This window comes from Astatotilapia calliptera, chromosome 15 (genome assembly GCF_900246225.1).
Source record: "Astatotilapia calliptera chromosome 15, fAstCal1.2, whole genome shotgun sequence".
In the NCBI taxonomy this organism is placed as follows: Eukaryota; Metazoa; Chordata; class Actinopteri; order Cichliformes; family Cichlidae; genus Astatotilapia; species Astatotilapia calliptera.
The window spans coordinates 19362623-19506801 of NC_039316.1; the positions used below are offsets into that span (position 1 = coordinate 19362623).

At 39.2% G+C, this 144179-nt stretch overlaps 5 protein-coding genes and 2 long non-coding RNA genes across 8 annotated transcripts; 4 read left to right on the top strand and 3 right to left on the bottom strand.

Annotated features, from left to right (window-relative positions):
* The first annotated feature begins 1866 nt into the window (after nucleotides 1-1866).
* On the top strand, nucleotides 1867-23168 carry slc30a2 (solute carrier family 30 member 2). Its single transcript, XM_026194718.1, has 8 exons — nucleotides 1867-2279; nucleotides 10692-10903; nucleotides 11756-11902; nucleotides 13387-13540; nucleotides 13888-14107; nucleotides 14411-14516; nucleotides 17291-17425; nucleotides 17662-23168. Exons 1-8 carry the CDS (start codon nucleotides 2197-2199, stop codon nucleotides 17805-17807), a joined length of 1203 nt encoding a protein of 400 aa, XP_026050503.1. The 5' UTR covers nucleotides 1867-2196; the 3' UTR covers nucleotides 17808-23168.
* A 94-nt stretch (nucleotides 23169-23262) lies between these two features.
* Nucleotides 23263-49470, bottom strand: gtf3c2 (general transcription factor IIIC, polypeptide 2, beta). 2 transcript variants are annotated; one of them, XM_026194717.1, is made up of 20 exons: nucleotides 49162-49470; nucleotides 48444-48553; nucleotides 47526-48093; nucleotides 47026-47132; nucleotides 45645-45841; nucleotides 45176-45261; nucleotides 44754-44831; nucleotides 43320-43421; nucleotides 42816-43043; nucleotides 42454-42565; nucleotides 42237-42354; nucleotides 33877-33908; nucleotides 33652-33781; nucleotides 33323-33467; nucleotides 29199-29360; nucleotides 27725-27803; nucleotides 26736-26792; nucleotides 26188-26445; nucleotides 25890-25997; nucleotides 23263-25076 (listed from the first exon to the last, which is right to left on the bottom strand). In XM_026194717.1, the coding sequence occupies exons 2-20, from the start codon at nucleotides 48466-48468 to the stop codon at nucleotides 24894-24896; spliced, it is 2775 nt and encodes a 924-aa protein (XP_026050502.1). In that variant the 5' UTR covers nucleotides 48469-48553; nucleotides 49162-49470; the 3' UTR covers nucleotides 23263-24893. The 2 variants fall into 2 exon arrangements, with proteins under 2 accessions (XP_026050502.1, XP_026050501.1); XM_026194716.1 differs by having other exon boundaries at nucleotides 26664-26792.
* A 4642-nt stretch (nucleotides 49471-54112) lies between these two features.
* Nucleotides 54113-56145, top strand: LOC113037564 (uncharacterized). Its single transcript, XM_026194802.1, has 7 exons — nucleotides 54113-54173; nucleotides 54409-54741; nucleotides 55133-55249; nucleotides 55346-55426; nucleotides 55610-55638; nucleotides 55868-55936; nucleotides 56032-56145. Exons 1-7 carry the CDS (start codon nucleotides 54113-54115, stop codon nucleotides 56143-56145), a joined length of 804 nt encoding a protein of 267 aa, XP_026050587.1.
* A 22592-nt stretch (nucleotides 56146-78737) lies between these two features.
* Nucleotides 78738-85782, top strand: LOC113006554 (uncharacterized). The gene is made up of 3 exons (XR_003269776.1): nucleotides 78738-78799; nucleotides 84563-85085; nucleotides 85173-85782. It is a non-coding gene; the product is annotated as an uncharacterized LOC113006554 (long non-coding RNA).
* Nucleotides 83962-85659, bottom strand: LOC113006553 (uncharacterized). Its single transcript, XR_003269775.1, has 3 exons — nucleotides 85622-85659; nucleotides 85120-85542; nucleotides 83962-84290 (listed from the first exon to the last, which is right to left on the bottom strand). It is a non-coding gene; the product is annotated as an uncharacterized LOC113006553 (long non-coding RNA).
* Nucleotides 85783-86933: 1151 nt separating the features above from the next.
* LOC113037565 (uncharacterized) lies at nucleotides 86934-94428 on the top strand. Its single transcript, XM_026194803.1, has 8 exons — nucleotides 86934-86954; nucleotides 87970-88029; nucleotides 88125-88296; nucleotides 91875-92039; nucleotides 92183-92221; nucleotides 92973-93068; nucleotides 93161-93189; nucleotides 93489-94428. The coding sequence occupies exons 1-8, from the start codon at nucleotides 86934-86936 to the stop codon at nucleotides 93564-93566; spliced, it is 660 nt and encodes a 219-aa protein (XP_026050588.1). The 3' UTR covers nucleotides 93567-94428.
* Nucleotides 94429-128834: 34406 nt separating this feature from the next.
* Nucleotides 128835-142278, bottom strand: znf512 (zinc finger protein 512). The gene is made up of 16 exons (XM_026143012.1): nucleotides 141995-142278; nucleotides 138782-138914; nucleotides 138602-138660; nucleotides 138348-138406; nucleotides 134681-135255; nucleotides 134377-134466; nucleotides 133557-133661; nucleotides 133032-133156; nucleotides 132534-132620; nucleotides 132335-132433; nucleotides 132061-132228; nucleotides 131669-131866; nucleotides 131491-131592; nucleotides 130783-130845; nucleotides 130286-130384; nucleotides 128835-129966 (listed from the first exon to the last, which is right to left on the bottom strand). The coding sequence occupies exons 2-16, from the start codon at nucleotides 138879-138881 to the stop codon at nucleotides 129205-129207; spliced, it is 2691 nt and encodes an 896-aa protein (XP_025998797.1). The 5' UTR covers nucleotides 138882-138914; nucleotides 141995-142278; the 3' UTR covers nucleotides 128835-129204.
* Between the last annotated feature and the right edge of the window lie 1901 nt (nucleotides 142279-144179).

A 144179-nucleotide genomic window follows, 5' to 3' on the forward strand; every position in this document is an offset into this window, starting at 1 on the left:
TGTTATAGCTGTCTCCATGTCATTTGGAGATGCATTCTATCTTTCTTCTACTCACTTTTCATTCCTCTTCTCTCCAGACCATACCTCTGCCTGCCTGGTCCCTGATCTCACTACAGATCACAATGTTGTCTGCAAACAGTCCACAAAGACTCCTGCCTGACCTCAACTGCCACTTATCGCACACCTCTATACTGTCTTGCTGTCTTCATAGTTTCATAAACTTTTTCCTCTGTAGTTACAACAGCTCCGCACATCATTCCTGTTCTTAATATAATTAATTTTAAAATAACTTTTAAAATATTTTTTTTGGTTACCTTGTTCTTTTGTCTTAGTTCTAATGGTCAATTTTGTGATTAATTTAATTCGCTGGTTTGCCACTATGACAAAATAATGAATTGATTTGTGCTATTATTACAGTAAATTAAACATTAACTATTTTGTTTAGCTAACAGATTCTATCGTTAATGCTTACATAGTAAATAATCTTTTACGTGGTAAAAATACAGGTTTAGAACAAGAAATAATTGCTTATACAAAGATTTAAATAAATTGTTAAGTTCAAATAAAGTCTTGTCATTGTTTTGCCAAGGACTGTCATTGTAAACTGGCAGTTTAAGGCACGCTTGGAAGTCTTTGTTTTACGCTTGGAAAAAGATGCACACATGCCACTGACTGATTACAGGTAGTTTAAATTTACTTTAAAAGCATTTTGGGTGAATTTCTGTGTTTAAAACAGTTTGAAATCGTCCACATATTCCACATATTACATTAGAGTAATACTAGTTTGCACCACAAGATGCTGTGGTGAGTCAGAGTAATCTAAAATAGGCCATGAATAACTTAAAATTATTTTCAATTGGATTCGGATATGTGGAAAAGTTCTTGGGAAAACAAGGGTAAGGCTAGATATAAATATTCTAATAATTAGTGAAAGTTAAAATATGAAAAAGAAAATCCCACTTGCACTGCCAAATAGTAGTAAAAATTAGTTTTTGTTCCAGGTGGTGATTACAAACAGACAGGTTTCTGCAGATCCAGAAAATTTACGTTTGTCCCATTGGAGCCTGAACGCAGCACTGGAGCGCTGTAGTGCTGAATTTGAGACGAATTACAAGAAAAGTCTCACAACTTAAAATAATTAGCGTATCATGCTGTGTAATGAATAAAACGCATTTTAAAAATAGAGGATTTTGCATGCTCATTAATTCAAATTCTTCTTTAGTTAGAGCCGCATTAACCTGCAGGTACAGAGAAGTATTATTTTAGAATTTTAGAAGCAAACAAATATTTTGCGAAAATGTTAATATGAAATCCTCCTGAGAACAGAGGGGGAAAGGATCTTTCAGTTTAACTTTTTAGGATTTGCGAGTTCACTACAGAGGACATGAATGAAAAGACTGGCGCCAAGACTAACTGAGATTTTATGTACAGGATATTAGTATATATGACTGTGTCCTTGTATTACTTTAGTCGTATGTTTTACTTATTTGTTTATCTATTTATTTATTTGTTCATCCATAGCTACATAATGATAATTTAGGTATAAGAGCTATTTTATTAATTGTTACCCATCTGTTTAGAGTTACGCCTAAAATGTCCTGTTTCCCTTTGTCTAACAACAAACACAGAAATTGCACAGAAATGTCCTTTGGCTTTCATATATAAAGCTGTAATGAATGTAAAATGTGACGGTGGATCTGAAATATATATATATATACATATATTTGCGTGGGGTTTTTTTAAGCTGACGTTTTCTGCTAATTGACTTTCTTTCACGCTCGTCCCATTAGCATTCACCAATGATGTGCACCGGGTGATCAGTCAGGCTCTGCGCTGCAGGTATCTCTGCTGTCCAGTCACAGCAGCTGCAGTGATCAGCGCGCTGTGTGCCTCGTTACTGCCGCTGCAGCTCCACGTTCGAACCTGCAACTCAGACCAAATTAAAACCTCCCTCAGAAAAAGCCGCATGTGGTTTCCTCCTTCTGCCTCTCAGCACTGCAATGAAGGAATTTCCTCGTTTGTACTGAAGTCTCTGCGCTCACAGAAATGAGGTCTCGGCCTGAGTTTTCCCCGCGCTAACTACACAACAGGAAGACCGGAGCGGTCGATTCTCACCTGCATCATCTTCACCTTAGAAAAAAAAAGTCGTACTTTTTTGCCTCTCGGACAGGACACCAACTGACTGCTGGCTGCAAAATGGATAATAATGCTGGAAATTCGGAAAAATCTCACCTCATAGACGAGAAGAATGCCAAGACATATTCACTAAAACTGCAAAGGTGGGGAAATGCTTTGCTTCGTATCACTGCAGCTGCATGAAGAATAATACCACATGTAGGACGAAGTTATGTGAACACATTTAGTCATTTTGGGGCATAAACTGTGTATAAAATGTGTGTGTGTGTGTGGGGGGGGGGGGGGGGGGGGCGCGACAACAATTCTTTGTTTGCTGACACTTAAAGAAAAATGCAAGTAAGCAGATTTTGTTAAGGACATCAACATTTTTAATAGAAAACTCAAAATATTATTTTTTAAATTATAATTTTAAGATAGATGCAGGAAGAATCCACTATTGTTGCACATTATCTTATAAACGTGCGTAATGAAGGCGCACCGAGAGTGGTTGTTATAGTGCACGTTGAGCAGGCTTTGGCTCTCACGGGTTGTTTTATGTGAATGAACAAATTCATTTCCATGCTTGGCTTGTTTCTGGACAGCCTGTGACAAATGGCCCCGGGGCCAGTTCACTGAGCAATGCTAAAAACTCATCATCTGTCATTAGCAGAGGCTCCAGCCTGCAATCACAGAGGGTACACACACACACACACACACACACACACACACACACACACACACACACACACACACACACACACACACACACACACACACACACACACACACACAATCCATAGGTGCTTAAACCTGCTGATACAAAAAATACACAGCAGAGAATATTACTAAAAAGCATACACAAAGCTGGTTCGAATTTTTAATTGTAGGATAGGATAATAAAAATATTAAAACATAGTTGGAATGCGCTCCTTTTCTGGCGTATTTAACAAATAGCTCCCACATTATAGAAATAAGTTGTATAGGATTTTAAAGAGGCCCACGTGTAAAAACACCACTTTTAATAATTTAATTAAAAAAACCACCGAGTTTAAAATATAGATGGCGGAGCAAATGAAAGAAAAAAAAAGACGATTTTATGCGCACAGTCAAAGCTGATGCAAACATGTGCATCAGCTTTGTTTGCTCAACATCCAGCCGGCTGCTGCAGAAACACACCTGGTGATTTTTCAACGCGCTGCAGAAAAAAACAGGTGGAGACGCTCTCTCGCTTTAATATGAAATACGTGAGGAAAATCAAATGCAATCGCCCACTCAGCCATTAATCATAATCCTGCAGAATTATCTGTTATTTTCAGCCTTCAGAGGCCCTCATGATGCACGTTTCCACCTCTTTGATCAACTGTTTTTAAGTCAGTGAAGCTGGTGGGAGTGAATCGATGCCTTTGATTTCACGCTTTAAAACTGGCTGTTTTATTTATTTATTTTTTAAAAGATAATTTCCAGATACAATACGATTAAAAAGAGATAAGGTGGCAGAAACGTTACGCGTTATAAAGCAGGAGAAGAAAAAGGGAAGCTCCACCGGGTGGGAAACACGTGTTTTACAGGGTTAGTTACTTGCAAATATTAGTGCGAACTTGCAGGGCCTTTGTATTGTATTTATTTATGTATTTTGAATCAATCAAATAAAAAAGCACATTGCTCTAACATGATTTTGTAGAAATAAGTGAAATAGGCCTACTGATCATTTGGGATTCAAAGAAGTGTTCAGAAACACAGACAGATGTGCATATGGCGCTACATTTGGGATTTCATGCACCATTTGCGCCGTTCTTGTGCAAGTGCACGCATGTGTTTACAGTGTCACCTTTAGCATTTTCCTCCCCAGCTGGCAGTAAAGTGACCTTTATTGTTCACAAATGTTTCTACAGTATTTTTTGATGTATTTTAGAATCAGCAGAACTCGTAATCAAAAACACAGGAATAGATGCAAACATTAGCATTAAAGTTAATAAAATAAATACGAGCATCCAAGGATTCCAAAGTCAGACTTACTCAGTCTATCACTTAGAATTCATTTAATTTCCACCGCCAAATATCACCGGAGGGCTCAACCCGAAGTTCTGTTTTATCAGCTTGAATCTGCTGTTTTGTTTTTCAAGTATAGTAAAAACGAAAATGATAAGAAAAGAGCTTGCATAAGTTTGGAACAATGATTGCTAATCCATTTATAAAATGTCAGAAAATAGAGTAAAAGATCATTACAAATCAATTTAACATGGATGAGTAACAAATACAAAAGTGATTGGATGATTAATTAGTAAGTTGAGATAAAAAAAAAAAACTCAAAGTATTTGTTTGTAAGTGCCTGACTGTTTGAGGAGGAAAGAAGGGATGCGCCAACTGATCCTTACCCAGGTACCTCTAATGAGGTTAATCCGTCCATGTAATTCACTTTTAAAGTGTTTGCAACATCTAACTGATAGCTATGCTGATGATGTTTAAACTTTGCTTTGTGGACCACTTACAAGCTTTAGCCATGAGTCTGAGGTTACCAGGGTTAAAAAGAAATACAAAAAACCTTTCACTCCGTTTAGTGATCAGTAACTACTCTGATGACCAATTGATGGTGCTGTGGATTCAGTAAGGCTGTTTCCATCTTCCTGCAGATTTGTTAAATGTTTGTCATTAATCAGAGTAAATGTGCAAAATAAATTCTGACCATTAAAATACATTTTTAGTCAAAGCCAAAATCAGGAGATTAAAACCTTTGATATTAAAGGCACAGCAGTTCTTGTTCTTGTTCTTGTTTTTCAGTCAAATGTCAGTAAGTCATTCAGCACCAAGCAGGAGTAGTTATAGCTAAAAGGCATCTACAGTACTGCTTTAAATGTGCTGTATTCATTGGAGGCAGGCCTGTGATTCTTTGGTTTCCACGCACGAAACATAAGCAATAGGTGTATGTGTATTCTTTTTTAAATTAGGCATCTCTGGATACACTGAGTTCAGCTATTATGTCAAAATATGAGGTTGATTATCTCAAAGTTTGAACTAATTCAAATTTCTGAGAAAATCACTCAAAACTTAAAATTAAGTAAGTATTTATTTATTTATTTATGTGGCAGGAACAAGCTGTCATACATATCTCAACAATTTTTCAATCTCCCAGAACTCAAAAGTCCCATTTTTGAAGAGTGAACCATTGACCACCAGAGGGAGATGCATTGAAACTGGGGTATTTAAGTATTTAATGTACACTAGTGGTTACTTAATGTTTTCTGGCATGCCCAGAAAACAAAAAAGAAGGCAAAAGGTCCACACCCCAGAAAACTTGAATTTGAAAAAAATAAATAATAGTCAGCACATTTAATTTCAGAAAAACCAGATCTATTTAACTTTAGTCCACTGCATATTTTCCTTGATTGTTCACACTCCACCTGTATCAGCTCCCACAGTTTAAAAACCACTGATGTAAGCAAATAATTCCTATTCCTGGTATTTCAGTGGGAGGTCCCAAGGCTGAGGCACATCAAGTGGTTGTCATTTTAATGGATGCGACCATATTGGATTTTATTGAGAGTTTGAAAACAAATTCTGTTAATATACATTTTAATATACAACATAATAGGCGTGTCACTAGGGATTTAATCTAATCCATGAGAATAAATATTACAGATTGAAGACCAGTGATGAAAAGGAAATGTGACTTCGGTCTGCAATGTGATGTGAAATCATCGTAAACTGTAAACATGACTTATGGTGCACTGATGTGGACCTTTCTTCTCTCTGGGGAAAAACAAAGGCAAATCTCATGGGTCATTCACAAACATTTAAAAATAAATGTTTTTGTTTACATAAAAAAGCCGGATCATCTGGATAAAACCAGGGCCTTTTATTAAGGTTAAAAACATGGACTGTTGACCAAGATCTCACCAAGTGTAAAGCTTTCAAAACCTCTAATTAAAATATTAGAAACAAATGTAGCATCTGTATAAAACACAAATTTACAACACTGTAATGTGTGTGTTTGTGTGTGTGTATATATATATATACACACACACACAAACATATATATAGACACTGCCTATTTACTAAAGCCTGCACATCACAAGTGATAAAACAAAAAGATGAGGATATAATAAGATGATAATCACTTTCATTCTGTACTCCACTGATTTGTCTGCTGAAATATTAATATGCATATCTGTAAAAATAAAACACTGCTCAGTAGTTTCTCGCTGCAGAGATTCTTCTGTCTGTTAACAAAAGTGCTGCGGGATGTTCTGATACAGCAGATTGCAGTTGTAATTAAATGCTTATGATTTTGTTTTTTTCCCCCGCTGGACTTCCAAGATCTCATTTCATTTCACAGATCACTGACTTTTCCCCGAGGAGTCTCTCTCTCTGTTTGTGCTGCCGGTGCTGGGCAACAATAAACGCTGCTTACCTGCCCTGTGGGGTATTGACAAAGACATGAAATCTACTTTGAAAAGAAAATCTAATGTTAATAATCTTAAGGAGACTCCTTGGGTCTGCCATATCGTCAATTTGTAAGGGTGGCAGTGAAAAAAGTACTTGAGGATGACTGCCAGAGGAATATGAGCCATGTATCATTAATAATTACTAGTTTTTTTTTTTATTATATTTGGAGTGCAGAAGCAGGTTTTTTGGCAGTTTATAGTACCATCTCATTCTTGTGCTTATGTTAGTTGTATTTAAATGAAAAATAATCATTGATGCCAGACACCAAAAGTGAGGCGGGGTCAGCAGAGGGCTGTAAATCCCTAAATACAGACCACTGAGTGAATTATCCCACTCAGGGAACGTCTCAGTGACGACACTTTTGATTGTTTCGATGAATATTTTGGTCATTGTGTTATTTTTCCCCCCCTGCAGAGTCAACACGAGGAGCAATCTCTCCTACTGAAAACGCTCAGACACAGTTATGTTTGACCTGCGATCGTCTGACTTAAACCAAAGGACTTAAAAACATTAAGACTATTAGCACTAAACGCTGAAAGCAAAAACTAAAATGCACCAATAAATTTTTTTGTTGTTTGTACAACTTTTGTTCTTTTTAAGGTCTGTAGTGCTACACATAAAATGCATGAACAGGAAAATACACATTACAAACAAACATAAAAGCTTTTTCTTCAAATTTGTTTTTATTTCTTAAAAGAATTGAAGCCCAGTCACCACCAGGGTCAAAACATCGTCACCACTTTGAAATAAATAGACTGCAAAAAACACATAATTGTAAACTTGTATTTGCATTTCAAATATCATTTTAAACACACTTTTTTCAATTCTCTGGGGGTGTTTTTTGCAGGTAATATTACAGTCACAATATGTCCACCTAATTAATGGATTTGACTATTTGACTTGACAAATTAGTGCTGAATGCTACTGAGCCAGTTTAAGGCACAGCTGCGGTATTACTGCGGTTGGCTGGGAGTGTTTTCAGTGTTTAAAGCCAAGGAGCCACTTGATTAAGGAGTGCTGACCAACAACCATATAGTTTCCAAAAGAACAGTGCAATTTACTACCGAGATCAAATAAAATAAGCAGTAACTTCATGAGGATTTTTGGATGAGAAAGTAAGAAAGTGCAAACAAAAACATTTCACCCTTAATAAATGTAAAACCACCATTAAGTCCACCTTTAGTCAAATCAGCTTTATTTGTATAGCATGTTTAAAAGACATCAGGTGTTGAACAAGTGCTGAACATAAGGATAATGTAGGCAAAATAAACAGAACAAATTAAAATAAATGGAGTAATAAGATGACAAGAAATCCATATATATGTACACACACCTATATACAAATGCATATACTAGCATATATGTACACATGCATAAACCAACATTCACTGTTGTTCAGTTTACCTTCAGAAAGAGATTAAAAAAAATCTTGTTATGTTTGAATTTGGCAGGAGGGTTACAGATGTTAATGGCACAGATGTTTGCTTAACAGGCGCCCCCCCCCCCCCCCCCCCCCCCCCCCCCCACAATGTTGCGCTGCAGGCCACACAGTGTGTTTAATGTCTGAGGATGTTTTGCATGAATCTTTTGAACAGGATATTTTTTTTCTGCACACTCTGGAATTTATCATCACCCCAAGGTTTCATTGTGTGTGTGTGTGTGTGTGTGTGTGTGTGTGTGTGTGTGTGTGTGTGTGTGTGTGTGGTTTTCTCTCGTGTCCCGGTGGTATAATTGAACAGAATCTGTTTTCCGCCTGGCTGCTTCTTTTGAGGTTGGACATCTTCGAAGACGAGTGTGTGTGTGATAATCGTACAGCGCTCGCAATCTCCTGTGTGAAGAGTGTGACATTAAAGTGTGTGTCTGGTTATCTCAAGTGAGGCCAAATTAGCTTTTTTCCACCTCATTAGTCACATCATCGAATCCTCCCCCACGCATGATAAGAACAGCAACCTGTGTGTGTGTGTGTGTGTGTAAGAGAGAGAGACAAAGATAGAAAATAAATGGAAAGGTCAGCATTTTCTTTTATTCTCAGCAGTAATCCAGTCGGGTCTGCATCTTGCTAGGGTTCAAGTATACATAGATCTGTAATGTCCCGATTGAACACTGAAAAATTGACTTTCAAATGAAAAGCATCTTATTGTAGATGGGCAAGATGGTGTTAAATGAAAAGATTCTGTATTTATGTGCAAAATGAACAGAATGGCAACTATTAAATGATTACAGTATTATTTATTTTACCACTGCTACTGTTTTAATTTACTAAATTACCAAATAAACAGGCCAGATTATTAGGTATTAGGTCAACTCAGCAACCTTTAGACCCAGAACCTTGTTCCATCTGTGCTATAAGAATTAAGGCAGTTCTGAAGACAAAAGATTGTCCAGTGTACACATGTTTTTGTATTCTAATCAACTTCCTTCAGATTCCTTTGGAATTACCTGGTACTGGGTTTGAATGGTTGTCTGTTGTCTCTGTGAATCTCTGTGGTTGATGGGTGACCAGTACTGGGTACATCCTTCTTCTTGCCAAACAACAGGTATAGTCTCCAAACCTTGGCAGTCCTAATAGGATTAATGGTAAATAAAATAGATGGATGGAGTATTAAAAAAACATTTATCTATTTGTTGTTATATGTTTGATGTTTGGGCAGTGTCTGGCTTCAAGTTTACAGTCTGATTTATTATACACAAGAAGCACTAATTTTATAATTTACTTGTCAAAGGATTGTTACACTTTCTTAAGGTTTTTGTTGTTGTTTGCTGTTTGTTTATTCGTTGTTGTTGTTGTTGTTGTTTGCTGTTTGTTTATTCGTTGTTGTTGTTGTTGTTGTTTGCTGTTTGTTTATTCGTTGTTGTTGTTTGCTTGTTTTACAACATTTTGGATAGATATGACTTTCATTCACAAATTTGTTGTCAATTAAAACACTGCTGTAACCTGGATGAATAGAAAACAACACAACGCACAAGACCTAAGATGGAGCGCTTATGAGTTATTAAAACTCAGGAGCAGTCGTGACGTGAAGTTCTGGACTGTAAAACAGGGCAGTCTGTTCACCCTCCTTCACTGTCAACATGAATCGATTTTAATGGGTTCTTCATCGAACGAAACGGCGCACCATTCTTTCACTTAAGTGAACACTGACTGCGATGCACTTTGTCAGGTTTCCACTTTGTAAACCATTGGGACTCTATCAAAAGATGATCTGCTGCGCTGTAACATCAGCTAAAAAAACCCCACCTCAGCTGTGCTGCTGTTACAAGGATGGACAAAAAGCCGGCCTCCATGAGATCGGACAGGGGGTTTTACTAAGGCTGAAATTACATTGTTTTAACAGACATGTCGGTCAGAAGATACAAAAATAATTTTTTTTCTTAATAAGTAGATTTATCTTTAAATGCACCCATCACACTGCAGACTAGCTCACATCTTCAGATATAATGTTTTCTGTCTGAACAGCCCAGTATGATTTATAATATTTATACTGTATATAGTGCTTTTCTATTTTCACTGACCTCATTTAACAATGCATTAAAACTGAGCTTTGGAGCACATGTTATCTACCTCTCATTTATTATCAGTGTAGAATTACCAGTTAACCCAGCATGCTTGTCAGTTAGGGTTTGAACTGGGAACTGTCTCTGTGACAACACTCATATTTATTATTTTATATTTATTATTTATTTAATAGTCCAAGTAACTCACATCATTATGCAGAAAAAGGTGAGATGTAAACATGCCAAAATTGCTAATTTCCTTCTTTCCCAGGGAAGGTCACATAAAAGCTTTACAATAAACAAATGCGTAAAAATATATAACAAATGAAACATCAAAAACCACAGCGAACAACTCTGTTCATTCATTACCTGAAAAAAAATCAAACATTACAGCTGATACAGGTGATGTAACCAAGTATGTTTAAATGTGGTACTGAAAGCTAGAGCAACAGCACAATACTGCAGGTGTAAGATTATAGTGGCAGCCCTGTGCATCATAGGTAGGTTCTTCAGGAGGAACAGCTTGAGGGTCACATTGTTTGATCAGCAGCAGCTAAGTGATAATAGCATCCTTCATGGCAAGCTCACTCATTCAAGCTGTGAAAATATACTACTGTTTATTTTCTGCCCCCCTGCAGCTCCTTTCCAGACTCCAAAGAACATTATTCAGACTTCCCTTTAAAGAATGGAGGCATGTCGGGCGCCATCGAGCTGAAACGACCCGTCGGCACTCACTGCCACGGCCCCAAAGCGTCGGCATGCGAGGAGAGCGTGGACAAGCTGCTGGCCAAGAAGAAACTCTACATCGCTTCAGCAGTCTGCCTCGTCTTCATGATTGGCGAGGTCATAGGTGAGAAGCACCAAGAAAAGAAATGAATGAGAAAAGAAAGCAGCTTGAATGGTGACCTAATTTGTTATGTGCCTTCTCAACCATTTGGACATAACTAAACTTCCCTATATTCACACACCAGAAAGTGTGGAGATTTGTGTGGGACACAATACTTATGACAAGAAGATGGTTATAAGCACTTATTAAGCATAGGAAGCTATTACATTTGACCAAATTATCACTTTTGACAGGAGCAAAAAAATCATGCAGACAAGTGTTCATGCAGACGTTAGTATCATTATAAGCATCATAGCAAAAAATGCTTCAGTGGTGAACTATTGAGGAACTCCTTTATTTCCCTGTAAAAGTGTAGGTTCATTTTTCTTTTTATAGTGTAACTTTTTTTTACTGTTAAGAGAATAAAATGGTGGCTGACATTCACTGGCTGGTTGCACGGATATTTAAAATGATCTAAAAGAATAAAATCGCTCTTTTACCTGAGGCAACTGAGGCTTTAAATCACATGTTTAATATACCTCTGAGTGTCTAAGATGGGTGTATTTAAAAGCTATTAAAAGAGATGTTATTACCCAGCAGGTACTTTCACAGTTGGCGAGCTACGACACACTTTTTAATAAAAATCTTTTTTATTAGCTAAATGTGAATGAAAATAAACACAGCTTCACACTTTCTGTTTGCTCTGTTCTGTTTGGATATCGTATTCAACATTTATGTACATACCACAAAAAAAAAAGTGACATGAGTTGGATTATGTGTCTTTCCTTATCTTTAAGCAGACTATTATAAACGCAGTCTCGTGGCTCATATACATTATCATTTGTGCCCAGTGTCATTTTTCCTCCTGATTTACAGGAGGCTACCTGGCCCACAGCCTGGCCATCATGACTGATGCGGCCCACCTTCTGACAGACTTTGGCAGCATGATGGTGAGCCTGTTCTCCCTGTGGATCTCCTCCAGACCGCCCACCAAAACCATGAACTTTGGTTGGCACAGATCAGGTGAGAATAATAAGAATTCAGCTTCAGCTTCATGTCGACTGGATGCTGGAGACAAACATTTCGTATATGCATTATATTGCTGGTCATTTGTAGGAGTTCCTGGGCCTGAGTTATTTTGTGTAGATTTTCCTTTATTTTGTCCATGTAAACTGCACATGGGCAAAATAAACTCTACATGGCCTCAACTTGCTTGAGTCACTAGATGTATTGTGGCTATTCTGATTGCACACCCTGGTGTATCCCTGTGTAAAGGTTGGGGCAGGTAATGTCAGCCTGGATTGATGATCTCACTTTTTAAGAAAAGGAACTAGAGGCTGTTTTCTATCTTCAAGTGATCGCTCTCATCAGCCTGCCTGAAAACATCTACACCAAGATACAGGAGAGAATAATCTAAACAGTATAAACTTTGGATTCAGGAGAAATGATGTGGCCTTCCTTCAGTTTTGATGTGTTTTGTGAAGAAGGCATTTAAACATGTCCCTCTGGTTCTCCAAGAGTCCAGTGGTGCTGCAGTTTGGTAAAGGGTTGCTCTTTGTTACCAACTTTGTTCATAATTCTTATCAACGGGATTTCTAGTTGCAGTCAGTCTGCTGCTTCTCCTCCTTGAAAGGAGACAATTAAGGTGGTTTGGCTATCTGAGTAACACACCTACCACCTCCTAGCTGAAATGTTTCTGGCATAGTATGGGATGAGGACCTGGAGTAGACCCAGGATACGCTGCAGAAATCATGTCTCTCGGCTGGCTTGGGAACACTTTAGTGTCACAAGAGCTGGAAGCTGTGGTTGTAGAGAGGGAGGCCTGATCATTTCTGTAAAGACTGCTAGTATCATGACACAGTCCTATGCAGGTGGCAGAAAATGGATAGATCGATTTTCTGCTAACCTTCTCCTGGGAGCATTTTTATACTAAGAAAAAATACTGTCTTCATTCTTTTTTTATTTAAATGATTTGTCCTATATATCAGGTGCATGATGTTCACGTGGTGGCTTACACAAGGAGAAATTATATAGACAGATTCCAGATACAGATTATAGAGAGCGCAGTGTTTAGCCTCAACCCTTGGAAAAACAAACACCTATTAAGACAGACTTGGCATCTATGAAATCATCCATTAGTTATGAATTCCTGTTTTAAAGCCTTGATCTGAAATCTTTTTGCTATTTTGAGACCACTTGTTTTGAGCAAGTAATGACTCTGACTGAAGTACAGCGGGAGGCTCATATGGTGTAGAGTTTAAGTGTAGCCTGCTATATTGACCATCATTTACAAGATGAACATTAACTTGCATTTACTAAGACAGGGAACTGGTGATTGAGGCCATCAACGTATTAGTAAAGTCAGTTTAGTTTAAGCTCAGAAGAAGCAGTTTAATTTTAAAAGTATATGGTCAGCAGCATACAGTAGATGTGCCTCCTTATTATCTGTGATGAACTGCATGACTACAATAAAGTAATAAAGGTTCATGATTTTCTTCTCCTTCCAGAGATCCTCGGGGCATTCATCTCAGTCATGTCCATCTGGATCGTCACTGGAGCTCTGGTCTACTTGGCCATTGAGAGGATCGTACGTAACGACTATGAGATTGATGGACACGTCATGCTGGTCACCTCTGGCTGTGCTGTCATCGTCAATATTGTGTGAGTGCTTGACACCTTTAAAAGTATATTAACGCTTGTAAAAACTTTGCTGTCAATGTATGCTGCTGCTATTGACACCATTACATAATATTACCATTACTTTTACTAATAATAAAAAAAATTACAAATATTTTACTAACAAAAACCATAGACAGTATTTAAAAGATGGCTGTAACCATGGCGTCCTCACTCACATTTCCTCTACTGACATCTCGGTCTAATGAGACCAGATGCAAGAAGCAAAAGGGAGGATCTGATTGAGAAAAATGATGGACTGTTTCCTGAGTGCCATGAAGCAAGGCATGCAAATACAACTGATGACCCTTTGTCTCGTTTCCTTTCTCTAGCATGGCGTACATCCTCCACCATTCGACCACCTTCCACGCTCACGGCAGCGGTTACCACCAGATCGACGAGGATGGTCAGAGCCCCGTGGTTCATGGCCACTCGCACGCCCTCCTCGGCAGTCATGGTAACACAAGCGTCCGTGCTGCCTTCATCCACGTGGTGGGAGACCTGCTGCAGAGTGTCGGCGTCATGGTGGCGGCCACCATCATCTACTTCCGGGTCAGATAAACAGATATATTACATGATATAAAACAGAGTCATGTTAAAAGCACAAAGACATGCTTACAGGTACAAGCATATTTGTATTCTGAGCATTAGAGAATTATATTTGAATGTGTACAAAGAAACCATGTATGGTTTCTTATGTATTATGGATGAAAGATTCAAGCATTTCTGTTGTGTTGCAAGATGTTCTTGTTTTTGTGCCTGGAGCACTTTAGTGCCTCATGACTGTGGAAATCACCATCTGACGCCCTTTTCCTTGCTCTTTAAAGTGTCCTTAACCTCTTTTCTCTCTTTCAGCCCGAGTATAAAGTCGCAGACCCCATCTGCACGTTCCTATTTTCTGTCTTTGTTCTCTGCACCACTGTCACCATCCTCAGAGACGTCTTTAGGATACTCATGGAAGGTATTAAACAATCAACAGCTTCTTATGTTCGAAATACTTTTTCATATTTTAATAGTGGAATCATATACTGTACCTGATTGTTCCCATGAAGTATAAAGTATTTTTGTTATTATGCAAAAGGGGTACTTCACACCAGATTTACATATGTGTTTTTCCTCTTGCTTGTTGCGCCACTGATCTATCTACATACTGGGTTCTCCAGATAGAAATGCCTGTCTTTGAGTGCAGGAGGGAACTGACATTGTGGGCTCAAAATGGAAAAACATGTATTTGAAAAACTCACAAACTCTTGTCAGAAATTATAATGCAGTTACTCAAAAAAAAAACAAAAAAAAAAACAACCCATGTAATGATAACAAACCCTGTTGTAAGTCAATAAATTTGATATTTATTTATTATAATTTAATTAAACACATTGAAGTTCAAAAATTTGATTCAAAGCATAAAATGTACAATTGCAACATAATATCTCCAGAAGTTCTTAAAATGGAATTATAACAAATCCAATCCAATAAGTCCAGTATGAAGTCAGGCCAGTTTTTGTGTCCTAAGGTTGTTGTCCTGAAAGAAAAACCTGCATCACACTGAAACTTCTTAAAAAGATCGTCCAGAAAAATACATTTTTCAATACTGTGATAAATGTTTAATGTGAAGATGCTTTCGATACAACGGGTTCATCTGTAGCTGGATTTGACATGAATGATTATTATTTCTTTTTCTTCTTTTATTGTGTTAAATCTGAGGTTTAAAATCTAGTTCACAATTTTCCTTACATGATTGTGGCATCAAGGGCAGATGTTATATAAGCTGTAGCTTCTGTCACACCCTTTCAGTTTGAAATCTAAATAAAGATAAAATAAGATGAAATAAAAATATAACTGTTATAGCGTCTCCTCCTCTAGGCTTGGCTTAGAGTGACTTAAATTTCTTCTTCATGTCTGTGCAGATGTTTGCATGCCTGCTTCATTTTTCTGCGAGTGAAGACTCAGCTGCAGGGACTTTGCATTACAATGCACCAAACATGGATGCAACCCAGGTGGTTGACTTTAAAGACGTATAGCAGAAATGACTGCTCAGCCGTGGTTTCTCAAGCTGTTTGTGTTTGAAGCAGAGTATAATCGAGGCCTTACTGTGCAGAAGAAACTGTGCAACTGCCGGTAACAAGAAGCTCAGGCTAACAGCAGAATGTAATGATTAATGGCAGCTCCCTTGCTGTAATTTCAATTACATGCTTCTTTTGGTTAGCAATAGTTTAGTATGAAAAAAACAACAACACAGTTCCCGGTGAAACTGCTTAAAACTAAATTGGTGGATTTGATTTAATTTATACTTTTTTTTTTGGTAAATCTATCACAGTTGGTGGAAAAATACATTGTGCAGTTTTTCTAATTATATTTTTGTTGCGTTAAACACCACAAACTACCTTTGCTATATTCATGGGTACCCAGGTGCCCGATATCGCGAAAAGTAGATAAACAGGAATACGAGCCAAAGAAAAAAACACAAAAAAAATCCAACAAACATAAATCTGATTTTTATTTCCTGACTCTTCAAGCTATAAATTCAGTGTCTCAGCTTGATATGAGATTGGAAAAGGGAGAAACCGCCAGCCTACCAATACCTATAAAGTTCAGTAACACTGTTGTTAAAGCCAGCAGCTTGTTTTAGGTCAACGCTCAGAAACAAGCATGCAGCTACCCTGCATCAGTTTATGCTGTTTATTAGAAAAAACTCTTTTGAGAAAGGTTGAATATTGCTTTAAATTAAGCTTATGAGATATTTCTGACCATGATGCCTGCAGCTTGGATCCAGCTGTCAGGCTTTGACCTGGTATGAAAAAGGTTAACATCACATGTTGCAAAGGACAGTTATGTCACGTAGAAGTGCAAAAAACAACATATTTGGAGCCTAACTGAAGTATTCATGGCTTCAGATATGTATGTCTCCAAGCTCCACATGGCATGTTTGTGTAAAACAGCAGAGAAACGCGTCTGTGGTTTTCCTAGCACAGAACAAAGAGGACAGATGGTCACATCCTGGGGATGCCCTGAGATGTTAGATCACCCAAGTCTCTGCACGTCACTGGACTTTCACACGATGACCCAAAGTAGCTTTTGGGCATCTTTGAAAAGAAGCTCACAGTTTGGTGTCAATGAGCAAAATGATAACATGCATGAGAGCCATGTATCTGATGTAATACTGTATACATACATCAGAGTTTTAATACTTGTATTTATGATTAGTTTGCATTTATATTTTTTTTTGGGTTGAATTTACTTTTTTGTTTCCCTTTTAGGTTTGTCTGTTTATATAGTTTGAAATGTCCAATTTTAGCCTATTTTTATTACTTTCACTGTTAGTTTTAGTGTTTTTATAATCTTAACGTAGAAATATTTCCCAGATTTAAGATCTTCAGAATAGATATTGTAGTACACAAAACAAATTTTGAAGGCAGTCATGCAACTACCTTAGTCTCATGTGCAGGAATGCCTCCTACACATTGTCTCTATAGTTGTAGTGACTAGTTTTAATTAACTACTGTATAACTAGTCATGATTTTAGTCAAATTTGACTTCTTTTCAACCTGTAGATCAGTAAAATAAAATATATCACTGTGTGCTTATCAAGGAATAATATTGTTCTGTATACCAGGCCAAAATCAGCTCTACAAAGTCTCTGTGTATCTGAAGCAGACTGTTTGCATGTGAGCCACACATTCACAGACGTACTGTTAACTTGGTGTGTCTTAATTTTGATGGCCCGTTGTTTTTCAGGGTCCCCTAAAGGAATCGAGTTTAACTCGGTGAAGGAGGTGCTGCTGTCTGTGAAAGCTGTGAAGTCCATGCACTGCCTGCACCTCTGGGCTCTGACTCTGGGCCAGGCGCTGGTTTCTGTTCACCTGGCTGTAGGTAAAGTAACACACTGATCTACAGTGCATAGTACAGTGAGAGGCACAGGGAATTAAGGCTACTTTAACCCGACATTAAAAGCTCCACATGGCTGATGAGCATTAGCCGGCATATTCCGATATGGGAAGAGAAAACTGTGATACGAAATGTGGATTTCTGAGTTACACCCCTCACAGACCACAGTAGAGTAAACCACACTCACTCTGTTCATTTTTACCTTCTTGTTTCACCACCAGAGGAGGGCACTGACCAGCAGTCTGTGCTGCAGGAGGCCACTGACCTACTCCACACCAAGTTTGGTTTCTACAGCATCACCATCCAGGTAGAGCTCTACTCTGAAGACATGAGCTACTGCTCCCACTGCCAGGACCCCAGTGACTGATAAACAACCAGAGTGGACTGGACCCAGCAGGACATGGATGACTAAGACAGATTGTCATTCTCTCCTGGTGGTCTGGAGTCGTGAGGGATGTATTCACAGAGCAGCTTCCCTTCAAGGAAAGAATTTTTGGGTTGTTTTTGCCATTAAGTTTTAAAAGATTTGACAGTGAAATCATCCTTGTGCTGATAGTAGAGTCCTGATACCAAAGCTCCATGCTAACATGGAATATGCCAGTTCATTCAAAGTCCTTCAAAAAGGGGTGGCCTGCTTTATTTCCATCACAAACTGAGACAATTTCACAAGAATCATCAGGGTGAAGCTGTCCTTGGGGTTGCTGGTGCTAGCTTGTAAGGAAGTTTTCAAGAATAAAGGAAAGTAGGGCCCTGAAAAAACAAACACATTTTACCAAAAATCTGACCTCTTCTAATTAATTTCCTCAACAAAACAAAGATCACATCACAATACTATTTATTTAAGGACCACTAATATCTTATTTTCAGTAATATGGTGCCAGTTCTGCTCTGTTCTACCTTGGTGCCTTTTAAGAATCAGCCCACTGGTTATCTGTAAAGTTACTGGCAGAAACTCGAGTACTTATCATGGAAATAACTTTATGTGGTAGTTCCTTCATAATGACAGATGTCCATCTTTGGGATAAGACATTTTGTGGTGTAGAGATGGTGCCCACTTTTGGTCACAAGTACCACTTTTTTGGTGGAAATGCCTGTGCACAAGCTCAAGGTTGAAAATAGATATAAGTGATGCATAGAAATGATCAATAATAGTAATTGTTCTCCATCAGACACCCTATTTTAAATTAAGAACAGTCATACCAGCTAAAATTCAGAAGTTATGAGTTATACTTTACCATAAATTCTGTATTAAAACACCCTAAAGACACAGTGACATTATTTATTGATGTCACTGTGTATTAAGTTTTTATTTGTTTCTTTTTTAAAAAACAAAAACAATTCTGTTTTACTTGCGCCTCAGCATGTTTCATTTCAGGCTTAATGTAAGTAAACAGAAAACACTGCCAAATAAATGAGCACATACAGTGATTAGGCTTATAGCTATTCCTACAGTAAGGTAAATCCTTCCTTTGTGAATCTAATAATTAGCACAGTTTACAAAGTTAATATTATGTTGCATTACATAAGAAGTGTTACTCGATAATGAGACAATAGACGTTCAAAGAAAGTGTTTATTGAGGTCCTGACTTAAGAGAGGTGACGCTTCTTTGTTCCACTGAGTTCTGTACAACCAGAAGCCTCATTGAAACTCAAGGAGTCGCCCTCTGCTGGTCAGAAGGAAGGATGCCCATGTCAGACATTTGAACAACAAAGAAATAAATAAATCTGAGGAATTTTCTGAAAATATTTTTTTCAGCCACTTCTTGATTAATGCAACTTTCTTACTCATTTTAAATGATAAAATGACTTAAAAAAATTAAGCCATTGTGGAGGGTGATGAATTGCACGTTTTTAATTTTGCAAGTATTTTTTTATAGTTGTCTTCTACAATTGAAAGGCAGTAATTGTAGTAAAATCCCTTCTTCTTTCAAAAAGATGCTGAATCACTCAAACACTTTAATTCAATCAACTGTGAAATTAGTGTAAGTTAAGTTCCACAAAACAGGAACAGTCTCCTCAAAGTCTTCTTCAAATTGCTAAAAAAAATAATAATTAAAAACACTTTTAAAGCACCACAGGAGATTGATTTTGCTGACGTGATTAAAGGCATCTGTGCAGATGTTTGTCCAAAGTAATTTTCAGTTTATCTTCTGGGCTATTAATTAAATGTTTCCAATTAATTTATGAACATCAGCTTTACTCTGTAACAAGAACATAAGGTAATAAATAAGAGGCATAAGCTATATCATCTGCTGCAGATGTTAATATGGAGCACCTGATGAAACTCTACTACAGACACATTTGTTGTATCAGCTCTACCAGACCCACTATAGTGTAGTCATCTCTATGCAAGGCTTGCAAGCATAACATATTTTTAGTGCTAAAGTGTTAAAAAGCTCACTGATGATTGATTTCTGACATTTCTTTGTGCATGTTTCAAGTACCTGTAACATGCTGTCTTGTGAGTAAGAATAAGAATGACTCTTTAAAAATCTTTTAATTTTGTCTGTACTCTTGGTCACCAAAGACCACATTGTGCTGTTACTAAAGACCACAGGGACGTCATGAGACACAAACAGGAAAGGACATGACAATTAAATTGTTAAAGAACAATGTTCATCCTTAAAAGGAAATGTTGGAGGCATGTGGCACTAAATGTGTCACATGCAAAATGTGTGCAGCTCTTCAGTAATAAACTCACATATAAGTTCACACTTTTGTTTTCACTTTAGAAAATACATAAAGACGTATTCATGTTTCTACCAAACAAAGGGAAACGTGTTCCTTCTCATGATTGATAAGCACTTTGACAACAAAGAGTTTCAGAATCACGATTAGCTTTCCAAAGCGACCTTTAAAAACAGACACGATCAAATCTGTGTTGCATGTGTAGCTCAGAGCTGTTTATATAATGGTGGGCAGAGTATCGATATGGATTGAGCAGAAGGAAAATGAACGGAAAGTGTCAGACTGAAAAAGCATTCACCTACCTCCACTGTCAGATCTGAGTGGACATTTGGGTCTGAGGGCAAAAATGATTTAGTTCTGGAGCCGGACGATTAGTTTCAGCTGCTGTCATCTATCTCTCTCTCATTCTTCCTGCAGACATCCATCTACTGTATGTTTCTCCATTTCCTGGGCTTTCATCAATCCATCTGCTCTCCATCCATTCATGTTTTGCAAGTCATGAAGCATCAGCTTCCTCTTACCTTTTTATAGACTGGGGCTGGGCTATGACTTTATGCATATCTGACACAAATCTGTTATATTTTTGTTTTGCTTTGTTTTTGACCACAGAAGAAGGCAATGCTTATTTTTTGTACTGGGATCCAACCAATCCCAAAGAGCTAGGAGAAATTCAAAAGGCATTCCAAATAAGAGACTGGGCCTAGAGACCTAAACATTTTGTTAACTTTCACCAGAATTGTAGACAGATTACTGAACATAGACCAAGAAGCCCAAGAGATTAGTCCAGGGTCCAGTTTGTTTAAAGTGACTGTCAGTCAGTCTACTACAGAGAAACACATAAATATGAAGACAAGAAAAACTATATGAACAAAAGTAATGGGACACCTACACACCACACCTACAGGAGCTGCGCCACTTGCAGCTGATCATATAATTTCTAGGAGGGAGAAATTTCATGAAATACCTTGTTGCTGTGGATCCTATCACTGTACTGTGTTCAGATTCATTGGGCTCTTTAAAGTGACCCATTCTTTCACAAATGTTTACAAAGGCAGGTCGCATGGCTAGATGCTTAATGTGATAAGCTTATGGCAATAGGACTGAAAACACCTCTATTTAAAGATTAAGAGGTGTGGTCCAGTACATTTACTCATATAGTGTAGTGTTCATATACTGTACTTTAACTAAAAACAATCACAGAATGAATGCAGAGGATCCCCCCTCCACCCCACCCCCACTAAATTTACATCAATCTGGCCAACAGTTTGTTTTGTTTGTGTTCAAAATCATGATGTAGCTGTTGGGGTGCTTAGAGGACAAGAACAAGCTAGCAAGCAGAAAGTTTGGGCTGATGATAGTTTTAAGAATGGGCTGTAATCACATTGTCCACTGGGGACCATGAATATCCACAGGAAGTTTCACACCAATCTTTTCAAAAGTTATAATTTGGCCTAAAGGGTCACAAAAAGACAAACTGGATAATTTATAAAGAAAAATGTAAAGATACCTCCTCTGGGGAGCAGGAATGGGGACATTTTCATAGCAAGCTCTCCATTAAATTGGTTTGTACTAGTTCATTTTGCACAGTGCAGAAAATCTGAGCTGGTGATGGCACTGGGAGAAGGGGTAATGCAATCATCACAATCAAAGTTTAACTGAGACATCCTCTGGGGACCATGAATATCCACAGCACGCTTCACAGAGAGGTCATTAGTTACACTGAAGATGGCACTTAGAACCGAGCACTTAGACTTACAATTACATATATTTACATAAAAAATACACAGCATTTTAATGGAAAATGTCCACTATTTTAATGTATCCATTGCTTTTGGTGTGATTTACGTGTAAATTCACGATAATTTTTCTTTTTTTCTATTAGATCTAATCCTCTGGGGACAATGAATATGTAAATTAAGTCTTAGAGCAACATGATTTTGGTGATTATCTATTAAGTGCCTCCCTCCTTTGGCATGAGAGGTTAAGCTATTTTATGACCAAACCGGAAATTTTAGAGGGCATCACCTTGGGACTTGCTCTCTGGTTGTTTCATTCTAAAACATTTTGAGGTGATGGTGGAGCTGGGTATCTTCAACATTATAAAAATTCACTGTCTTAGATCCGCAAACACCCACAGCATGTTTTATGGAGATTTCAGATTTAGTTTGTATTTTCTTTCAGGTTGAGAAAATATAATAATAATAAAAAGCTATTTTACACCCATAAAAAAGCCAATGAGTCCGCCAACATGCCTGTAATGCTTCCCAGCTGCTATCAAGTGTTACTGTTGACTGTTGCTTTAAATTAAAGGACGATTATGCATTGAAATTGCCGAATTCACGTCCATTCTGATCCAAGAGCTTGCATGGTTGTTAGCTGTTATTCAATATCATGTACTGTAAGTAGCTTCTTGTTCAACTGCCAGTCAGAATATGTAGACGCACCATGTGGAGGTTCAATCAAAGAATAAAATCTTCTTTAAAATTCTATATTTTCACCAATTTTTAGAGATCCTATATATTTTTTTCCTTTTAGAAATTATAAAATGAGAATATATAAAGGACCCAACACCTACAGATTTTAGGTTAAAACCAAGTAAATATAATAAAGACCAATGCATTTTACTGCACTGGTTTTGATATACATGCAGTTCTCCTATACGGGCTCTACTGTTACAATTGAAGCTTTATAAAGTTTATTTCATTCCAAGAAAAAATAAAATAAAGGAAAAACATTTCCTGTTTGTTCACTCTGAACATCTAATGTCTGAGAATGCTCTGTTATTGTGCCGTTGCCATTTGTGACAATTAGAATTTGTGTAACTGTTGTAAATATGTCAAATAATGTGATTTTGTGTGTACATGTGTAAATACATCTATCTTCCATGTACAAAAAGTGGTTCCCAAAAAGTCCTATTTGTCTGTGTTGTGATGTCACATACGATCCACTTGTCACATGTGTGATGTTTGATATTTCATTTTTATGTGTGGCAACAGTTTTTGTAAAGTGAAATAAAAGACTGCTGATGATGGAAAGAAGCTGGATTATTTTAGTTTAAAAGTTTAACAGGAAATAAAGACTGGAGCCACGGTCTTGCTTTATTATAAAATTTATTTTATGTAACATTTCAAAAAAAGCAAAAGCGAGCAGGGAGAAGAACATTTCGATGCTTTTATGAATAAGTTAAAGATAATGTTGTCAGTAATGAAATATGGCCACGGCTGAAATATTATTGTGAAACTGTCACTAAAATTTATAATTAATCAAAAAATGAAGCACACTTTAAAACCCCTAATTTAACTCAGAGGGAAATGTGTCTTTAAAAAAAAGTGATGCCAGTAATTAATTACACCTCACTATTATTTTCTTGTAGACAGTTAAAAATAAATAAAGTTGGAGAAAAACAACAACGGGAAAATGTACACCAGGTAAGAAAAAGATTTAACATTTCTAAGTGTTATATCCTGTAGATACAAAAAATTCAAGTATTTTCCCTAATTAGAGCCTGAGTTGTTTGAACAAGCAAACGCAGCCAAAATTAGCTCCCAGCCTGCTACCGATAACGTGAGAGGCTGATAACAAAATGAGGGAATGCACAAAAAAAAAACCCCTCTCTAAAAACAAAGTCACAAATTAAACAACGCGTGAGAAAGTCTGGAAATATTACAAACACCAGTGGGTTTAACTAATGAAATTACTTATGACGTTCCAGAACACTCTTGCTAGTAAGCCTAAGAAATATTGGCATGACGCACCAATTCTTTGGAAAACAACGCCATCCTCACTTTAAAAAAAATAACGTTTTAAACGTCTTTCAGCTCTCCGTCGCACTGAGAACATGTGCCTTCAAAGAAAAGGTTGCGCTTTCCTGCTGTAACTAACAGGTTGTAAAAGGTCCAACTTTTACTTTGAAGGTGAGCATTCTCCACGTGTCGCGCTTTTCAGTTTCAATGTTGCTTGGAGAACATTTTGCAAGTGTTTGCAGACAATCTGGCGTCTTCCATGTAAACTATGGGCAACTGTTGTAATGTAATCAAAACGACCAAATCAATCACCAGAAGGTTTTTGTTGCAGCACCGTGTTCCTCTTTGCAACCAAATTCATGTGCAAACAACCACTCTCCAACCAGGTGGCGGACACACATTTCATCACTGAAATGGTCTCTAGGCCTGTGTGAGTGAGGGTTATGAAAGGCACTTAACTGTCAACTGCTGCAGTTTTTCTGATGTAGAGAACAGAACTGTCATTATTAGGACTTTTATTATAATTTGATAAGAAGAAAATGGAAAACATGGAAACATTTAATTGCCAGGAAAAATTAAATGGCTTTGAATTCAACAGATTCTGGTTGGGTTTGGTTTACAGAGAGAAAGTCTTGCTTCAGTTTCTCAGGGTCAACGATGACCAAAGATCAAAAGAAAAGCCCCTAAACTGGTCATGAGAGAGTTTTACTTTTGTTAGCTTGCATACTGTAATTATGTCAATTTAAAGTTGAACTTCATTATATACGGAGTGACATTCAGACAATTTGGATATATCTAGCCATGTCTAGATGCTTCAAAACCTGGACCAATTAAACCTGTAGTACCTTCATGGCTTGATGTCATTAGTTTTCGTTGACTGATTTTCAACATATACAAATGTATAAGAATAAAAACGTAATATTCATACATATTTTCATTATTCACAGCTGCGTGTTTCAGAGGTCACTTTTTTGACTGTCTCTTGAGGGAGTACAACCCACCGTAGCAAAGTTAAACTCCTGCTATAGCTGCTCTGTCACCGCTTGGCCCGGCGAGTACAGAGCGTTGAACTGGGCCTGACTCTCACCAATCATCTTCTTCAGATGAGAGTTCATCAGAGCCCTTACACAGTTAAATCTAACCAGTCCAGTCTGACCCCCGGATGCAACCCAGTCGTGGCAGCTCATGTTTGGGTTGAAACGAACCTGAAGAAATGAGAAAAGACAGCTGAGAATATTTCTCGTCTGTGCTCTTCAACCAACAACTGAACATCAGAGGTCAATTTACAGAAGAGCAGATACTGGCATTATTTACAGGCAGAAAAGCAGAGGACCAAGTGTGGATCCCTGAGGGACTCCACATTTAATACAAACAGCTTTCTTTGTGTTCTACTAAGGCGACAGTGGTTTTTATTTATAGGCTAATTTCTTGTTTTCTCTGTCCACAGTGAATGACGCAGCTGTAGCTCTGAGTCAATATCATCACTTCCCCCTGATTTCTTTACAGACGCTTATCCACCCCACTCACCACTATAAATCCTCCTGGTGCACGCCTCCCTATATTTTTTCACTTCTCCTTCCCAAGTTGCCACCCTCCTCTTTCTAATCCATTTATCCCTCTCAGACAAAGAGCCAGTCAAAAACCTTTCCCGTTTTGTTTTGGAGCCTGTCCCAAGAAGTCTCCGTCCATCATTTCATCCCAGAGGGCACAGCGACACCCTCCACTCTGCCTCTCTTAAAATTAAACACATCAAATCCTCAAATGGCTGCTTTCCATCTCCCCCTCCCTCCTTCCATTGAGGGTGACATTTTTCTCATTTAACACATCATTACATTCAGCCCCTTTATAGCTGCCCATCAGAGGAGGAGGCAGAAGAGGGAGGAGGAAGAGGCTATTCTTACAGATCTCACCTCCATTTCCTCTCATTGCACTGTTTATCTTTTCCTGCTTTTTCTCTTTGTGTTGCACTACAGCTGGAGTCTGATGATACCCGCCCTGTGTGTGTGTGTTTCAGATACCTTATATAGAGCAGACAAAGGCATGTCATCCAGGATGATCTTTGCCTTCACTTCTGTGTCTTTCATGCGTTTCCACACAGCTCGCCTCTCGCTTCCTGCAGTGGTCCGCTGAAAGTCAGAGTGTATGATTATTACAGTGTCAGTGTGGTCTTCCTCTTATTTCGTTCTCTATTCTACTATAGCCTTTTTCTCCAGTTTGTCTTTGGCCTACATATATTACTTGAACATTCCTTACTTTTTAATAAATATCTGTTTAATAAAAAACAATGAAACCAAATGAAGATAAAAATTAACCCACAAAATCAAAATCTGTATAGTGGAGGCAGTATTTCTTTGTAGCCTCTTTGTAGGTCTGGAATTTCAGCGGAGGACATTTTCGTCCAATTCTTCCTCCTTCACTGTCGTTCTCATTTCCTGCTTCCTGTGTAGCATCTGGTTCTTCTGTCTCTTCTCCCTGCTGCTCTTCAACTGCGTTTCCTTCCTCTTCCTCTCCTCCCATTTCTTGTTTTTCTCTCTCCGTTGCATCATAAGGCACCATAGATGTGAAGTAGATGGGCTGAAGGGAACAGGTTAATAAAATGGACCGTTAGCTTGTCTCTAAATCTGAGCAATTCTTTCACTGCAACTGGCCACATGTTCAATTCATGTTCTTTGTCTTATTTTCTATGAACACTACCAATTTTATATGACATCTGATATAATGTAAAATGATATTTTTGAAGTAAACATAGGGAAAAATAAAGAGCGATAAAAGTAAAGGAAAAGTAAACTTACAAATCGTCTCTCTATTGTGCGTTTGATGTAAGGAGCAACGTAGCTGATCTGAGGTAACAGAGAGAAAATCACCTCTCCGAAGCTGTCTGCGGTCACCAGACTGTTAATCCACTCGGTGTATGACAGAGACTGCAGGGACGCATAGAAAATGAAATATTAAATCACACAGCACTGCTAAGGAAAAAAAGTTTCTCTCAGTAACTTAGAGCAAATTTCAGACACTCAGGGATAGTTTGAGTAATGAGACTAATTACAGAAGCACAACTAGCCTCGAATGTATCAGTTCCAGTAGTTTTTTTCAACTCACACACAATTAAACCCAAAACACTGCAGCAAAAGGAGGTTTTCAATGATTACAAAGGGTAAAAGAAGGTAGCAGTCTTTATTTTCCTCATCATCAACAAAACGATAAAATACTGTTTTGAATCCATAACTGACACATCCTATACCTTTCCTATTGCTCAATGCCACCTCGCTCTACGCCTGGCCTAAACTATTTAACACCACACTGTTGTGATGGGGGACGTGTTCATTAATCACAATAAAACACGGACTGTAGTTTATTTTAAATCAATTTAATACTAGAGGGCAGCTTTTCTCCCATAAATACTCACTTAAGAAAAAAACGTGGACTAATCCACTGCTGGAGACGGTTCCAAACGAAGGCAAAATGTCCTGACGCTTGGAAAAAAAAAACCTCTGAAACCTACCAGAAAAACTTCTAAAGATTCACATCCTCAGGAGGAAAAAACTGGCTGCAGTGTCAGCAAAGACGAGTGAAATGCAAGACTTGGATTTGACCTTTGAGAGGAATTTCTGACAGTAACAAAACTATGGAATACCTTTATACTCCAGAAGTCTGTGTTGGCCTTAACTACCTTTTATCCATATATATTGAGTAATATTAACATCCTCAAACTTTCTTCATCGTCTCGAAAATGACCGTCGTGCCCCTGATTTAAAGGTTTCCTGAAGTTCAAAGCTATTTTATTTTGTGCTCTGTGACTGAATTATGGGCTGCTGATGACTGAAGAATGGAAGATTACAACAGCTACACTCACCCACACAGTGCCGGACCGGGGAAGTGCAAAGAGCGAGCGCATGTGATGGTCGATGTAATGGACTCCTTGTGAACCTTTCCTAAATTAAAAAAAGAGAGAAAGAACGAGTCATAATGACTTTTTTTATTCTTACTTCAAGACTGCATATGTTGACAGATCGCAGAGGAGAAGTGGGGATGTGGAGCTTGTTAGGAGGCAGGAAGGTCACACTATGGCTAGTGTAAGCTCCACTACCTTTGGAGTTTGAATCACTCTGAAAAGTAAGCATGAACTACGATATTATCTTTGATGCTGAATTTTTGTTTTCAATGCTAAATGCAGCCACTCTGTTCATCTTCCAGACTGTTTCTACTACAGAATTTACAAAGCTGTAACCTGAAGTTCATAATCTTTGGAAGGTGCTGGCCATTTTCCACACTTTAACTTTTTGGGACACAAAAATCACAAGTGAGTATGCCAAATGAAACTCAGTTAGGACACTGATACAGTGGAAAGACTTCTGTAAATAGGAGTTTCATGTGGTGACTTTTAGGTTAGGGCTGACACAGTTAGTCCCATGAGCTAAAAGAGCGTACATGAACCCAGCACCAAACCAGCTCCCACACTCTCACCTCTGTCAGTGCGCCACAGGGCAGCTGTGGCTACAATGTAGCTTGCCATCACCAGTGTGTGAATGTGTGTGTGAATGGGTGGATGACTGAATGTAGTGTAAAGCGCTTTGGGGTCCTTAGGGACTAAGTAAAGCGCTATACAAATACCATTTGTATAGCATTTACCATTTGCTGACCAGGTGAAAATCTCAGGAGAGGCTGAGTACCTGAGGGATGTGCCAGCAGCTGTGGATCCTACTCTTCAGATTCCTTCTGAATTTGAAGAAGCGATTGTGAAGAAGCTCAAGGGAAAAAATGAACTCTGATATTTTCATTCAAGAGAAAGAATTGCTATTAATTTCATTATCAGTGATTGTTTTGGTTCTTATTGTGACAATTTTCGTTTCCATTAGCTGTCAAAGAATTCCTTTCCCAGTACTTTTGTAGTCTTTTTATTTTAAAGTGCACCTTAGGAATCTAGAATCCAAGTGAACAGTGACTGAGACAAATTTTGATTTGATTTCTCAAATCCTTTCCCAAAAAGCTCTGGGGTCTGATCGTGGATGTTCTCTAGTGTAAATGCTAATGTGTCCCTAACAAAGACAGAGGTCAGGGATTTGGCTTTGGTTCACCCTGGAGTCCACTTCTTCAACATACTGTCTCTTTTCTGAGCATGATTAAATACATATAGCACTGTATTGATAGACTTGTGGCTAGACTGCCTCCATGCTTTAATGTTGGACTCACTAACTCTCTAGTATTTGTTCATTTTGGTTTACAACTGTCCAACATATCTTTCAAACCTTAGAGGCAAATACCAGAGATACAATGTAAGTGAGTCAGATGTAAAGTTGTAACAAAGAAACAGAGACAAGCTTTCTTACACCACGGTGCCATTGTCCTGGGCCATCAAAACCCCCGGTGCATTCAGTGGCCAGTTGATTTCATTGGCCAGACAGCGTTTCTGAACCGTGATGGGATCGTAGAGCCTCCTCAGATCCCATGTCTTCACGAAGCGGTCGTCACCTGTCGTCACCAACAGGTATCTAGAAGACAAAAAACAAATGAAAAGTTAAAGACATGTTGACGATGGGAAAACAGACCAGGATGTTCTGTTGGTGGAAAATATAAATAGGCTGAACACAGGGATTTAAATGTGATGCAGTGCTTGAAGTGAAAGTCATTATTCTCTTTACATTGATCAAATCTGACAGCGGCGTCTGCCATAAAACAAATGAAGGCAGAACAATCGATATAGTCGGATTTCTTTTGTAAGACAAAAAATGCTTTATGAATGCGATGACAAAGGAGAAAAAAGACTTTGCAGTGAGAGAAAAAGAAAATACAAAGGTGTTAAAAACCAGAGCAAAGACAAAGAGAGGGGAGATTTGATCTTTTTCAGCATGACTGTGTAATTAAAAAGCAGTGATCCAGACAAGATACGCGTCCTCAGAGTCTCTCTGCTGCCAGCCAGGAGCTTTTTCTCTCTCTGTGGGATTAATCTTGATCATTTATCCACCTTTAATCCAACTTTAGTTTTATCTTTAGAGAAAACTAAAGTCTGTGGTTCAGAAATGAAGAAAATAGTTTAAAAAGTGGAGGAAAACTGGCTGCTATCAAATTAGGTTCACATCTGCTCAAATGAAGGCTGCAGTTGTAGTTTTAATGGAAATACTAATTACCTCAATCATTACATCTGACTACTTGTATTTGCCAGCTGTTTTAAAGCAGTGTTGACTAAAATGGGTCATTAGTTTGTTTTAAGAGGTCACAGCCCCACGAAATGGGCTTTAGCAGGACCATGTGTTTGAAACTATTGTTACCATTATCTCAAATTCTGATCTGAGGTTAAATACACATTTACAAAATGTTCTTTGGCAGTTCTTCAAAAAAGCAAAATTCATGACAAGGCAGAAAATCTTCTGTGAAAGCTTTTACATCACGCCACAATATAAGCCATATTAATCATGCTTTAGGTGAGTCGGCAGGGCTGGATGGGTTTAGAAGGAGATGACGCTGATGACCTCACACTGACCTGTTAGTGGGAAAAATGACATTCTGGACAGTTTTTAATGAAAAACCAATTCTGCTTCATCCCCGATACTGACTTGCAGTGTATATCTGTGAATACTCGTATTAGACACAGGTGATTTCAATAACCTCTCCAGCTCACTCCTATCTGCACATACATCAGCTGACTAACAGAGCACAGAAAAATGATTTCAGGAGACACAGTCCGTAATGGGGCTAAAGTCAAATCCTTAGCTATGACATTTTATTATTTTTTAAATTGGCCATCCCGTTTTCACTTCTGTATCGAGCATTTAAAGTTTACTCACATCAAGAAAGTTGCGAGCAGTTCATCTGAATTATTTCCACCTGTGCTTTAGTTAATTTGGTTAAGTGATTATGTTGGTATACATACTATAAGAAGATCCAGCTTACACAGTGCAGTCCCTCAGATATCACGGGTCTGAGTTAACATGTTAAAGATAAATAAAAGTCAGAAACTAAGAAATCAAACAAAACTAATTCTTAAAATCCACATGAACGATTCTCACATAAGCCCATTATCATCTAGAACCTGTAAACATTCAAGCGTCAGGTTTATGTAACTTTACATACCTTTCAGAGAGCCAGTTGCTGTCATGGTCCTGGGTCGTGTGACCCAGTGTGTTATGCTTAGCCTATTTTGATGTTTATTATTTGTTTAGGTTCTCTAAGGTAGTCCAGCCATTTGTATATATCACCCCTGCATTACGTCTCCCTTGCCCTTTGTGTGTTTATGTCTGTGTGTCTTGTACTGTCAAGTTCATGCTGTCAGTTATGTCACCTCCCCCTGTACTACGTCTCCCCGGTTCATGTCTCATGTTTCCTGTTTTACTTTGAAGGCCTGCATTCACTGTCAGTGTATTCAGTTTTACTCCTCCTGTCCTGTCGTTAAGTTCATGTGTGTCAGCTGCGTTCCCATGTGTGGTCACTTCCCCTGATCATCCCTCATGTGTATTTAGTCTCTGTGTTTCATACAGTCTGCGTCGCGTCGTCTGTGTTCCCACCCTCCGTGTTTCCATGCCTGGTCTGTTGTCTTCCAAGCCATAGCCTCACCATCGTTTGTTCCCAGTTCAGGTTTCTGTTTAGCCACGTTATCCCTGCTGTATTTGTACACCTTGTTTTCAGCCATATTAAAGGCTCGCCTTCTGTTAAAGCTCACTCCCGTCTGCTCACTCGTGTACGCACCTGGGTCCATTACACGCATTCTCCACTCGGTCCGTCACAGCGGACCGTGACAGTTGCATACCTGCAGCTTGCCTATTTCTGGGTGTTTATTTGTTATAAGATATGAAGAATAAATATTGGTGACATGAAAAAACAGCACAAAATGTCCTCCATAAACACTTGAAGTTTTTGAGTCAGTTAACTATTCCAAGCGGGGAGAGTGAACTTTAGATATGAATGGAAAATCACACCAGGCAGTGAGACCTCAGCAAGGCTGCAGCCTGAAGGTCAGCGCATGTTGACTTGCATAGAGCTAATTCAGGTTGCCTTGTCTGAGTGGTGATAAGGACGTGGCTGCTTGCCCGGCCTTGTACCCTACATTCTGAATTAGTGCCTGAATACAATAGAGGCAGGGCTCTACTGCAACTCTCTGCGTCCAAAATTTATCGTCTCGCCTTTAGCTCCGAGTACCAGAGGCGCCAACAAATCGCCTTTTTAATTGGCTGCGAATAACAACTACCAGAGTAAAGTAGATGAAGGAAAAACTGATGAAATAAAGACACAAAGATGGGATCACTGGGTGACTGCAGTATTTTCTTTAAGTTTTACTGAGCTTTGAAATTCTATTGTACTGTTACACAAGCAGTGACCTTTAAAGCTGAAAATAAGGCCAATGTGAAGGTGCTAAAACACTGCAGTCCCTTGCCATGTGACGCTGCCTCAAAAAGTGAGTCAGTTCCCACAGACTCCCGTTAACAGCATTCAACTTTACAGCCCAGTCTAAAATAATGTATTTATTTCCTTTAGATATAATTTCTCCTTTTACAGTAAAAGTACAGCTTTTCTGAATAACTTGTCTAACTGGATACAGGCAAGACTTAAAGTTAGACGTGTGTTTACTTTGACTGACAGCTGTAGCTGGCATCTTGACATCTACTGGATTTGTCTGCCATGTTTGTGCTGCTGGAGCCTTTGCATTATGCAATATGTATATTTGGTGTGGAAGCTGGTCACCTCATAGCATGAAGGTCCTAGGTTCAAATCCAGTGGCCAGCTGGACCCTTTCTGTGTGGAGTCTGCATGTGTGCACACCTGTGTGGATCAGCACACTTGTATTCAAAAGGTTTCTCCATGTAACGATCTGCTAGGGAGTGTGGAGAGTCATAGCTCCGCCCCCCAGGGCATGAAGCAGGTATGGCGGAGTTACAGGCCCCAGACATCCAGAGGCCCCAGAATACGAGGACCCAAGGAGGACCACCACCGGGGCAACCGTGCCACCCTCCTGGGAAGAGCTGAGGAGAGCCCCAAACGAGAGGTCACCCAGCAGCCATGGAGCAGAGGCCAGAGCGGGTTGCAGTGACGTGCCCGCGGGTCTGCCGGCAGCCAGCTGTGCCAGAGAGGCCTGAGGGCACCACACCCCCTGGAAGGGGCCCAGCTGGGCGCCAGGCCCCACCAATCAGCCACCAGGAGTGAGTCGGTACATACATGATGATTGTAAATTTACTGTAGGTGTGAACAGCTGTCTGTCTCTATGAACTAACTCTGTGATAGACTGGTAGCCTGTCCAGGGTCTAGCTTGTAACCTCAACAGTTTATTCTTGGATATAGTTTTTAAGCAAGCATGTCACCTGACAACTTAGTACTCCACCCTCTCGTCCTCATAAGCATGAACTGTTCAGCTATCAAAATTCAATAAAATGCATACGGCATAGAGGCATGACAGATTAAAATCTTGATTTTGAAGTCACAGTGTTTTATTTTGATCCAGAGAGAGTTTTGATATTACGCTCACCTGGAGGCAGGACAGAAGGCCAGGGACCGGACTCCATTGTTGTGAGCAAGGATGCATCTGTAGGGCAGCAGACTCAGCGACCTGTCTGACTCTCGCACACGCAACAGCGCAGACTTCGCTGTCAGATCCCAAAGACCTACTACACCTGGAGAGAGAGTTGAGGAGAGAACAAGAACAAGCGGAAAAGTGAAACTACTGGCATAAAACAGTTCTTTAATCCATAATCTTGACTTATAGTTGAATCAGATCAGCTCAGGACTGCTCCTTTGTTTATTCTCTCAAACAGACAACTAGTTAATCAAGAACATCTGCAAGAAATCAATTCATACCATCATAGAATCCAATAGCCATTATATTGTGTGGTTTGTCAGGAAGCCAATCCATAGACAGGACGAGCCCGCTCATTTCATGGTGAGGGGCTTTGAAGGCGCCCAGCTTCAATGTCACCACTCCTTTAACCTGCAGAAAACAAAGGTCATTTTCATTTATGTCCTGTCTCAACCTAATGGTAGATACACAACATCGACAGGGCTGTGACATTATGAGCATCCTACCTTGTATACTTGAGGTGTTTCAATGCCTTTACCTGTGAAAACACATAAAAATCAACTTCTTTAATACCCAGAGATTTTTTGCTAACTGTTTTTAAAAAGTTTCATTTTTTTAAACAAATGATTCACTTTGATGCACAGGTAGCATGTACCTTTACTGTACATGGACCCATCATATTTCTGTCATGTAACCCAACTCAAAGTTCCACTCTGCTATCTGAAATGAACCCTGACAGCTACAGTAATGGTTTACTGATGACAATAACATGAAAACTACAGAAATTCACACAGTGAGCATAATGCAGGCAACAAAAATCCTGAATGTAGTGCTGGATGTCCCTTGAAGATTTTTCTGTAAGCAGTGAGAATAACAGGCTCAGCTAAACATCGACGGCCCTGACTCGGCTGTCTTCAATCTGAGACGCGTTCACTTAGTGTCAGATGTAATTAAAGCTCAGCTGCAGAGCTGTGATGTTACATGTCAAGAAGCCCATTTCTAACGTGTTAATATTCTGACATTTTGGGACAGATTTTCTAACAAGCTATGCCAGAATAAAACCCTCTTTAGGTATTAAAAACGTCTCTGTCAGGATTTACCAAAGAGTCGTAGTATTAACTGAAAGGTGTAGGCGTGGTTACTGCCGTTTGGCTCTCATTATTGCACTGTGCATTTGCAGGACTTTCCCTTTCAGAGGGTTAAAAATATTTAAGTTAATTGTAAGCTTTTTCTTTCCTTTTTTTTATTTTGTGCACAATGCTGCTGTTACAGTTGCTGCTAGGAGCTTTAATTTATTTGGACTGACTGAGAGAGATGTTAACAGACTGAGTGCATTACTAGTGGAAGCCCACTCTTGGCAGATTGTGTTGGCCATTATTGAAATGATGCGTTTCAGTTTATAAATTAGCACATTGACGGTACATCACCTGCAGAACTTTCCCATCACTGCATGTTGCAATTTTTTCCCACATAGTAAATATGGCCCTTTGAATGCAAATCTCACCATTATCATAGAGCAATGCCAAATGATATTTTACATGCATAAAAGGCTACAGGCTATATACAGTATGAGCAAAAGGAATTGACTCTGTTATAAAGAGTTCACTGAGAGGTGTAGCAGGAGTACAAAAGCAGCACATTTTTACCCTCACCATGTTTTTGCTATACTACGTGCCAGCATATTTAGTGTTGGTAATGTACCTTTAGCTTGTTAGCTAGCTTTTCATACAGATTAACAGGAATCCTGACATAACTAGAAGTACAGACAGAAGGTCTTGTATTCAATTCAAGGATGTAAGAGGGCTGATGAAGCCTTTCACTGCTATCATAGGGCGAGAGGCAAGGTAGGCTCAGTCACAGGACTAATACAGAAAGATGCTACGGCCATCACCTATTAACACCACATAGGTGTTTTTTTTTAACTATGGTAGAACATACAAACTTCAGCCACAGACTCAACTCGAACCCAGGACCTTGTTACTGTGAGACTATACTGCTAACCATCACACCACCCTTAAATAACCTTAAAGGTGGAAAAAATATATCTTACAGTCAAGAGGATTTGCACATTTATAAGACCCAAACAGATAACGGATAAACTTTACGAAATGACTGGATATTTAGTTTGGCAGAAACTCTCCTATCTGTGTTTAGGCAGTCGCTGTGTTTAAAAGCGAAAAACAGAAACACGGTGTCAGACTTTTCCAGATCATTAATTTTCTCTCCTCCTCCAGTTTAGATTACTGAGAGTTTAGATTAATAGTGTCTTCTTCGCTGTTCCACTCCCTCCATCACCTCACCTCTGCCTCAGAAAAATACACAATAATATTTTATATAAACCTTGTTGTAAATCAACTCTTGTTCTTTTGGCCCTCCAGATCATCAGTGAGTGATTATTCAATATGATGTCATATGTCTGACTAGGGTGTAGCAGAAGTTTGAGAAGGCTGGTCTGACAGCGTGAGGGTGATAAGTTTTAACCTTCTGGGACATAATTGGCTCTCTATAATTGTGAAAATCACATCAGTCACATTAAAACAACCTCACATTGTGCAGCCTTCTACCAGCTCGGCATGCAGCAGTGTTTACTCACTTTTCTTGTGAACAGTTTTAATGTTGTGAATAATTCATTCCTTCATTTTCTGCAATTTAAAGTCTGGATCGCAGGAGTAGCTGTACCACCAGAAATGTCCTGACCTCCCTCTAACTAACTAACTATAGATTTTCCTTCTATAATTCCAAGGCTACCGTGACCTGGGGGTACCTCCGGGGTGTCCTTTTTGTTAAACATGCCCAAAACACCAAAGCAGGTATCCTAGTCAGCTGCTCAGACTGACCAGCAGCCCCTTACTTTATCTCTAAGGCTCAGATCTTTTGAATCACAGTTAAATAGCTGCCGTCATTTGTTTTAACACAAACTTCAGAGTTACTAATGTTGCAAAAAGAGAAAGTATTATAATGAGCTGTGATGACAGATATTCCCATATGGTGAATGATTAGACTGTATCAGTTTTTTCCCTTTTCTTAATCAACATTTTCACATACTTAGCTTTATAATTATCACATAATTTCCTCCTCAAGATCCACTGCACAAAGCACTTAAGAGTTTGACTAACTCTGGTTTTGACTATGGTGCAATTAATAATGATTATCTTAAAAATTTTCACCTGATAAACAAAGAGATAAAGGCTGACTGAGTGACTGTGTCTAACCGGTCAGCTGTGTTAGCTGAGCAGAAACAGGAGCAGCCACAGACAGAGCTTAAAGACAGTAAAATATGCCGCTGAGGATAAATGGTGGTTAGTCTGTTGTAAGGAGATAAACAGTGTCGATGCTGACGAGAGTCAACTGAAAGGGGAAAAAGAAATGTGTGGTGGTGTCCATGTTTTCTGACATTGCCAACTCAGTGAATCTTATTTATATGAAATGTTCCAACTTGCTTTATATTAATTAAAGAACAATATTAAGACTGGACTCTTTAAAAATTTCTAACCTAGTTTTAGAAGCATTCATCTTTAATTTAAAAAAATTACAGTATTTTGCAATTTTGCACACTTTAACTTGGCCTCTGTGTGACCTCCTCCATCTTCTTCCCTGTCCAGTCTCAAGTAAGTCCTTGATGACTGACAGAGTAAGGATACAAGAAGTGTCATCTAGTAGGCCTAAAATTCATAGCTTCCAACACTAACAACTGGCTCGGTGATGCATCTTCTTTGTCATTTCAATTATAGATCCTTGTCTGATGGAGAATGGTGCTGTAAATTATGTGCGTACACTACCCCCTCCTTCAAAACCTCCAGCCACCCCCCGCCCTCCAATTCTGGAGCTTTAACAGCCTCCTCCTCTCATTCACGCGCTCATTCATTCTGGTGACTGGATACACAAAAGCCATTTATAATTATCTGTTGCAAACAGCACTAAGGGGTCAGGATGAACACACACACACACACACACACACACACACACACACACACACACACACACACACACACACACACACACACACACACACACACACACAGTTTTAACCCTGTCCAAAGCAATTTCACCTTCAACCCTTGCAGCCGATATAGAAAGATTATATTATATTATATCCACTTTTGGTCCCGTAAGCTAGGATAACTAATCTGCATTCAGTCGGTGCTCGACATGTCAGCCTCAAAGAAGCTATTAAGAAATTCTCTGGTATTTTTTCACTTGGTTAAATGTACCTCTCCATGTCGTCCCCGCCTCACTGCAGGCACAGCAGCATAAAAGTGACACTTTGCCTTTGAAAAACAGTCGCGCTGATGTTAGCCATTTTTCTACTTAAAATAAATTTAATGTCAGGGAAAAAAACGACCACATGTGACAGCAAAATTATTAGTGAAAAACCTGCAAGAAATGTTAGACTGCTGCTTACAATCACACGATTAAATGAATAATTGTCAATGCTTCAGGACTGTGGTGCTGCAGTTGCTGTTAGCAAAGGTGATGGTCACTGAGAAAAAACTGAACAGAGATAATATGACCAAATTATGCTTTTTATCTTTATGAAGGAAGTGCAGTATCAGAGAAAAACAGTATGTGCTTTTACGGCTTGAACAGGAGTTTACTTGTGAGACATATGGTGTGTGATTTTAATATTGACTCATCTTAGTCTGTTTAGCATTTAAGTTGGGGCAGATTTCGCAGCTTACAAAATAGCGCTATTATAACCTTGTGAGTGCTGTTAAGAAAAGAAAAATGAAGGTACTGTCCCACTTGAATGTCTATTCTTTTTATTCTCAAGACCGAGGTAACATCACTTTCATATAAACATTCAGTTTGTTCTTTTGAAAATGTTGGCGCCAAGTGACAGGAACAAACAGTCTTTAAGCTGTCATATTCTACATGCACATCTCTGAACCTCACTTATGTCCAGTTCCACAAATCTATGACACTATGAGCATAGTGCATGTAACAGTCCAGAGTATTCACAGCATGCCACCCAATGGCTCCACTTATGGAGCACTTTTCCCAAAACTAAACATAAAATCAAATCTGAGATGAGATCTCCTCTTGTGTGCTTTATGTGAGAAAAATCAAATAAATGACAGTTACCTGATTCTGCTGACAACCTTTCAAACCAGGTTTACCTTCAGAAGGAACCTTTCTGGAGACCTACACTATAACACATGTGTACATTTATTAAAGATATATTTGATATTAATTGACAGGTATACAACTGCAGGTATGGCCATGCAGCTGTAAGGCCCAACTTTCCACAGAAATTAGTTCCAATTCCCTCTTCTGCATTTATGCTACTGCTTCTTCCAGATAAGAAAACACACTGAGGTTCTGTTATATCGCTCAAATAAGATATGCAGCCAGGCTGTGCTAGAGGCCTCCACAGATGCCACACAAAGTTCAATATTACATTGGCTTTACTAAACCAAATAGGTCACATGTCTATAGTTATCAGCTCCATGAACTCAGATTTTTCCAATCTAAGTATGCTAAAATAAAAAGGTTGATTTTGGCACTAGGTAGCCAATTGCAAACAAGTACAGATTACGTGTAGCATATTTCTCCTCAGGTCATCAAACTTCAGCAAAGCTATACAGGATTATAAAGATTCTGATCATCTCCTAGTCTTCCTTAATAGGGTTTGTGGCAACATTAAGACATTCATTACATTAAAAAATATTGAAGGAAAACAAATGTTACGATTGCTGTATTTATGAAAATTTCTCAGTGTAAGCTAAACAAGCTTTTGCAGTAGTAGTTTGTGTGTGCAGCCATCTTCAAATGTGGGTATTCAGTAACCTTTCAATCCAATAACTATAACCTCTGGTTGCAAGCAGGGGGCTGATGGAGTAGCCCTCTGGAAACTGAGCCCAATGATCCATGGCTACAAAACAGAATGGAAACTCGAGTCCACGAGGGAATGAGAAAAAATTAAGACCAGAAATGTCGGGTCTCATTTATCTTTTTATGTCCAAACTGAGGCATTTGAAATACTTCTTAATTTCAAAACCAAACCATGTGTAATACAGTGCACATAATGTTATAATGATCAGAGTACAGGCAGTTGTACGGTCACCTATGCAAGCCATTACTGGTGAGATGGAAAACTGAATCATAAAAAGGCCCAACTCCAGGAACCCTTTTGAAGAATTCTCAAGCTGTGGCCATGATGTAGGCTTCATACTTTTACCCAGTCATGGCTTCCAAGTCCAAAAATATGATGCAAAATTATTTTATTTAGTCCTTTTAATTAATGTTAATGTAGAAGAATTTAATGTGCATGTCTTTCAGTGGAGAGATCAGGTGATTTAAAGGGGACCTAATGTGCTTTATTTCATATATGGTGTTAATGTGGTGGATATTCATATCAAACATGGCAACATTTTCAGATAACGAAGTGAAAGTATCAAAGTAGCTGTCCCTATGAGCCCAAAGCTTCTGTTACACTGTGGAACTGGGAAGACATGTCCTACAAGATAAGCTTTAATGGGATCTAAAAAGGTTGCGTCCACTGAGATGTAACACAAAAATGTGCGTATTTATATGTAAGGTGTATGCTATACTCATGATCTCACAATGGTGTTTTGTTCAATCAGATTAGCCTGAACCGCTTTGAGGATACTGACTGATAAACACACTCACATGCAGACATAACTGGGTTTCTCTCTATGGTGGATGTGGCAGATAAGTTCGTCATTAATCTCGTTTGTATTGTCTTCTATCAGCAGAGCCCCAGAGGCGACTGACAGCGCAGTGATCTGAATAGACTGGACCACAGGCTCCTCCATCCATAATGTCATCATGTACTTACACTGTTGGACAGTGTTCTGTGTGTGTTCTGTGGCCATTGTGAAAGCTGCATGAGGCTGGTTTCTTGTGGATACTGTTGCTTTGTCAAACACAAGCTCTACCACGTTTAATGAGGGTCACGTCTGATATGATGGATAAGGTGCTATTTGATTGATTACATACTCGTGCTTGAGTTCATCAGGCTGTGTTTAAATGTGTGTAACGGACTACAGCTGCAAGTTCTCATTAGCTATTTGTTCAATAGAAAATTAATTGGCACCTACTTTGATCCTTTTTTGGCAAGCTGTCAAATATTCAGTGGCTTGTGGTTCCTTGTTGTGAGGTTTGCATTATTTTTACTGACAAATCTGAGCTTGACAAAGATGGAAATGCCATTTTTTTTCTTTTCTTTTTACACACAGGGCAGGACACCTTTGTCTTGCAAATAGAAAACCTGTATGGGGCTCATGTAGACAAGCCCATGTGGGACCCACAGCAGTTTTGCCTTTTTGAGTCTCTATGAGGATTTTCTGTTGGCAACCCAACCATAGTGGGGTGAGTGAAAACTCATATCGGGGCTCCAAAGAGCAAGACTGCTGTGGGCCCTGTGTCTTTGCCCTGCCCTGCATGTTTACTGGCACATTGCTTATAGTAGGGAAACAACATACAGGGAAATTTGACTGTTGTGGAGATGATGAACCCACAGAACACGTGTTATTACACTGTCAGAAATATGAGACTGATTTAGTCAATATTCTGGATCTTAGTGATACACTGCAAAAGAACTCAAGAAGTGACGATAAAGATAATTAATTACTAAGATAAATAATATATTTTCACAAATTCTTTGACTTTGCTTGGTGAGAAAATGTTTACTTTCTTTTACCACAATGCTACTAAAACAGATCTGCAATACAAAGCAAGTTCAAAATAACCAGGATAGATTTTTATTACCTGGCATCACTAAGCCTAGCAGCTGCAATCATGTAGGTCACGTGACATTTTCCTGTGAGCATATTATTGAATGAAAGAGCTGAGATTGGTACGACGGGAATATTACCCAACACAAACAACATACTATGACTGTACATTTGATTAAACTCATCCAAAGCCAGGAGGGTGGAGGAAAAAAAAACTTTCAGTAATTAAGGATCAGGTTGATGGGATTAATGTGTTACTCCGAAGCCTTTTTTTTATAATTTTAAGGTCTAACATTTTAAGCGACAACACTGGTGGCATTTAATGGTCTAAGGAGCAACTACAGGAAAAAGTGTAAACACAAAACTTAAACCTGTAGGGTTACTTGGAAATCTTATATTAGATCTAGAATGAGCTACAAGAATTTGGTTCTTTAATGACTGTTTTTATATGACTATTTGAGTTTATAAAGACAAACAGAAAAATTAGATGCTTTGAAACTGCTTTCAGCCAAAAGGCACAAGTTTCTCAGGAAAAGGGTCCAGACTCACTCGAAAATCCTGTGATATCATGAAACAATTGTGCCAATATTATCCAAATAAACTAGCCAGCAGGTGGTGGGTTTATATGTTCACCTGTTATCAGGAGCAGGTCAGGTCTACAGGACAAGATACCACGGGGAGTCACCTTTATCAAACTGAAAACTCACAGAGGAAGCTTCAACTTCAGGTTTAATCCTGAGCCCTGAATTCTGTTTCACAGTACAGGCCTTAGAGCTTTACTGTGATCACAAACAATCCAAGGGCTGCATGGTGCATCCAAAGACAGCGTTTACATGCCAAACCTTCTGATTTGGCGTGCGAAGAAAGAAAATGAGCTAAGCTAATTCATAAATAAACAGGTATAAAGACATCCAGTGTTTTTATAGTGATGCGCTGATCTATAAACCACCAGTAACGCACTGCTTCAGTGCATCCCTATGTCCTCATAGGATACAGGAGAAAATAGACACCCAACATGCTGACTTCAGACTTTAGAAAGCTAACAGTGCCCTCTGCTGAACACAGGACACGCTTCATTTTTACAAGTAAAATACTTTAGATGGAGCAGTTATAAATGCTGCAAAAAAAAATGTGTAGGGGAAATCACAGCGAGTTATGATCAGTCTTACCAGAGTTTGGCTGAGTGATGTTGGAGTGCAGAGCATCAGGGTGGGGTATGCTATAAATGGTAACCACCCCGGTGGAGGTGGCCACTGCCAGAAGACCCAGTCTGGGTAAGAATGGAGCCTTCAGTGTGAGGGATTGATACCACGTTAGGATGTTATAAGATTTCATCATTTCAATATCAGCTAAAAGCTAAGACACTTCATAGGAAAAACACCTTACCTTTCTGGCACAGGTGGGAAGCTCCCAGCCGCCAGCAGGACACCACTTCAGATGCCAGACGAAGCCCTTATCCTGGGCCAAACTATAGACCACAACTGGCTTGGAGTCTGGTCTGTTTGGACAGAGGTGAAAGAAAAGAGAACATAATATAAAAAGGCTGAAGTTTCAAAGACAAATTTCTTATAAGTTCTGGGAACATCTCACTGCCATCTATGATGTAGACAGTTTGTTTACAGAGGACTATTGGACTTTTTCTGGAAGTAGTTCAAACTAGTCAATCAGTCAAGAGACTGACAGACAATAAGCTTTTATAATATAATATTTTTATCAGTGATTTCCCACTCTGCACATTTCATTTGTACCTGTTGCCATACTTCAGTTTGCCCACATCCCACAGCTGAATGAGTCCAGTTCCTGTGGATGTTTTGTTGACGTAGTGAAAATCATCCATGCGTTGATGACAGGACAGAGCGATGTACTGGGTAGCAGGAGCACCATCAGGTGTTGGACACCACTCCAGAGCCCACACTGGTCCACCTGCATACAGCATCATGTCCCAGCGTTCTGGGTGAGGGGGAATAGATTCGAACCTGCCAGTTAACAGAAAAAAATGAAAACAAAAAAGACACCAAATGCTTTATTCCCCCTCGCCTACAAAAGCCACCAAAAAATCTGCACCATGTAGAACAAACTGCAAATGATCACAATTACATATTTTTATAGGTATGAGTTTTACTAACAAACAAATACAAAAAAGAGGTTTTCTTTGGAAATGTATTAGCAGCAGTTATGTCTCAATCGAACTGTTCTTGACATATCTGAGGGAAATCATCAACCGGGGGTAACTACACCGCGATCACTGTCACCTTTTGAGTCTTTGCAGAGGTGCTTCCTCCTTGTTGAGTCCTTCCCTGGACACTTTGAAAGCAGCTGAGCGAGGCGTCTGAGGCAGATATTTCTCCAAATCACTAAATGAAAGCAGAACACACAGACTTTTAATAACTTTTGTGCATATCAGCCAGAATAACACGTCCCTTGTCCAGCTCCCTTTATGAAGCCACCAGACCAGCGCAGGTACATAGTCCTGCGATGGCTCTTCTTTATTCACTAGACTGGCTTCTTCTTGGAGCCACACTTTTCAGACATCATCTCAGCAACCCCTCCTGGCAGTTCCTTTGTTTTTTTATTGTTTAACCCTTTATTTATCAAGTGCTTTTTAAATGACCAGAATTCTCTTAGCGATATTGTTTGAGACAAAATTCAAATTGTTTCAGAAAGAAACGATGACAAGCTTTTGGGGGGAAATCAGTGTATAAAAAAAATCAGCTCCGCCTAAATGTTACCACTTTTACTCACATGACCTTACTTTTCACTCATTATAGGCTAGTGAGAAAATAAAAATTGTTCCTGAAAGATGAGAATTATTTTGTCATTTTACAGCCAAAATGACAAAATAAGTCCATTAGGCCTGTTTGAATCCCAGTTGATTAAGGGTTAATTAGGATAAAGTATCAGATTTGGATGACTCCTTACTATTGTTCCTATGTAGTTTAAAAGCCTTATTTGAACTAATGAATGGATATAATGCAACTATGAGGGCAGGATGGTGGTGTGGTAGTTAGCACTGTTGCCTCACAGCTGGAAGGTCCTGGGTTCAAATCCACAGTTTGGGGCCTTTTTTGTTCACACCAGTCTCAGCCCACAATTCAAAGATATGGGAAATTTTAAATGTGACTTTGAGTCTCTCTGTGTTGTTCCTGCCAAGAGTATAAAATAGTCTGAACCTCATTGGGTTACTTGAAAGCATATACAGCATATCTCATTGCATGACCATGTGACAACTGATTGATTCAGTAATGTGACTAAAGGCAGGTGACACTCTGGTTAACAGGTCATCTTAAATTGATCCTAGGTGTGCATGGCTGTCTGTGTCTGTCTGGCCCTGTGATTGAGTGGTGACCTGTCCAAGGTGCAGCCTGTCTTTGCCACTGTCAGCTGGCAGAGGCTCCTGCCCACCTTCAGTCAAAAAAAGTGGACAGATGTCCCAACACAAACTAAATAACTAAGCATCTAATGAAACAGTCAGATAAACACAATTGCAGCTAAGACTTTCTGGTATGACTTTTGTGTTAGAATTTCAGTGAATAAAATAAAAAAACATTCAAAGTTACTTGGTAAAGAGTGTTGGGTACGGTCGTTGTAACACAGAAAATAAAAAGGTATATCCAAATAAAACTTAATGAGTTATTCAATTAAAACTGGATTCGACTGTATTAAACGAACAAAGCAACAGAAACTACCTTTGTGGGACAGGAACCCAATCCCTGGTGGAGGGCACCCACTCTGGAAACACCCAGCTGCTGTAGTGCTCTTCCCGACTGCAAGCACAAACATCAACAAACACATTGTTAAATAAACAAACAAACAAGCAAGCAGTTAGTCAGTCTGAGACTTACTTATTCAAAATGCTGAAAAAACCTCAACAAAATCAACCAAAAAAGGTGAAGTTTTGTAAGCTGAAATTTTGAGATAACCCAAAATTTGACTTTAAGAAGCTTTCAAAATAAAGGGTTTGAATGTTCAAATATTCCAGTGTCGTTTGCACTTCAAGACTCATTGTGTATGTCGTCACAAAAACTGATGTATGAACTAACAGCAAAAGGACAATGTTCACTGGTACTTCACGAAAACAAATCATTACTGTTAACTGACTGCGACTTACAATTTCTTGGTGGTCTTTGCACTCTCCAAAGCAGTTTTCATGATAGGGGTGTTAAGTCCATTTTGGGCTTTGACGAACGAGCATGTCTGCAGGACAGAAGGAGACAGGATGAACTCATTATGCACATGTTCTTCCTTCTTTTCTATGCAGCTGCATTAAACTTAGAAATTAAAATGTTCTGGTCATTTTAATCAATAATGGTTTGCACTTTGGTTTAGTCTCAGAAAAACGCAGAATCTGATGATTTATGTTTGATATAAAGTGCTCATTATAATGACTCATATTTATAAGCCCAGGTTGGTATTGACAAATCACAACAGTTTAACTTTTAATTACCATCATCAAGCAGATTCATCTTTCTGTATTAGACTGATATGGAGATACCGTACTGAAGTAATGTACCCTAGTGCACTGCATGAGGTCATAACCAGTAACTGTGCCATCAAGTTAAAATGAGAAAACCACTGACGTTGTTATTGTTGACGTAATAAACTGGAGGATTTTTTCCACGTTTGTCACAATTGGAGTCGAGGTCTGAGTCATATGCAGCTTCTTCGTCATCATCCTCCAGCTCCTCTGCATCCTCCTCTTCATCATTATCTGGCACAAAGTCTTCGTCTTCTGCTGCATCACTGTCAGGATGTTTCCTCTTTTTGCCTTTACCCACTGCAGGAATAGAACGAGGGATTTAAGTTACGGTGCACAGAGATCTTTACTGATATTGGCAGAAGAAGGAATTTTTCTGCACTGCTATATGAAATTTTACACTGCATGTAACTTGTGAGATTGCAAAACACAACTAACAACTGACATGAAATGCAATGTTGACACAACACTCTAAACAAGTTCAGACAAGTTCATTAATATAATTACATCTATGCCAGTTAGTCAACTCCTGCCGTTTGAAGTGCGGCCCATTTTCAGACGGGAGACACGTCTACAGGTCTTAGGTCTTAGGCTACGTTCACACTGCAGGTCTTAATGCTCAATTCCGATTTTTTGATCAAATCTGATTTTTTTGTCTGCTTGTTCACACTACAAATAAAATGTGATAGCAAACGCGCTCTAGTGTGAACCCACAAAGCGGCGCAAAAGAAGATGTCACACACAACATGCTCTGTTTAGACCCAGACCAAACAGTACTGCTTGACTGATGGCCCTTAATATAAAGACTTGTTTCGGACTTTACGTTCCCCAATTTTGCTTTAAGTTATTTTGTTATTTACATATGGCCTAATAGTTATCCTTATTGCTGTTTCAGAGAGGAGCGGTGCTTCAAAGGATAGTTGCAGATTTCTGTGAGAATCTGCAGATTATTCAGTATAAATAAAATGTTTACGTTGTCTTCCCAACAGTTTCACTGACATCTACACTGGACGGCCAGGAAGCGTTCACGATGTCTTCTCCGGCGCAGATAATTGGCGTCTGTCTTGTGTCAGTGACGTAAGAGACGGATTTAATGCGACATGACCGTTCAGAGAGCAGTTGCTTTCTAAAACATCAGATATGTATCGGATTCAATACCACATACAAAAGTGACCCAGGTCGGATTTGAAAATATCGGATTTGTGTCGTTCACACTGTCATACCATGATCGGATATGGGTCACATAGGGTCAAAAAAATCGGATTTGATGCGCTTTCGCCTGCAGTGTGAACGTAGAATTAGAGTGGTAGCAACCTCACTTAACTCTGTAAGAAATAGGTAAAAAGATGAATAGAATAGAATTCAACTTTATTGTCATTGCACATGTCACAAGTACAAGGCAACGAAATGCAGAAACTGTCTGAGGTAATGCTTAGCTGTGATTGGTGCCCTGGGGAAGAGAGACGGCGAGACTTTCACTGTACCTTTGCTTGCTTTGGGAGTTTTCTGTTCTGATCCAGTATCTTCGCTTCCTGGCTCATCAGTTTGCCCAAATAAGTCTTTTGCCAAATTGTGGAGGTACTTCAACGCCCTGGAAGATTGAGGTTACATTATTTTTGAATGCCTATATTACCATTTATATGAAAAAAATGGCTTTAAAAATGTTTTAAAGACAGAAAATTTATTATTTTACAATTAGCAATGTATGCTTTTATATAGCTACATAGATGCATGTAATTAATGCGGGGATAAGTGTACATGTAACCAAAAAATGAAAGTCTGATTGTTAGGGTGTAATTATCACAAAACTAATAGTGAAAGTAACTATCACCAAAGTCTGGAGTCACAGTTCAGACTTCCTGTGTTTCAACTGATGATGTCTGATGTAAAAATGATTTAACAAAAAAAAAAAGAAAAAAAAAAGGTGACGGTGTTTAGCGTCATTTAACCTATGCGACAGCTCAGTACTGTAGGCGTATCTTACGCTTTGGCAGCTCCTCTCCGCCGCCGGCCACCTTGTCCAGTCTCCTCCTCAGGTTCCTCTGCATCCTTTTCTTTAATAACTGGCTTCACTTGTTGTACATACTGCTTCTTTACATACTTCCTCTTTGGCTTTGGCGTCCCATTCTCCTGCTGCACCGTATCTTTAACAACACCCTCTCCATCTATAAGGTCTACATTGGCATTGCTACATTTTTTTGCAGGGGTTTTCTTAGCAGGAGTCCTTTTTGACTGAGTTTTCTTGCCTCTCAGTGGTTCATCAGCCACTTCTGCTGTAGTTTGTCCATCACACTCTGTAGGTGTTTTATCTTTTTTTTCATTTTCTCCATCTGGAGTGTCCTGTGCGGCAGCCTTGGATTTTCTACTCTTTGTCGGAGTCTTCTGAGAAGCTGCTCTTCTCCTTCCTGAGCTCTTTCTAGGTGTTTTGGGTGAAAGGTGTTCATTCGTTTTGTCATCAGTTTCATAATCCAGATATTTGGGATTTTTCTTTCGTTGTCGTCCTTTTGAGCTGAATATTAAATCTGCACCCTCCTCCAATGGCTTCTCTTGCCCTGCAAGAAATGTGACATTATCGTTCCACTGAATGATGTAAAATTGGGTTAATGTGACTGGAAAGTCATTGCCTGGTCAACATTTCCGGTTTGGTAGTGCTGGATTCCATCTGTTAGCTGAACATGCATAATATGAAATCAAGTTCCAGCAGTGCTGCTGTGCTAGACAGGAATGAAAACTAATAATAGAAGAACAAGGTGTGAATAGCTCTTAAAAATAAAGTTTGAAAAAATCCTGAAATATTATTTTCTCATCCTCTGTAATCTTAAAATAGATGACACCCCTGGATTAGACCATTTAGAACATGTTCCTAATTTGAAGTACCTCTTAAATCTCAAGTTTGACAAACCTTGTGCAGATTCAGTGGGCTCCATATGCTCTGGGTTTCTGATTCTGTGGTTCTTCTTTTAGGTGCCTCCTCATGTGTAGAGCCAGTTCCTTCTCAGTGTAGCTTTGCAGCTGCACAGACAGAAAAAGAAATAATGTATTACTTAATGTATAAAATAACTGTCCACTACTGCAATATTTAATCAAAATAGCTGTTTCTTCCTGCAGTTTGGAGTTGTACAATGGACGAATGAAAGTCAAAACAGATATGGCTTTTCAGTTTTTAAACAACCGTATAGACTTCTAACGACACTAAAATAATTACAGTGCAAAAATTGAGTCAGGGAGCCGGTGTTTTCTACCGATATCAAGTCGATAAGCCGCTGTCTACAACCTACACACCAAACCTCATTCAATAATGTGACAGTTTGACTCTCTCTTCCCTACTCACAGTGAAGACGTAAAATATACACACCGATACTTAAGGCATTTAATGGTTAAGGCCACACGTCAATTCGGCATATGTTTTCAATGTAAAAATATAAAACATCAAGTTATTTAAGAGATACACATATGTCACTAGTTTTTAAAACGAGTCACATTGTCTTAGTTAGCCATGCTATTGAGCTAACACATTGCTAATGCTAACTGGATATAGTAGCAGTCAAGTGTATCATAATATATTATAATATACTTAAAAATCGGCCTCTAACCGGATAGTAGCACGTTTAAAAACTCACCATGTGTAGTGTTACGGTTTCCTCCTCGGTGGCGGAGGCTGAAACACCTCGTTCAGAACACGGGAAGCTAGAGTCCAGCCACCCGGGATCGAATCCCAACCTCAACCACCAGAAACCACGACATGTAAAGTCACCGGAGCTTACCGGGACACAGCCGTCATAAAAATCATGCCGTTAATTTTTTCAAGGAGGGCAAACTACAAACATTTTCACAGTTGTTTACACCGAGTCAGGGAGCTTTCCGCTTTCCTTACGTCAGACCGCCATGTCACTGTGCAAGCACGGAGGGTCACACCGCCCCCTATCAGCAGAGAGGGAAATTACACTGATTTGATTGTACAGTGGCGGAGTTCCACGCTGCCTTAGGAGGTGGAGGTCATTGAAGCCCAGAGGCGTATGGCGAGGAAGTCGGGACACCGCCCTGGTGCTCAGAAGGTCCCATTACACTGGATGTTTATCTTGATGGTCTTTCAATGAAACGGACATGTTATACAACATCCATCATATATTTAACTCATGGTTCGATCTTGTGAATCAAAACGTTTTATCCAGTAGTCATCTTCCTTATGAAGTTAATTTTAGTTCTCCCAGTGTGATTAAAATAGGCAGAGGGGTATGCTAGGGAATATATTACTTTTACTTTGCTTACTGTCATTTGTGCCAAACAGACCGACCCCTCAAACAGTAACAGACACTTAACCATTAATTCAATATTCAAAGTGTTTATTGTCATGTGTCACAAGAGAAAAAGGCATTTCTCTGTGCAATGAAATTCTTTCTTTGCTGTCCACCCACAGATGCTGATTAATGTGTACAATAGAAATAGAACATAAATACAAATAGTACAAATAAATAAACAAAGACAGAAAGGGAGACAAAATATGGAGATTTGAAACAGAGATGTGTGCAAAAGAGCTACAGCTTTATATGCTGGCTTAATATGTAGGATGACCTGATGTGCAAAAAAAATTATCATCATTGTTCTGAAGGCAACAGTGATGTTGCCTTCAGAACATCACTGTTGAAGAAGGAGTTGTTGAGTCTGGATGTTCTGGATTTCACACTTCTGAACCTCCGCTCCGAGGGCAGAAGTGTGAACAGTCCGTGTTGGGGGTGTGTGGGGTCTTAGAGGATGGAGGCAACTCTCCTCTGTACTCTGCGATGGTAGATGCTCTGCAGAGAGGGCAATGGAGTCATGATGATCTTCTCCACAGTTGTTATCACTCTCTGCAGGCGTTTGCGGTCCATAGCAGTAGTGCTGCCGTACCATGCAGTGATGCAGCTGGTCACTGTGCTCTTCAAGAGCCTGCTGTCAACCAAGAACCTGCTGAGGATTTTGGCCAACATACCGAATTTCCTCCGCTGCTGAGCCTTCTTGAACAGCTGTGTGGTCTTCAGTGACCAGGTGAAACCAAAGGCAGTTCAATCTCAGACTCATTGATGTGTTACGTATTTATCTGTCAGAGGCTCATCTGGTCCTCATTAAACGTCTAGAGCTCTGCTGCATTCTCACTTCCCCTTCACTTCTAAGAAGAAACGAAGAGCCACATTGTATCAGGGCACTAATGCATTTCACCTGGGTTCTAGCTGCTAATGCTAATGGTCACTGCAGTAGTATCGCCATGTTTTATTGTTGACATCAAGGTTTTCTTGTGTAGAAAGAGTTTTTTGAATTTTGACCTCTTTACATGTGTGTCTACAAACATAATCATGAACACTGTTTTCTAATAATAAACCATATGCACAGAAGAGCTAAAGTACTGCAAACACTTATCTCTACTAACAGTCTTCACACCTTTAACTTCCTCTCTCCTGTTTTTGATCAAGATATCTTCAACTTCTGTACAGTCCTTAAAAACTACAAGTGAGAAGAGAACAAGTGAGTCTGCAATTCACATGAAATCTAGAAGTAAAAATAATATAAGAGAGAGAGGGAGGTTATCAAGCCGCATTAAATAAATTAATTCAGCTGGACACAGGGGAGACAAGTGTTACTTCTTTATTCTCCCTTTAACTGAGACAGTCATGAATAACTCTTTGACTTTATCTGACTCTTGGAAACTAAAGTTGCATTTTAAACTTGTGTTGTATGTAAAATAAACTTCACATTATAAACATAACACTCATATTCATAACATATTTGATGTTTCACATCTCTCTCTCTTTTTCTCAACAGGAACAACTGAGCAACATCAAACTGTTCAAACTGTCACAGCTGGACGTGGACATGATGTTACTGTGCCTTGTAAAAATGTGATACAAGGTCAGCATAACTGTATCAGTACTACCTGGATCTTCAGTGATTCACGCAGTTCAGTAGAACTCTTTGAGTTTGGGCAGATTAAAGAAGTCAAACCTGAATCAGACAGACTGAGTCTTTCTGCAAACTGTTCTCTGGTTATAAAGAAGGTCACAGATCAGGATGTTGGTCGTTACACCTGCAGACAGTTCAAAACAGCAACAGGACCAGTAGAAGGTCCAGACTTTGTGATTGATCTGTCTGTTATTAACAGTGAGTATTTACATCTTAATGTTTTCAGCTCAAACTGTCCTGTTAGAACAACAAACTGAAACACCACAATAATTATGATCACGGTGATGAAGTTCATTTTTCTATTGTTGCTTTTCTCTTACAATATCTCCATCTTCACTCATCTGAACCATCTGAACAGCTCTGTGTTGACATATGAACACTGTAGACTCCCAGTTGACTCCCCACACACCTGAACCATAATAGACTACAAACTAGTCTAGATTATTCTCTCCAGTTTGACTTCCTGTTCTTTCATCTTCAGTATTAAACCTTAAACTAGTTTGAGCAGATCTGTTAGTACTGATCGCTTTGCTCTCTTTTTGCTGAATTTAAAAAGATAGAAGCAGATGTTACGTGAGCTCTGCTGTTCATTTTCAACCCATTGTCACTGTTTTGGTGTGTGCTGGGAGGCGGAATTTCAAGGCTGAGTCCTGGTTGTAATTTTCATGTAATCTGCATCCTGCAGAATGCTTGAACAGCTAATAAGTATATCATAAGGGGCGATCGTGGCTCAAGAGTTGGGAGGTCGCCTAATCGGAAGGTTGCCGGTTTTCGAGCCCCGGCTCGGACAGTCTCGGTCGTTGTGTCCTTGGGCAAGACACTTCACCCGTTGCCTACTGGTGGTGGTCAGAGGGCCCGGTGGTCAGAGGGTCAGAGGGCCCGGTGGCGCCAGTGTCCGGCAGCCTCGCCTCTGTCAGTGCGCCCCAGGGTGGCTGTGGCTACAATGTAGCTTGCCATCACCAGTGTGTGAATGTGTGTGTGAATGGGTGGATGACTGGATGTGTAAAGTGCTTTGGGGTCCTTAGGGACTAAGTAAAGCGCTATACAAATACAGGCCATTTACCATAAGTGTTGCTAGCTTAAGCACATTAATATATCTAAAAATTCATCTTTTCTTTGATGTCTTCAAAAAAAACTTTGAGTGAACTACTTCGCCTCAGTTAATACATCATGTAACTCCGTAGTTACTGAAGAAATCTTTAAAACATATAACTGACTGTATATTTATCAGTCAGTTATATCGTTATGCTGCAGGAATGGCCTGGAAATGAAGAAGACTTCATTGTTATTGTAATCTAGTGACATTTACCTTTATATTAAGTGACACACTGCACGGTATATTGTTATTAAACTTTTTTTTGTTTAAATCTGGTCCATTACATTTTTAACAATACAAAAAAGGAGCGGAGTATATCACTGTATCTATGATGATATCAAACTTCCTGTTAGTGATATTCAAAAAACATCTTTGACAGCAAAAACACTCAATTTCAGCCTTCAAACACTTTAAAAACATAAAAAGAAAAGAATACGAGTAACGATAACATGTCTGATTGTGCACGCTTAGTTTTAAAGATTAGTGTGAACCAAAATGCTCAAGTTGTAGATGCTGTTCAAGGGCTCTGATGCTAACAGGCTAACTTTCTTATTGTGCCGAGCTGACTGGCTTTCCAGCTTCTTGGTAAGTACAGTTTGAACTTTTTCAGTGAATGCTAAACACTTCCTCTTCACTTATCAGAAAAAAACGACTTCAGAGGTGTAAAGAGGAACAATCAGGTCTCAGACCACTAACACATCTCATCTAGCTGCTAACAGTGGTCACTGCTGCAGTGTCATCATTGCGAACATCACAACTCAAATTCTGATGTGTAATAAGTTTAAATCTTGACCTCTTTTCGTGTGTGCAGACAAACATCACCATGGACACTGTTTTCTAATAATGAACCAAATGTACAGAAGAGCTGCATTAAAGTCAACACTTACCTCATCTAACAGTCTTCACACATTTAACTTCTCTTTTCTGTTGTTGATCAAACATTTTACACTGTTCTGCAGTCCTTTAAAATAGACAGGAAAGTCTGCAAAATAAATTAATTACAGAAGATATTAAATGTAAATGTTTTAAAAAGTTTTTAGTCATTTAATATCTACATTAAGAGAGAGAGGGAGATATGGCTGCTTAAACACTATGAACCTATGAGGAAGTGAGCAGGAAGTTGATGCTGTGTTCATCTCGGAGACTCATTTGTGGACGTGAGAGCAAGAACAGAGACTGAGACAGTCATGATTAACTTTTTGACTTTAGCTGACTTTATCTCTACTAACAGTCTTCACACCTTTAACTTGCTCTCTCCTATTTTTGATCAAGATATCTTCAACTTCTGTCCTTCAGTCCTTCAAAAGGTTGACAAGTTTTCATGTAAATCACATGAAATCTAAAAGTAAGAATGTTTAAAAGTCATTTAATATCTACAATAAGAGAGAGAGGGAGGTTATCGAGCAGAATTAAATAAATTAATTCCTCTGGACACAGGGGAGACAAACAGACTGATGCCACTATGAGGAAGTGAGCAGGAAGTTGACGCTGTGTTCATCTCTGAGAGCAAGAACAGAGACTGAGAGAGACAGAGAAGCACGATGGCTGCATTCACATGGATTCAAATGTCTTCATTACTGATACTGATGCTTCAGTTTAAAGGTAAGTGTACATAGAAACACATTCAATTAATAAACTGCATTATTATCACAAGTGTTATTTATTCTTCCTTTAACTGAGACAGTCATGATTAACTTTTTGACTTTAGCTGACTCTTGGAAATGAAAGTTGAATTTTAAACTTGTGTTGTATTTAAAATAAACTTCACGTTATAAACATAACACTCATATTCATAACATATTTGATGTTTCACATTTCTCTCTCTTTTTCTCAACAGGAACACCTGGACAAAATCAAACTGTCACAGCTGGACGTGGACATGATGTTACTCTGCCTTGTAAAAATGTGATACAAGGTCAGCATAACTGTAGCAGTACTACCTGGCTCTTCAGTGATTCAAGTAAAACGGCAGCAGTAGAACTCTTTAACCTTGGGCATATTAAAGAAACCAAACCTGAATCAGACAGACTGAGTCTTTCTGCAGACTGTTCTCTGGTTATAAAGAAGGTCACAGATCAGGATGTTGGTCGTTACACCTGCAGACAGTTCAAAACAGCAACAGGACCACAAGAAGGTCCAGACTTTATGATTGATCTGTCTGTTATTAACAGTGAGTATTTACATCTTAATGTTTTCAGCTCAAACTGTCCTGTTAGAACAACAAACTGAAACACCACAATAATTATGATCACAGTGATGAAGTTCATTTTTCTATTGTTGCTTTTCTCTTACAATATCTCCATCTTCACCAGTGTGTGTACATGAGAACAATGATAAAGCATCTTGAACAGCTCTGTGTTGACATATGAACACTGTAGACTCACAGTTGAGTGTCTGTATGAAGATAAAGAGAACATATCCTCAGACATGAGGCATCATCAAAAATGAGACTTTTTAGACTGTTAAACATCTCACCACTGTTTCCTCTCTGTTGGTGTTCACTTACTTTCAAGTCTTTTCTTACTGTCAGTGTCTTTAATGATGTTATTGTTTTTCTTTAGGTGAAAATGTGAAAACGACAAAATCAACAACAGTGAAGTTCACCACAAAAACATCATCGACAACAAAATCCACAAAATCAACACCGTTAGAAGAGACATCAAATGATCCACCAGCAGGTAGTGACTGAATTTCTCTCTGAATGTCAGACTGACAGTTGAATCTTTGTGGGAAAATTCAGTATCACCTTTAACACTTATTAATAATGTTTTCAGTTCAGTCATGGTTTATCATCGTTCCTGTGGGTTTAGCAGCACTGTTAGCTGTGGTCATCATCATATGGAAGAAAAGTAAAGGTGAGAGGACTCACAGACTAAAGCTGATCATAAATGGAAATAAGGAAATTTAAATATTAATTAAAATAATTATATGGTTGAATGCAGTTTTGTTTTACATTTCTGTAGCTTGTGATTAGTAAAAACAGAAAAAAAACTGTGATTTTTAATGGGGAAGTTAATGAATTATTTTCTCTTCTTCAGGAAACAAAACACAACAGAGCGACAACACTGTGAGTTCAAATCTTCAAATACTCAGATGCCGTTTATTCTCCATACCAGAATCATTTTACACCTTTAGTGTTGACTTCAGTTCATAAAGTGAAAAGGATAAAGGGAAAAACCAATGGCAATAACTTCAGCTGACAAATAACTTAAATCACTTCCTCCAGTAGTCATTTAAGTTTTCTTCAGGTTAAATTTATATTACTGAGCAGTCATTATGTTGTCTTCACTGTGCAGGCTGAAGCCGATGATGAAGTTTCCTACGCCACCATCAGCTTCACAAAGAAAACCAAGAATAAAGACCGGGTAAGATTTTGATATTTATAGAAATTATGTCAGTAGTAAGTTCAGACTTTTCAAAGGTCTTGTCTTTAAGAAAATTTTGTGATGTTTTCTTACAGCCCTGTGTCGATGATGATGGTGACACTATAACCTACAGCACTGTGAAAGCATGCTCTCCACCTGCTGGAGTTTCCACTGATTCCAGCGACGTCTATTCCACCATCAACAAATAACCACCATGCAGCAAGCACTTTTTTGAAAGTTTAACTCAAGTCAGTACAGAGAAGGTAGTTTATTTAGCTGCTGAATTAAGTCATGTGAGATATTTTTAAATAAATAACTTACCTGTTGTTTTCTTAAGCACATTAGTAGATATCCCATCCCTGAATTTTTAAAATTTTATATACCTTAAACATATTCTCATGATTATCTATGACAGTATTACATTACACACCGAGCACGATAGGTTGTTGTGAAAAAGTCATCTTAAAAAAAGCAATGTGAAAAAAATGAAGTGATGATGAGCTAGTTTGCATGTTTCAACAAAAGGAAGAAATGGAGAGTCTGAGTTCATCCAGTTCTCACACGCAGGCAGCAGCAGGGAGAATTTCGTGGTTTGATCCACGACTCGAAGCTGCATCATGTTCACACATTCCAGGATGTCAGTGAGGCAGTTTGAGTGCTTGTTAGCAGAGCTGGGGCTTCATCTGAGAAGGCATAGAAATCTTTTTTGTGCGGCCTGAGTCAGAGCAGCCTGTAACTGTGTGTCTGAGGTAAAACAGAAATTTTACTATTTCCATTACTCTGCATAATCAGTATATTTGCATTTTGAGCTTTGACCGCACTTGTTTTCAAATGCAGTCGTCTGATTGGTCACATCCGTTTATCCGGTCCCAAAAATCAGGAAAAAAAAATCGGGCTTGGTTCTAAAAATTGAATGCTGCGAAATGAAATGATTATAAAAGCTGTAGTTTCTGATTTTTAATTTTACAGTTAAATGCAACACACACAGATCAAAATGACTCGTTGTTTTAACCTTCCTGTCGTGTTCGTGTCAAATCTGACCATTTACAGATTTAAAAACTCATAAATTGTGTTTTACATCCGATTGCCTCAAGTCCTTATGACATCCTCCACACTTTGCACTTTAACATATAAAAGTGATGAGCACCTCTTGAATTTTGAGTGTTTTAATCAACTTTGTTACATCTGTGGTGTAGCAAATGAATGGGAATCCACCCCCACCCGTCCCTTTGGCCTCTGACCTCCTGAATGGGCCACTGAATGACAAAATGAAAGACCCACTTTTACGACTTACTGAACAACCCACTGACCTACCCACTGAACTGAATTTGGTGGTGAACAATGTTTCTTATGTTAATTTAAGAGCTATTAAAACTGTCCGGTCAATTTTGGCTGGGAACATTAAAGTAAGGGGGTTGGGTGAACACAACCGGAGGGTTAATTTTGTCATTTATATATTTAATTTTTATCTCTCCTCCTTTGTACTTGAGCTTTGAGCTCAGTTCAAAAGATAATTACAGACTGATGTTATGCTCCATATTACAACTTCAGTATTTTCTGCAACTGCTTCTCTTTCTGTTGCCTGTATTATAATAAGAATGAACTAAAAATAAACAGAAAAATCTAAGTAGGGCGAGAGGCAGGGTACACCATGGACAGCTCACCAGTCTATCACAGGGTGTTCCTACTATATGATTTCAAATTGTATTAAAAATGAACAAATAAAACAAAATGATCTGCAATGGTGTAAAGAGTTTTGATCTCTTTCACATGTGGACAAGCATCACCACGGACACTGTTTTCAAAAATAAACCGTCAAGAATAGTTGCAACTAATTGTCTTCACACATTTAACTTCCTCTATTCTATTATTGATCAGTTTCCACTGTTGCACAGTCCTTTAAAAGAACAACAAGGCAATCTGCAAAATATATTAAATATCAACTTAAAGCATGTTGGTGTGTTTTTATCACTCATTTAATATCTATGTTAAGAGTGAGAAGGAGTTAATGATGCTTAAAAGCAATGAACTGAATTCATTCACCATGAGGAGAGAAAAGAAGTTATGTGTTGCTATGAGGAAGTGAGCAGAAAGTTGATGCTGTATTCATCTCTGAGACTGTCTCATTTGTGAGATTACACTGAAAGCACGATGGCTGCATTTACATGGATACAAATGTCTTCATTACTGATACTGATGCTTCAGTTTAAAGGTAAGTGTACATAGAAAAAACATTCAATTAATAAACTGCATTATTATCATAATTATTACATCTTTATTTTTCATTTGCAGCTGATGTTTTTTTCCTGTGAGATGAGTCTGATGACTATTTTGGTCACAAACGTTTTGCAATGACTGAGTTTAAACCCTGCAGACACTGAGTCTGGTCCAGGAACCAGTCAGGAGATGGTAAGATGACACCCTACTACCAGTTCAAAGTGTTATGTTTAGGTCAACAGAGAAGAGGAAGAACCGTGATGTGATGAGGATGAGCTGAAAATGAATTTACTTAAATAAATGTGAAACTCACCTGTTATAAATCCACATATTACTGAGCAGTCATTATGCTGTCTTCACTGTGAAGGCTGAAGATGATGATGGTGTTTCCTACGTCTCCATTAGCTTCACAAAGAAAACCAAGAACAAAGACCAGGTAAGATTTTAATATTTACAGACATGATGTTAGCAGGAAGTTTGTGGTTTTTAAAGCTCCTGCCAGGTACATGTATTTAATAACACATACTGTTTATTTATAGTCATGTGGTGGTGATGATGACGATGAAGTGTGACTTACATCACTGTGAAAGCTTCCTCCTTTCCCACTGGAGTTTCCGCTCATCCCAGCGACCTCTATTCCACCATGGACAAACCAAAGAAACAGTATGTTGCTAATGAAAGGTTGTGTGCTGTTTTTCCTTGATGCTGATGAATGTTTGTTTGATTGAGTAACTTCCTTTTTCTTCCCTTTGAAAAATATATTTGGAATAAAGGTATACACATCACTTATCATGTTTTTAAAAAGAAAATTACTGTTGTTTAGCTTAAGCACATTATTAGAGCTAAATATTCATCTTTAATTTGATCCCTTCACAGAGCGCTTTGATTACTAATCTTTCTATTATAGATATACCTGTATGTGCACTGTAAATATGATCTGTGTTACTGAATAACATAGTTTACAGTAGCTTATTATGTGCCTTGTTTGCTGCCTTTATTCATTATTGTAAACATAATGTTGAGTATTTTGGACTTTAGTTCTTGTTATAGTTTAGTCTCAGTTTTACTGTTGAATTTGTTCCCTTAGAGTTTCCTGTCATAAATTCTTGTGCCAATTTTCTTATGTGAAGTTCATTCGTGTGTCTTTTTCCACATTTAGTTATGGTTCTCACTTCCTGTTTTATTGTCTTTGTGTTTAGTTTTACTAATTAAATTGTCTTTGATTATTTTCACTTACATTTCATCAACCACCTGTGTTCACTTCCTGTAATTATGATACCCTCATTTATAAGTAGTGTTGTCTTTCTTTCAGTCTTTGCCTTAATGTTTCTTTTCCTGCCTGTGATTTCCCAGTTGGTTTTGAAATCTGTTTATTCGATCAGTGAACTTTGTATTTTGGACATTTCATCAGTAGAAATAAATTCTTTTTAATCAGTCAGTCAGTCTTTTGTGTGCATTTTGGTCTGGAAATATAAACATAATTACTTTTTTCTTCAGGTAAATGCAACTATCCAGTAACTTCTAAAAGTATTAAAGAGGGTGTAAATTTGAAACCATAAACAAAATGTTTTGAGTAAACCTGAAACAACCACAGTCGGGCAGAAACTTCACAGAGAGAAACTTTAGTGCAGTAAGTGTCATCTACAGATTTCTGTCCAGCGATATGAGGTCTAGTACATATTTGCTCATTAAATCTATTTAAAAAGGTTTTTAAACTCTTTTAAAAGAAACAGGAAATGACAGCATTGTTGTCAGCTGACATATTAAATGTACAGACCCACATATGACACACCAATGGAAATATTTTACTTGCTGAAGTAAATAAATTAACACTTCACTACCGTAGGATTAATACAAACGCATTAACCATGACAGTTTTGATCTTCCCACAGTGATGGTTTAATTGTGGAGAGATTACTACTAAATGTGTTTAAAAGTGACAGTAACTGATGTTATACTGCATATTACAATTTTTTAAATTTTATCTTTAATTATGTCTCTTTGTATTGGCTGTATGATAATAAGACTGAACCAAAGATAAACAGAAAATATATGTAATAATATTATTGATTGTTTTGCAGCAGAATTAGTGCCTGTTATTCAAATTACATCAAAAAACAAGATAAAATAATCTGCTATTTGTTGAAAATGATGGGAAACCTAAAGACGCTTCAGTCTAATCCTCATCGATGTGTTAACCATTTATCTGGTCATCATGAAACCTCCAGAGCTCTGCTGCTGTTGTACCCACATTCTCACCAAACACTTCCCCTTCACTTCTCAGAAATAAATGACTTCAGAGGTGCAATGAGGAAGCAGCAGGTCTCTGACCACTAACACATCTCATCTGTGTTCTTGTCAAAGCTGCTGCTAGAAGGCTACAAATTGAACTTGGTAACTATAAGATATAAATAAACTATATATAATTAAAGCTTAAATGTAAAAGTTACTAAAATATAAAAAAAAGTATATAATTACAGATTAGATATAAAAGTAATTGAATATTTAAAACATTGTTAATCATTTGATATCAACATTAAGAGAGGGGAGATACAGATGCTTAAACATTATAAACTGGATTAATTCAGCAAGAGAAGAAAAAAGAAATACAAATATTTAAATATTTAAAAGGTTTTTACTTTTTTCATATTGAGAGAGAGGTGAGGATGCTTAAAATCTATGAACTGAAATAATTCAGTAAGAGGAGAGTAAAGGAGTGATGTCACTATGAGGAAGTGAGCAGGAAGTTGATGCTGTGTTCATCTCTGAGAGCAAGAACAGAGACTGAGAGAGACAGAGAAGCATGATGGCTGCATTCACATGGATTCAAATGTCTTCATTACTGATACTGATGCTTCAGTTTAAAGGTAAGTGTACATAGAAACACATTCAATTAATAAACTGTTACTTCTTTATTCTTCCTTTAACTGAGACAGTCATCATTAACTTTTTGACTTTAGCTGACTCTTGGAATCTAAAGTTGAAACTTAAACTTGTGTTGTATTTAAAATAAACTTCACATTATAAACATAACACTCATATTCATAACATATTTGATGTTTCACATTTCTCTCTCTCTTTTTCTCAACAGGAACAACTGAGCAACATCAAACTGTTCAAACTCTCACAGCTGGACGTGGACATGATGTTACTGTGCCTTGTAAAAATGTGATACAAGGTCAGCATAACTGTAACAGTACTACCTGGCTCTTCAGTCATTCAAGTAAAACACCAGCAGTATCACTCTTTGAACTTGGGCAGATTAAAGAAGCCAAACCTGAATCAGACAGACTGAGTCTTTCTGCAAACTGTTCTCTGGTTATAAAGAAGGTCACAGATCAGGATGTTGGTCGTTACACCTGCAGACAGTTCAAAACAGCAACAGGATCACAAGAAGGTCCAGACTTTGTGATTCATCTGTCTGTTATTAACAGTGAGTATTTACATCTTAATGTTTTCAGCTCAAACTGTCCTGTTAGAACAACAAACTGAAACACCACAATAATTATGATCACAGTGATGAAGTTCATTTTTCTATTGTTGCTTTTCTCTTACAATATCTAGTTAGTGTTTACTCTGTTGGCCGACTAGAGCACACTGTAGGCATCAAGGGCGCTGCCTTGGATTGGTTTAAATCTTACCTCTCCAATCGGCTCTCTTCGGTTCACTTGGCCACCTCGTCTTCTTCCGCTGTACCTGTTTGCTGTGGTGTCCCCCAGGGATCTGTGTTAGGCCCTACCCTGTTCTCATTATATATGCTTCCTTTAAGTGCTATCTTTGAGAAATACCACATTGCTTTTCATTATTATGCCGATGACATCCAGATCTATTTTGAGTTAAATGATGATCTAGCTCTGTCCTTGAGTAGCTTTCGAGAGTGCATGTGTGAGGTCAAGCAATGGCTTCTGGCAAATACTCTTATCCTTAATGATAAGAAAACTGAAATTGTGATCTTTGGTAGTGAAGCTCTCCGTGCCAAACTTTGTGATGCCTTTGGTTTTCTCACTAGCTCTTTCTCTGACACTGTTAGGAATCTGGGTGTGCTACTTGATAGCTCATTTAAACTTGATAAACAAGTGTCTGCTGTCGTCAGATCCAGTTTTTACCAACTTCGCCTTATTTCTAAGGCCAAACACTATATCCCGCACAATGACCTGGAAAAGCTCATCCATGCCTTTGTAACATCAAGGCTAGATTATTGTAATTCACTTTATTTTGGTCTCCACTCTACCCTTTTACATAGATTACAGACAGTCCAGAATGCCGCTGCACGCATTCTAACTAAAACTAAGAAGTTTGCTCACATCACTCCCGTCCTTGCTGATCTGCACTGGTTGCCTGTGAAATTTCGTATTCAATTTAAAATTCTGTTGCTTACTTTTAAAATTACTAATAACACAGGACCAAGCTATCTTAAGGAACTCTTAAACTCATATGCTCCTGCGAGGGCTTTAAGATCATCCTCACAGTTATTGTTGGTTCAGCCCAGATCTCGTTTGAAGTCTAGAGGTGATCGAGCGTTTGCTCTAGCTGCACCTGAGCTGTGGAACAATCTCCCGATTGGCATCCGGGCGTCTGATTCTATTCAATCTTTTAAATCACGGCTTAAAACTTACCTGTTTGAACTAGCTTTTTCTACCAGTTAAATCCTGGCCTTGTTTGCAGTGAGTTATTCTATTAATTTTTCTGTTTGTCTTGCGTTGTCTTGCGTTGTCTATGTTCTCTATCACTGTGTTTGATGGTACAGCTTTACTTTGCTATAGCTATGTGCTATAGTTTACTCTTATTAGCGGTTTTTACCTGTGAACATAATTCCACACTTATATGACTCTGATGTTATAATGTTAATTGTTTTATTCTTTTATTCTTTTATGTAAAGCACTTTGGCATGCCCTTGGCTTTTAAATGTGCTCTATAAATAAAGATTGTTGTTGTTGTTCTGTTCTGCCCGTGTGTTACTGTATCTAGTCCGTGTTTCTTAGTTTGTGTCTTTTCTTGTGTAAGTTCCTGTTTTATTGTGAAGGTCTGTGTCTTATGTGAGTGTTTTCAGTTTGCCTCCCTAGTCTCGTCATGTTAATCACTCCCAGCTGTGTTCCCACCTGTATGTAATCTCCCTGTGTTCTCTGAGTGTATTTAAGTTGTGTCTTCTGTCATAGTAATTGCTGATTCGTCTGTGTTATTTCCCTTCCATCCTTCTGTGTTGATTCTCTGGTCATTCTCCCTGCAAGTCACGTTCGTATTCCGCAGCCTGCAGTTTGGATCCAGTATTATTCACACGGCTTGCCCCGGCAAACCGTGACAGATAAAGCATCTTGAACAGCTCTGTGTTGACATATGAACACTGTAGACTCACAGTTGAGTGTCTGTATGAAGATAAAGAGAACATATCCTCAGACATCATCAAAAATGAGACTTGTTAGACTGTTAAACATCTCACCACTGTTTCCTCTCTGTTGTTGTTCACTTACTTTCAAGTCTCTTCTTACTGTCAGTGTCTTTAATGTTGTTATTGTTTTTCTTTAGGTGAAGATGTGAAAACGACAAAATCAGCAAAATCACCAATTAAATTAACATCAACAATAACAAACATGTGGACAAGAAAAGATGAAATAAAACCATCAGAGGGGACACTGACAGCACCATCAAATAGTCAATCAGGAGGTAGAGACTGAATCTCTCTTCTTTTAAAGTGTGGGTGTCAGAGTGAGACTTGGCTCTATGTATTGAGAAATTCATGTTTATCATGTTTTAATAATCTCTCCAGTTCCCTCAGGGTTTATCATCATTTCTGTGGGTTTAGCGGTGCTCTTAATAACTGTTGTGGTGATCAAAATTGTTTCTGTCTTTTCTGATTTTCTGTATTTGTTGAGATGCATCATCGTGTCTGTGGGTTTAGCAGCTCTCTTAATATCTGCTGTTACAGTCAACATGTGGATAAAATGTAACGGTGAGAAAATTCACAGATGAGACTTTTACACAAAAAGCTTTGAGTTTAACTGTTTACTGTACTCTTGTTTTAATTATTTTGTCTTTTCAGTAAGCAAAACACAGTTGGAGAAAACCACTGTGAGTTTGAACACTCAATAGTCCTCTCTAACTTTATAGAGCAAAATCTCTTTGTGGTATCTGTTCCTGTTTGACACGGTTGATATACAAAGATAGAAAATAATGAAAGATAAGAATATACTGTGCTGACCATGTTCAACTGAAACTTAACTGTAATCATGAGGAATTTAAAAAAATCACGAGAGTGAAAACATCAGACAAATGAGCAAAATAATATCACAAAGTATGAATATCTGTCACGGTCCTGTGGGGGGGACCCAGTGTTTTGTGTTTTGAATCATTAATAGTCTTTATTTTCATTATTATTTAGAATTTTTAGTCTCTTGGTTTCTGCGCTCTTCCTGTGATCCATGTGTCCTTTGTGTCCCCTGTCAGTCGTGTCTCCTTGTTTCAGTGTAAAGTCTGTGTCTTCTTGTTTGACTTTGACAGTCTTGTGTGCCGTCTTAGTTTTTTCCGTTTTCCTTCTTCCGGGTCTCGTTGCGTGTGGTTTCTCCAGCTGTGTTTTCCTCCTGTGTCTCATTCCTTCATTACCTTTGTGTTCCTCTGTTTGTTGCTGGGTCGGCTGTGTTTCTCCTTCTGCTATTTCTGTTTTCATTGGCCCTCGTCTCAGATTTTCATGTTTCATATTCAGGCTTTATTCTCAGGTTTAGATTCTTTATATTTATTTCTAGTTTTTCCCAGTTCAGGTTTTAGTTAGTTTTTCACAGTCTCTGATCGCCTTTTGTTTTGGTGTTTTTTGCAGCCCACAATAAAGGCTCGCTTTTTGTTAAACATTCTCCTGCATCTCTGTGTCTGCATTTGGGTCCACATTCTCTCCTCTTCAGGCCGTCTGCCTCATCAGACGTGACAATATCAGAGAGAATCTAAAGTGTGTTGTGTTGTTTTCCACAGGAGCATAATGATGAGGGTGAAGATGGAGTGAACTATGAAAATATTGGAGACTCTTCTGCTTCTGTCAGACTCCACTGATCAACAACTCAAACATCATCTCATCACATAAATTAGCCCATTGCTGTTGAAAACACTGTGTGTCTGTGTGTGTGACTGGGTCTTTGTCTGAGACTTGCTGAGCCTTGACCACTGTGGGACATGGTTATAGAAGGTGAGGGTTGCTCCTCCCTTCCACTCCCTTCTGGTCATTGCCCATGAGAACAGTCCTGAGCTCATGCTTGGATGGTTCTGGCTCTTAAACGTTCACCATGGGAGCTCTTTCTGGGCCTCCCTTGTCATTCGTTTCTCCTTCTACTTGTGTCAGCACACGGTTGTCATCTGGACGTGTGGGCTTGGGTCTGCAGTAGTCTTGGGGTGGAGGGCCCAACTAAACTATGTGTTTCTCTTTCATATAAACACACACATGCAAGATTGTGCATTTTTCTGAGGTGCTGTTTGTTTTTTGTATGTTTTTCTTACAGGTGCAACAGGTGGTGATCTGCTGAGTTGAGCTATGTGTGCTGTGTCCTTTTGGTTTTGTCTTCTCTCAATTTTTCTCTGTTTTTCTTTTTTCCCTTTCTCCTCTCTTCCCATTCTTACCTCTCCCTACCTGTCAGCTCTGGTATTGATCAATTACACATAAGTTAATGTGAATAACAATGAAAATGAATAAATCAAGTAGAATAAAAAGAAAGACTAAGATAAGAAACTTACACAAAACTCCTATAGCTCCTCTTGGCAAAGCAAATGTGTTGGTACAACAGAGCATTCAGATCATGTTTCTGATTGTGAATGCTGTCGGACAAGAAAGGTTTATTAAATAAAGGAAACAAAAATTACATTTTGATTTTATCTCATATTTAGCTAAAAACTTTTTCATGTACATTTAGATTTATCTAACAAGTAAAATACCGTACAACAATTATTTATCCTTTATTTAATTGTGATAAACTGAATCTTTTATTTGTTTAAATTTGCTGTTGATGATTTTTATCAAAGGTTACCCACTGAGTTATAAATGACAGCTTATTTATTGCTGTTTAAATTTTGTGTTATTTATTTGATTGTTAGTCTTCATACTTTATTTTTATTCCTGAGGTTAATTTTAATGGGATTTAATAACAGTAACAGATCTAATGATCCAAATTAAAACTTTTTGCTTTTTTGCTGCACGATAATAAGAATAAATGTAAATATGTTTGTGGACAACTTTGTGTGTTTTTAAACTCTCTCCACCTCACACCTCACACACACCTGATCCCTCCACCACAGACCACAGTACAATCTACCGTCTGTTATTGTCTCCAGTTTGACTTCCTCTTCTTTCATATTCAGTATTTAAACTTTTACTCTGCTGGTTCGAACAGCTCTGTTTGTACTGAACTTGTATTATAACATTTCCAAACATGTGCAAACATCTGCTTTCATTGTTAATATTATTCTTCTGAATTATACTTACACAGCATTAAAAAAAATAATAATAAGGACCTGCTGTGTGTAGAAACTGCTGTGAATCCTAAAGACAGTGTAGTGTCACCTTCATCGATGTGTTAACCATTTATCTGTCAGAGGTTCATCTGGTCATCATGAAACCTCCAGAGCTCTGCTGATGTTGTACCCACATTCTCACCAAACACTTCCCCTTCACTTCTCAGAATGATGGACTTCAGAGGTTCAAAGAGGAACAAACAGGTCTCAGACCACTAACACATCTGATCTGTGTTCTTATCAAGCTGCTAACAGCGCTCACTGTGGCAGTGTTAGCATGTTTCATTGCAATCATTAAGACTCAAACTCTAGTGTAAATAATTTGAGTCTAATAAGAAACACAATGTACAGAATAGCTGCAGTAATGTAAACACTTACCTCATCTAACAGTCTTCACACATTTAACTTTCTGTGTTCTTTTATTGATCAAGACATTTTCCACTGTTGAACAGTCCTTTAAAGGAAAAACAGGGGAGTTTGCAAAAGAGATTAAGTACAAAAGTTATTAAATGTTAAAAAGGATTTAGCAAATTTTATATCTACATTAAGACAGAGGGACAGATACAGATGAGTTCAGATCTGTATCATAAAGATTCAGTAAGAGGAGAGTAAAGGAGTGATGTCACTATGAGGAAGTGAGCAGGAAGTTGATGCTGTGTTCATCTCTGAGAGCAAGAACAGAGACTGAGAGAGACAGAGAAGCACGATGGCTGCATTCACATGGATTCAAATGTCTTCATTACTGATACTGATGCTTCAGTTTAAAGGTAAGTGTGCATAGAAACACATTCAATTAATAAACTGCATTATTATCACAAGTGTTATTTATTCTTCCTTTAACTGAGACAGTCATGATGAACTTTTTGACTTGAGCTGATTCTTGGAAACTAAAGTTGAAACTTGTGTTGTATTTAAAATAAACTTCACGTTATAAACATAACACTCATATTCATAACATATTTGATGTTTCACATCTCTCTCTCTCTCTTTTTCTCAACAGGAACAACTGAGCAACATCAAACTGTCACAGCTGGACATGGACATGATGTTACTCTGCCTTGTAAAAATGTGATACAAGGTCAGCATAACTGTATCAGTACTACCTGGCTCTTCAGTGATTCAAGCAGCTCAGTATCACTCTTTGAGTTTGGGCAGATTAAGGAAGCCAAACCTGAATCAGACAGACTGAGTGTTTCTGCAAACTGTTCTCTGGTTATAAAGAAGGTCACAGATCAGGATGTTGGTCGTTACACCTGCAGACAGTTCAAAACAGCAACAGGATCACAAGAAGGTTCAGACTCTGAGATTCATCTGTCTGTTATTAACAGTGAGTATTTACATCTTAATGTTTTCAGCTCAAACTGTCCTGTTAGAACAACAAACTGAAACACCACAATAATTATGATCACAGTGATGAAGTTCATTTTTCTATTGTTGCTTTTCTCTTACAATATCTCCATCTTCACCAGTGTGTGTACATGAGAACAATGATAAAGCATCTTGAACAGCTCTGTGTTGACATATGAACACTGTAGACTCACAGTTGAGTGTCTGTATGAAGATAAAGAGAACATATCCTCAGACATGAGGCATCATCAAAAATGAGACTTGTTAGACTGTTAAACATCTCACCACTGTTTCCTCTCTGTTGTTGTTCACTTACTTTCAAGTCTTTTCTTACTGTCAGTGTCTTTAATGTTGTTATTGTATTTCTTTAGGTGAAGATGTGAAAACGACAAAATCAACAACAGTGGAGTTCACCACAAAAACATCACCGACAACAAAATCCACAACATCAACAATTAAACCAACTGTGAAAATAAACACATGGACAACAAGAGAGGAATTAAAGAAATCAGAAGGGACACTGACAACAGCATCAAATATTCCATCTGGAGGTAGAAACTGAATCCCTCTTTTTTTGAAGTCTGGATGTCAGACTGAGACTTGACTATGTGTGGAGAAATTCATGTTAATGTTTATCATCTTTTAATAATCTCTCCAGTTCATTCAGCGTTTATCATCATTCCTGTGGGTTTAGTAACACTGTTAATCATTGTTGTGGTGATCATCAGATGGAAGAAAATTAAAGGTGAAAACATTCACAGATTAAAGTTTATGATAAGTTGACTCATAAGTAAACTCATCTTTTTTTCTCTTTTCAGAAAACAAAACACAATGTGGCAACAACACGGTGAGTTCAAATTCAGCCATGTAATTTATATCATCATCTATTAACTCTATAGTTTCATACCAGACTGAGCCTATAATTGGAGAGTAAATGTTGGTATTTCAGGAGTGGGACCATGCCTCCCAACATGTTCCTTCTGGTTCTCATGTATATATATGGGTTCCCCCAGTTCTACAGGCTGCTCGTTCTCATTTACGTGCCCCACCTTCCCTCCCCTTTTCAATTCTTTAACTTCTTTACTTCTGTTTTGTACATTGGGATCTGCCAGCCCTGGCAGCCACTGCCAGTCCCCTTCAAGGCCTTCCCCAAACCACTAAAACACTGTCAAACCTAAAATGAGGGCGTGGGCCCAGCTAGTGAAATGATTTTTATGGATTAAGTTCAGTGACATAAAGTATCAAAGGTTCAAAGGAAGAAACACGGACTGGGAAATACATTGAATTAATTGATTAAATATTCTTTAGATTAAATTTGTTGTTTACACTGAGCAGATTTTAAAAATAAAACTGTATTTTTTCAGGGACTGAGCTTAAACCCTGCAGATACTCAGTCTGGTCCAGGATCCAGTCAGGACATGGTGAGATCACACACTACTCCCAGAATAAAGTTAGTTTCAACAGAGAAGAGCAGAAACTATGATGTGATGAGGACCTGATGCTGAACTTAAACAGATGTGAAACCGACTCATTATAAATCCACATATTACTGAGCAGTCATTGTGTTGTATTCACTGTGCAGGCTGATGCTGATGATGGTGTTTCCTACGTCTCCATCAGTTTCACCAAGAAGTCCAAGAATAAATCCAGGGTAAGAATTTGATATTCATACAGATGGTGTTAGTAATAACTTCACCATTTTCAAAGCTCCTGTCAGGTTATGTCTTTAAGACATTTTTGTATTATTTTCTTAAAGTCCCGTGGTGATCATGATGATGGTGACACTGTGACCTACAGCACTGTGAAAGCTTCCTCTTCACCTGCTGGAATTTCCCCTGATCCCAACAACCTCTACTCCACCATCAATTACCCAAAGAAATAGGATGTTACTCATGCTAAGTTTTTTAACTAGATAGATAGATAGATAGATAGATAGATAGATAGATAGATAGATAGATAGATAGATAGATAGATAGATAGATAGATAGATAGATAGATAGATAGATAGATAGATAGATAGATAGATAGATAGATAGATAGATAGATAGATAGATAGATTTTTAAAAACATTTTAAGTAGAATATAAAAACAAGTAAACAAAAACTAAACCAACACAAAACACAAAGTTACAAATAGTGTACTAGTGAAAATAACATGTCTGATTGCACATGCCTACTTTGTGTTAACCAGAATCCTTAAATAGTAGTTACTGTTTCAGGGCTCTGGTGATGTGTCTTACTATGCCGTGCTGACCTGCTTTCCACCTTCATGGTACAGTAAGAAGAATCTGAGCTTTTTAATGCATGCTAAACTTTTTGCTATAAATACACCAACACTGCAGCAGTGCTTTCAATTACATCCTGTGATTATTGGAGTCAATACAGTGACTTAAGTGTATGGGTAAAAGTACACTTTGGTCTATGCACAGACAAAGTATGTGATGGAACAGCATGGTTAGCAGGTGACACAGCAAATGTTCAGACTCATGTGACTCATATGACAGTGTTAGATGAATGAAAATATTCTGCATGTTCATATAAATACATTAATGAAACACTGCACTAAGATTAACATTAAAAACTATCACAGTAGTGATCTCCCTACAACTGTTTAATTCTGGAGCAATTTGCACTAAAAACAGAACTGTGTAAATGTTAGACTTTTCATTAGGCTGACATTTAGTAGTAAGCAGTAAGTGTGAAGTATAAGTAAACTGTTTTCTTTTCCAGTTTCATTAGGAAATTTATGATTACTCACTGATTGTACACCAAACTTTATGGTTCTTTTCCCCCAGTTTCTTAAATTCTCAAGGACAGTGAATACAAGAAAAAACAAACAAACAGCAAACAGACATTTGTCACCAGCTGTCTTCATGAGAAGTTCACAGAAAGAAGAAGTGCATGATGTGTATGTGGTCAGCATTAAAGGGTTAAACCTGCACAGCTCTGCATATCCTCACCAAACCACTTCTCCTTCACAAAAAAATACATACAAAAAAAGAGACAGGAAAGAAAAGGTTCAATGGGACGACCCATACATTTAATGGGTTTTGTTGGTTGTTTTTGTGCAATACTCTTTCCTGGCATCGTTTTATTATACTCAATTGTATACAGCATTTGTATTCTATTTTATTCTATTGTATGTAGTATTTTATTTTATTGTATTCTACTATGTACAGTTCTGCACAGTATCTTATTGATATCTCATCCCAGTGGGGTTTTTTTCTTCTAATTTTTCTACAGCATTAAAAAACAAGATAAAATGATCTAATATATGTCGAAATGTGTGAAACCTCAACATTCCACCAGTTTGTGAATGCGAGAGTGAATGAATAGTGGCATTGTAAAGCGCTTTGGGTGCCTTGAAAAGCGCTATATAAATCCAATCCATTATTATTATTATTATTATTATTATTATTACTACAGTATATTCTCACGCTCATCAGTGTCTTAATCATCTGGTCATCATGAAACCTCCAGAGCTCTGCTGCTGCTGTACCCACATTCTCACCAAAGCACTTCCGCTTCACTTCTCAGAAAACAACATCAACAAAAAATAAAAGACTTTAGAGGTCAACGAGGAACCAACAGGTCTCAAGCTACTAATACATCTCATTTAGTGCTCTTATCAGCAGTCACTGCTGCAGTATTACTGTTTCATTGTGAACAGTTAAATCAAATTCTGAGATTGAATCTTGATCTCTTTTTATGTGTGCAGGAAAACATCATCATGAACCTGTTTTCTAATAATAAACCAAACATACAGGAGACTTGGATTTATGCAACGACTTATCTCAACTAACAGTCTTCACACGTTTAACTTCCTCTATTCTATTGTTGGGGGATTCCAGCTTCATCTCCACAACATTACTGGCCTTGCTGGTCAGTTTATTGAGTCTGTTGGCATCTGTGACCCGTCACCTGATGCCCCAGCGTGCAACAGCATAGAGGATGGCACTGAGCATTGTCCGACAGATGTTGTAGGACCTCAGCTGCCTCAGAAAATAGAGACGACTCTGGCCCTTCCTGTAAAGTGCAATGGTGTTTTAAACCTAGTCCAGTTTATTGTCTATGTGTACTCCAAGGTATTTATAGTCCTCCACAATTTCCACATCGACCCCCTGGATTGAAACAGGGGTCAAGGGTTACCTAGTCTTCCTAAAATCCACAATCAATTATTTGGTCTTTGCCACGTTGAGCTGCAGATGATTCTGCTCGGACCACGTGACAAAGGAGTCGACTACAGCCCGATACTCTGTCTCATCATCCTTGCTGATGCATCCAACCACCGCAGAGTCATCAGAAAACTTCTGAAGATGGCAGGTCTCTGTGCAGTGGCTGAAGTCTGTGGTGTAGAGGGTGAAGAGGAAGGGGTAGAGTACAGTCCCTTGTGGTGCCCCTGTGTTGCTGATGACCTTGTCAGACACACAATGTGGAAGACGCACATATTGTGGTCTTCCTGTCAGGTAATCAACAATCCAGAGGCATCTATCTGCATCACTGTTAGCTTATCGCCCAGGAGGGTCAGCCTGATGGTGTTGAATCCACTGGAAAAGTCAAAAAACGTGACCCTCACAGTGCTCGCTGGCTGGTCCAGATGGGTGTAGGCACAATTGAGCAAGTAGTTGATGGCGTCCTCAGATCCAAGGCGGGGCTGATAAGCAAACTGAAGGGGATCCTGATGTGGCCTGACTATGTGTCAGAGCTGGTCCAGGATGAGTCTTTCCAGAGTCTTTCATCTCTGAGACTGTGTCGTTTTTATTTATTATTTATTTTTTATTTTTTTTTATTATTATTTTTTTTTTTGCCTGTCCCGTTTGGCTCTTTTGCCATCAGAATTATTGTCTAAAGGCAAAGAAAGATGCCCAACGGATTTACTTTACCAAATTGACCATCCCAGCCTTGCCGTAATGGTCCATTTGATTCACCTTTTATTGTTTATTTTATTTTCACTTACTGAATACGGGACAGACTTGACTGGGGGGAAAGAAGGGGAGAAAGAAAGAGGGAAAGAGAAACAGCTGAGAAGAGGGACGGGGGAGAAGGGCAAAAGACAAAAACCAACAGAACGGCCAGAGAAAAAAAAATGCATATATCGATCACCTGGATCACCTGCTGAGAAAGAAAAAAGAAAACAAGCAGACGAGAACAAGAGTAATAGAATAAACAACATCACAATGATATATGGGAATATGACAGTAAATACTAAATGTTAAACATTATTGTGCAGCACATAAGATCAACAGAACACAGTGTGCTTTGAGGTAGGAGCCAAAAAGGGTGTAGTTTGTGGGTGTGATCACCCGTGTGTACACCTGTGAGCATGGACGCGCTTGTTTTTTTGTTTTTTTTAAAAGGTTCCTTCATGTAATAATCTCCGCCGGCAGCCAGCTGTGCCTGAGTGACCGAGCCCCAGGCCGAGAGGCCGGGGGCACCCCACCTCCGAAGTGGCCCGAGCGAGCCCCAGGCTCCAGGCCCCGATAAGCGACCGCCAAGGAGTGAGCCGGTGTGTACCTGGACGCCCATCCCCAGACACAAAGAACCACCAACGCACCGATGTCTGAGGGAGTCCGCCACTGGCAGGGGAAGTGGTGGTGGGGGGAGATAGGCCTCCAAACTTTGGAGGGCCTGAGATGTCCCCAGAGAGGTGGTGTCTGATACCCAACCTGGCATATAGACACAGACATACAGGCACACACAGACACAAACATCCATTCCCACCCTCATGCCCTCATGAGACTGTGTCATTTGTGAACGTGAGAGTAAGAACAGAGACAGAGACAGGCAGTCAGGATGTGCTTTTAACTTTTTGACTTTAGGTGATTCTTGGAAACTAAAGTTGAAATTTAAACGTGTTGTATTCAAAATAAACTTCACATTATAAACATAACACTCATATTCATAACATTTGATGTTTCACATTTCTCTTTTTTTCTCAACTGAGGAACATCCAACTGTTCTTGAATCTTCAGTGATCCAGTCAGCTCAGTAGAACTCTTTGAACGTGGGCAGATTAAAGAAGTTAAACCTGAATCAGACAGACTGAGTCTTTCTGCAGACTGTTCTCTGGTTATAATTCCCATTCCCAGCGAGCTGAGGAGGAAAAGACGGGGGTGTCGTGCTGGGAAGGAGCGCCGTCGCCCGAGAAGGAGACGTTATCGACCATCTCTTCCTTCTGTAATCATTGGAAACGTAAGATCTTTGCCCAATAAGATGGATGAGCTCACGTCGCTAACCTGGTCACAGAGGGAGTACCGGCAATGTAGCATCATGATCCTAACGGAGTCCTGGCTAACACCACTAACTCCGGACACAAGCGTGACACTACCGGGATTCCAGCTGCTGCGAGCGGACAGGACGAGAGAGAGCGGTAAGAGGAAAGGAGGGGGACTGGCAGTTTTTGTGAACGACAGATGGTGTAACCCTGGGCACATCACTGTGAAAGAACAACTCTGCAGCAGAGACATTGAGCTGTTAGCCGTTAGCATGCGTCCGTACTATCTGCCCCGGGAATTCTCGCATGTTATCGCAATAACAGCGTATGTCTCCCCCTCGGCCAACGCGGATGCAGCCTGTGACTCTCTCCACTCAGTGGTCAGCAGACTGCAAACACAATCTCCGAGAGCCCTTCTCATAATATCAGGGGACTTGAATCATGCCTCTTTGGACTCCACACTGCCCACCTTCACCCAGTATGTGACCTGCTCAACCAGAGACAATAAAACACTGGACTTACTGTATGCCAATGCTGAAGAGGCATACAGTTCATCACCTCTCCCTCCACTGGGCAAATCTGACCACAACCTGGTGCACCTTGTCCCTGTGTATGAGCCCTTAGTGCGCAGGGAGCCACCAGCCACCCGCACAGTGCAGAGATGGTCAGAGGAGAGCGAGGAGGCTCTTAAGGACTGTTTTGAGTCGACTGTGTGGGAGGTGATCTGTGACGACCATGGAGAGGACATCGACAGCCTTACTACATGCATTACTGACTATATTAATTTCTGTGTGGATAACACCGTACCTACCAGGACTGTACGGTGTTTCTCCAACAACAAACCTTGGATTACCCCAGCAATTAAAGCTGTCCTCAAGCAGAAGAGGAGGGCCTTCAAATCCAAAGACAAAGAGGAGTTGAAAAGGGTGCAGAGAGAGTTGAGGGGACTGATAAGGAATGGGAAGGACAGCTACAGGCAGAAGATGGAGAACCAGCTTCAGCAAAACAACGTTGGTGAAGTCTGGAGAGGCCTCAGAACCATCTCAGGCCACAAACAGCAGAACTCTCTGCCTGGGAGGGATGTGAGGTGGGCAAATGAACTGAATCATTTCTTCAACAGATTTGATTCAACCATGAGGCAGTCTGCAACATCGGCTGCAGACTCACCCACCCCCACTGCTGCTGTTCCACCTCTGACACCTCACACCTCCTCTATTCACCCTGCTCACTCCCCCCCACCCCCAACAACAGCATCCAATACACACTCAACACAAGGCTCCAGCCTGTCTCTCTCAACCACCCAGGTTAGGAGGGAACTGAGGAGGATTAATGGCAAGAAGGCAGCGGGCCCAGATGGCATCAGCTCGAGGGTCGTCAGGTCCTGCGCGGACCAACTGTGTGGGGTGATGGAGCACCTCTTCAACCTGAGCCTGAGGTTGGGAAGAGTCCCACAGCTCTGGAAAACCTCCTGTGTTGTACCAGTGCCAAAGACTTCACGCCCCAAGGACCTCAACAGCTACAGGCCGGTGGCTCTGACATCCCACCTGATGAAGACCCTGGAGCGGTTGGTCCTGGCTCAGCTTCGGCGCCTAACAAGCTCATCACTGGACCCACTTCAGTTTGCCTACCAGCCTGGCATTGGAGCGGATGATGCTGTCATTCACCTCCTACATCGTTCCCTCGCTCACCTGGAGACCGCTGGAAGCACTGTGAGAATCATGTTCTTTGATTTCTCCAGTGCCTTCAACACTATTCTTCCCTCGGTTCTGAAGGACAAGCTGGAGAACTCTGGAGTGGACCATCACCTCACTACCTGGATTTTGGACTACCTCACCGACCGACCACAGTATGTGAGGACTCAGGGCTGTGTGTCGGACAGGGTCGTCTGCAGTACGGGGGCCCCACAGGGAACGGTTCTGGCTCCGTTCCTCTTCACCATCTACACTGCAGACTTCTCCCACAATTCCACCCAGTGCTTCCTGCAGAAGTTCTCTGATGACTCTGCAATAGTCGGCCTCATCACTGATGGGGACGACAAGGAGTACAGAGGACTGACTCAAGACTTTGTGGACTGGTGCCAGCTGAACTACCTCCAGATCAACGCCAGTAAAACCAAGGAGCTGGTGGTAGACTTCCGCAGGCACAAGCATTCTCCACTGCAACCACTGAACATCCAGGGTATGGACATTGAGGCTGTGGACAGCTACAGGTACCTTGGTGTTCATCTGAACAACAGACTGGACTGGACTCATAACTCAGACGCCCTCTACAGAAAAGGGCAGAGCAGGTTGTACCTGCTGCGGAGACTCAGGTCGTTTGGGGTGGAGGGCCCACTCCTGAAGACCTTCTATGACTCTGTGGTGGCTTCTGCTATCTTTTATGGTGTGGTCTGCTGGGGCGGCAGCATCTCTGCTGGGGACAGGAAGAGACTGAACAGGGTGATCCGAAGGGCCAGCTCTGTTCTAGGATGCCCTCTGGACCCAGTGGAGGTGGTGAGTGACAGGAGAATGGCGGCTAAGCTGTCATCCCTGTTGGACAACGTCTCCCACCCCATGCAGCAGACTGTGACAGCACTGAGCAGCTCCTTCAGTGGGAGACTGCGGCACCCACGGTGTGGGACGGAGAGATTTCGCAGGTCTTTCCTCCCCACTGCTGTCAGACTCCACAACAAAGACTTTAACTGAACAAACACACACATCCACACATGTGCAATTACACTAAGTGCTATAATCTTTTCTGGCATCGTTGTATTTTTACTCAGTTGTATATAGCATTCGTATTCTATTTTTATCTTATTGTATATTTTTATTCTATTTTATTCTACTGTATATAGTATTTTATTTTATTCTATTCTGTACAGCTGTGTACTGTATTTATTCTTATTGTATTCTAATTTTTGCGTCATAACTTTTGCACTGTCCACTTCCTGCTGTGACAAAACAAATTTCCCACGTGTGGGACTAATAAAGGTTATCTTATCTTATCTTATCTTATCTTATCTTATCTTATAAAGAAGGTCACAGATCAGGATGTTGGTTGTATTCACAGATTAAAGTGGATCATAAATAGAAATAAGGAACTTTAAATGTTAATTGATATGAATATATGGTTGAATACAGCTTTTTTTTTTTTAACATTTCTGTAGATTATGATTATGATGCTGTCCCAGCATGGTATCCACCCATGGGCAGGGCCTACAGCCTCCCTCACCTGGAGTTGATTCAGGCAACTAGGTTGGAGATTTAAGCTGCTCGCTGACACTCCTTCCTCGCCAGTTTGTCAACTACCCTATGTTGGTAACCAGGCCTCACACTTCATGCCAGTAAGTCTCAAGTGCTTTGCTTACTTGTGATCTTGTGTTCTAGTTGCTCCCGGGTATTCCACAACGCTGAACAACTCATCCTGGAAATCTGGTTCACCTGCCTGCCCTCCTGCCCTTACACTACCACGGAACCTTCCCCGCTCAGGACAGCTGACACACACCACCAAACCCACCCGGACCGCACCCCCTCTCCTTCAACACTTACATCAGCCACCTGCACAGTAAGACGAAGATTTTCATAGTTTCCACCCTCTCCATAACTCCTCATTGGCTACAATTTTAACACTGTTCTCCTCTCTTCCATACCGTACCTAATCACCAGCCCAGCTCCCGTTGCTTTCTTGGACCTGCCACCTTGCTTTATTTCTCTCTCCTAGCCAAGACCCCCACACACCATTTGTCAAGCCTTAAGCCATTGTAAATATCATCCTTGTGCTAGTTAATAAAATTGTTAAAACCTTTCCTCAGCCTCCGCTTTGAGTTCTCTGCACATGGGTTTGGTTTTGGTACTCGACCTCCGGGCCTTTTTGTGACAATATACCTGTATGTGCACTGTAAATATGATCTTGAATGACATAGTTTACAGTAGTTTATTATGTGTCTTGTTTGATGCCCGTATTCATTATTATGAACAAAATGTTGAGTATTTTGGACTAGTAGTTGTTATAGTTTAGTCTCAGTTTTAGTGTTTAATTTGTTCCCTTAGAGTTTCCTGTCATAGCTTCTTGTGCCAATTTTCTTATGTGAAGTTGATTCATGTGTCTGTTCCCACCTTTAGTTATGGTTCTCACTTCACTGTTTTATTGTCTTTGTGTTTAGTTTTACTAATCAAATTGTCTTTGATTATTTTCACCTACATCTCATCATCCAACTGCATCCACTTCCTGTAATCATGGTACCCTCATTTATAAGCATTGTCTTTCCTTCAGTCTTTGCCTCAGTGTTTCTTATCCTGCCTGGGATTACTCAGTTGGTTTTGAACTCTGTTTATTCGTTTCGTGAACTTTGTATTTTGGACATTTTATCAGTGGAAATAGGCTTTTTAATGAGCCAGTCAGTCTTTTGTGTTCATTTTAGTCTGGAAACATGAACATAATTACTTTCTCTTCAGGTAAATGCAAATTCAGTGACTGCTAAAAGTACTAAAGGGTGTGTGTGTGTGTGTGTGTGTGTGTGTGTGTGTGTGTGTGGGGGGGGGGGGGGGGGTATTTTGAGTACACCTGAAACAGCCACAGTTGGGCTGAAACCTATTGGAGAGAAGCTGCTTCTAGTTTAGTTCAGTAAGTGTCATCTACAGATTTCTGTCCACTGATATGAGGTTTAGTAGATGTGTACTCATTTAATCTATTTAAAAGGTTTTTAAAACCTTAAAATAGACGCCTGTTCCTGCTCAAACACAGTGGTGTTTCTGAGTAGCTTATTTGCTTAGCGATTTAATTAACAACTTTTAAATACATTCTTCTTTCATAGTATAATCTTCACGTGCTTCATCCGAAGCACACTTTCTGTGTACTCACTACCTAATTTATAGCCAAAGTATTCACTCACTGTCTCTGTACTGTCTCGCTAGCCTAGCTTAGCTCGTAGCCGACTCATTAGCACCATGGCTACTTCACCTGTCCCTCCTGCACTTTCTTGCTCATTGTGTCAGATGTTTAGTTACTCCCCGGCCTCCTTTAGCAGTAATGATATCTGTAACAAATGTAGCATATTTGCAGCGCTGGAGGCCAGGATTACTGAATTGGAGACTCGGCTTCGCACCCTTCATTCACCCGCAGCTAGCCAGGCCCCTGTAGCTGGTGCAGCCGAAAATAGCGTAGGCCCCGCTAGCTGTTCCCCGGCAGGTCCCAAGCAGCTGGGGAATCAGGGAGGCTGGGTCACGGTGAGGAGGAAGCATAGTCCTAAACAGAAGCCCCAGGTACACCACCAACCCGTTCATGTGTCTAACCGTTTTTCCCCACTCGGCGACACACCCGCCGGGGGTCAAACTCTGGTAATTGGCGATTCTGTTCTCAGACATGTGAAGCTAGAGACACCGGCAACCATAGTCAATTGTCTTCCAGGGGCCAGAGCAGGCGACATTGAAGGAAATTTAAAACTGCTGGCTAAGGGTAAACGTAAATTCAGTAAAATCATAATTCACGTCGGCAGTAATGACACCCGGTTACGCCAATCGGAGGTCACTAAAATCAATATTGAATCGGTGTGCAACTTTGCCAAAACAATGTCGGACTCTGTAGTTTTCTCTGGTCCCCTCCCCAATCAGACCAGGAGTGACATGTTTAGCCGCATGTTCTCCTTAAATTGCTGGCTGTCTGAGTGGTGTCCCAGAAACGATGTGGGCTTCATAGATAATTGGCAAACCTTCTGGAGGAAACCTGGTCTTGTTAGGAGAGACGGCCTCCATCCCACTTTGGATGGAGCAGCTCTCATTTCTAGAAATATGGACAAATTTATTAAATCCCCCAAAATATGACTATCCAGAGTTGGGACCAGGAAGCAGAGTTGCAGTCTTACACGCCTCTCTGCAGCTTCTCTCCTCCTGCTACCCCCCCAAAAACCCATCTCCATAGAGACTGTGTCAGCTTCCAAAAAGACAAAAAACAAACTAAAAACCAGCAACAAACAACTTAAACATAAACAATTACAAAGAAAGAACAATACAGTATCCACATCTGAACCAAAGAGTAAAACAGTGAAATGTGGATTATTAAATATTAGGTCTCTCTCCTCCAAGTCTCTGTTAGTACATGACTTAATAATTGATCAACAAATTGATTTACTCTGCCTTACAGAAACCTGGTTGCAGCAGGATGATTATGTTAGTTTAAATGAATCAACACCCCCGAGCCATTCTAACTACCAGAAATCTCGAAGCACAGGCCGAGGGGGCGGTGTGGCAGCAATTTTTCACACCAGCCTATTAATTAATGAAAGACCAAGACAGACTTTTAATTCATTTGAAAGCCTGATGCTTAACATTGTCCACCCCAGCTGTAAAACTCAGAAACCAGTCTTACTTGTTATCATCTATCGTCCACCTGGGCCTTACACAGAGTTTCTGTCTGATTTCTCAGACTTTATATCTAATTTAGTTCTGAGCTCAGATAAAATAATTATTGTGGGTGATTTTAACATCCATGTAAATGCTAAAAATGACAGCCTCAACATGGCATTTAATCTGCTATTAGACTCAATTGGTTTCTCTCAAAATGTAAAAGAACCCACCCACCACTTTAATCACACTCTAGATCTTGTTTTAACATATGGCATCGAACCTGAACATTTAACAGTGTTTCCTGAAAACCCTCTCCTGTCTGATCATTTCCTGATAACATTTACTTTTACAATAATTGATTACACAGCGGTGAAGAGTAGACTTTATCAAAGTAGATGTCTTTCTGAAAGCACTGTAACTAAGTTTAAGAATATAATCCACCCACTGTTATCATCTCCAATGCCCTGTACCAACATAGAGCAAAGCAGCTATCTGAACGCTACCCCAACAGAGGTCGATTATCTTGTTAATAATTTCACCTCCTCACTACGTACGACTCTGGATACTGTAGCTCCTGTGAAAACTAAGGCCTCAAATCAGAAGTATTTGACTCCGTGGTATAATTCTGAAACACGTACCCTAAAGCAGATGACTCGTAATCTGGAGAGGAAATGGCGTGTCACAAATCTAGAGGATCATCATTTAGCCTGGAGAAATAGTTTGCTGCTTTATAAGAAAGCCCTCCGCAAAGCCAGAACATCTTACTATTCATCACTGATTGAAGAAAATAAGAACAACCCTAGGTTTCTCTTCAGCACTGTAGCCAGGCTGACAAAAAGTCAGAGCTCTTTTGAGCCAACCATCCCTTTAACGTTAACTAGTAATGACTTCATGAACTTCTTCACAAATAAAATTTTTATCATTAGAGAAAAAATTACCAATAATCATCCCACAGATGTAATATTATCTACAGTTACTCTTAGTACCATTGATATTAAGTTAGACTCTTTTTCTCCAATTGATCTTTCTGAGTTAACTTCAATAATTACTTCCTCCAAACCATCAACGTGTCTTTTAGACCCCATTCCTACAAAACTGCTCAAAGAAGTCCTGCCATTAATTAATTCTTCGATCTTAAATATGATCAACCTATCTCTAATAATCGGCTATGTACCACAGGCCTTCAAGCTGGCTGTAGTTAAACCTTTACTCAAAAAGCCATCTCTAGACCCAGCAGTCTTAGCTAATTATAGGCCAATCTCCAACCTTCCTTTCATATCAAAAATCCTTGAAAGAGTAGTTGTCAAACAGCTAACAGATCATCTGCAGAGGAATGGTTTATTTGAAGAGTTTCAGTCAGGTTTCAGAGCTCAGCACAGCACAGAAACAGCTTTAGTGAAGGTTACAAATGATCTTCTTATGGCCTCTGACAGTGGACTCATCTCTGTGCTTGTCCTGCTAGACCTTAGTGCAGCGTTCGATACTGTTGACCATAATATCCTATTAGAGCGATTAGAACATGCTGTAGGTATTACAAGTACTGCGCTGCAGTGGTTTGTATCATATCTATCCAATAGACTCCAATTCGTGCATGTAAATGGAGAGTCCTCTTCACACACTGAGGTTAATTATGGAGTTCCACAGGGTTCAGTGCTAGGACCAATTCTGTTTACATTATACATGCTTCCCTTAGGCAGTATCATTAGAAGACATAGCATACATTTTCACTGCTATGCAGATGACACCCAGCTCTATCTGTCCATGAAGCCAGATAACACACACCAATTAGTTAGACTGCAGGAATGTCTTAAAGACATAAAGACCTGGATGGCCGCTAACTTTCTGCTTCTTAATTCAGATAAAACTGAGGTTATTGTACTCGGCCCTGAAAAGCCTAGAAATATGGTATCTAATCAGATTCTTACTCTGGATGGCATTACCTTGGCCTCCAGTAACGCGGTGAGGAACCTTGGAGTCATTTTTGACCAGGACATGTCCTTCAACGCACATATTAAACAAATATGTAAGACTGCTTTCTTCCATTTGCGCAACATCTCTAAAATTAGAAATATCCTGTCTCAGAGTGACGCTGAAAAACTAGTTCATGCATTTATTACTTCCAGGCTGGACTACTGTAATTCATTATTATCAGGATGTCCAAAAAACTCACTGAAAAGCCTTCAGCTAATCCAAAATGCTGCAGCAAGAGTCCTGACAGGGACTAGAAAGAGAGAGCATATTTCTCCTGTTTTGGCTTCCCTTCATTGGCTTCCTGTTAAATCCAGAATTGAATTCAAAATCCTGCTCCTCACATACAAGGTCTTAAATAATCAGGCCCCATCTTATCTTAATGACCTTGTAGTACCATATCACCCTATTAGAGCACTCCGCTCTCGCTCTGCAGGCCTACTTGTTGTTCCTAGAGTATTTAAAAGTAGAATGGGAGGGAGAGCCTTCAGTTTTCAGGCCCCTCTTCTGTGGAACCAGCTTCCAGTTTGGATTCGGGAGACAGACACTATCTCTACTTTTAAGATTAGGCTTAAAACTTTCCTTTTTTCTAAAGCATATAGTTAGGGCTGGACCAGGTGACCCTGAATCCTCCCTTTGTTATGCTGCAATAGATGTAGGCTGCCGGGGGATTCCCATGATGCATTGAGTTTTTCCTTTCCAGTCACCTTTCTCACTCACTATGTATTAATAGACCTCTCTGCATTGAATCATATCTGTTATTAACCTCTGTCTCTCTTCCACAGCATGTCTTTATCCTGTCTTCCTTCTCTCACCCCAACCGGTCGCAGCAGATGGCCGCCCCTCCCTGAGCCTGGTTCTGCCGGAGGTTTCTTCCTGTTAAAAGGGAGTTTTTCCTTCCCACTGTCGCCAAAGTGCTTGCTCATAGGGGGTCATATGATTGTTGGGTTTTTCTCTGTATCTATGAAGCGCCTTGAGGCGACTTTTGTTGTGATTTGGCGCTATATAAATAAATTGAATTGAATTGAATTGATTGTAGATGAGCAGTGGTTATCCAGCCGGACATGTTGGGGGCGGTTGGTCAGGAAGTCCAGTAACCATTTGCAGATGAGGTAACTGATGCCCAGGTCTGTCAGTTTCCTGATGAGTTGTGAGGGGTGGATTGTATTGAACGCTGAACTGAAGTCTATAAACAACATTCTGGCGTATGTGTTGTTGTTGTCCAGGTGTGAGAAGACAGAGTGCAGTGCGATGGAGACTGCATCCTCTGTGCTCCTGTTCTGGCGGTATGCGAATTGGTGGGGGTCCAGGGTGGGGAGGAGACAGGATTTGAAGTGTGCTAGGACCAGCTGCTCTAAGCACTTAGTGATGATGGGGGTGAGTGCTACTGGGCGGTAGTCATTGAGGCAAGATGGGTTGGAGTTTTTGGGTATCGGGACGATGGAGGTGGATTTGAAGCAGGCCGGTACCACAGCGTGGGCCAAGGACAGGTTGAATATGTCTGTCAGCACTCCTGCAATGATGATTAATGAGCAATGATGAGTTTTTGCCATTTCAATAAGGAGAGATAACTTGAAATAACTGAACATGATTTATTTAGATAGAGAAATTAATGTATTTGGCAATTAGACTCCGATGACCCATCATGGCAGAACTGAATCCCAGTGTTGATAGGATTTAGGACAGCAGCTGCTGGAGTCTAGTTACTGATGGTGGTGAAGATGAAGACTGAGGCTTGGATGAAGCTCTGACTCAGACATCTGTGAGGTGTGGATGGGGAAGAGGTGGGTTGCATGAATGAGAGTCTGAAAGGCAGAATGACCGAGAGCACAGATTTAAACAGAGTGGAGGCTGACTGGCTTGAAGAAGGTTGGCAGGACGATGATCGGACTAAAATAATTACATCAGTATTGAGAATGGCAGAATGGAAAAGTGGTCATGATGTGAATTACAGACAAGCAGCTAAACACCCAGGAAAGCAGGCAGATGAATGATTACAGATGTTCCTTATTGAACCTATGTATAAGCTTCATCTGGTATTTGTAAACAGACAAGTGTGTTGTGCTGTTTTCCACAGGTTCATAATGATAAAGATGACGGTAAAGTGAAATATGAAAACAGTGGAGACTCTTCTGCTTCTGTCAGACTTCACTGATCAACAACTTCAACATCAACTGATCACAGAAATGAATCCACTGATGTTTATGTCATATGCTGTGGGAGTGTCTGATCGGGTGTGGTCCAGGTTCCTGTTTTCCGTCCCCTGGGGTGGAGTTGGCCAGCTCATCACCTGCTTCCAATTTCCGGGGCTCCATCTAGAGGGTTTTTAAACCAGCACTGCCTGCCACTCCTCGCCAGTTCGTCCTGCTACCACCCGTGATTCATCACCCGTCGTACTCATCAGCAGCGCTGGTTCTGTTTCCATCCCATTCTCCAGTCTGCCTAGTACCACACACTCATCTTCTCCTCGGCCTGCCCTCCAGCCCGTACTTCAACTTCCCTGGACACCTTGGAACCTGGACCAGCTTCCCCACACTCTCAACCATCCCTGGGACGCTCCCACGGCAACCCCTTCCCCGCCTAATAGCCGGTGTTTTCAAGTAAGCACAAAAACTCTTCACTAGTACCACTCACCTCTGCCCTTTAATTGTTTCCCATTCAGTAAAACCCTTCTCCTGTGTTTGCAGAAGTTCCCGTCCATGTTCTCCTTGTGTTCTACGTCCGTTTCTCCGCCCTCGGGCCTCCCTCAGTTCCTGCGAATGATTTCTGTTAGACCCAGTCTTGTTTAAGTTCCTTTTCCTTTCAATAAATTGTACATAGTTCGAGCAATTGAGTCTGCTCTTGAGTCCACCGCATCCTTGTTTGACAGTTTAAAACATTTAAGTGTCACGGCGGAGCAGGGAGGACTCGGCGCAGACTGAAATCTCAGAAAAACAGGTTTATTTACACACTCCAGGTGCACTATATACAGGTGAAGGAGAAAGGGGCCAGGGTTCCCAGGGGTGCAGAGAGGAGTCGGGAAAAGCGTCCAGAGTCCCCAAACCAAGCACGAGAGATCTGCATACAGAGAACAAGAGTTAGCACGGAACTTTCACGGACAGAGCTCAAAACTGGCTGAGGCTAAAGTAGCACTGACGAGCGTTACTCAATAGTCCAGCGGCGAGGTGCTCTCAGTCACTGCCTTAAGTAGCGGGAGCAAACAAGGTGAGGAGCCACAGGTGATTGCCTACAGGTGGTGGAGGCCGGGAGCTCACAATGAGCTCCGCCCAGGCAGCGAGCAGAGAGAGAGGAGAGAGAGAATAGACAAAAACATAACATGTAGCCACACAGGGCCAACCGAGCAGGCACGGGGACCATGACATTAAGTTTTGATTTATTGTCGTATTTGGAAGCTGAAACTTGTTTTCATGTACAGTTAGCTCTAAAAAAACATTGTTTTCAGATAATAAATTATCCCATATTTATTTATGATAAATGGCATGCTACCAATGTCACAAGCTCTACACATGGTTATTTTATCATTTAGCTCTGAGAGTAGGATTCACAAGATGTTTGGTTTTCTACTTTCCTTGCTGGTTATTAAGCTAAGGCTGATGATGTTTAGTGTACAATAAAATGGTAAATGGCCTGTATTTATATAACGCTTTTCTAGTCCCTAAGGACCCCAGCGCGCTTTACATATCCAGTCATCCACCCATTCACACACACACTGGTGATGGCAAGCTACATTGTAGCCACAGCCACCATGGGGCGCACTGACAGAGGCGAGGCTGCCGGACACTGGCGCCACCGGGCCCTCTGACCACCACCAGTAGGCAACGGGTGAAGTGTCTTGCCCAAGGACACAACAACCAAGACTGTCCAAGCCGGGGCTCGAACCGGCAACCTTCCGATTAGGTGACCTCCCAACTCTTGAGCCACAATCGCCCAATAAAAGGTAAAACACTGAGAGAGAAAAACATGTTCATCACTGCTGTTTACATTTCTTCTTTTGTAGTTGATTGCTAGTCTTTATTTCTCATTTTTATCTCTGGTCTTTCTTGTTGAGCTGCAGTAACTGATGTTATGGTCTATATTATAACTTTAATGTTATCTGTAACTATTTTTCTGTTTTTGGGGGTATGACAATAAAACTAAATCAAAAATAGTTAAAAGTATTTCTGATAGATTTTACTGTATCTTTTTTGGCTCTTTCTTTCTCTCTGGTATCTCACACATGTGATCCATGAACCTCAGACCACAGTACAAAACACTATTATTGTCTTCAGCTTAATTTCATGTTCTTTAATCTTCAGTATTAAATCTTTACCCTGCTAATTTAAACAGCTCCTTTTGAACTGAATTCTAAACAGTCTTTTCTAAAAAACACATAAATATATCTCCTGTGATACTAGGTACTATACAATTTCAAATTACACCCATATGGCATAAAAAAATCGGATTAAAGGATGAGCTATGTGGTGAAGAAGGTGTGAATCTTAAAGACAGTTGAGTCGCACACTTGTAGATGTGTCAGAAGATCATCAGGTCATCATGAAACTTTTCGAGCACTGTTGCTGTTGAACCCACATTCTCACTGAAACACTTCCTCTTAACTACTGAGAAAAATTAGAAATAACAGGTATCTGACCACTAACACCTCTCATCTGTGTCCTTGTGACTGGTGCAGTCACCACTGTTAGCAGCTGCTAACAGTGGTGACTGCACCAGTATCTTCATGTTTAACTGTGAGCATTAAAGGTAAAATCATGGTGTGTAAAGAAGTTGAACCTTCACCTGATTCATGTATGCAGACACACATCACCATGGAAACTGTTTTCTAATAATAAACCAAATGTACAGAAGAGCTGCATTAATGTCAACACTTACCTCATCTAACAGTCTTCACACCTTTAACTTCCTCTATTCTGTTATTGATTATTTTCTACTGATGCAGAGCCCCCGGAAAAGGTGACACGGGAGTCTGCAAATTACACTGAATATTAAAGTCAAAAAAATGTAGATATGAAATTAGTGAAAAACTTTAAGAGAAAGGGGGTAGGTAAGGAAACACAAAAGCTAAAAACTGAAATAATTTAGACATGGGAAAACAAAAGGAGTGATGTCACTATGAGGAAGGGAGCAGGAAGTTGATGCTGTGTTCGTCTCTGAGAGCAAGAACAGAGACTGAGAGAGACAGAGAAGCACGATGGCTGCATTCACATGGATTCAAATGTCTTCATTACTGATACTGATGCTTCAGTTTAAAGGTAAGTGTGCATAGAAACACATTCAATTAATAAACTGCATTATTATCACAGGTGTTATTTATTCTTCCTTTAACTGAGACAGTCATGATTAACTTTTTGACTTTATCTGACTCTTGGAAACGAAAGTTGAATCTTAAACTTGTGTTGTATTTAAAATAAACTTCACGTTATAAACATAACACTCATATTCATAACATATTTGATGTTTCACATTTCTCTCTCTTTCTCACAACAGGAACAACTGAGCAACATCAAACTGTCACAGCTGGACGTGGACATGATGTTACTCTGCCTTGTAAAAATCTGATACAAGGTCAGCATAACTGTAACAGTACTTTCTGGCTCTTCAGTGATTCAAGCAGTGCAGTATCACTCTTTGGATTTGGGCAGATTAAGGAAGCCAAACCTGAATCAGACAGACTGAGTCTTTCTGCAAACTGTTCTCTGGTTATAAAGAAGGTCACAGATCAGGATGTTGGTCGTTACATCTGCAGACAGTACAAAACAGCAACAGCACAGCAAGAAGGTCCAGACTCTGAGATTCATCTGTCTGTTATTAACAGTGAGTATTTACATCTTAATGTTTTCAGCTCAAACTGTCCTGTTAGAACAACAAACTGAAACACCACAATAATTATGATCACAGTGATGAAGTTCATTTTTCTATTGTTGCTTTTCTCTTACAATATCTCCATCTTCACCAGTGTGTGTACATGAGAACAATGATAAAACATCTTGAACAGCTCTGTGTTGACATATGAACACTGTAGACTCACAGTTGAGTGTCTGTATGAAGATAAAGAGAACATATCCTCAGACATGAGGCATCATCAAAAATGAGACTTGTTAGACTGTTAAACATCTCACCACCAGTGTTGGTCAAGTTACTTTGAAAAAGTAATTAGTTATAGTTACTAGTTACTTCTTCAAAAAAGTAACTGAGTTACAAGATTCTAAAAGTAATCAATTACTTGAAAAGTAACTATTGCATTACTTAAAAAAAAAAAAAGTTAACCCTCTGAGGTCCAGCTTATAATTGGCCATTTTTAACTACTTTTGATTTTCCCTCTACATTTCACCTTTAAAAACTGTTTAGTTTGCTTTGTTTTGTATCATTCTTTTCAGCACAACCTCATGTGTCGGAATTTACAGTTGTGTTTTAATTTTGACATACTGTATTAACACAATTGATCTAAAATCAGAAAATAAAAAAAATCAGAGTAGAGTAGAAGTTATATTTTTACTGTAACAACCACAAACATGTTTAATGAATCATATTTCATAAATTTAATTAAAATATAAATTGTCAATTTTAAAATCCTATGCACAAGTTTTGCAAACAACAAGTTATTTGCAGCCATTTAGCTTTTACCCCTTTTTTAAATAACCATTTAAAACTATTTACAGAACAATCAGCTGTTCTGCAGTCAATAAGATGTCACACAAATGATTTGTGCCACTCCAAAAATTTCTGTCCATTATAAAGGAGAACATCACAGCCTGATACCTGCAGGTCTGACGGCAGCAGGTGTATCAATCCTGTTCTCTACCTGGAGACAGCAGTGGCCTCATTGTTCTGACACACAACACAAAACTATCCACAACACTACAGACTAACTACACAAGACGACACAACACACTACAAACACACTAAACGTCACAAATCTCTCACTCAAAACTCTCTCTCTCTCTTTTTCTGCTGTCTGTCTTTCCCTCTCTCTCTCCCTCTCTCTTGCCGTCACTTCTAAAACGTTTGTTTTTTGTTTTGTTTTGTTTTGGGGTTTTTTTGGTCATAACCAGAGAGTGCTTTCTAGCGCTGTCCTTAAACAGTAAACGTGACCAAACTATTGAGGAAAAAACGCCTTGTATATATTGTTAATCATGACTCTGGTTTTACGTGGCCTATCAGCACAATTTAAAAACTGGTATATATCACCTTGTTGCTTTGTCATCTTGAAGTAGTCATGTGATTGGCTTATCACGACTACTTTATTCTTCCTCAGTGAAACAGCAGCACTCATGCGATTGTTTTGCCCGTTAGCAACAGGTGTTGTGCCAGAAAGTAGTGAATGCGCGAATCATGAACGAATCGTTCAATACTCGAGAATCACTTTACTGATTCATGAATCATGATTCACAAGCCCAACTGACTCACTGACTCATCCCTGTTGCTGTTAGCAAACTAATTTCATTAGTAGAAATATATCTAACTTATAATTAAAATTGTGGAGAAAAACACAACATCCAGTATCTTAACAAAAAAAATTCTGCTCTGGACTAGAAGAAAAAACCCTGAGTAGAAGCTCACATGAAGACAATAGGTCCTCGGTTCACAGTAGCATCGCTCTGCTAACATGCTAACAGCACATTTGAGCTAATCACCCCTTCCCTCCTGTGCCGAATCGTAGCGTAAGCGAATCACTCAGGACTCACTAACCCCCTCCCTTCCTGTGCTGAATCATAGTGCGAACGAATCATAGCGCGAACGAATCGCTAGCTGTGTCCCAAAACGTCGGCTGCATCCTTCGGAGGACCTGGCCTTCGCGGTCTACGTGGGCCTTTGAAGACCGAGAAGGCCGGAAGTGCGAGGCTGTGAAATGGGACGGTCTAGCCTTCAGACTTGCGTCACCGCTGTGTCGGTGGAGTTTAATAAACTCGGCCGTCTGCTCCTTGCTATCTAAAATATAACAGGACACTGGTGTAAACTCTCGACCGTCTCACACTTCTGTTAAATCAATTTTCTGTTTAACGTTTATTCAGCTGTGTGAAAATCCCAGAGGAACCCACCCAGAGGAACCCACCCGATGGATTAATAAAGTTGTATTTAATCTAATAATCTAATAACTTTGATCTCAGCCAAACCAATTTACTCCGGAACATATAAAACACCGAAAAAAGGCAAACAATTACATTTTTAAGTTATCTGAGTGACTTATTTATCATGTTTAACCTGAGTAGCAAAAAAGCGGGGGTCTGAAAACAATGAAGCCAGGAGTCCGCTGCTCTCGCCGGCTGGAGTGACCACTGAACCCCCCGGCTTGCTATCGAGCAGGTGGGTAACAGACGTCTCCGAAAACGTTGGCACACTTTTGCAAATATACGATGTCTTGGTAAACCAAGCAGATATTTGTAATTTACACAGCTACTTTCTCGCCTGAAAATATTTTAAAAGTTTATTTTGTGACCCAGAAAGATTAATAAGACTAATTTTAAAACTTAATAGCAGCCGCCATTGTTGGCAGCTGAAATTTGGCTGGGCCGCACTATGAATTCTGGGATATGGTGGGCCAAGCAACTTCAAGCAACTTAAAGAAATCCAGACGCTTTTCTTTGCAAGCTCCTTTGACTACGATGACCTGGATGACTGAGAACCTTCACAGACATACGGCCACGAAGGACACTCCCAACCCATCCTTCAAATTCGGGGAAATGAAGGACGCATTTGTCGGCCGCAATTGAAGGAGTCGACGAATTGGGACAGCTTTCGTCGCCTGGCTGTGACGTAATCGGCCTTCAAATGCGGCCTCCGGAGGATGTCCTGCCCAAAACCGGAAGTGACGTCATCTTAGCAGTAGAATATACATGAAAAGAGAAACAAATTAAGTTTGAGTGAAAATATAAATTTTTTGCACTCTCTGGTCAACTGACTCAGTGACTCAAATGACTCAAAAAACCCGATTCACTTTGATGAGTGACTCATTAAAACTTGATTCAGTAAAAAGAATCAAATTTACCATCACCACCAGAAAGTGATTGTCGGGCAGAAAGCGATTGCCGTCCGCGGGAGCGTGCGCAGCTGCTTAAAGCTGTAGTGCCCAGATTACTTACAGCTACTTCAGTGCAACTGATATAAGATGCGGTAAACTGAAGACAGCTTCATCCGTCTGTTTGTTGAAAAATAGTAACGCAACCGCACCGCATTTTCTTGTTAGTAACGGTTATTGCGTTGTAACGATAGAAATAGTAATTAGTTAGATAACTCGTTACTGAAAAAAGTAACGCCGTTAGTTGTAACGCCGTTAGTTGTAACGCCGTTATTCCCATCACTGCTCACCACTGTTCCCTCTCTGTTGTTGTTAACTTACTTTCAAGTCTTTTCTTACTGTCAGTGTCTTTAATGTTGTTATTGTATTTCTTTAGATGAAGATGTGAAAATGACAAAATCAACAACAGTGAAGTTCACCACAAGAACATTACCGACAACAAAATCCATAGCATCAACAGTAACATTAAAAATCGCAAACATATGGACAACAAGAGAAGAAATAAAGAGATCAGAGGAGACACTAGCAACAATCAATCAAGGTCAGGCCTTCACTGTGTGTGTGCAGAAATTCAGTGTGATGTTTTACATGATTTAATAATCCTTCCAGTTCATCTGTGGTTTACTGGAATCCAAAGTTAGAATATTAACTGTTGTCTCTGTGTGGAAATTTTCTATTATTCAGATATAGACACTCACCAAACCAAACAGCAACCCGCTCCAGGTAACTGAAAATCTATAAATGAATCCTCTGTCACACCAGGAAAATGTAAAAAAACAAATTTCCAACTGTTACCAGGCTGCTGAAATTGTAAAATTGTAACCTGTTTTTTATTATTATTATTCAACTGACAGAAATTTGCTCTGTTTTGCAAATATCTAAAACAATTATTTTTATTGTGTTTTTTATTGCCATCTGTTAATATGCACCTTTGCAACAAAAGTGTTCCACCCACAATTTTATTTACTTCTATAAGCCTGTGCCATGAAAATAAATCTAAATGTCAAGCTGAAGGTCGTCAGTGTTTCAAAGCCAGACTGACATGCTCTTCTTCTAATAGTGTTTTGCATAGACCACGATGCCTCTGCAGCTTTTGTGACTAAACTGTCCCTCATAAAGGGCTGCAGACAATATAACTCGTGGGATCACTATGTCTCACAAAACCCAGGAGGGAGGAGGAGAATGATGGTCACAAAACCCAGAATTTATTTGTAAATCTTTATACTTTAGTTTGAAGACAAACTCAACAAAAGTCAAAATATTATTTTATACTAAGTCATTTGATAACAAACAGAACCTGAATGTCGAAAACAAAAAAAAAAACATGTAAGGTTGAAAACTCAAGACCATGACAGAAACTAAAACCGTCACCATCACTGCGTCTTTCAAGACTGAATGTATTTATCTAATTTGAAAACATTTGAATTTTGCAAAGAATGAAAAGTTAAAACCAAAATTGTTTCTGTCTTTTCAGATTTTCTGTATTTGCTGAGATGCATCATCGTGTCTGTGGGTTTAGCAGCTCTCTTAATATCTGCTGTTACAGTCAACATGTGGATAAAATGTAACGGTGAGAAAATTCACAGATGAAACTTTTACACATAAAAAGCTTTGAGTTTAACTGTTTACTGTACTCTTTTTTTTTTAATTTTTTCTTATCAGGAAGCAAAACACAGATGGAGAAAACCACTGTGAGTTTGAACACTCAATAGTCCTCTCTAACTCTATACAGCAAAATCTCTTTGTGGTGTCTGTTCCTGTTTGACACGGTTGCTAAACAAAGAGGTTTTAGTTAGTTTTTCACAGTCTCTGATCGCCTTTTGTTTTGGTGTTTTTTGCAGGCCACAATAAAGGCTCGCTTTTTGTTAAACATTCTCCTGCATCTCTGTGTCTGCATTTGGGTCCACGTTCTCTCCTCTTCAGGCCATCTGCCTCATCAGACGTGACAATATCAGAGAGAATCTAAAGTGTGTTGTGTTGTTTTCCACAGGAGCATAATGATGAGGGTGAAGATGGAGTGAACTATGAAAATATTGGAGACTCTTCTGCTTCTGTCAGACTCCACTGATCAACAACTCAAACATCATCTCATCACATAAATTAGCCCATTGCTGTTGAAAACACTGTGTGTCTGTGTGTGTGACTGGGTCTTTGTCTGAGACTTGCTGAGCCTTGACCACTGTGGGACATGGTTATAGAAGGTGAGGGTTGCTCCTCCCTTCCACTCCCTTCTGGTCATTGCCCATGAGAACAGTCCTGAGCTCATGCTTGGATGGTTCTGGCTCTTAAACGTTCACCATGGGAGCTCTTTCTGGGCCTCCCTTGTCATTCGTTTCTCCTTCTACTTGTGTCAGCACACGGTTGTCATCTGGACGTGTGGGCTTGGGTCTGCAGTAGTCTTGGGGTGGAGGGCCCAACTAAACTATGTGTTTCTCTTTCATATAAACACAGACATGCAAGATTGTGCATTTTTCTGAGGTGCTGTTTGTTTTTTGTATGTTTTTCTTACAGGTGCAACAGGTGGTGATCTGCTGAGTTGAGCTATGTGTGCTGTGTCCTTTTGGTTTTGTCTTCTCTCAATTTTTCTCTGTTTTTCTTTTTTCCCTTTCTCCTCTCTACCCATTCTTACCTCTCCCTACCTGTCAGCTCTGGTATTGATCAATTACACATAAGTTAATGTGAATAACAATGAAAATGAATAAATCAAGTAGAATAAAAAGAAAGACTAAGATAAGAAACCTATACAAAATTCATATAGCTCCTGGCAAGCAAATGTGTTGGTACAACAGAGCATTCAGATCATGTTTCTGATTGTGAATGCTGTTGGACAAGACAGGTTTAAATAAAGGAAACAAAAATTACATTTTGATTTTATCTCATATTTAGCTAAAAACTTTTTCATGTACATTTAGATTTATCTAACAAGTAAAATACCGTACAACAATTATTTATCCTTTATTTAATTATGATAAACTGAATCTTTTGTTTGTTTAAATTTGCTGTTGATGATTTTTATTAAAGGTTACCCACTGAGTTAAAAATGACAGCTTATTCATTGCTGTTTAAATTTTGTGTTATTTGATTGTTAGTCTTCATACTTTATTTTTATTCCTGAGGTTAATTTTAATGGGATTTAATAACAGTAACAGATCTAATGATCCAAATTAAAACTTTTTGCTTTTTTGCTGCACGATAATAAGAATAAATGTAAATATGTTTGTGGACAACTTTGTGTGTTTTTAAACTCTCTCCATCTCACACCTCACACACACCTGATCCCTCCACCACAGACCACAGTACAATCTACCGTCTGTTATTGTCTCCAGTTTGACTTCCTCTTCTTTCATATTCAGTATTTAAACTTTTACTCTGCTGGTTCGAACAGCTCTGTTTGTACTGAACTTGTATTATAACATTTCCAAACATGTGCAAACATCTGCTTTCATTGTTAATATTATTCTTCTGAATTATACTTACACAACATTAAAAAAATAATATGGACCTGCTGTGTGTAGAAACTGCTGTGAATCCTAAAGACAGTTTAGTGTCACGTTCATCGATGTGTTAACCATTTATCTGTCAGAGGTTCATCTGGTCATCATGAAACCTCCAGAGCTCTGCTGCTGTTGTACCCACATTCTCACCAAACACTTCCCCTTCACTTCTCAGAATGATGGACTTCAGAGGTTCAAAGAGGAACAAACAGGTCACAGACCACTAACACATCTGATCTGTGTTCTTATCAAGCTGCTAACAGCGCTCACTGTGGCAGTGTTAGCATGTTTCATTGCAATCATTAAGACTCAGATTCTAGTGTGTAAATAATTTGAGTCTTCACCCTATTTCATGTGTGCAGACAAACATCATCATAAACCTATTTTCTAATAAGAAACACAATGTACAGAAGAGCTGCGTTAATGTAAACACTCACCTCATCTAACAGTCTTCACACATTTAACTTCCTGTGTTCTTTTAATGATCAAGACATTTTAAACTGTTGAACAGTCCTTTAAAGGAAAAACAGGGGAGTTTGCAAAAGAGATTAAGTATAAAAGTTATTAAATGTTAAAAAGGATTCAGCAAATTTGATATCTACATTAAGACAGAGAGACAGATACAGATGAGTTCAGATCTGTATCATACAGATTCAGTAAGAGGAGAGTAAAGGAGTGATGTCACTATGAGGAAGTGAGCAGGAAGTTGACGCTGTATTCATCTCTGAGAGCAAGAACAGAGACTGAGAGAGACAGAGAGGCACGATGGCTGCATTCACATGGATTCAAATGTCTTCATTACTGATGCTGATGCTTCAGTTTAAAGGTAAGTGTGCATAGAAACACATTCAATTAACAAACTGCATTATGATCACAAGTGTTATTTATTCTTCCTTTAACTGAGACAGTCATGATGAACTTTTTGACTTGAGCTGATTCTTGGAAACTAAAGTTGAAACTTGTGTTGTATTTAAAATAAACGTCACATTATAAACATAACACTCATATTCATAACATATTTGATGTTTCACATCTCTCTCTCTCTCTTTTTCTCAACAGGAACAACTGAGCAACATCAAACTGTCACTGCTGGACGTGGACATGATGTTACTCTGCCTTGTAAAAATGTGATACAAGGTCAGCATAACTGTAACAGTACTACCTGGATCTTCAGTGATTCAAGCACCACAGTATCACTCTTTGAGTTTGGGCAGATTAAAGAAGCCAAACCTGAATCAGACAGACTGAGTGTTTCTGCAAACTGTTCTCTGGTTATAAAGAAGGTCACAGATCAGGATGTTGGTCGTTTTACCTGCAGACAGTTCAAAACAGCAACAGGATCACAAGAAGGTCCAGACTTTATGATTCATCTGTCTGTTATTACAGTTTTTCTCGATTGCTTAAACACTATAACCAGGCCTCTAAACTAAAATTTCAAAACCGTAACGCTACTGTTCAAAAAGCTCACCCATTTCCCTGAACTATAAACACTATTCCCTGCTTTGACACATGACTCAAATTTGGTGAACTGTTACTGCAAAACTCTACACACAAATCCCTACATTTTACAGTGCTTACACCATGTAGTCATTTAGAAAGCACTAGCATGCAATAATGTTAACTTAAGTCAGCATAGCTTGAGCTCAATTAGCACACAATTAACCAGGTGGAAACACTAGGAGTCAAAATCTAGCACACACCAATCAGAACCTGCGATAGATAGATAAAAGGGCCAAAGTCAGCTCATTCAGGTTTGAAACAATGGATCCAAAGAGATGCAAAGGAAGAGGACGTGGTGGAGAAAGAGGGCGTGGTGAAGGAGGTGGAGAACGACGGCGACAAGGAAGGGGAAGAGCAAGGGCAAGAAGACAGTCAGTCTCGGATGAAATTCGAGCCACTTTAGTTCACCATGTCCTTGTCCATGGGATGACTATGAGGGAGGCTGGGCAACAAGTACAACCAAATTTGAGTCGCTTCACTGTTGCCTCCATCATCAGAACCTTCAGGGAGGAAAACAGGTAGGTGTACTTGCAGTAAGACTGCTTTGTACAGTAACGTTTAAGTTACTGAACTTATGTGTCTTGAGTTTCAGTATGTTTCCATTATTTGCCTGTAAAATGAATGTGTGACAGTTACAGTAATGAGTGCTTCTATTTTTGTAGGACACAGAGACGACCACCTGGTGGAGGCAGGTTAAGGCTTTTGTCGGAGGAGCAAGAGAGGGAACTTGTAAACATGGTAATTGCAAATAATGTAATCCGCCTGCAAGAGATTCAAAGGAGAGTGATTGAGGATGATCATCTTTTTCGAGGCATAAATGCCATCAACCTCTCCACAATTGACCGAAAGAATCAATTCCGGATGAAACAGGCATACCGAGTCCCTTTCGAACGAAACTCTGACAGAGTGAAAAACCAACGTGTGGAATATGTTCAGGTATGAGTTTTGATACTGTATAAAGTATTGTGTACCATCACAGCATGGCAGTTTATGCTGCCATTTCAGCATTCTTGAACTGTGGTTCAGGGTACCGATTGACTCTACTGTGTTATGTGTTTTGCAGAGAATCTTTGAGATTGAAGGACGGCCTGTTCCCCATGAAATAATCTTTGTGGATGAGGCAGGTTTTAACCTGACCAAAAGAAGGAAAAGGGGGAGGAACATAATTGGCCATCGGGCTATTGTAAATGTCCCTGGTCAGCGTGGGGGGAATGTCACTATGTGCGCAGCCATCAGCCAACGAGGGGTACTCCACCGCCATGCCGTACTAGGACCCTATAACACTATGCTTCTCCTTGCTTTTCTTGATGGTTTAAGACAACATATGTTCCAGCTGGACTACAGGGAACCAGCACAGCCAGAGCAGCCTCACTACGTTGTTGTGTGGGATAACGTCAGCTTCCATCGCGCTGCTCTGGTTCATGACTGGTTTACCAATAACCCAAGGTTTTCTAATATCTTTCTGCCTGCATACTCTCCCTTTCTAAACCCGATAGAGGCGTTATTTTCGGCATGGCGGTGGAAAGTGTATGGCCGAGAACCTTATGTCCGTGTTCACCTCCTTCAGGCCATGGAAGAGGCCTGCCTAGACATATCAGTAGATGCATGCCAGGGGTGGATCAGGCATGCAAGAGGATTTTACCCCCGCTGCCTGGCTGGGGCCAATATAGCCTGTGATGTGGATGAGATTCTCTGGCCTGACCCAGACCAAAGACAAGATGCTGAGGTGGGATAATGTTTCTGGTGTGTGTTGTACTGTATAGTACATGAATGACAATGAGCCACTGTACATACATTGGTTGCGTCTTTTGTGTTTATCATGTGACAAGGGTTTTGAAGGGGAGAACCATAAGCAACCTATTTGTTTTGGAACTATTGTTTTGAATTAATTGTACCAGTGTGCAAAACTCTGTTGTAGTGTGTGTGTTTTTGAGGGCTTGTGTTTGATGTCTGAGGGCAAAGTTTGGTTTTTCAGCAGGAGTGAATAGTTTTGGGTGTAGAGCTTCATTTTGACCTGGAAATAGGATGTTTGGGAAATTGAGTGAGATGTTATGGATTTGTGTTTACTGTTGTGAGGATATGAGGCGTAGTTTCAAGAAATGTGTTTTAGCAATCGAGAAAAACTGTAACAGTGAGTATTTACATCTTAATGTTTTCAGCTCAAACTGTCCTGTTAGAACAACAAACTGAAACACCACAATAATTATGATCACAGTGATGAAGTTCATTTTTCTATTGTTGCTTTTCTCTTACAATATCTCCATCTTCACCAGTGTGTGTACATGAGAACAATGATAAAGCATCTTGAACAGCTCTGTGTTGACATATGAACACTGTAGACTCACAGTTGAGTGTCTGTATGAAGATAAAGAGAACATATCCTCAGACATGAGGCATCATCAAAAATGAGACTTGTTAGACTGTTAAACATCTCACCACTGTTTCCTCTCTGTTGTTGTTCACTTACTTTCAAGTCTTTTCTTACTGTCAGTGTCAAAAACATCATCGACAACAAAATCCACAACATCAACAATTAAAGTAGCCATGAAAATAACAAACATATGGACAACAAGAGAGGAAGTAAAGACATCAGGAGGTAGAAACTGAATCCCTCTTTTTGGTTGTCTGGTTCTTAGACAACAAGTTTACTATGTGTGGAAAAATTCAATGTTTAACATGTTTAATAATCTCTCCAGTTTGGTCAGAGTTTATCATCATTCCTGTGGGTTTAGTAACACTGTTAATCATTGTTGTGGTGATCATCAGATGGAAGAAAATTAAAGGTGAAAACATTCACAGATTAAAGTTTATGATAAGTTGACTCATAAGTAAACTCATCTTTTTTTCTCTTTTCAGAAAACAAAACACAATGTGGCAACAACACGGTGAGTTCAAATTCAGCCATGTCATCTATATCATCATCTATTAACTCTATAGTTTCATACCAGACTGAGCCTATAATTGGAGATTAAATATTGGAATTTCAGGAGTGGGACCATGCCTCCCAACATGTTCCTTCTGGTTCTCATGTATATATATGGGTTCCCCCAGTTCTACAGGCTGCTCGTTCTCATTTACGTGCCCCACCGTCCCTCCCCTTTTCAATTCTTTAACTTCTTTACTTCTGTTTCGTACATTGGGATCTGCCAGCCCTGGCAGCCACCGCCAGTCCCCTTTGAGGCCTTCCCCAAACCACTAAAACGCTGTCAAACCTAAAATGAGGGCGTGGGCCCAGCTAGTGAAATGATTTTCAACGATAAGTTCAGTGACATAAAGGTTCAAAGGTTCAAAGGAAGAAACAAGGACTGAGAAATACATTTAATTCATTGATTAAATATTCTTTAGATTAAATTTGTTGTTTACACTGAGCAGATTTTAAAAATAAAACTGTATTTTTTCAGGGACTGAGCTTAAACCCTGCAGATACTCAGTCTGGTCCAGGATCCAGTCAGGACATGGTGAGATCACACACTACTCCCAGTACAAAGTTAGTTTCAACAGAGAAGAGCAGAAACTGTGATGTGATGAGGACCTGATGCTGAACTTAAACAGATGTGAAACAGACTCATTATAAATCCACATATTACTGAGCAGTCATTGTGTTGTATTCACTGTGCAGGCTGATGCTGATGATGGTGTTTCCTACGTCTCCATCAGTTTCACCAAGAAGTCCAAGAATAAATCCAGGGTAAGAATTTGATATTCATACAGATGGTGTTAGTAATAACTTCACCATTTTCAAAGCTCCTGTCAGGTTATGTCTTTAAGACATTTTTGTATTATTTTCTTAAAGTCCCGTGGTGATCATGATGATGATGATGGTGACACTGTGACCTACAGCACTGTGAAAGCTTCCTCTTCACCTGCTGGAATTTCCCCTGATCCCAACAACCTCTACTCCACCATCAATTACCCAAAGAAATAGGATGTTACTCACGCTAAGTTTTTTAACTAGATAGATAGATAGATAGATAGATAGATAGATAGATAGATAGATAGATAGATAGATAGATAGATAGATAGATAGATAGATAGATAGATAGATAGATAGATAGATAGATAGATAGATAGATAGATTAGTCAAACATCAAGTTATGTGATTATGTTTACTTGAGAATACAAAGACTGCAGGATTACTTTTTCATACCACTGCATGTGCTCATAGATTCAGTGGATTACTTTGAACAAGGTGAACATTATTACGATGAATATTATTACATTAAAATTCACCTTAAGGTTTCTTAAATCGATTTAGGTCATTTACAAAACCGTTTTTAAGTAGAATATAAAAACAAGTAAACAAAAAACTAAACCAACACAAAACACAAAGTTACAAATAGTGTACTAGTGAAAGTAACATGTCTGATTGCACATGCCTACTTTGTGTTAACCAGAATCCTTAAATAGTAGTTAGTATTTCAGGGCTCTGGTGATGTGTCTTACTATGCCGTGCTGACCTGCTTTCCACCTTCATGGTACAGTAAGAAGAATCTGAGCTTTTTAATGCATGCTAAACTTTTTGCTATAAATACACCAACACTGCAGCAGTGCTTTCAATGATATCCTGTGATTATTGGAGTCAATATAGTGAAATAAATGTATGGGTTAAAGTACACTTTGGTCTATGCACAGACAAAGTATGTGATGGAACAGCATGGTTAGCAGGTGACAGCAAATATTCAGACTCACATATGACAGTGTTAGATAAATGAAAATATTCTGCATGTTCATATAAATACATTAATGAAACACTGCACTAAGATTAACATTAAAAACTATCACAGTAGTGATCTCCCTACAACTGTTTAATTCTGGAGCAATTTGCACTAAAAACAGAACTGTGTAAATGTTAGACTTTTCATTAGGCTGACATTTAGTAGTAAGCAGTAAGTGTGAAGTATAAGTAAACTGTTTTCTTTTCCAGTTTCATTAGGAAATTTATGATTAATCGCTGATTGTACACCAAACTTTATGGTTCTTTTCTTAAATTCTTAAGGACAGTAAATTCAAGAAAAAATAACAGCAAACAGACATTTGTCACCAGCTGTCTTCATGAGAAGTTCACAGAAAGAAGAAGTGCATGATATGCATGTGGTCAGCATTAGAGGGTTAAACCTGCACAGCTCTGCATATCCTCACCAAACCACTTCCCCTTCACAAAAAATACATACAAAAAAAGAGACAGGAAAGAAAAGGTTCAATGGGACCACCCATACATTTAATGGGTTTTGTTGGTTGTTTTTGTGCAGTACTCTTTCCTGGCATCGTTGTATTATACTCAATTGTATTTAGCATTTGTATTCTATTTTATTCTATTGTATGTAGTATTTTATTTTATTTTATTTTATTTTATTCTACTATGTACAGTTCTGCACAGTATCTTATTGATATCTCATCCCAGTGGGTTCTTTTTCTTCTAATTTTTCTATGTAACTTTGCACTGTCCACTGCTGTAACAAAACAAATTTCCCACGCGTGGGACTAATAAAGGTTATCTTATCTTATCTTTTTCCTAAATGCTTTAGCACTGGTGACATGTGCTGCACATTCCCTATTTTATCTTTCATGATGGAAAATATCTGCTCTATCTTAGTTATTGAGCTGGGAGAGGACATCAGTGACAGTAACTGATGTTTTATTACATAGTATGTTTTTTTAATTTTATTTTTTGCGGCCTGTCTGAGACCTCAGAGCACAGTATCAGCAAGCATTTAATGTTCTCTCCAGTTATCCTTCCTGTTCTTTCATCTTCAATTTTAAATATTTAATTAATGGTTTGAACAGTTTTGTTTGTACTAACCCTTTTCTAAATAATGCATGAATGGCTCTCCTTACATTTCAGCTGTTATATGATTGGAAATTATACTCAGACAGCATTAAAAACAAGATAAAATGATCTAATATATGTCGAAATGTGTGAAACCTCAACATAGTATATTCTCACGCTCATCAGTGTCTTAACCATCTGTCAGAGGTTCATCTGGTCATCATGAAACCTCCAGAGCTCTGCTGCTGCTGTACCCACATTCTCACCAAAGCACTTCTGCTTCACTTCTCAGAAAACAACATCAACAAAAAATAAAAGACTTTAGAGGTCAACGAGGAACCAACAGGTCTCAAGCTACTAACACATCTCATTTAGTGCTCTTATCAGCAGTCACTGCTGCAGTATTACTGTTTCATTGTGAACAGTTAAATCAAATTCTGAGATTGAATCTTGATCTCTTTTTATGTGTGCAGGAAAACATCATAATGAACCTGTTTTCTAATAATACAGTTTTTTCTGATTGCTTAAGCACATTTTTTGTAACTATTGGCTAATTTTGCAAAACTCTTCACACAAATAAGAAAACCTGTCACCCAATAATCAAAAATTGTAGTTCTCTTGCAAAAGCAAACACAGCTAGATTAACTCTTCACACCTTCGTAAAAATGGTGTTTCCGTATCAAACAGTACACACAAGCCATCATCTACTAAGCACACAATGCGCCAACTGCACACTGATGGTATGAATACAAAACACATCTGGCTTTTGCTTTCTCTGTGCACAAGGTAGGCTATGTCAGTTTGAGCTCATACTTCTGTCATAGATCCATAAGAATAGAGGGATCCAAACTTCAAGTACTGGTGTTTATTCAAACACATCAAAACAAACACAAGTGTTCATTTCCAAGTATAGGATTATTTGCAATCGCCATAATGACTATATGGGTTACTTGGTCTGCAGTGAACATGCTTCCTCTGCCCCCTCCTCGTCTTCCTCTTGCTCCTCCTTGTCCTTGTCGTCCTCTTCATCCTACTTCTTCACCTCCACGTCCTCTTCCTCGGCCTCCTCTTCTTCTCACTCTTTCTGCTCCCTCCATTGTACTCCGCACACACAGCTTACCTGTATTATAGTGCTTAGGCTGATTGCAAAGTGAACGAATTATCTAAGAAAGTTTTCACATGTGAAAGTGTGCCAGACAGTTGGCAAATTAGTGTTAATGATAGCCATACATGTGTATACTTTTGCTAGGAGTGTGTTGGAAATTTGGAAATTGAGTGTTGTGCAGTGAATTGTGCCTACAGTCTTGCAAAGTGTGTGTTACAAAATTGCAAACTGAGTGCAAAGCAGTTTTTGTGCTTTTAGTTTTGCACACTCAGTGAGTGGTTTTGCTATAAGTCTGAATCGTTTTAGAGATTGTGCTACAGGAATCACAGTTAGGGTTTAGGCATTCGGTAAAAACTGTAAACCAAACATACAGGAGACTTGGATTTATGCAACGACTTATCTCACTAACAGTCTTCACACGTTTAACTTCCTCTATTCTATTGTTGGGGGATTCCAGCTTCATCTCCACAACATTACTGGCCTTGCTGGTCAGTTTATTGAGTCTGTTGGCATCTGTGACCCGTCACCTGATGCCTCAGCGTGCAACAGCATAGAGGATGGCACTGAGCATTGTCCGACAGATGTTGTAGGACCTCAGCTGCCTCAGAAAATAGAGACGACTCTGGCCCTTCCTGTAAAGTGCAATGGTGTTTTAAACCTAGTCCAGTTTATTGTTTATGTGTACTCCAAGGTATTTATAGTCCTCCACAATGTCCACATCGACCCCCTGGATTGAAACAGGGGTCAAGGGTTACCTAGTCTTCCTAAAATCCACGATCAGTTCCTTGGTCTTTCCCACGTTGAGCTGCAGATGATTCTGCTCGCACCACGTGACAAAGGAGTCGACCACAGCCCGGTACTCTGTCTCATCATCCCTGCTGATTCATCCAACAACCACAGAGTCATCAGAAAACATCTGAAGATGGCAGGTCTCTGTGCAGTGGCTGAAGTCTGTGGTGTAGAGGGTGAAGAGGAAGGGGTAGAGTACAGTCCCTTGTGGTGCCCCTGTGTTGCTGATGACCTTGTCAGACACACAATGTGGGAGACGCACATATTGTGGTCTTCCTGTCAGGTAATCAACAATCCAGAGGCATCTATCTGCATCGCTGTTAGCTTATCACCCAGGAGGGTTGGCCTGATGGTGTTGAATCCACTGGAAAAGTCAAAAAACGTGACCCTCACAGTGCTCGCCGGCTGGTCCAGATGGGTGTAGACACAATTGAGCAAGTAGTTGATGGCGTCCTCAGATCCAAGGCGGGGCTGATAAGCAAACTGAAGGGGATCCTGATGTGGCCTGACTATGTGTCAGAGCTGGTCCAGGATGAGTCTTTCCAGAGTCTTTCGTCTCTGAGAATGTGTCATTTGTGAACGTGAGAGCAAGAACAGAGACAGAGACAGAGACAGGCAGTGAGGATGTGCTTTTAACTTTTTGACTTTAGGTGATTCTTGGAAACTAAAGTTGAAATTTAAATGTGTTGTATTCAAAATAAACTTCACATTATAAACATAACACTCATATTCATAACATTTGATGCTTCACATTTCTCTTTTTTTCTCAACTGAGGAACATCCAACTGTTCTTGAATCTTCAGTGATACAGTCAGCTCAGTAGCACTCTTTGAACGTGGGCAGATTAAAGAAGTTAAACCTGAATCTAACAGACTGAGTCTTTCTGCAGACTGTTCTCTGGTTATACAGAAGGTCACAGATCAGGACGTTGGTTGTATTCACAGATTAAAGTGGATCATAAATAGAAATAGAAATTATGATGCTGTCCCAGCATGGTATCCACCCATGGGCAGGGCCTACAGCCTCCCTCACCTGGAGCTGATTCAGGCAACTAGGTTGGAGATTTAAGCTGCTCGCTGACACTGCTTCCTCGCCAGTTTGTCAACTACCCTATGTTGGTAACCAGGCCTCACACTTCATGCCAGTAAGTCTCAAGTGCTTTGCTTACTTGTGATCTTGTGTTCTAGTTGCTCCCGGGTATTCCACAACGCTGAACAACTCATCCTGGAAATCCGGTTCACCTGCCTGCCCTCCTGCCCTTACACTACCACGGAACCTTCCCCGCTCAGGACAGCTGACACACACCACCAAACCCACCCGGACCGCACCCCCTCTCCTTCAACACTTACATCAGCCACCTGCACATTAAGATGAAGATTTTCATAGTTCCCACCCTCTCCAGAACTCCTCATTGGCTAAGATTTTAACACTGCTCTCCTCTCTTCCATATCGTACCTAATCACCAGCCCAGCTCCCGTTGCTTTCTTGGACCTGCCACCTTGCTTTATTCCTCTCTCCTAGCCAAGACCCCACACCCCATTTGTCAAGCCTTAAGCCATTGTAAATATCATCCTTGTGCTAGTTAATAAAATTTTTAAAACCTTTCCTCAGCCTCCGCTTTGAGTTCTCTGCACATGGGTTTGGTTTTGGTACTCGGCCTCCGGGCCTTTTTGTGACAATATACCTGTATGTGCACTGTAAATATGATCTTGAATGATAGTTTACAGTAGTTTATTATGTGTCTTGTTTGATGCCCGTATTCATTATTATGAACAAAATGTTGAGTATTTTGGACTTTAGTAGTTGTTATAGTTTAGTCTCAGTTTTACTGTTGAATTTGTTCCCTTAGAGTTTCCTGTCATAGCTTTTTGTGCCAATTTTCTTATGCGAAGTTCATTCATGTGTCTGTTCCCACCTTTAGTTATGGTTCTCACTTCACTGTTTTATTGTCTTTGTGTTTAGTTTTACTAATCAAATTGTCTTTGATTATTTTCACCTACATCTCATCATCCAACTGCATCCACTTCCTGTAATCATGGTACCCTCATTTATAAGCATATAAGTCTTTATAAGTCTTTCCTTCAGTCTTTGTCTCAGTGTCTCTTATCCTGCCTGGGATTACTCAGTTGGTTTTGAACTCTGTTTATTCGTTTCGTGAACTTTGTATTATGGACATTTTATCAGTGGAAATAAAGGCTTTTTAATGAGTCAGTCAGTCTTTTGTGTTCATTTTAGTCTGGAAACATGAACATAATTACTTTCTCTTCAGGTAAATGCAAATTCAGTGACTGCTAAAAGTACTAAAGGGTGTGTGTGTGTGTGTGTGGGGGGGGGGGGGGGTATTTTGAGTACACCTGAAAACAGCCACAGTTGGACTGAAACTTATTGGAGAGAAGCTGCTTCTAGTTTAGTTCAGTAAGTGTCATCTACAGATTTCTGTCCACTGATATGAGGTTTAGTAGATGTGTACTCATTTAATCTATTTAAAAGGTTTTTAAATCATTATTTTAAAAGAAACAGGAAATGACAGCATTGTTGTCAGGTGACATATTAAATGCACAAACCAACACATGACACTCCAATAAAATAGCACTTCACTACCTTAGGATTAATAGAAACTCATTCAAAACCATGACAGTAGTGATCTCCCCACAATGATGGTTTAATTGTGGAGATATTACTACTAAATATCAGAAACATGTATTTTGTTAGATCTTCGACTAGGCTGACCCCAGTACTGAACACCTTGTGTAGTAAAGTGTAGTATAACTAAACTGTTTTCTTTTCCGGGCGCATTAGGAGACTGAGCTATAACAAACTGTTATTGTTCTTTTTTCCTAGTTTTTGCTGGGATGGACAACAAGGGCAAATAAACATTTGTTACCATCTGCCTTCATGAGAATTACACACAAGGGTTCATTACTCAAAGCTTTTCAACACAGTGCTCTTTGGCGCCATGTTGTGGACAAAAGCATGAAAAGCAGCTTGAATCTACAACTTGATATGAACTGCTTGATAGCGACTGCAGAGCTGAGTTTACAGCTTCTGTTTAATATCATGTGACAGTTCTGTGTGATATTGGGCTACCACTGTGGTGCTTTGAACGTGTATTTTTTGTGGGGGGAGGAGGGGAGAACAATGTTATGTCTGTTTGATTAATAAATTTTAATAATTTTAATAAATTTTTGATGAACAAACTTTCTTTGTTTGAACACGAGCCATCGTGTGTTCTCCCTTTGTTTGACATCTTGACATTTGAAAACATAACTGACAAAACAATCTTTATAATAATAAAAAAACACTCTTATAGTAGTTTGGGAGTATGCTTGTGCTGTGAGGTCCATGTGACTGCGTGGGTATGTAGCCTCTCCTTAGCTCTGGATTTAACCACCTTCTCTCTGTTTCAGTTGACTCTTGCTAAGTTCTCCATGTCACCTGTCTCATTTCACTGTGTTCAATAAAGTTTTGTTAAAGTCATCATCTTTCTGTCCATTTAGTCTGCTTTTGGGTCTACTACTGAATGAAAAATGACCTCATAGTGCCGTATCACCCCATTAGATCTCTTTGCTGTCAGACTGCGGGCTGATGTGGTTCCAAGAGTATCTAGAATGGGAGGTCAGAATGGGAGAATGGGAGTGGTCATTGCTGCAATATTATCTTGTTTCCTTGCGAACATTAAGACTGAAATTCTGGTGTGTGAAGAATTTGTATCTTGACCTCTTTTCATGTGTCCTGAAAAAACCCAGCATGAACACTGTTTTCTAATAATAAGTCAACATGTAAACAATAGCTTCATTAATGCCACACTTACCTCATCTAACAGTCTTCACACATTTAACTTCCCCGTTTCGAGTGTTCATCACAATTTTTTCCATTGTTGTACAGTCCGTTTAAAGGGACGACAGGGGAGTCTGCAAAAAAGATTAAATATAAACGATAAAATTTAAAGATAATATTCATTTTGTATGTACACTGGGAGAGAGATGGAGCTAAGGATGGTTAAAAGCTATGAAGTGAAATAATTCATTCAGCAACACGAGACAAAAGGAGTGATGTCACTATGAGGAAGTGGGAAGGAAGTTGATGCTGTGTTCATCTCTGAGAGCAAGAACAGAGACTGAGAGAGACAGAGAAGCACGATGGCTGCATTCACATGGATTCAGATGTCTTCATTACTGATACTGATGCTTCAGTTTAAACGTCACACATTCAGTTGATAAAGTTCATTATTATCACAAGTGTTGCTTCCTTATTCTTCCTTTAACTCAGACAGTCTTGATGTACCTCCTGACTTTAGCTGACTCTTGGAAACTCAAGTTAAGCCTAAATAAGTTTTGTATTTAAAGAGCAAAGAGAGTTTTGGACATTTCAATAAGGAGAAATAACTTGAAATAACTGAACATGATTTATTTAGATAGATAAATTAATGTATTTGGCGATTAGACTCTGATAACCCATGGCAGAAGCTCTACACATGGTTATTTTATCATTTAGCTCTGAGAGTAGAATTCGTAAGATTTTTGGTTTTCTTTTTTTTTTTTGCTTGTCCCATTTGGCTCTTTTGCCATCAGAATTATTGTCTAAAGGCAAAGAAAGATGCCCAACGGATTTACTTTACTAAATGGACCTACCCAGCCTTGCCATAATGGTGTATTTGATTTTATTTTCACTTGTTAAATATGGGACAGACTTGACTGGGGAAAAGAAATGGGAGAAAGAAAGGGAAATAAAAACAGTGGAGAGGAGGGACGGGGATAAAGGGCAAAAAACAAAAAACAACAAAATAAGCAGACAAAAAATACATATATTACATTATTGTGCAGCATGTAATATCGACAGCACACAGTGTGCTTTGAGGTAGGAGCCAAAAAGGGTGTAGTTTGTGTGTGTGAGCACCCGTGTGTACACCTGTGAGCATGGACGCGCTTGTATTTAAAAGGTTCCTTCCTGTAATGATCTGCTGGAGGGTGTGGGGAGCCACAGCCCCGTCCTCCAGGGCATGAAGCAGGTATGGAGGAGATCAAAACTCCAGACATCCAGAGTGCCAGAGTGACCGGCGGTGGGGGAGATAGGCCTCCATACCTTGGAGGGCCTGAGATGTCCCCAGAGAGGTGGCGTCTGATACCCAACCTGACATATAGACACAGACATACAGGCACACACAGATACAGACATCCATTCCCACCCTCATGCTCTCATATGCACTTTACTCAACACTCACCCAACGTGGAGACAAACATAGAGAGACACTGTATTTTTGAGATTTTTGGTTTTCTACTTTCCTTGCTGGTTATTAAGCTAAGGCTGATGATGTTTAGTGTACAACAAAAGGTAGAAGACCAAGATCAGAAAAACATGTTCATCACTGCTCTTTACATTTCTTCTTTTGTAGTTGATTGCTAGTCTTTATTCCTCATTTTTATCTCTGGTCTTTCTTGTTGAGCTGCAGTAACTGATGTTATGGTTGTTAGCACCCCCTCTGCTAGGGGACAGGAGGGGAGTAACATACACGAACCCTCACACGAAAACTGAGTAAAATAAAAGGTTTTATTGCAAACTTCAAACAAAGGACCGACAGAGCTGTTCAAAAGACCACTGGGCGACCAATTAACATGTAAAGCATTAACACAGGAAAAAAAAGTAAAAGTTAAGAAGAAGAAAGTGTACTTTATTGAGCCCCGTGGGGAAATTGCTCTCTGCATTTAACCCATTCACTTAGTGAAGCAGTGGGCAGCCATTGGGCGCCCGGGGAGCAGTGTGTAGGGACGGTACCTTGCTCAGGGGTACCTCAGGGTAGCTGTTAAGGGGAATCGAACTCCCGACCTTCCGATCATGGGGCAACCACTCTACCTACTGAGCTATCCCTGCCCCTGGGTTAACTAAGGCAAGCTAGCATCACAAAACTCACATCAAACTAAGTTCAACCATATACAGGGTTTAACAAACAAAGTTCAAAAAGAGAGGCAGGTGAGGAGGACACGGCACAGCAGCAGCCCTGTAGCGTGAAGGCTCTTCAGCCTTTTATAACTGCAGATGGACACAATCAGCCACTTATTGGCTCTTGGAGTATCATGGCATCCCCAGGTAGCCAATCACCTGCATGGACTGTCACACTTCAGTCTGCATAGAAGAGGGCCGGCACAGGTCTCCAAGTAACCAGTCATCCACGAGTCCTGGCATGTTTGGATTTTCTTGAATAAAAAAAGGCAGTCTCGCTCCCTTCGAGGCTCAGGGCCGTAACATGGCCTATATTATAACTTTAATGTTATCTGTAACTATTTTTCTTTGATTTGGGGGTATGAAAATAAATCAAAAAAGTCAAAAGTATTTGAGATTTTATTGTATCTTTTGCGGCGCTTTCTCTCTTTGGCATCTCACACACATCTGATCCATGAACCTCAGACCACAGTACAAAAAACTATTATTGTCTCCAGTCTGACTTCCTGTTCATCTTCAGTATTAAATCTTTACCCTGCTAGTTTAAACAGCTCTGTTTGAACTGAACTCTAAACAGTCTTTTCTAAATAACATATAAATATATCTCCTGTGATATGTTTATATATAATTGCAAATTATACCCATATTGCATTAAAAAATTGGATTAAAGGATGAGCGATGTGGGGAAAAAGTGTGAAACTTAAAAACAGTTCAGTCACACACTTGTAGATGTGTCAGAAGTTCATCCGGTCATCATGAAACTTTTCGAGCACTGTTGCTGTTGAACCCACATTCTCACTAAAACACTTCCTCTTAACTACTGAGAAAAATTAGAAATAACAGGTATCTGACCACTAACACCTCTCATCTGTGTCCTTGTGACTGGTGCAGTCACCACTGTTAGAGCTGCTAATAGTGGTGACTGCACCAGTATCAGAACCTTCACATGATTCATGTATGCAGACAGACATCACCATGGAAACTGTTTTCTAATAATAAACCAAATGTACAGAAGAGCTGCATTAATGTCAACACTTACCTCATCTAACGGTCTTCACACCTTAAGTTCCTCTATCCTGTTATTGATTATTTTCTACTGATGTAGAGTCCTTGGTGATACGAGAGTCTGCAAATTACATTGAATATAAAAGTTAAAATAAAGTTCTTCACTTATTTAATATTTACATTTGGAGAGAGGGGGTAGGTAAGGAAACACCAAAGCTAAAAACTGAAATAATTCAGACACAGAGGAAAAGAAAAGGAGTGATGCCACTGTGAGGAAGTGAGCAGGAAGTTGATGCTGTGTTCGTCTCTGAGACTGTCTCATTTGTGAAGGTGAGAGCAAGAACAGAGACTGAGAGAGACAGAGAAGCACGATGGCTGCATTCACATGGATTCAAATGTCTTCATTACTGATACTGATGCTTCAGTTTAAAGGTAAGTGTACATAGAAACACATTCAATTATTAAACTGCATTATTATCACAAGTGTTGCTTCTTTTTCTTCCTTTAACTGAAACAGTCATGATTAACTTTTTAACTTTAGCTGACTCTTTAATACAAAAGTTAAATCTTAAACTTGTGTTGTATTTAAAATAAACTTCACATTTTAAACATAACACTCATATTCATAACATATTTGATGTTTCACATTTCTCTCTCTTTTTCTCAACAGGAACAACTGAGCAACATCAAACTGTTCAAACTGTCACGGTTGAACGTGGACATGATGTTACTCTGCCTTGTAACACCTCGTTACAAGGTCAGCATAACTGTAACAGTACTACCTGGATCTTCAGTGATTCAGGCACCACAGTATCACTCTTTGAGTTTGGGCAGAATAAAGAAGCCAAACCTGAATCAGACAGACTGAGTCTTTCTGCAGACTGTTCTCTGGTTATAAAGAAGGTCACAGATCAGGATGTTGGTCGTTACACCTGCAGACAGTTCAAAACAGCAACAGGATCACAAGAAGGTTCAGACTCTGAGATTGATCTGTCTGTTATTAACAGTGAGTATTTACATCTTAATGTTTTCAGCTCAAACTGTCCTGTTAGAACAACAAACTGAAACACCACAATAATTATGATCACGGTGATGAAGTTCATTTTTCTATTGTTGCTTTTCTCTTACAATATCTCCATCTTCACCAGTGTGTGTACATGAGAACAATGATAAAGCATCTTGAACAGCTCTGTGTTGACATATGAACACTGTAGACTCACAGTTGAGTGTCTGTATGAAGATAAAGAGAACATATCCTCAGACATGAGACATCATCAAAAATGAGACTTGTTAGACTGTTAAACATCTCACCACTGTTTCCTCTCTGTTGTTGTTCACTTACTTTCAAGTCTTTTCTTACTGTCAGTGTCTTTAATGATGTTATTGTTTTTCTTTAGGTGAAGATGTGAAAACTACAAAATCAACAACATCACTGACAACAGCATCAAATAATCAATCAGCAGGTCGAGACTGAATCTCTTTTTTTTATTAAAGTCAAATATTTATATATTTATAATTATTTATGTATTGTATTTCAGACTGGCTCTTAACTGTGTGTGGAGAGATTCAGTGTTTTGTTTTACATGTTTTAAATATTTCCAGTTCAGTTGTGGTTTACTGACATCTAAAGTCAAATCATTAACCGTACGCTCTGTGTTTCTTTTAGATTCAGGTAAAGACTCGGAAATAGCAACATCAACAACAGTGAAGTTCACCACAAGAAAATCAGCAACAGAACCAACAAACATATGGACAACAAAAGAAGAAGTAAAGACATCAGAGGGGACACTGACACCAAATAATCAACCACATGGTAGAGACTGAATCTGTCTTCTTTGGAAATTTTAATGTCAGACTGAGTCTTGTCTGTGTGTGGACAGACCGTTCTCACTCCCGAGGCATAATATACTTACGATTTGTCATGTCTCAACCCTAACCATAACCTTATCCCTAACCTTAACCAGCACTTTAATGACGTTAGATAGTGTTTTCCAAAGTGATTTAAGTAAAATGAACGTACATGTGTAGATTCATTTCAAACGGTTCTCAAGTTTCCTCATTTTTCCGATCTCGTAATATAGGGACATGTTGGGTGCCCGGAAGTGTGATATACTGACGATTTGTCACCTAGCGTAAAATGTTAGGCTTTGGGAGTGAGAACATGTTGGTGTGCAAGAAATTCATTGTTTAACACATTTTAATAATCTCTCCAGTTCAGTCAAGGTTTATCGTCATTCCTGTGGGTTTAGCAGCACTCTTAATAATTGTTGTTGTGATCATCAGATGGAAGAAAACTAAAGGTGAAAACACTGACAGATGAACATTTAACATCATAAGCAGAATGAAGGAAATAAAATGTTGAATTCTTTGATTTCTAATGTGGAAGTTCAACTATTTTTTTTCTCTTGTCAGTAAACAAAGCACAACAGAGCGACAACATGGTGAGTTTAAATCTCCAGATAACAAGTTCTCTTTCACCAATGTTCTTTTCATCATCGTCTTTAGACTCTATAGTTCCACACCAGACAGAGACTCTAAATAACTTAAAGTCAGCTGGAAAATACTTTGAATCAGTTCCTCCTTGAAACAGTTTTGTTAATTCAGTATTATTTTGGTCACAAACTGTATTTTTGCAGCGACTGAGCTTAAACCCTGCAGACACTGAGTCTGGTCCAGGAACCAATCAGGAGACCAGTGAGATCTCTCAGTACTCCCAGTACAAAGTTACACTCAGTGTTATGTTTAGTTCAACAGAGAAGCTGAAAATGAATTTACTTCAATAGATGTGAAACAGTCCCATCATGAATTCACATACTGAACAGTCTTTATATTGTGTTCACTGTGCAGGCTGATGCTGATGATGGTGTTTCCTATGCTTCCATCAGCTTCACCAAGAAGACCAAGAATAAAGCCCAGGTAAGATTTTGGTATTTACATTGATGATGTTAGCAGTAAGTTTGTGATTTTTAAAGCTCCTGTCAGTTTATTTATTAAATAACATCTTATAATATTTTTTCATATAGGCTTGTGGGGATGATGATGACACTGTGACTTACAGCACTATGAAAGCTCCCTCCTCACCTGCTGGACTTTCCACTGATCCCAGCGATCTCTATTCCACCATCAACAAACCAAAGAAATAGGGTGTTACTCATGAAATGTTTCTAGTTGTTTTTTCTGGATGCTGCATGAATGCTTGGATCATAGAGTAACTTCCTGTTTGTTCTTTTTATAGTAACATATATGGTATAATACTGGGTGTATTTGTGCTGGGGTAACAATGGTTATGCTACAGAATTGCTCATTTTAAGATCTCCATTGTTAATGTAGTCTAGTGATAGTTACCTTTATATCAAATTAGATATCCACACAGAATATTGTTATTAAACTTTTATTCATTTGCTGTGTGCCATTTTTAACAATACAAAAAGGGCCATAAAACTAGGCTTGAGAGGTGTATCTCACTGTATCCATGACGATATTAAACTTCCTGTTTGTGACATCCAAAAACATGACAGCAAAAACGCTTAATATTCAACTTAATTTCACTTTTCAGACCCTTTCAAAACAAAAGAAAAAAGAATAGTGTTGATAACATGTCTGATTGTGCACACCTAGTTTTAAAGATAAGTGTGAACCAAAATCCTAAAGTCGTGCATACTGCTTGTCGGCTTTGATGCCAACAGGCTAACTTTCTTACTGCGCTGTGCAGACTTGCTTTCCAGTTTCTTGGTAAGTAGAGTTTGAACTTTTCTAATTTGTGCTAAACTTTCTGTTATGAATATAATTCCATGTCCATTGCAAATATGATCTGTGTTGTTGGATGATATAGGTTAAAGTAGCTTAAAATCCATCTTTTAAGCTGCTTTCAGTGATTATTCTAAAAATAAATAATGAGTATTTTGGAGTCATTGTTATAATTTAGTCTTAGTTTTAGAGTTTCATTTGCTCCATCAGTGTTTCCTGTATTTTCCTCTTGTATCAACTCCCCATGTTAAGTTCATTCATGTGTTTACATTTCCCCATTTAGTTTTGATTGTCTCCTGTTTTTTTTTTTTAGATACATATTTTCTTGTCTGGTTATCCAGCTGTATCAATGTCCAATAATTACCCTCGTCTACATTTAGCATTGTCTTTCCTTCAGACTTTGTCTTAGTGCTTGTTATTCTCCCTGTCAGTTCCCAGTTGATTTTAGACATCACTTTTTTCATTTTCTCATGGGACTTTTCATCAGTTGAAGTAAAGGATTGCTTTTCATTAAATCAACCTTTGTTTGTTTTCCTTAGAAGTATGCAGAAAGATGAAGCAGTGCATTATATGTGTGTGGTAAACATTAGAGGGTTAAACCTCCAGAGCTGCTGTATTTTTACCGAAACACTTCCTCTTAACTTCTCAGAAAGAATGACTTCAGAGGTGGAATTGGAAACCAAAAGGTCTCAGACCACTAACACATTTCATCTGTGTTCTCACCTCACAGCTAACAGTGGTCACTGCTGCAGTGTCATCATGTTTCATTGCAAACTTCAAGACTCAAATTCCGACGTGTAATAAGTTTAAATCTTGACCTCTTTTCATGTGTGCAGACAAACATCACCATGAACACTGTTAATCCAAACACTTAACTCATCTAACAGTCTTCACACACTTAACTTTCTCTAATCTGTTGGTAGTCAAGACAACATCAAGACAATCATGTCAATAGATGACAAAGGGAGCCTGCAAAATGCATTGGATGTAAAAGTTAAAATATTAGAAGTTTTTCACTCAGTTAATATCTACAATAGACAAAAGGAGGCTCAGATGCTTAAAAACCATGAAATATAAGCTTTGGATATAAAATCAGAAGTAAAGACATCAGAAATGACACTGAAAACAGCAACAAACAATCTACCAGGAAGCAGCGACGCTCACTCTTCTTTTGACGACAAAAAGGTGAATATCACACTGACACTTGATCGTGTTTGTGTGGAGAAATTCAGTATGTTTAAGAAATTCCACTTCAGCTGTGGTTTACTGGAGTCTGAGTCAGAAGAAGGTCAGAAGAGCTCTTAGATTCACATCTAGACACTCACTACAATAAGAACTCCTCTCCTCTTTTTTCAGTATTATTACCTCCTTTTAAATCCCATTTATCAGTGTTTAATTAGAAAGGTCACTCTGGGGCAAACACGACGTCCAGCTGCTCTGCACTGAGTAAAGAAGGTACACTTCTTTGTTTCATGCAGATTATTGCAATGATGTTATGATATATTGAGCAGACAGCTGCCCAAGTTAACTGTGACTATCACCAGTTAATGTGGGCGTGTTTCCTTAATCAGCGGCAGGGGTTAGTGAACAGGATGTGAACAGGATGTATGCAGGCAAACTCCAGAATCCAGCGAGCTGAATGGTAGTTTGTGAGAAACACAGAGTTACGAACTGAAGTGGAAGACAATTTATTTTTTATATTACAATTATTTTATTATTTATGTTGTGTGAAGATAGTATTGATACATATATGCATTTTTACTAGCTGAGACTTTTGTTTTCTTTTAGCCAAAGTCTTTAATCATGTCAAACTGTATGGCACTAAGGTGACCCTGGAGTAAAAACGTAGTAATTAATTTTAGTTGACACATATCGATTTATTTCTCCTAAATTGTTAATAAGTATTGATATTGTTACAATATGTTAAATTATATTGTGTACAAAACCGTTTTGATACAGTAGTTAAAAGACACAGACTGCCTGCAGCCGTTATGGGCTATAGAGGGATAAATGCATTTCTTTACCCAGTGTGATTCCAAATTATAATCAGACAGCAAGTACCTGCTATGTGGTAACAAATGGTGGGAAACCTAAAGACAGTTCAGTCACACACTCAAGGTAACCATTTATCTGTCAGTGGCTCATCTGGTCATCATGAAACCTCCAGTGCTCTGTAGCTCTTGTACCCACATCACCAAAGCATTTCCCTTTCACTTCTGAGAGAAAAAATGACTTCATAGGTGCAATAAGACACCAACAGGTCTCAGACCACTAACACATTTCATCTGTGTTTTATATAGCTGCTAACAGTGGTCACTATGAGGAAGTGAGCAGGACGTTGATGCTGTGTTCATCTCTGAGACTGTCTCATTTGTGAACGTGAGAGCAAGAACAGAGACTGAGAGAGACAGAGAAGCACGATGGCTGCATTCACATGGATTCAAATGTCTTCATTACTGATTCTGATGCTTCAATTTAAAGGTAAGTGTACATAGAAACACATTCAATTAATAAACTGCATTATTATCACAAGTATTACTTCTTTATTGTCCCTTTAACTGAGACAGCCATGATAAACCTTTTGACTTTAGCTGACTCTTGGAAACTAAAGTTGAATCTTAAACTTGTGTTATATTTAAAATAAACTTCACATTATAAACATAACACTCATATTCATAACATATTTGATGTTTCACATTTCTCTCTCTCTCTTTTTCTCAACAGGAACAACTGAGCAACATCAAACTGTCACAGCTGGACGTGGACATGTTGTTACTCTGCCTTGTAAAAATGTGATACAAGGTCAGCATAACTGTATCAGTACTGTCTGGCTCTTCAGTGATTCAGGCACCACAGTAGAACTCTTTGACTTTGGGCAGAATAAAGAAGCCAAACCTGAATCAGACAGACTGAGTCTTTCTGCAAACTGTTCTCTGGTTATAAAGAAGGTCACAGATCAGGATGTTGGTCGTTACACCTGCAGACAGTTCAAAACAGCAACAGGACCACAAGAAGGTCCAGACTTTGTGATTGATCTGTCTGTTATTAACAGTGAGTATTTACATCTTAATGTTTTCAGCTCAAACTGTTCTGTTAGAACAACAAACTGAAACACCACAATAATTATGATCACAGTGATGAAGTTCATTTTTCTATTGTTGCTTTTCTCTTACAATATCTCCATCTTCACCAGTGTGTACATGAGAACAATGATAAAGCATCTTGAACAGCTCTGTGTTGACATATGAACACTGTAGACTCACAGTTGAGTGTCTGTATGAAGATAAAGAGAACATATCCTCAGACATGAGACATCATCAAAAATGAGACTTGTTAGACTGTTAAACATCTCACCACTGTTTCCTCTCTGTTGTTGTTCACTTACTTTCAAGTTTTTTTTTCTCACTGTCGGTGTCTTTAATGATGTTATTGTATTTCTTTAGATGAAGATGTAACAACAACCAAATCAATAACAGTAAAGTCCAGCACAAAAAAAACCATCAACAAAAAAATCCACAAATCTCTCTTATTTTAAAGTTTAATGTTTATATATCAAACTGGCTCTTAACTGTGTGTGGAGAGATTCAGTGTTTTGTTTTACATGTTTTAAATCTTTCCAGTTCAGTTGTGGTTTACTGACATCTAAAGTCAAATCATTAACCGTACGCTCTGTGTTTCTTTTAGATTCAGGTAAAGACTCGGAAATAGCAACATCAACAACAGTGAAGTTCACCACAAGAAAATCAGCAACAGAACCAACAATTAAACCAACATTAAAAATAAACATATGGGCAACAAAAGAAGAAGTAAAGACATCAGAGGGGACACTGACAACAGCATCAAATAATCATGAACATGACGGTAGTAGCTGAATCTCTCTCTTTGTGTGCAATCTTGACAGACATCTGTTTTGTTTCCATGACAGACAAAAAATAATAATATTACAGTTTTTCTCGATTGCTAAAACACATTTCTTGAAACTACGCCTCATATCCTCACAACAGTAAACACAAATCCATAACATCTCACTCAATTTCCCAAACATCCTATTTCCAGGTCAAAATGAAGCTCTACACCCAAAACTATTCACTCCTGCTGAAAAACCAAACTTTGCCCTCAGACATCAAACACAAGCCCTCAAAAACACACACACTACAACAGAGTTTTGCACACTGGTACAATTAATTCAAAACAATAGTTCCAAAACAAATAGGTTGCTTATGGTTCTCCCCTTCAAAACCCTTGTCACATGATAAACACAAAAGACGCAACCAATGTATGTACAGTGGCTCATTGTCATTCATGTACTATACAGTACAACACACACCAGAAACATTATCCCACCTCAGCATCTTGTCTTTGGTCTGGGTCAGGCCAGAGAATCTCATCCACATCACAGGCTATATTGGCCCCAGCCAGGCAGCGGGGGTAAAATCCTCTTGCATGCCTGATCCACCCCTGGCATGCATCTACTGATATGTATAGGCAGGCCTCTTCCATGGCCTGAAGGAGGTGAACACGGACATAAGGTTCTCAGCCATACACTTTCCACCGCCATGCCGAAAATAACGCCTCTATCGGGTTTAGAAAGGGAGAGTATGCAGGCAGAAAGATATTAGAAAACCTTGGGTTATTGGTAAACCAGTCATGAACCAGAGCAGCGCGATGGAAGCTGACGTTATCCCACACAACAACGTAGTGAGGCTGCTCTGGCTGTGCTGGTTCCCTGTAGTGCAGCTGGAACATATGTTGTCTTAAACCATCAAGAAAAGCAAGGAGAAGCATAGTGTTATAGGGTCCTAGTACGCCATGGCGGTGGAGTACCCCTCGTTGGCTGATGGCTGCGCACATAGTGACATTCCCCCCACGCTGACCAGGGACATTTACAATAGCCCGATGGCCAATTATGTTCCTCCCCCTTTTCCTTCTTTTGGTCAGGTTAAAACCTGCCTCATCCACAAAGATTATTTCATGGGGAACAGGCCGTCCTTCAATCTCAAAGATTCTCTGCAAAACACATAACACAGTAGAGTCAATCGGTACCCTGAACCACAGTTCAAGAATGCTGAAATGGCAGCATAAACTGCCATGCTGTGATGGTACACAATACTTTATACAGTATCAAAACTCATACCTGAACATATTCCACACGTTGGTTTTTCACTCTGTCAGAGTTTCGTTCGAAAGGGACTCGGTATGCCTGTTTCATCCGGAATTGATTCTTTCGGTCAATTGTGGAGAGGTTGATGGCATTTATGCCTCGAAAAAGATGATCATCCTCAATCACTCTCCTTTGAATCTCTTGCAGGCGGATTACATTATTTGCAATTACCATGTTTACAAGTTCCCTCTCTTGCTCCTCCGACAAAAGCCTTAACCTGCCTCCACCAGGTGGTCGTCTCTGTGTCCTACAAAAATAGAAGCACTCATTACTGTAACTGTCACACATTCATTTTACAGGCAAATAATGGAAACATACTGAAACTCAAGACACATAAGTTCAGTAACTTAAACGTTACTGTACAAAGCAGTCTTACTGCAAGTACACCTACCTGTTTTCCTCCCTGAAGGTTCTGATGATGGAGGCAACAGTGAAGCGACTCAAATTTGGTTGTACTCGTTGCCCAGCCTCCCTCATAGTCATCCCATGGACAAGGACATGGTCAACTAAAGTGGCTCGAATTTCATCCGAGACTGACTGTCTTCTTGCCCTTGCTCTTCCCCTTCCTTGTCGCCGTCGTTCTCCACCTCCTTCACCACGCCCTCTTTCTCCACCACGTCCTCTTCCTTTGCATCTCTTTGGATCCATTGTTTCAAACCTGAATGAGCTGACTTTGGCCCTTTTATCTATCTATCGCAGGTTCTGATTGGTGTGTGCTAGATTTTGACTCCTAGTGTTTCCACCTGGTTAATTGTGTGCTAATTGAGCTCAAGCTATGCTGACTTAAGTTAACATTATTGCATGCTAGTGCTTTCTAAATGACTACATGGTGTAAGCACTGTAAAATGTAGGGATTTGTGTGTAGAGTTTTGCAGTAACAGTTCACCAAATTTGAGTCATGTGTCAAAGCAGGGAATAGTGTTTATAGTTCAGGGAAATGGGTGAGCTTTTTGAACAGTAGCGTTACGGTTTTGAAATTTTAGTTTAGAGGCCTGGTTATAGTGTTTAAGCAATCGAGAAAAACTGTAATAATATATTTTTAAACACATTTACTTGACTTTTATCATTTCCATTGTTGGTGTTTATTTATAATTTAGAATAAATACTGTAGCTAGAAACTCCACTACATGTTAGAAAATTGATTGTTTTTAACACATTTGAAATATTTTGAGTTTTGCACTGAACAAAAAGTTGAAGCCAAAATATTTTTGCTCATTTTCAGATTGTCTGTATTTGCTGAGATGCATCTTTGTGTCTGTGGGTTTAGCAGCACTCTTAATATCTGTTGTTACAGTCAACACGTGGACAAAATCTAAAGGTGAGAAAGTTCACAGATGAAACTTTATACATAAAAAGCTGTGAGTTTTACTGTTTGCTCTATAATTTTTTGTTTTGTCTTTTCAGGACACAAAACACAGATTGAAGAAAACACTGTGAGTCTGAACACTCAATAGTATGAGGTGCCGTAAGGGACATTATTACTGAAACGCACTTACACACTCCACTGAAAGCCAAGGCATTTCAGTTGAACAGGAAGTTGTTTCCTGACAAGGAAACTGAAGGAAAAAGTGGTTTCAAACAAACCACTACACAGATGTCTACTCAGCAACCTGCTAGTAGCCTAAGTGAAGCAGCTGCATTACTTAACAATATATTAGCTTCAGCATAAGTCAAAATTTAGAATAGCAGGAGACGGGCAATATCCTGGTTAATTCAAAGGAGCTTGCAAAGAAAAGCATCTGGACTTCTTTAAGTTACTTGAAGACGTTTCACCTCTCATCCGAGAAGCTTCTTCAGTTCTAAGGTCAAATGGTGGAGAGTCCCAGATATAAACCTAGTGGGAGTGTCCCCCCACAGAGGGACAAAAGGACCCCTGATGATCCTCTAATCGCCTGAGCCAAGGTGTGAAACTGGGCGTGGGTCCCAATCAGCCAGAGTTTCGGGTGAGTTCATTGTGAAACCTGGCCCCACCTTATCATGCGAATTCCTGAGGTCAGATGGCCCAGGATGTGAGTGGGCGTTAAGGCGTCTGGGAAGGGATCTCAAAACTGCATTATAGATGGCAGAGAGTTGGTGTCGTAAACCCCCGCCTCTGTTCAAAGATGGTCGCTCACAGTGGACATAGATGGCTTCTTTCACTCCTCTTTCAAACCATCTGTCCTCTCTGTCCAAAATGTGAACATTGGCATCCTCGAAAGAGTGTCCTTTATCCTTAAGATGCAGATGGACTGCTGAGTCTTGTACTGTGGAGGTGGCTCTTCTGTGTTGTGCCATGCGCTTGTGAAGTGGCTGTTTGGTCTCTCCAATGTAGAGGTCTGGGCATTCCTCGCTGCACTGTACAGCATACACTACATTGTTAAGTCTGTGTTTTGGCGTTTTGTCTTTCGGGTGAACCAGTTTCTGTCTGAGTGTGTTACTGGGTCTGAAATGCACCGGGATGTCATGCTTGGAGAAAACTATCAGAAAAACTCAGGAGAGTTTTCTCCAAGCATGACAAGTGATTAAGTGATTTCTTCATCTCCATGATACAGTTAGAAATATTAGTGTCTTCTCTGCTAATTAGGTTTTTAGATATCACTTTAGATTCAACTCTAACCGAAGCTATTGAGGAGTCAGAGCTTGCATGAATCGGGAATAGTTCACATTTTTTGATATTAAGAGAGTTAGTTTTCTCTACCATTAATTTATCTTTCAAAAAAAAAATAGATGTATCATCTGCAAATTGACTTATTTTGAAGTCTTTATTAAAAATTGATATTCCTTGTATGCCGTTAGAATTCTTGATTACAGTTTTTTCTGATTTCTTAAGCACATTTATTGTAACTATTGGCTAATTTTGCAAAACTCTTCACACAAATAAGAAAACCTGTCACCCAATAATCAAAACATTGTAGTTCTCTTGCAAAAGCAAACACAGCTAGATTAACTCTTCACACCTTCGTAAAAATGGTGTTTCCGTATCAAACAGTACACACAAGCCATCATCTACTAAGCACACAATGCGCCAACTGCACACTGATGGTATGAATACAAAACACATCTGGCTTTTGCTTCCTCTGTGCACAAGGTAGGCTATGTCAGTCTGAGCTACTTCTGTCATAGATCCATAAGCATAGAGGAATCCAAACTTCAAGTACTGGTGTTTATTCAAACACATCAAAACAAACACAAGTGTTTATTTCCAAGTATAGGATTATTTGCAATCGCCATAATGACTATATGGGTTACTTGGTCTGCAGTGAACATGCTTCCTCTGCCCCAGCATCTGGTCATCTAGCAATTCTGTAAAATAACAATTTCCGTATTTTTACATCAATGGTATTGGTGTGTTTCTCATTGGCATATGGCAGTGCTACAAATCTTTGTGCGAAGTGACTGTACTAACCGATTCTCATTTCAAGATGTCCTTATGGTACTTGCTACAGTGTAGCGGCTCGAGTTAGGCTGGACCCGTTGGCCAGCTACCCTCAGGGTCATTCCACGGTTGATTACATGGTCCACTATTGTAGCTCTGATGTCATCAGCAATTCTATTTCTTACTCTTCCTACCCTTCCTCTCCCCCCTCCTCATCTTCCTCTCCCCCCTCCTCGTCAACCTCTTGCTCCTCCTTGTCCTTGTTGTCCTCTTCATCCTACTTCTTCACCTCCACGTCCTCTTCCTCGGCCTCCTCTACTTCTCACTCTTTCTGCTCCCTCCATTGTACTCCGCACACACAGCTTACCTGTATTATAGTGCTTGGGCTGATTGCAAAGTGAACTAATTATCTAAAAAAGTTTTGACATGTGAAAGTGTGCCAGACAGTTGGCAAATTAGTGTTAATGATAGCCATACATGTGTATACTTTTGCTAGGAGTGTGTTGGAAATTTGGTAATTGAGTGTTGTGCAGTGAATTGTGCCTACAGTTTTGCAAAGTGTATGTTACAAAATTGCAAACTGAGTGCAAAGCAGTTTTTGTGCTTTTAGTTTTGCAAACTCAGTGAGTGGTTTTGCTATAAGTCTGAATAGTTTTAGAGATTGTGCTACAGGATTCACAGTTAGGGTTTAAGCATTCAGAAAAAACTGTAATAGTTTTAACAGTTGAGTTGCCAATATAAAAAGCTTAGGGAAACAGGACATCCTTGCCGGTGGCGCCAGTGTCCAGCAGCCTGGGACTGGGACTCCTCAAACCTGCCTGATGCACAGCCACAGTTCAAATAAGATGTCAAGGAAGAGCCAACCCCAAATTTGTCGGGTTAAAGTTTCAACGATGGAGCAATAATCTGAGATGATTTGAGATGTGAATACCACTGCTGCAGTCAAGAAAGAAGAGCCATGATTTAAAAGATATGAATTAAGACAGGCATTTCTACTGGGGAATGCAGTGGGGTTAATCCTTTACCTCTTTATGCCAGCCTCCACTCAGTATTGTTAAGACACAGAATGAGCATGAATACATCTTTATTATCTGTTGTTATAACACTGCCAGTACTATGCAACAGCAGCACATAACTTCTAATAAAAAACAACGTGGTGTTAATTGTTGAATAAATGTTGTCACTTGAATAAAAATCATGTCTCATAAAATTTAAAAAAATCAGTCACTTGGTCTGTTTACAGATGTTACATGGCTACTAACGGACTGAACCTTTATTTAAATCTGGCCTGGACAATACAGGATATCGAACTGTTTTTTTTAAGAGGGTTAAAAGTCACAAGATATCAGTTTTCATCATTATCATTTGTCAGTTCATTAAAAACACTTCAACAACAATAAACTACTTCTGCTCCCAGCATTACTTCTAGTATGACCATTGAACTGAAGCCTCTTAGAAATCAATCACCTAACAGGAGGTTGAGATCAAATCATGTTTACATTACTAATATCAAATGGAAATCTTGAGCGCCCCTCACTACTTGTTTCCAGTTGAATGGAACAGAAAAAATTAGAATAAAAACTCACACCAGATGTCAAAGTTGTGCTCCAGCATTAACAGATGCTGGTCTACAATATAAGGACAGGAAGACAGCAGGAAAAAGCAAAGTTTGAACCACACTGACCTTAATAGTTTTGTTATGGTGAAAACATATTTCGGTGTTATCCCATAAAATGCAGAGCTTCAGTTATTAAATGTCAAACGTTTAGTCAAATAGAAAAGGCTGATGCAAGTCTGCTTTCATTTGTGCTGTGAAACATGCCAACGTGCATGCAGGGTGAGAACAAAGTTTATTATAAATATGACTGCCATAAAAAAGGGGGGGGAGAAATAATAAAACATAAATTGTCTAATTTTTTACACAGTCCTTCTAATCTTTGCTTAATATTTTGTAAGCCACACTTTTAGGTCTCTGAAGAAACCACAACATCAACACCTCACCTTATCAGCACTGTTTGCAGCACCTGTAGCAGAGTAGCATTACAGTACAGTAGGTCATGGTGACTCAGAAGTGTCTTAGGAGTAATAAGCTTTTGTAAGGCATTACTGGAAAGTTTTGAATGAAATACCCCAAATGACCCTTTTCAGCATCATAAACGAGCTGTACGTATACACTTTTTGCTACATTTAGGAAGTCACTTTTATTTTATTTTGAGTTACTGAATGTGATCTATTTAACTGAATTCTTCTCAGCTTTCTACTGTATTGTTGTTCTTTTATTGTATTTAGGGGATTGACAGAACTAGAAATGAGTACATCAAAGGTTAAGAGGTTTGGAGACAAAGTTAGAAAGGTAATGCTGAGAGGGTTTGGACGTGTAGAGCAGGGACCGTGGAGAAAGGATGATGATGATGGAGCTGAAAGGTAAGTGGAAAAAGAAAAACCCAGAGAAGTTTTATGGATGGACAGGGAGATTGTTGGTGTGACCCTAAAGCAGGGGTAGGGAACTCCAGGCCTCAAGAGCTGGTGTCCTGCAGGTTTTAAATGTGTCCTTGATCCAACACTGCTGATTAAATGGCTAAATGAGCTCCTCAACATGTCTTGAAGTTCTCCAGAGGCCTGGTAATGAACTAATCATTTTCAGATTCAGGTGTGGTGACCCAGGGTGAGATCTAAAACCTGCAGGACACCGGCTCTCTCCCTACCCCTGACCTAGAGGCTAAGAATGTGGAGGATGATGTGCTGTGGTAACCCCCGAAAGTGAACACCCAAAAGAAGGAGAAATATTAATAATTTTACCCGTTGAGCTTAATTGAGCTCATTTGTTTTCTCTTTAATTGGGCTATTTTGTTGAGCTATTTTAATTCATTCAAGCTATTTTGTCACAGGAGTTTTACTGTTTTGGCTCCAGCAGCTATCGGTATCAGTTATCTTGTAAATTATTTCGGCTCTAAAAAATCTACTTTTATGTGTAGATTATGTTGAAGAATATCAGAAATGTGCTATTGTGTTTATTATAGAGCTCATCATGATAAAAATGTTCTCGTCCATCATATTACAATACAAAATAATTCATATATTAAGCAAACCCTCAATATTTTAGACAGAAAGTAGGCTTTACATTCGGAGAGTTGAACTGAATCGAATTAAGATTGGACAGGTGTACCTAATAAAGTGACCACAAAGAAAACGCAATCTCTCATGAAGGTAGATGCTGGCTTCACTTCATGAGATCACAACCCACAAAGATTAGAAACTAAGTCTTATAATTATTTCCCTCATACGTACAAACACCATCAAAAGAAATCTGCAGTGGTTAGTGACAAAGACAGATATAAAACTATATAAAACTAAAGTAAAATTAATGTTTTAAAGACTTTTCAGTCTTAACAGTCTAAAAATGAAAAAAAAAAGAGACTTGCAAGTAAGTATGCAGAGGTCCTGACACAACTCAGAACCAAATGTTCACCAACACTTAAAATTAACAGAGAATAACAATAATAAAAATAAAAAATTATGCGTTTTCTAATTTGAGACTAAAACAACACCAACTATTCATCCTAAAGGCATCTGATGGAGGGTAAAGAGAGTTAAAGCACTTTAAAGAAAATCAAACACAGTAAATACAGTCATGGGTGTTTTTCATTTTACATAATTTCACTGATTAAGAGACAATTTGTGTTAAATGGTTCATTTATCCAGCTCTATGGGAGTGCAGAAGAAATGAGAGAAACAAGAACTAAACACATTTATACATTCAAAATAAATTTGTAAAGAAATATGCACATTTATAGGAAAACATCACAGAACTGATTGACATGACAATTTCCCACTGTAGGAGATACAAAACACAGAGTACATAAACATTAGGCTACATGCTGTCGGTTAAATAAGAGTGAATATCCTTCATGTTACATGACAGTTAGCTTCCATTCATCACACCCCAGTCAGCTGCATTTATGTCAGTGGAGGAGAGCTGGGAGGATGCATGCACTCTGACTGAAGGTCTGCACAACATAATCAAATGTGACATAAAAATGTGAAATAAAGAAGAGACAAAATAGTTGTTTTTAACATTTACTGATGTTTTTCTTTTTTTTTGGTATAGGTCACCATACACTGTGTTGCTGGGAGCGGCCAGCCCAGGTTTGAATCTGACCTCTTTCTCTCCCTCCACTTTCCTGTCACTCTTCACTGCACTTATCTAATAAAGCCAATAAAGCAACACGCGCATAACTTGAGTTAAGATTATTTTTAACTGCTGACGTTGAACCAGGTTTTGGCAAATAAAGGATTCTTACATTTCAACAAAAATAAAAGAACAAAAAATCACGCCATGTCACTCACGGGTTAATTTCTACGTAAACAAATTAAACTATGTTTGTTTCTGTTTCTTGGTACATAACAAATTTTCTAAGGTTTCCGACTTCACAGGTTACATCAAATAATCCTACACGAACAGAGCTTTAATTAACCGGGGGTACATCCTGTAGCTACCTCCACTAAGGAGGCTGTGTGCTTGGTTAATTTGTCAGTTTGTTCACAGGATTAAGGAAAATGTTACTGATTTTATGCGCATGAAATCTTTACCAGAGGTTTAGAAGTGATTATAGCGAAAAACTGGACATTTTGTGCCATATATTCACTAATATCAAAAGCAAAATAAGAAAATAAATGTGTAATATGGCCTTCAAGTTCTCAAGAAATTATCAGAACATTATCAGGAACAAGAGATTCAGTTTAGGAGGGAATTTCCAGATGTGTTGGTGATACGTGGTTTCAGACTGCTCATTATATTCTGTAACTGATGGATATGAGTTGCAGTCATACAATGGACACGATTACTTGCTTAAGCTGTTTTGCACTTAATAAGAACAGTACTGATGTTTCCAGTACACTTTAGGAAATAAAGTGTTGGTTGATACAATGTTATTTTCATTTCTTTCCTTTTACATTAGATTTGCTTCAATGCTACTTATATTTCACATGTACATGCCAAAAAGTCTGTAAACTGGCAGCAGGTTTCACTTAAGAATGGCAACTAAATACAAAATTATATAAAAAAAATCTGAAATGAAAACAACATCAGACAGACAGAAGAATCCAAGCCAGTGAACAGTGATCCTGTCATTTCCAACATTACTTCACCAAGGATGGTGATCAGTCATAATTAAAAGTGATGAGTAGTATGAAGTTATACTAATCATACTCGAGAGGCACAGAATGTCTTCAGAGAGCGTGACTAGACAATTACAAGTAAACACTCCACCTGGCAGTCTCTGTTCAGGTTAACCTCTGTCAGTGCGCCCCAGGGCAGCTGTGGCTACAATGTAGCCATCACCAGTGTGTGAATGTGTGTGTGAATGGGTGGATGACTGAATGTAGTGTAAAGCGCTTTGGGGTCCACAGGGACTGAGTAAAGCGCTATACAAATACAGGCCATTTACCATTTAAATCAAAACATGAAAGACAAGAAGAGTTTTATGAAACCTTTTAAAACAATAAGACAATTAAAGTTGGTGAAAACAATCTGTTACAGATAAACACGATAAACTACATTTCTCAAGGTTATACAACGACAACCATTTCAAGACAGAAACAGCCTCTGGAAACGAGCAGTCTGAGCTTTCCACGCTCACAGCTTGAGAACATGTCTTCAAGGCATCCACCGTCACTTCCGAAAGGTGGATGCAACACATCTCCATCAGTTACAGAATTGTCTCAGCTGCCGTCTCACAGGTTTGTCTTGTGGAAAACTTATGCAGACGTTTTTCTCGCTTCACCGTTTTTCTACTTCCATTCAAATCAGCTGCAGACATTTGAAATGTGAAGGAAAGTGTGTTTTTTTAGGTCTTTTTAAATGTTTCTCTGTCGCTTTCCAGCCTCAGCGAGAGGCCCATGATGCCCGGTCGTTTCAGGCTCCACTGGTCAATCTGTCTCTGCCGCTCCTGCTGCTCGACCTCCGATTCGCTCGATGAGCTGCCGGTATTGCTGCTGCTACTGCTACTGCTGCGCCCACAACCTCCGCCTCTGCTGCTACCGCCGAAAGTGAAGCAATCCTTCTGCTTCCTATCAGCCTTCCCCCTCTCCCCTACATCTACTCCTTTTTCCTCCTTCCCTCTCCTTGTATCCTTCACCATCCCACCACTGTCCTCCTCAGGTTTGTCAGCCATTTCCATTTCGATCGGGGCCTGCTCCGGCCCCAGCACGGCTCCTCTGTGGTCCATATCGACCCACACTGGCCCCGGAGGAGGCTCCAAACTGGTGTACTGGAGCATCGGCTGTTGGGGCTGGGGGTCCACTTGTGGAGGAAGGTTCTGCCTCTCTGGATGGAGGTACTGAGTTTGGTGTTGGAGGTGATGCAGCGGCTGAAGTGGGTGCTGCAGAGGCTGGTGCTGGAGCTGGTGGTGCTGCTGCTGCTGATGATGGTGGTGATGTGAGTGTTGTTGATGGTGCTGCTGCTGATGATGATGAGGATGATGCTGCAGGTGATGATGGTGGTACTGATCAACAGTCTGCTTATCCACATTACGGACGACCTCTTTGGGCTGGTTTTTAAGGAACTTCTCAAACTTCTTGGAGGCTTTTTTGTTCGTCACAAACCAATCCTGTTGAGATACATGCAGCACGAAGGGGTGCTATTATATAACATACACTAAACTTGCATTATTTATTATTTATTGCATTATAGGCCAGAAGGGGGAAGCTCGTCTGTTTGCAAAAAGAAATCTGATTCTGCTGTTGTAAGTCTGAGACATCACTTTATTCATGACTTTAGTAAAAACTTTCCTGATGAGTTTAAACAACTACACTATGGAGCTGCTCATATCCAACCCCTGATATAGAGTATATGCATTCATGGCAATGTCATCTACATATAGTTACAAAAAAAAGGCTCAAGCCAGAAACTTGTGAACTTTTCATTACCTGTGAATGGACAGAGTTGATGTGGTATTTCACTCCACTTTCAGAGTTAAACTCTTTATTGCAGATCAGACATCTGTATTTACCGGCCTCAAAGTCGCCCTGAAATCAGATCAGGAAAAAGCAGCCTTGAAAAGATTATAAGAATTTAATGCATATAAAGTATTAACTGCGCATAGTGCACTGACTTTTATATTTCACTTAATGGTCTGAGTAACTGACTGAATAATTTTACAAATACACACATTTTCAAAATTCTGTTCAAAGCAGCTTTTACAAATTTAACACTTCATTCTTTAATTTACAGGAATCATCCCAAATGATTGAGGAGCTGACTAAAAGCACATGTAAATGCCGGTCCAGATGAAGCATTAGAAGGGTTTCATGCTAATACATTGATGAGTTTCAACTTAACTATACCTGGTGTCATTTAATGTATTGCTAATCCTAGAAAGTTTGTAGGTTTGTTATTTCCTAAACAAAGAAAAAAAGAGACAAACCCTCGTGCAGAGTCCCAGATGAGCTTTGAGTCCAGACACACTCGTGTAGGTGCAACCGCAACCCTGAGGACGACACACATTCTGTTATATTATGGGCTTTGAATACTGTGTTAACCATGTTATGGACATCTGCTCCCCTTGACATCATACACATCCACAGGGATTACTTGTACATACACTGACCTCTCTATTTGAAACTTCGGCCATGTTTACTATGAATGTTCACCAATGCAACAGTGTATATATGACATAAAATAAAATATAAAATATCTCCATATATCTCTTTAAAAACATACATTTACAAAGAGAAACATTTCAGGTTATTGAAAAAATAATAATAATAATGGATTGCATTTATATAGCACTTTTCTAGGCATCCAAAGCGCTTTACAATTCCACTATTCATTCACTCTCATATTCACACACTGGAGGAGGCAGCTACAGTTGTAGCCACAGCTGCCCTGGGGCAGACTGACAGAAGCGAGACTGCCATATCGCTCCATCGGCCAACAAACACCAGTAGGCAGTAGGGTGAAGTGTCTTGCCCAAGGACACAATGACCAGGCCAGACAGAGCTGGGGATCGAACTGGCAAAGTTATGCTAATTATACTTGTTCTTGACATCTTGATCCAATTACTCAGATAAGAAAATAAATAAGTCTGCTGATTTCAATTAAACAGGTAAAAATAAGACTTGTTGTTTTCTACCTGGTTGGGGCACTGGACTTTCCTCTGCAGCTTCACCTCATTCTTCCACTTCCTCAGCACCTCCTGGCTGAAGGCAGGGAGGCCGGGTCGGGCATATTTCAACTGAAAAGAGCGTCAGGAGAAAGAAGAAATGCATTTATGTTTAGTACAAACTCAATTTTAGTGAATCTTCTCTTACCTTCTTGTCATCTGGTACCAGGTCGGACTGAAACTTCCTCTTGGGCCAGTCTTTGGGCAGTTCATTGTTGGCAATCTCAGCCAGGTGGAAGTTGGCCACCTGGGCCGAGGCTCTCTGCACCCTGCCGCTGGGCGTCCTCTCTGGATTAGCCTCCCTCTGAGCCTTCAGTGCCTCATCTTCCTCAGTCTTCTGTGGCGTCTGGATGAACCAAGAGAATAAACTTAATGGAGATGAGGCACAAAGAGTTTCACAGACACTCGAATTAAAAGGACAGGTGATAAAACAAGGCTGGCATCTTGTCTAATTGTCTATTAATTTAAATTTGAATGAAGAGTATTAACGAATTACAATTTTTATAGTATTTAGTGGCTTCGATGACATATATGACTCACAGGAGCATGCTCTGATTTCAGGTGATACTCTAGACCAGCCTTGGATTTATACGTCTTCCCACAGTGAGAGCAGTTCAGCAGCATTTTCTCCAGCTCAGACTCCTCCTTTCCACACTTCTTCATGTGATACACGTAGCCCATGATGCTGGTAAATGCAGCATTACAACCCTATAAAGAAAAAAACCCCACATTTTTTCACACCACCAGTTTAATCTTTTATCTTACTTTCATCAAATCTCCTTTCTTAAAACAGCACAATCCGTGCAAATTTTACCTCTTTGGAACATTTTAATTTGCCCAATCTCTTCAGGATTTTACGTAGCTTGTCTTTTATAGCACGATCATCCAGGTCCTTGGCATCATCAGCTGAAGGCTACAAAAGCAGGAAAAGGTAGCAACAAACTCAGTAAAACCATAATAAACTAAACTAAACTAAACTAAGACTGAAAATGTTTATTTCTGAGTAGTCTTACCAAGTGGCTGTGGTCAGCCATGATGTGATACTTCATCCCTGTTGAAGACTTGAGCTGTTTCCCACAGTGTTGGCAGGTAAAAGGTTGCTACAGATAACAGAGTGACACAGTGACTTTTTCATTTGGTAAACATTTACACCAGGAAAGAACACAAGCAGATTTTATGTTATGGAAATATTAGTCAGACTAGGTTTTCCCAGTGCAAATGTAAAGCACAAACCACACTACAGACCCATTCATTTTTTAAAAACTTGATGCTTAATATGAAGAGTGTGTGAACTGGTTTCAGCGCAGAATGTGTTTCATAGAAAATCGACATCCTGGAAAAAATTATAAAAAAAAACATACAAAGCATAATTTATTTACTCCAATTATTCCAAATAATGTCATTACTAGTAATAACTAATTATTAGAGTCTTCCAGGAGAGACAGTAAAGCAGAAGGCTCCTGCTAGATGGTCCAAAACTCTAATGTCACTATTATGCATGAAGGGCTCACCAGTCGGCAGTTCTCCATGTGTTTCTTCAGCCCCTCCACAGTCTTCCTGCTCACACTTTTACACTTTGGACAGGTGACTCTTCCTTTGGCAACAATCTGGAGCTGCCAACGTTCCTCTTGGCTTCCTAGTTGATGTCAACAAATAGGCAACTTTTCCTTTTTTTTAACTTTACACGACGCACAGAGCTTCACAAAAAGAAGCAGCTTACTCCTTACCTATTTTAATAATAATAATAATATTTTGATTAAATCACAGATTATCTTCAGCACCCACTTTTAATCATTCAAATTTAATAAAAGTTTTAGCAACATCTTTTTCAATTTCTTACAATCAGTTTAAATCAAGATAAAATACCCCCCCCCCCCGAATCCCCTTTAAAACTCATACTTGTGTGAAGCAAGAAAAATGCAGTCAGATAAAGCCTATTGACAGTTTCAATCAAAGAAGTGCACATAAAACATAGTGTAATAAGATTACTTTCTATTAAATCACATAAATCTGTGGTAAACAGCTGCTGCTCTGACCTGGAGGATAAGTAGGAGGTTCCTTCTTAGCCGGCAGGATTGAAGGCTTCTGGTCTTCGTTCGGCTGAGCTGTTGAGGCCTGACCAGCACTGGCAGCATCTGAACCTGCAAGATTCACACTGAATGACTGGATGCAATCAAGCTTATTTTTCTTTTTATACTATTTTATCATAATTATTATTTAATACGGTCAAATTTCCTTATTGATTAGATGCAGAGACTGCTGCCAAAGTTTGTCATCTCTCCATTAGCAGCATGTAGAATTTTATATTGAATTACTTTAGAAATAAAAGATAAAAGATACACAGATATATACAAGTATATACAATGTTTTCTTTTCAATGCATGAATGCTTGTTGGTTGTTGAATTATGATTACAGCATTCCTGCTACAGAAAGCCTGGCTCTTAGAGAAACCTCACGATAAGTTACAATGAGGGGAAAATGCTTCTCTGTAATGATTCTCTGATCAAACAGTGAAACAGTCATTGGCTATGGTGTGCCAGACGCTCTGCCAAAACAAATTAGTGGCTGATAGTACTGCTGCCAAGACTGAAAGGAAGGTGGTGCACTTGAGAAAACGGCCTCATATTGTTTTCCCATAATGGTTAGGGACAAACTGTGAAACAACTTTTCAAATTCCTGATTTATGTCTAACTATAGTTCTGATTTATAAAGTTACTTCAGTCCTAAGTATTATTAATAAGGAAATAATATTCAGTTTAAGACAAAAAAAGCAGCATGAAACAGATATGTGAGATAGAAATGTAACATATAGAGTTTTCAGTTATGCATTAAATGCAGACTCCTTGAAAACTTACAGGATTCTCTGCCCTCTGGTGGCTGTGTGAAGTTATTGGGTGCGGGGCTTGGCTCCATCTCTGGCCTCTGGACCTTTTTCATGTTCAAGTCTTAAAAATTAGACAAAATCAAAAATCATAACCTAAATGATGACATCTACTCTGCACATATATCGCCTGCACTTCTCTTATAAGCTGTCACTCGCACATGTGTTATAGGTTCTGGTTTTCGCTTGTAGCTTGCAGATATCATGAAAGAAGCTCATATTATTTTACGACATTTCACAGTGTTCAAAACAAAATCAGTCCATATGGTCATTTTTACCAGGTCTCCACACGTTCTCTCTATCCCTGTTTGTGTTGTTCCAGGCTTGATCTGGGCCTCGGCCAGTACCCCACCCTTGCTCCGGTCCTGACGAGTCCGGGTCCCTTCCTGGATCTCTGCCTCCATTCCAGGCCTGATCCTGTCCTTGATCTCTGCTAGCTGCCCAGCCCTGATCAGGACCCCGCTCCCGGCCTGTCATCCAGGACTGATCCGGCCCACACTGAGTTCTGTCCCTGCCTGGAATCCATATCTGGTCCTGACTGGAGTGTCCCCCTCTGTCTCTGCCAGAGTTCCACACCTGGTCCTGGGGTCGGTCTCTGCCTGGAGCCCAGGCGTCAGGTCCTCGCTCCCTGCTGGAGTTCCAGCTCTGATCATGAGGCTGGGACTGCTCCCCGCTAGCTTCTGGGCCTTGAGGCCAAACATCCTTCGCGACCAGTCTTGGAGGGAGCCTTGCAGTGGGCGGACCGATGGACCCTGGGTCTGACCCATTGGCCAGGCCATCTGATGACATCACAGAACAGCTGGTTGTCGAGTAATCTACTGTTCCCAGGGAAACACTCTGGAGGTCCTCATACCTAATAAAAGAAAAAAAAAACTTAAATTAAAAGTTTCTAAATGCTGATGGAGACAGGAACCTCATTTGGTCCTGAACAGATTATTTAACTGTAGTGTGGGTCAGAGGGTGTAAATAAAAGATATATAATAATATAGTGGATTTTCTGTAACCACTACATCAAAAGTACTAATGGTCATTAGAAACTACCCAGTCTGTAAACATCGAGTGTCCAGTCTCATAAAGTGCACCGTTAAACTCATACAGACATGCATGGTTCAATTCGTCCACATATCTGTTGTTGCAGTGTTGTATGCTACGTTCTGGATTTCCTGCAATACTTTGGACTCATGATAAATGAGGCAAATACACTTGTTTTCGGCTGAGAGTTGCGTACCTGGAGTCAAGTGTTTTGACCAACACATGAAACCATAACTTTACTATATATTAATAGATATTGTGAGTCTTTATTATATAGCGTGCCATGTGGAAAAACCTGTTGTAACATTTGAGAGTGAGGTCTATTTTGAGCACCTGACAGCTTGTTTTTTTCTTCTCATTTGTAAAATCTTTCGACCAGTTTGCTTCATAACCGGCACATTACAGTTTTCTACACCGTGTCAGGCTTTTCATAACCGAATCATGTCCATGACACAGAGGTAGCCCCTTTTTTAAGAAAACAAATAAGAATAACTTAGATATCATTCATGTGTCTGACACAGCTCATTTGCAATGATTTTCTTGTTATGATGAAATAAGTTCTTCGATTAGTTTTGGCTGGTCCTTCTGTGGTGCCTCAGTGACTACTACAAACTGTCATCTGAAGCAATGAAAAATTGCAGTAAACAGTGTGTTTTTGTAGGGAAATCGTAAGTACAGTGAATTGTCATTGGCGATATGACCCAAAAAAATCATATCTCGATATTTTTTAGCTGGATGGCGATATACGATATATATCTCGATATTTCTTTTTAAAGCCATAAAGTAAGAACAAAAAAAGAGTTCTTAGTCAAAGCTGTGTCCCAGATGTCACACAGGCACTTTTATTAACATACAGCGTAGATATACATGAAAAAATTACTCAAAAATAAATTATCAGCATTTATTGAATAATAATGCTCCATAAATAAAAGAAAACAATGTTGTTTTTGTGCATAACAAAAAGCTCACAATTGTGCAGTCAAAATGTAAACTAAAAGACAATGAGCATAATAACAAAGACAGACAGATTTCACAGCTGCTCTGTTCCCAACTTCTACTGTGTGACTGACAGCCTGGAGTTTGAAATCCTCTTTGTAACCATGTCTCTTAACAGGTGCCATTTATGGCCCTTATACACACACAGTACGGTAATATTATGTTGAAGCAGAGTACGTATCACTCCGCGAGGCTCCTCGGTAGCCGTAATGCTCCGACAATCCATCAAGCGCTGCAGCTTCGTAGTTTACCAAAGTTGTACTAAAACATTTTTTGACAGATTGCTGAGCGCCGTGTAGCACATAAAATCGGGTTCGCGGTCAATAAGCACAACCAGAATTCATACATAAGGTGCACTGTCGATTTTTGAGAAAATGAAAGGATTTATGTCGGTAGCGCTGTTAGCTCGTTAGCGCAGTTAGCTCGTTAGCGCGGTTAGCTCGCTAACACATTGACGCCGTCCAGCCCCACGCACGGGGCGATCTGCGGTAAATCGTTAACGGAGATTTGCCGTGTTCATCTTGTCATTGCCTGCAGGTGAAGCTATGGGGGAGGAGGGGGAGTTGTGTTCAGTGAAAGAGAGGCGAGGCCGAGTAATGTTGCGTAGAGACAAAAGTGGACGAAAGAGAGGCGAACTTGCGGCTGCACAAGTATAATTATAACGTAACATAGACTATATCGATATAAACAATATTGTCACATCTTATATCTCGTATGAAAATATATCGATATTTTTAAAAAACTCGATATATCGCCCAGCCCTATGTTTTTGCAACAACACAAAATAAATGAAGAGTACAACATGAAACAATATACGTGTTAATGTCACGATTTTGTCATATCGCACAGCCCTAGTGGCTACATCCAATCTGATCCCCCTTTAGGCCATTATAAAGAATACAGGTGCAAGCAACTTCACCTTTTGCGTCAATATTTAGGTTCATCTTTTATATACAGTTGCTATACTGCACAATATGAACAAAATGCAGGTAAATAGATGAACTATTTGTTTATTAATATAATACAAACATATATGCTTTTGAGCAGCACTTAAAAAAGCACTTTGCACATAAATTCTGTAGCAAATTGAATTAAATTAATTAATTAAACAAAGTTTAAACAGCCAAAACCAAGAAGGAGCACAACAGTGGAGCCGGGTTTTATGATTCTTTTAGATCTAATCTTATTTCATTTTCATTAATCACTCATTAATGATGGGTGTTCCCATTTGTTTAGTTTTTCAGTGCAAAGAAAAATTAAAGACCCAGGTCATTTTTTGTCTTTCTTTTTTCTCTCTTTTATTATTTCCCATTTTATACTCACATATCCTCTCACACCCTTCGCTTCCTGAGCTTGTGTATTTCCTCCTGCCAGAGTGATTACTTGCTCTTTAATCTGCCACCTTTATCTTGCGTCCTTCCTTCACTGTGTCTGCCACTCTCTATGTACCAGACTCTGTCCTTTCACTTCTTGCTGTAAGATGTTTTTCACTCTGTTTATTCTGTGTAACAAATTTTTTTTGCAAAGCAAAGACTTCCTTTTTTGTTCTTGAACTTCCTTGCCCTGTGCTTTGCTTTTGAAGCCTTAAATTAACACCATATTCAAAACTGAATGATCCATAGCTCATTCTACCTGAACCTATACCAGCCATTTGGTTAATATCTGCATGTGGATAAGCAGCAAGTGCAAACGCTGAATTTCCTCATCTCATTAGGAAGTCTATCCTAACTGTACCTTTTATCATGTAGGAAATCTAAACAAAAGAATTCTGTATGCAGATTTTTAAAAGGCATTGCACTTATCAACAATGATGTATTTTACTGAAACCTGTGTACTTGTTTAGATATGATATCTGTTTACTGTGAATGACTTATATAAGAGTACAATGTATAATCACCAGGTTAACCAGCCTCTTACCTTTTCCTACTGTAAGTTCTCTTCATCTTTACTCCGTCTTCAGTTTGGGACTCATCCCCCTAAAACAGTCGATGAAAAAACTGTGAAGCAGAGATCCAGCTGTGCACATGAAGCTAACTGATTTTTTATTACCACACTTGAAAATGGAAACACAGTCACAGCGTTCATGCTAGCAGGACTGCCTGCTCCTTACATACACTATCTCAGAAACAATAAAAAACGTAGGTTTTTACATTATAGATGTGTATTCTTACCTCTGAGTACCCAACTGTATTTACTTCACAGGCTCTTTCTGGCATTCGCTGGACAGCAGCTTTAAAAGTGAAATTGTATTAAAAAAGACACAATTAAAAAGATGAAATTACCAAGTTTTACCAGTGTAAATGGCCACAGTGATGGATGCACGCTGCTGTGTGATGTGTTTTTTTTTTTACCTGGACATTGCACTCCACTTTTTGAAAGTGAGTGAACAGGCTTCCTCTTTCTTGGCATATACAAAGGTGACATATCCCCTCCGATGTGGCCGGGGTCCATACTAGGAGGGCCAACCCTGCTCAGAAATCACCACTGACAGCATAGAAAAAAACAGAACATCTAATAAAACAGAAAACAGATACCTCTACCAAAATAGCACACGTTATTGAAATACCTTAATTTGGATATATTGTATTTGTTTCAGGATGGGATTACATGCTGGCTTTCTAATTACATCAAAAGTAATTACACAGCCTTAAACTGATTGGAGAACTGTAATGGATCACTGACCTTATTAATTACATGATCAAATATTTACAGAGCCCTACTTATTAAATGACCTCAGCTTGTTACATATAAAGTAGGTTGGGTTGGTCAACCAAGTACATCTGTTGGCTCATTTAACCATTTCACCATTAACCAGCTACACCCCACCCTTTCCATTTTGTGATCCCCTACAGTTATGGGCAGCTTTCTGTTGTGATGTCTTCAGTATCATTTAGCTGTAGACTCTCTACTGGCTACCACAGCTGACAACAGTAGTTTTTGCTCTGTTTTGGAGATCTGCTGTGAGTTGGATGATCTATCTAAGGAGATGAAAAACTGCCCCGTGTGCCGTCGCAACATGCAGACTGTGGAATCCGAGTCCATCTGTGAGACCACAAACTCATCAGACAGGCAGCTAATTAAATTATTTTGCTAGGGTTATTAGACCATTTGCAGAAAGCACCAAATAAAATGTGTAATTCAACAACTAATTTAAGAATATATATTTAAAAGATATGCAGTTAGTGGGAATGCATTAAGTGGAAACTCTAAATTGCTCATAGGTGTGAATGTGAGTTCAAATGGTTGTCTGTGGCTATGTGTTAGCCCTGTGAAAGACTGGTGACCTGTCCAGGGTGTACCCTGCCCCTCGCCCTAGGCCCTCCAACCCCCCTTTTAGAAATTCTCAGAAACTCAGATGTTTTCAATTTGGCCAGAGTTGCTCAAATATAAACAAATTTGATGATGTGCTTGAATTTGTAGTTCTGTATTTACAAACATCCATCCATCTTCATCCGCTGCGGATGAATTATTTACAAACATCTGGAATTATATTAACAAATCCTCCAATACCAATAACATCTGTGAGCTATTGCAGACATATTGTGGATCAATAACATATAAAAACATTACTATGCTGGCACGAGGTCATCCTGGGTTTATTACCAAGCTGTGATAAATGACACTGCTCAAAGAATTAAGGGAACGCTGGATCATCACAGTTTAATACAAACACATTTTAACTTCAGGGATATTAATGTGTCCAGTTAAGAAGCATAAATCATTTCACCTGGTTTGGTGCAAATGAAAGTGTCAGCAGGTGCAGCGGAGAGGCAACGAGACAATTCCCCAAAAAGGCAAGACCAATGCTCTCTTTTTATCCCTGCTGACTGATTTTTCTCTAGTTCTACTTTTGTTAGAGTGTAAAAGGATTCACACTGGTCTAACTGGACACACTGATATCCTGAAGCTTCAGTGACTCTATTATATTGTTATGATCGAGTATTTCCTTAACTATCCTCAGCAGCGTAATCTAGAATTTAACAAAAATGAAAACAAACGGGCACGGGGTTAGAATCATTTAATTTTTCTTTCCATCCAGCTTCTGCTATTTAACCAATTCAAGGTAGCGGAGGCAGGAGCTTATCACTTATTCAGCTGCAAGAGGCGGGATACACCCTGGATAGGTTGCCAGTGTTTCATGGCTAACACAAAAAAACAGACAATCACTCACACCTGAGGCCAGTTCAGAATCACCAGTTAACCTAACATGCATTATAAGTGTGATAGAAAGGCAGAGCACCCAGAGAGGCAAACTCCACACAGAAATACCCGACAGTGGATTCAAACCTTTCTGTGAGGCAACAGAACTAACCACTGAACCACTGTGCTGCCTTATTTTTATTTAATTTTCTCGTTTAAGTAAGTTTTCTTTAGTTTCCAAAGAGGGTTTGCTTAGATTAGTGTTAAAAATGTTTCGTTTTAATTTAATTTGTTACTTTCAGTGCTCCATTTAATGTTTTTGCAATTCGGTTTTTAGGAAGTGAAGATCAAATATCACAACAAAAGTACCTTCTGCATGTAGCTCACTCAGAACCAGCATGTCCTGCACATTTTTTACTTTACTTTAGCTTTATGTTCTTTTTTCCTCCCAAATTCTAATTTTAATCTTTTTTTTAGATTAACTAAAACATTTGTGCGCCTAGTTTATAATAATCTTTTAAACAAATACCTGCATTTGTTTAAAATGCAGGTTGACTTGAGACGAGTGTTGTTGTGATTTGGCCCAATATAAATAAAATTGAATTAAACTAAAAAAGCTGATTACAGTTATTATAATTAACTGAATCAAAGAGATCATATGTTATGTTTAAGACATTCATTCAAAACTAAGTCTCCTTTTTCTTAAAAATTTGTCTAGTAAACAAAACAAATATTTGCTGACATGAACTTAATAAGTCTTGCATAAGCAGCCATGCATATCAGCCTATTTACTCCCTTTAGGGTTCGTTTAGCCAAATATTTACTCTCCTAGCCCCTTTCAATCATGCACTCTTTATATTTTTAACACTAAAATTCACACTTAGTATTGAATTATTATTTTAAATGCACACTGAAGTGATTACATTAATCATAATTATGCAGAGGAGACTTTTTTTAAAGAACCTAATGAATCTGGCTTCAGCACCCGTTGTGTTTACAGTGCATGTGTTCATCCTGAATGTTATTTGTATAGTGCTTAAATATTTATGTGTCACGTTTGAGGACACTGGATGCCAGAAACTGTGATATGAAATAAAGCCAGAAAACTGTTAAAACGTCAAGTGTGTGATGTTTTTCTCGGTCCAGTAAACCTCTGAGACCAGCCATTCCCGGACTGAGCCAAAAAGACTTGCAGCCACCACCATCATTGTCTGTGTGGATAAGGAAAAAACTCAAAAATTGGCTTTTTCACGACGACGGGCAGAAAAAAACATCCGAAAGCTGAAACTGAAGGAGAACTGGTGGTAGAAAGGTTTCAAGCTCCCCTCCCTCTAAGCAGAGGTACTATAACCTGTCCTGTCTGCCTTTCATTGTTTCTTAGCGGAGGAAGAAATGCAAGAGAGAGAGAGAGAGAGAGCGCCTACCGTCCTACAGCTCACTCCCTCTGCAAGGACGGCTAGCCTCCATGTCTTCGGGCCTGGCCTCCTCTGTCGCCTTTCCCCCGGCAGTGTTACCACCAGGAAGGCTAACATCAAGGAAGGCCCGGGGTTCAAAAACACAGACCCTGGGATAACAGCTAAGCTGTGGCAGCATCTAAATATGAATCAGTGCGCACGTACGCCGGCATAATTCACCACAGTGTGTTCGTATGTTCTTCAGCGGAACGCCCTCCTGGTGGAGAGAACAAATAAGACCCGCATCTGCCGCTGCCTTCAGGGGCCGTGGGAAACACCGCAATTTCAGCGCTTCAGCTGTGGAGTCTGAATCAATAGTACGCCTCGGAATAATACAAAGCCGTTACCACATAGTCTCTGATTATGAACCTGTTATCAAGTGGAAAAGCACTTAGTAAATGGTTTTTAAAATGTTGCATGAAGAATTGGGAGTAATGTTCCAAACTGAAAAATGGAGAGAAGGAGACCACTGATACTTTTTTCTCTTCCTAATTCGTAGAACTCCCCTCCTCCGCATTATTACTTTTTACTTGTATAATATGGCACTTTTGAAGGATTGATTGAATGTTCAAATTGATTCTACTAAATTGAACACTTTGAAATTCTGTGACATGTTCCTCTTATTTAAGTTTATTAAATTGAATATTTTTGATTAATTTTAACTAAGCACCTAACATTAGGTAAGCAACTCTTGAAAGTGTAACTCCATTAGCTTTTTGTGACTCACAAGATGATTCGATTTCAATTAAAATAACAATAATAATAATAGGTTTAAATCAGGTAGCTTACTTAAAAACTTTACATTTTTACTTGTTATTTTCTGGCAACGTAATAGCCATTTCGTTCATATCCAAGGTTTTGATTATTGTTTCGAAAAATTGTTGGACTAGGAAACTGTAATTGAAATTAAATTGTCACTATTTGCTTAGCCCTACTAGTAACTTCAGTCAAGTTTTTTTTCTGTCATTGTTACATAGTTTTTTTTTTGTTTGTTTTTTTCATTTTACCTCTTCAGACCCTGTGTCTTCATGTAGGCACATTACATTTTAGCTTTTCTTCAACTTATACTTCATTCTGCTCATTAGTATTTTATACTTAATTTATTGTTTTGTTGCAAAATAAACCAATAATTCCTATATGAGGAATTAAAAAGTAATGACTCTCCTAAAATGAAGCTTATATATTGCACACATTGCCAGACTGAGAAAATCTCTGTTTAGCTTATTTTTTCCACACTTGCACACACTTACAAATAAAGTTATTTACCACTGAACCATTAATAAATAAATACATTTATTAATCAGCTTATAATCCAGTTAAGAAATGTAAGGTAAGTATGAGGAGAACCAACATTTTATCACTGCCACATTAGAGTTAGACTGTGGACAGCATTATAATATGAAATAAATGTGTCATTGTTAAACATGCAGACTTTAGTAGTCAGGGGGTTAATAATAGCCACATTAATTGATATAGACTGAAGCAAGGGACACGTTTTAATTGATGATGATCTAAAGCTATATGAAATAAACCAAATGACATGTTATCATTCTGATCTATTGCATACACAATCAGAAAAACTTTCAGTAAGTACACAACAATCATTCAACAGAGGCCCATTTCTACAGTAACTGAAATCACCTCATTGCCAATACAGCCTTACTCTTAAACCACAATTTGATCCAGTTTTAAAGAGTAAACCCCATCATCTGTTATTGATGCAGAATTTCAGTGTCACGCTACAGACTAAATATTCTCATTTTGGCATTACAACTCAGCATTAATAAAATAGCTATTCATTCAAACTGCTTCAGTACCTACTTAAAGGTAGCAATTTGAAGGAATTTGTAACACCTAATCCACTCAGAGATGAGATCTGGTTTTTAAGACTTGGGGAATCATGACAATGTTCACCAGATGGGACCCAGACACATTACTGAGACACTTTATTGTTTTTATTATTATTTTGTCACTAGTACAATTCTTTTTGTTTGTTTTTTGTTTGTTTTATTTATTTATTTTATGATGGCTGAAGAATTTACCTTCAGTTTCAAAAATTGGATCCTTAAAGTTAAAACTACTTTCAAGTCTTATTTTTATTTGATAAAATTACAGTGGCTTGCAAAAGTATTCGTCCCCCTTGAACTTTCCCACA

Excerpts from the sequence above, each read along its gene's own strand:
- slc30a2 (XM_026194718.1), top strand. The coding sequence starts at position 2,197 with ATGGATAATAATGCTGGAAATTCGGAAAAATCTCACCTCATAGACGAG. Across the intron at positions 2,280-10,691 it reads TATTCACTAAAACTGCAAAG|CTCCTTTCCAGACTCCAAAG; the intron begins GTGGGGAAATGC and ends GCCCCCCTGCAG. Across the intron at positions 13,541-13,887 it reads GCTGTCATCGTCAATATTGT|CATGGCGTACATCCTCCACC; the intron begins GTGAGTGCTTGA and ends TCCTTTCTCTAG.
- gtf3c2 (XM_026194716.1), bottom strand. The coding sequence starts at position 48,468 with ATGGAGCCCACTGAATCTGCACAAG. Across the intron at positions 29,361-33,322 it reads GCCTTCTGTCCTGCCTCCAG|ATACCTGTTGGTGACGACAG; the intron begins GTGAGCGTAATA and ends TTTGTCTTCTAG. Across the intron at positions 26,793-27,724 it reads CCCGGTCCGGCACTGTGTGG|TCTCTGTCATACACCGAGTG; the intron begins GTGAGTGTAGCT and ends GCGTCCCTGCAG.
- LOC113037564 (XM_026194802.1), top strand. The coding sequence starts at position 54,113 with ATGGCTGCATTCACATGGATTCAAATGTCTTCATTACTGATACTGATG. Across the intron at positions 54,174-54,408 it reads ACTGATGCTTCAGTTTAAAG|GAACACCTGGACAAAATCAA; the intron begins GTAAGTGTACAT and ends TTTTCTCAACAG. Across the intron at positions 54,742-55,132 it reads TGATCTGTCTGTTATTAACA|GTGAAAATGTGAAAACGACA; the intron begins GTGAGTATTTAC and ends GTTTTTCTTTAG.
- LOC113037565 (XM_026194803.1), top strand. The coding sequence starts at position 86,934 with ATGAGCTATGTGGTGAAGAAG. Across the intron at positions 86,955-87,969 it reads TGAGCTATGTGGTGAAGAAG|GAACAACTGAGCAACATCAA; the intron begins GTGTGAATCTTA and ends TTCTCACAACAG. Across the intron at positions 93,190-93,488 it reads CACAGATGGAGAAAACCACT|GAGCATAATGATGAGGGTGA; the intron begins GTGAGTTTGAAC and ends TGTTTTCCACAG.
- znf512 (XM_026143012.1), bottom strand. The coding sequence starts at position 138,881 with ATGGACCCCGGCCACATCGGAGGGGATATGTCACCTTTGTATATGCCA. Across the intron at positions 134,467-134,680 it reads AGAGAACGTGTGGAGACCTG|ACTTGAACATGAAAAAGGTC; the intron begins GTAAAAATGACC and ends CTAATTTTTAAG. Across the intron at positions 130,846-131,490 it reads AAGTCCAGTGCCCCAACCAG|GGTTGCGGTTGCACCTACAC; the intron begins GTAGAAAACAAC and ends TGTCGTCCTCAG.